At 50.6% G+C, this 139,858-nt stretch overlaps 3 protein-coding genes, 1 non-coding gene and 1 pseudogene across 7 annotated transcripts; 2 read left to right on the forward strand and 3 right to left on the reverse strand.

Moving 5' to 3' along the window:
• Positions 1–5,814: 5,814 nt before the first annotated feature.
• On the forward strand, positions 5,815–85,097 carry PDPK1 (3-phosphoinositide dependent protein kinase 1). 2 transcript variants are annotated; one of them, XM_066275190.1, is made up of 15 exons: positions 5,820–5,953; positions 30,185–30,268; positions 40,051–40,317; positions 44,111–44,153; positions 44,434–44,571; positions 49,917–50,061; positions 53,045–53,142; positions 59,516–59,591; positions 64,884–64,952; positions 65,183–65,279; positions 66,563–66,736; positions 69,985–70,202; positions 77,532–77,589; positions 79,169–79,321; positions 79,733–85,097. In XM_066275190.1, exons 3-15 carry the CDS (start codon positions 40,108–40,110, stop codon positions 79,847–79,849), a joined length of 1,596 nt encoding a protein of 531 aa, XP_066131287.1. In that variant the 5' UTR covers positions 5,820–5,953; positions 30,185–30,268; positions 40,051–40,107; the 3' UTR covers positions 79,850–85,097. The 2 variants fall into 2 exon arrangements, with proteins under 2 accessions (XP_066131286.1, XP_066131287.1); XM_066275189.1 differs by lacking the exon at positions 30,185–30,268 and having other exon boundaries at positions 5,815–5,953.
• On the reverse strand, positions 40,745–40,807 carry LOC136337046 (U7 small nuclear RNA). Its single transcript, XR_010731762.1, has one exon. It is a non-coding gene; the product is annotated as a U7 small nuclear RNA (small nuclear RNA).
• A 19,759-nt stretch (positions 85,098–104,856) lies between the features above and the next one.
• On the forward strand, positions 104,857–105,496 carry LOC136334674 (large ribosomal subunit protein eL37 pseudogene; annotated as a pseudogene).
• Positions 105,497–114,106: 8,610 nt separating this feature from the next.
• On the reverse strand, positions 114,107–125,389 carry AMDHD2 (amidohydrolase domain containing 2). Of its 3 annotated transcripts, XM_066275198.1 has the most exons (11): positions 125,256–125,389; positions 124,993–125,129; positions 124,774–124,913; positions 116,919–116,973; positions 116,531–116,743; positions 116,355–116,443; positions 116,128–116,272; positions 115,947–116,054; positions 115,715–115,783; positions 114,681–114,782; positions 114,107–114,356 (listed from the first exon to the last, which is right to left on the reverse strand). In XM_066275198.1, the coding sequence occupies exons 1-11, from the start codon at positions 125,336–125,338 to the stop codon at positions 114,268–114,270; spliced, it is 1,230 nt and encodes a 409-aa protein (XP_066131295.1). In that variant the 5' UTR covers positions 125,339–125,389; the 3' UTR covers positions 114,107–114,267. The 3 variants fall into 3 exon arrangements, with proteins under 3 accessions (XP_066131295.1, XP_066131296.1, XP_066131297.1); XM_066275199.1 differs by lacking the exon at positions 116,919–116,973 and having other exon boundaries at positions 124,774–124,887; XM_066275200.1 differs by lacking the exon at positions 114,107–114,356 and having other exon boundaries at positions 115,715–115,806.
• Positions 125,390–125,520: 131 nt separating this feature from the next.
• Positions 125,521–131,692, reverse strand: ATP6V0C (ATPase H+ transporting V0 subunit c). Its single transcript, XM_066275201.1, has 3 exons — positions 131,441–131,692; positions 126,414–126,597; positions 125,521–126,258 (listed from the first exon to the last, which is right to left on the reverse strand). Exons 1-3 carry the CDS (start codon positions 131,517–131,519, stop codon positions 126,054–126,056), a joined length of 468 nt encoding a protein of 155 aa, XP_066131298.1. The 5' UTR covers positions 131,520–131,692; the 3' UTR covers positions 125,521–126,053.
• Positions 131,693–139,858: the final 8,166 nt, after the last annotated feature.

Below are 139,858 nucleotides of genomic sequence, written 5' to 3' on the forward strand. Positions count from 1 at the left end.
AAAAGGAGGATATGTAGGAGGACACTTTTCGAGGGAGGACGGAACTTACAAATGAAGGACTGTCCTCCGTAAAGGAGGACGATTGGTCACCTTAAAAAAGTGAAAATGGTCAGAGTACCTACTCTTTCTTTTTATTTTTTTAATACAGGGACAGAGATAGAGTCAGAGAGAGGGATAGATAGGGACAGACAGATAGGAACGGAGAGAGATGAGAAGCATCAATCATCAGTTTTTAGTTGCGACACCTTAGTTGTTCATTGATTGCTTTCTCTTATGTGCCTTGACCGCGGGCCTTCAGCAGACCGAGTAACCCCTTGCTCAAGCCAGCAACCTTGGGTCCAAGCTGGTGAGCTTTTCTCAAGCCAGATGAGCCCGCACTCAAGCTGGCAAGCTCGGAGTCTCAAACCTGGGTCCTCCGCATCCCAGTCCGACGCTCTATCCACTGCGCCACCGCCTGGTCAGGCCAGAGTACCTACTCTTTTTTTTTTTTTTAATAAAATTTTTTTTTAGATTTTATTTATTCATTATAGAGAGGAGAGAGAGAGAGAGAGAAGGGGGGAGGAGCAGGAAGCATCAACTCCCATATGCACCTTGACCAGGCAAGCCCAGAGTTTTGAACCGGCAACCTCAGTGTTTCCAGGTTAACGCTTTATCCACTGAGCCACCACAGGTCAGGCCAGAGTACCTACTCTTAATACAAAGTAGGAGATATTGGTATAAGTTAAATGTGCTCAATGTTCCCAAATGTCCCCAAATGAAGTGTGGCTTGGTAGGTAGCAGGTGCTGGCATCGATCTTGAGCTTGTCTTTGTGTCCATTGAAGGTGAGAGTGTCTGGAGTGGGGCCAGCACTGGATGATTGGCAGCATGTATCCAAAGTTCTGAGAGGAATATCTGCACTTTGACCCAACAGTTCCATCTACTAAGAATTTATCCTAAGAAAGGAAGTATGGGCCTGACATGTGGTGGCGCAGTGGATAAAGTGTCGACCTGGAAATGCTGAGGTCGCCGGTTCGAAACCCTGGGCTTGCTTGGTCAAGGCACATATGGGAGTTGATGCTTCCAGCTCCTCCCCACCTTCTTTCTCTCTCCCTCTCTCCCTCTTTCTCTCTCCTCTCTAAAATGAATAAATAAAACTTAAAAAAAAAAAAAAAAAAAAAAAAAAACTTAAAAAAAAAAAAAAAAAAAAAAAAGAAAAAAAGAAAGGAAGTATGAGTATGCCTGGATTTAAGTGCAGGACCTTGTTCATGGGGGAAATGGCTAGGAATTGCTTCAATGTAAGCAGGAGGGAACTTTATCTACAAATGGTCTATAAGCTATAGGCTTTTTCCAGTAGAGTCCTCCTGTATGATACATTGTTGTTGTTTTTTTTTAAGATTTTATTTATTCATTATAGAGAGGAGAGAGAGAGAGAGAGAGAGAGAGAGAGAGAGAAGGGGGAGGAGCAAGAAGCATCAACTCCCATATGTGCCTTGACCAGGCAAGCCCAGGGTTTTGAACCGACAACCTCAGCGTTTCCAGGTTGACGCTTTATCCACTGCACCACCACAGGTCAGGCCTGTATGATGCATTGTTAAGTGAAAAAGGTGAGTACCAAAGCAGTAGGAGCCCTTCTGGAGGACAGAGGTAACATTTGCCTTTTTTATTTATTATTATTATAGAGAGGAGAGAGAGAGAGAGAGAGAGAGAGAAGGGGGGAGGAGCAGGAAGCATCAACTCCCATATGTGCCTTGACCAGACAAGCCCAGGGTTTCCAACCGGCGACCTCAGCATTTCCAGGTCGACGCTTTATCCACTGCGCCACCACAGGTCAGGCAACATTTGCCTTTTTAATTTTATTTTTATGTTTATTTTATTGATTTTTAGAAAGAGGAAGGGAGAGAGAGGAAGAGATAGGAACATCAATCTGTTCCTGTATGTGCCCTGACCAGGGATCAAACTGGTCTGTGCTTCAGGATGATGTTCTAATCAACCCAGCTATCCCGCCAGGGCTGCCTTTTTTATTTTTATTTTTATTTATTTTATTATTATTGAGAGATGAGGAGACAGACAGACAGGCTCCTGCATGTGCCGGGAGGGGGATCCACCCAGTAAGTCCCCTATCTGGTGATGCTCTGCCCATTTGGGGCTGCTGCTCTGTTACTTGGCAACCAAGCTATCTTAGCTCCTCAGGCCTCAGGCGAGGCCATGGAGCCACCCTCAGTGCCTGGGGCCAACTTGCTCCAACTAAGCATGGCTGCAGGAGTGAAAAAGAGAGAGAGAGAGAGAGAGAGAGAGAGAGAGAGAAGGGGAAGAGGTAGAGAAGAGATGGTCACCTCTCCTGTGTGCCCTAACCACGAATTGAACCTGAGACTTCCAGACACCAGGCAATGCTCTACCACTGAGTCAACTAGCCAGGACCTCCTTTTTATTTTTTTAAGGGTAAGTAAATGTGCCAAGGACTGGAAGTTCAGATAGTCCAACACAAGATCTATAGCCAATGGTCCAAGGACAGCCTCTGGCAGGAGGGTATCAAGATCCTGGTTCAGGCACTACAACACCAAGGGCAAGTTACAGAACCGCGCTATGCCCCAGAGTCCTCATCAAAATGTTGGGCAACAGTAGGTGGATGCTTGTTTAGAGTAAATGAGATGAGACATGAAAAGTCTTTACTAAGAGTAAAGGCTGAGCCTGACCTGTGGTGGCGCAGTGGATAAAGCATCGACCTGGAAATGCTGAGGTCACCGGTTCAAAACCCTGGGCTTGCCAGGTCAAGGCACATATGGGAGTTGATGCTTCCAGCTCCTCCCCCCTTCTCTCTCTCTCTCTCTCTGTCTCTCCCTCTCCTCTCTAAAGTGAATAAATAAAAAATAAATTTATTTTATTTTTTATTTTTATTTTTGTATTTTTCTGAAGCTGGAAGCGGGGAGAGACAGTCAGACAGACTCCCGCATGCGCCCAACCGGGATCCACCTGGCACGCCCACCAGGGGCGACGCTTTGCCCACCAGGGGGCGATGCTCTGCCCCTCCCGGGTGTCGCTCTGTTGCGACCAGAGCCACTCTAGCGCCTGGGGCAGGGGCCAAGGAGCCATCCCCAGTGCCCGGGCCATCTTTGCTCCAATGGAGCCTCGGCTGTGGGAGGGGGAGAGACAGAGAGGAAGGAGAGGGGGAGGGGTGGAGAAGCAGATGGGCGCTTCTCCTGTGTGCCCTGGCCAGGAATAGAACCCAGGACTTCTGCACGCCAGGCTGACGCTCTACCACTGAGCCAACCAGCCAGGGCGAAAAAATATATATTAAAAAAAAAAAAAGAGTAAAAAAAAAAAAAAAAAAGTAAAGGCTGAGTAAATGTTAGGAGGGATGTTATCACTACGCAGAAATTCTGGCCAATGTGAATTAAGGGTTAAAATATTTTGTTGTTGTAACTGCTGTATTATCTAAAGTGTTATTTTAAAAAATAAGCACGTATGTATTTTATTTACTTATTTGTTTATTTGAGCGGAGGGGAGATAGACTCCGGAAAACTCCCAACCAAGCTTCACCTGGCAATTCCTGTCTAGGACTAATGCTGGAATCAACCAAACTACCCACAGTGCCTGGGGCAATGCTCAGACCAATCTAGCCAGTGGCTGCAAGAAAGGAAGAGAGAGAGAAGGGGAAGAGGGAGGAGAAGAGGAGCAGATGTTCGTTTTTCATGTTTGCCCTGACCGAGGATTGAACCCTGGATGCACAGGTCAGGCTGATGCTCTATCCACTGAGTCAACCATCCAGGGCCATGTATGTCTTTTAGAAATAGGAAAAAAAAAAAGGTTATTTTAAAATATGCAAACCTTCAAGTAACAAAGATGATTCTATATAGTTTTTTTTAAATATTTATTGATTTTATTTTTTTATTTAAAAAATTTTTTTTTTTATTAAATGGGGGGGTAACATTTATGTGTCTATATGGGAACTCAAGTTCCGATTCTTTCCCTGTGAGTCTTTTTTTTATTTTTATTCATTTTTGAGAGGGGGGAGAGAGAGAGAGAAGGGGGAGGAGCAGGAAGCATCAACTCCCATATGTGCCTTGACCAGGCAAGCCAGGGTTTTGAACCGGCAACCTCAGTGTTTCCAGGTTGACGCTTTATCCACTGCGCCACCACAGGTCAGGCATGATTTTATTTATTTTTTATTTATTCATTTTTATTAGAGAGAGACGAGAGAGAGAGAGAGAGAGAGAGAGAGGAAAGAGACAGAGAGAACAGAGGGAAGAGCAGGAAGCATCAACTCCCATATGTGCCTTAACCAGGCAAGCCTGGGGTTTCAAACCAGCAACCTCAGCATTCCAGGTCAATGCTTTACCCAGTGCTCCACCACAGGTTGGGCTACATAGTTTCGTTTAAATCATCACCAAAGCACAACAGTTGAATATACTCATGCCACTGATGTGTAATTTAAAAAGGTTAATGGGGTAAATTTGAGGTGTGTTTTACCACAATTTTGAAAACCAACAGTAATATTATCATCAACAATAACAACTTCCAAAAAGTTCATCATCAGCCCTGGCAGGTTGGCTCAGTGGTAGAGCATCAGCCCGGTGTATGGAAGTCCCACGTTCAATTCCTGGCCAGGCACATAGGAGAAATGCCCTTCTACTTCTCCATCCCTCCCTCTCTCCTTTCTCTCTGTCTCTCTCTGCCCCTCCTGCAGCCAGGGCTCCCTTGGAGCAAAGTTGGCCCCTGCGCTGAGGATGGTTTCATGGTCTCCGCTTCAGGTGCTAGAATGGCTCCGGTCCTAATGGAGCAACAGCCCAGGGAGCAGAGCATTTTTCCCTGGGGGGCATGCTGGGTGAATTCTGGTTGAGCGCATGCAGGAGTCTGTCTGCCTGCCTCCTCACTTCTCACTTCAGAAAAATAAAAAATTAAAAAATTAAAAAGCTCACCTGACCAGGCGGTGGCCCAGTGGCTAGAGCATTGGACTGGGATGTGGAGGACCCAGGTTTGAGACCCCAAGGTCACCAGCTTGAGCGTGGGCTCATCTGGCTTGAGCAAAGCTCACCAGCTTGGACTAAAGGTCGCTGGCTCCAGCAAGGGGTTACTTGGTCTGCTGAAGGCCCGGGGTCAAGGCACATATGAGAAAGCAATCAATGAACAACTAGGTGTCGCAACGAAAAACTAATGATTGATGCTTCTCATCACTCCGTTCCTGTCTGTCTCTATCTATCCCTCTCTCTGACTTTCTGTCTCTGTAAAAAAATAATAAATAAATAAATAAAAAATAAAAAAGCTCATCATCATCAACTACAAAAATAATTATATGCAAATAAGTTCTGAAAATGTTTTTGAGACTAGTAGCGGAGAAGAGACAATTGTTTTCTGCCTTATAAATACGACTTGATAGCCTAAATTTCCTACCTTGAACACTTTTCAGTTTTGTAACTAGTAAAGTTTGGTCTCTAGGTGTTTACGCAGAGCCCGGCTTCTGAGTCCCAGCGGTGGGTTGGAGCCCAGCCTCGCCTCATTCGGGTGTGACCTTCGCGGGCCTGGGCCCCTTCAAGCCTCATTTCCCGGACCTGGGAGCCTGGGATGACAGCTCGCCCTCCACTCCCCACACAGCCTTGCGGCTCTGGGATTGGTTCCCACTGGGTCGCGGCCCCGCCCGGCTAGGCAGGGGTCCCGAAGCTCCAGCCCGCTGGGCCCCAACCCGGAAATGCGGCTCGGGGGCGCCGACGGGGTTGAATAGGGCCGCGGCTGTGAAACAGCGAGCATGGCCAATGGGTACACGCGGCGGCGGCGGATTGGCGGAAGTTCCGCCCAGCGTGGCGCGGGGGCGGGGCGGTGCCGGGGGCGGCGAGCGGCGGGGCGGGCGCAGGATGAGGGCAGCCATTGCTGGAGGTCCGCCGCGGGGAGGACGACGCTGAAGGGCCGCGGAGCCGCGCAGCGCTGCAGCGGAGTGCCGGAGCCGGCGCAGGGTCCATGGCCAGGACGACCAGCCAGCTGGTGAGTGCGCTCGCGGCAACCCGGGCTCACCAGACTATCATCCCTCCGAGAACCGCGGCCGCTCGGGCCCGGTGAGGCGCGGCGGCCCGTGATTCCGAGGGCCGGGTGGCGTCTCACCTGGCTGGGTCCGGGCAGCAAGGAGAAGGACCGTGGGCACCGTGCGGGCGCCGCGCAGCCACCGAGGGAGCGCGGTCCCCGGGAGGCGGGCGCCGGCCCGCCGGGGGCGCTGACAGGCACGCGGAGGGCGGGGGAAGCCCTAGAAATGTCACGGGCTCGCCGCGGTTCGAGTGTTTGGAAAGTTTGTTTTCGGCGCGGCCTGGAGCCGAGCCTCCGGCGTTACCTTCCGTGCTGTCTGCGGAGGAGCCCTCCTGGGGCTGCACCAGGAACGGGGTCCCGGTGCCCCTGCCCGCAGCAGAAGTAGGAGTGCGAGCTCTTGCTCAAAGGATCTGATGCTCCGAGCCTCCCAGGTTCCCGGTTCGCGTGGAGTGGGGACGCTTTCCCGACCCGACGGGTGCTTCTCCTGCCTGGAGTCCGCGCTCCGCCCGGCACAGGCACCGTTGTTGTGGGAAGTCCCTGGGAGCTGGGCTGGAACCTACCGCCAGGGGAACGGGAGCGTGACAGGGAGGACGGATTTTAGGGGGAAAGAAAAAGAAAACGCACTTGTTGAGTTAAATGTTTGACTAAAAGTATCGCTAGTGGCTCTGTATTTTGTCTCTGTCGCTGAAAGTCTCCCTAGTGCTTTTATGTTTTTTCTCTGCTAAGTCTACACCCTTGGGAAAGGGTTTAAGGATTTATACCTTGTGTGCAAATGTGAAGTGGATGATGGAAGAATGTCTAGACAGCTTGTCAAGTTTGGTTCAAAAAGCAGATCCCTTAAATGAAGGAAGACCTGGGAAATGTATTTGACTGCTCATCTTATGGGGAGGAGGGCACCTTTGGGAATCTGATGGTAGGTGTGTGACGTCTCCTGAGAAGAACGCATGCCACACCGAGTTTTGTAGTGACTTCAGGAAGCTCTTGACCCCTCTGCAGCTCACTCGTGGACTTCGTGTTAAGAATACTCGGCTTTGTAGAGATGGGTGAGAATCCAGAGTCTAAGAGCGGGAGGACCTGTTCTGTTGAGGGAAAAGGTGAAAGGCGAAAGGGATGTCTTTGGTTATTGCGACATGTGGTGCCTGGGCTGACACACAACGACGCAATTTAGGACGCTTGGCAAACCGCAGTGGAGGCTGACTGACGATAATCCTGGATTTTGTAAAATGGATTTTTGCACAGCGATGCGGTTGCAGTCCGAGGTGTGTACGTTATGGCATCCATCGGAAGAATAAAAGCGTGTTTTCTTTGTGTCTGTAGTTCCTCGTGATGGACTTTAGACAGACATCTGCAGATTTCTTTGCACAAGGCAGCTTTTTGGTTCAAAAACGGTGGAATCCACGAGAAGAAATGAAGTGCCGAAAAGGTTAGCTCTCTGGTCAGGAAGTGATAGGAATGAGATTTTTGTGTAAGGAGCTAGGTTCCTTCACGTGTGCGTATGTCTGTGCAAATGCGCCCCATTTCCGGTCAGTAATGGCAGAGACGCCTCCAATGTTGGATTTTTCACACGAGGACAGATAGATTGACACGTGTCAAGTGAGTTTGCTGTTCAAGCTGGGAATTTTAAGATGAGAATCCCCTGTCGGGATGATTCCTCTTCCCATTTTTTGAAGCGTGTACAGCCAACAGGGGGAGCACTTGGAGTTGCGAGTCTGAAGATAGTCTGGCCCAGCTTCACAGTCAGGTGTGTCCTATGCTGTAGTACCACTGATGGAGCTCTTCCGTCAAGGCAGGCACTGGGCTAGCTAGCTCACACGTGTTGCTTGGTTTTCTCAGCAGTATTGCGAGGTAGGTGGTGTTCCTATTGTACAGGTGTGGAAACTGAGGTGCAGAGAGGCTAAATACTTCTCTGGTAAACGGCGCTCATCTGAGGATGGCAGAGTCCCGGGTGCCACCCTGCCCCTCACGTGAGGAGGGAGGACCTGCTGGGCAGCTCAGTGCAGCACTCAGTCTAAAGAAGTCCTCAGTGCGCTGCCCAGGAGGTCATGCCTGAATGTCCTGACTGTGCTGGAGGCAAGAGGGACATTGTCGGATGGAAGGACAGCACATTTACTTCTTTGGGCAGATAGCTGAACTCTGAGCCCTGGAGCCTGTGGCAGCCTCACTGTCAGAACGCAGCTGTTTGGAAAGAGACTCTGGTTCATCCTCATTTGAGGGCTGATATTCTGAATGGGTGAGGCTTGGAATCTTCCCTTTGTAAAATGAACTGTGGGCACTGGCCCAGTGGCTCAGTGAATAAAACATTGACTATGTGCCAAGACCCTCTGTTACAGTACGTAGGAGAAGCAATCAGTGAGTGCACAATAGAATGGAATAACTAAGTGAAACAATGAATTGATACTTCTCTCTCCTTTCTCTCTCCTTCCTTCCTCCCTCCCTTCCTCCCTCCCTCCTTCGCTCCCTCCCTCGCCCTCCCCTCCCCCAAATCATGGAAAAATCAAATGAAAAAAAGAACCGCACCTGACCAGGCAGTGGCGCAGTGAATAGAGCATTGGCCTGGGACACTGAGGACCCAGGTTTAAAACCCTAGGGTCTCTGGCTTGAGTGTAGGCTCATCCAGCTTGTGCATAGGGTCACCAACTTGAGCGTGGTCACTGGCTTGAGCGAAGCATCACTGGTTTGGCTGGACCCCCAGTCAAAGCACATATGAGAAAGCAATCAATGAACAACTATGTGGCCGCAAGGAAGATATGATGCTTCCCATCTCTCTTCCTTTCTGTCTGTCTGGCTCTCTCTCTCTCTAAAAATAAAAGAAAGAACTGTGTAATGATTCTGTTAATTGTAAAATTGGCGAATAGGCAAAGTCCTCCCTGTAACTCTAGGGTGGCTGCGAGTTTGCAGCAGTGGTTATTACTGAGAGCATGTAGTGGGGAAAGCTGAGAACATGGAAACGGGTTTTCCCTGGCTGGGCTGCTCATTTTCCTGGAATGTCATTCAGATATGCCAAAGTTATGGGTTCGATCCCTGGTCAAGGCACATGGAAGAATCAATCAATGAATGCGTAAATAAGTGGAACAGCAAATATCTCTCTCTGTCCCTCTCCTCTTCCCCCTGCCCTCTCTCTTTTGCTCTCTTCTTCGCTCTAAAATACTACTACTACTACTAATAAATAAAAACACTAAAAAGGAGGCCCTGGCCAAGTGGCTCAGTGGATGAAGCATCGACCTGGTATGCTAGAGGTTGAGTTTTGGACACCTTTCGCCCTTTATTCCAGGCACATACTAGAAGCTATCAATGAGTACACAACTAAATGGAACTAAGTGAAACAATGAGTTGATGCTTCTCTTCCCTTCGCCTTTTCTTTTTTCTTTTCTCTTTCCCTCTTCTTCCCTCCCTCCCTCTTTCTCTTGCCCTATCTCTGATCAATAGAAAAGGTTTTCTTTTAATGAAAAAAGAAATGGGTTTGACTTTCACTCTCTGTTTTGGGTAGCTTCTGCTCATGTGGTCTCATGTACTGGGAGGTATTTCTGTCCCCATGATGCCCTTCAGCGAGGTGAGGTGCCCCTGCTAATAAGAGGTGGAAGTTTAGGTTTATACTCTTTGGACGTGAGTTTCATAAGAGGGGTCACAGCAGCATCCTGTAGAGATGTGGGGCCTGAAAGAAAGGAGGCTTGGGGCAGTTAGTTAAAGCAGATCTGGGCCTCTAGGCTGCCTTTAACACAATTAGGGGCAGAGGAAGAGTTTTCTCCTGGGGTGTTTCCCTTGAGTTTGTGCCCTTGTCCTGACCACCTGATGCGAGGTTTGAGTGCATGTAGGGCAAGTGCATGGTGACCTGGAAAGTACTGCAAAATGGGTTGGGGTGGTCAGCAAGGTCTGTTCCTTCTGAGGGGATGGTGTGTGGAGAACCTTCTGGCTACTCCACTGTGCCCTGTTCTAAGGGGGTGCATTCTGTGGAAATGGACTTTGACTAGAGCAAGGAGCCAGTGCTGAGGACGCTTGGTGCAAAAGTGACTTTCTGCAGATGCGAGAACTAGGGCTGATGTGTGCCAGCTCTGTGTGCCTGCCCTTGTAATGACAGATGGCCGTAGGGGTGTGGAGCGCAGTTGTTTTGAAGGCAAGTTCAAAGGGCAGATCACTGGGGAGGAAGTGCTAGTGTGGAAACTGTTAAGTTTTGGACAAGTATCATTCAGACCTTTTCAGTAGTGCAGTCTTCTGTAACCAGACAGCATTCTTTACTTGTTTGCTGTGACACCAGGGCCTCAAGAAAATTGTATTTGAGTGTCAAGAAACAGTTGTGTATCATCACTAGCTGAGTCAACACAACAGGCAGGTGTGGGTTCTCAAGAGTAGTGGAGAATGTGTCCTGATGCTGGTGTATTAGAGGAAAAAGGCCTGTTGGATCATGATGGTTCTTGGAGTCTGTTCAGTGCTTGATGCTGGTTACCTTTATTTGGTTGCACAAAGTCTGTTTCCATCTTCTAAGTCTAGGAAATTTTTCTGATTTAAGCTGAAATTTTTTTTTTTTTTTTTGTATTTTTCTGAAGCTGGAAACGGGGAGAGACAGTCAGACAGACTCCCGCATGCGCCCAACCGGGATCCACCCGGCACGCCCACCAGGGGGCGATGCTCTGCCCCTCCGGGGCGTCGCTCTGCTGCGACCAGAGCCACTCTAGCGCCTGGGGCAGAGGCCAAGGAGCCATCCCCAGCGCCCGGGCCATCCCTGCTCCAATGGAGCCTCGGCTGTGGGCTGTGGGAGGGGAAGAGAGAGATAGAGAGGAAGGAGGGGGTGGGGGTGGAGAAGCAACTGGGCGCTTCTCCTATGTGCCCTGGCCGGGAATCGAACCTGTGTCCCCTGCACGCCAGGCCGACGCTCTACCGCTGAGCCAACCGGCCAGGGCCTTAAGCTGAAATATTTACTCCAAGAAATTTCAGGTTGTTTTGCCTGTGTTGGGGAGATAGTTCATTCCAAAGGATTTACATGTAAGGGCTCCAAATCCCTTAGCAGAGCAACCAAGTCAGATTTCGGTGTAAGTAACTGGGTTTCACAGAGGCCCACAGAAGCAGAAACTGACCGCACTGCAAACTGTGTGTGAGAAAAGATGGACAGGTCCGACTCTCCTGCATGAGAGCTGTGGATGTGAGGGCCACAGGGCCTCGTCCTCAAGCGTTTACCAGGTTAATGCCCCACATGGCCATGACCGGGCACGTAGGCCACAGAAGAACAAACAAGTGTGCTTTCTTCTGGAGTGTTGCCAAGGGGCCTGGTGAAGGTGGACGCATAGTTGCTAATGGCCCAGTGACCTCCTGAGTCCACAGACAGTCCACATGGCCTCTGTACCAGGCACTGGGCTTTAAATCACCTTCAGCCTGCAGGGAATCGAAATATTTACAGGCGTGGTTTGAAGAAACGTCTGGATGCCAAGAAGTTCTTTCCGGAGGTCCTTGTTCTTTGCATGTTTGTGGAGCTGGTGGCGGGCCTGCCCACACAGGAGAGGCTGATGAGAGGCTGTGTGCAGAGGACTGTGTGTGTGTGTGTGTTTGTCTGCAATATTACAGTCAGCGTTCATCCGGCTGAAAGCATAGCTTTTACAATGAATCCATTGTTAACGTTTCATTCTCCAACCTGTTTTTCTATTTTGGAATTAATTTTACTGCAGCAGGAATTGTATCTCAAAGTGACAGCTGTGTATATTGGATGCTAGCAGGGAAGGCTGATAAGATTCACAGAGAAGCCTGACCAGGTGGTGGCGCGGTGGATAGAGCGTCAGACTGGGATGCGGAGGACCCAGGTTCAAGACTGCAAGGTTCAGCTTGGACCCAGGGTCGCTGGCTCAAGCAAGGGGTTACTCAGTCTGCTGTAGCCCCATGGTCAAGGCATATATGAGAAAGCAATCAATGAACAACTAAGGTGTCGCAACGAAAAACTAATGATTGATGCTTCTCATCTCTCTCCGTTCCTGTCTGTCTGTCCCTATCTGTCCCTCTCTCTGACTCTCACTCTGTTTCTGTAAAAAAAATATAAATAAATAAATAAAAGCTGCTGGGGGGAAAAAAAGGATTCACAGAGAAGCTCGAAGCCTCACTGAAATTTCTTGAAGTGCTTTGACTGCAGTGGAAACCTGTGGGTAAAGAGTCTCGCAGTTAAGCTTTCTGTTTCCCTCCCTGTTTCTGGGAGGGTTGGGAGGACAGCCTGCAGCAGACCTGGGAGCTCTGTGCGGCGGGTGGCCAGGAAGAAGATTGTATCTAGCAGTCCTTGCTCTTGAACCCCATCTGAAGTATGGTGTGTGTGCTGGATTGTAGCATGGCTGTGGGTGCTGTCCTGCAGTAAGGGATGTCTGGAGGGGGGCAGCCACACTGCATGTGCATCCGATACTCTGACCTGGTAGGGCCGAGAACATTGACACAGGCTCTTCCTAGTTCCCCCTTTCCTCGTGAGGGAGGAAGTAGGGTTAGGGTTAGAGTTTGCTGGCGGGTCCACAGGTTCCAGCGCTCTTGTGACTTTCTGAGCCTCTCCTGGCTTGTCACTTTGCTTCCCCTTGGTAAGGGTCCCTCTCAGACCCCCCTGCTGTGTGGCATCTGTTCCCAGCTTGCTCAGACAGGGCAGTGTCCATGAAATTCTCAACTGCCAGCTTCTCTCTAGGCCCGCCCTTTTAGCCTGAAGAAATTCTCCTTAGTGGAACCCCCCACAAAGCTGGCTGGGAAACCTTTTCTGACCAATCACTATATGACCCCCATACTAGGTCTGCACCAGGTTTTTGTGATGTATTGAGTGTTGTGTTTCTCTAAGATGGGTTCTGGACCTTGCTATGTTATGTTTCTAAACCTTGAGTTTCTAGATGACTTCTGTTACTTTTTCTCACGCTTTCTGCTCCAGGCTCTGTTGTCTGGTCTTCTTCTGATGTGTTTGTCGTGCGCTTGTTAATCGTACCATTTTTGCTGTTTATTAACAGAACCTTGTCTGCATCCTGCATGTACCTTCTGACTCCCCTGCATGAGAGCTGTGTATGTGTGAGGGGTACAAGGCCTCATTCTAAAGCATTTACCAGGTTAATGCCCAACATAAAGGCATTCCAACGTAGGAAGAAGTCAGAGGGTTAAAAACATGGGTGCCTTTTCCACTTCATTGTTTAAAGAAATAAAAATTTTTTCTAAGGAAATATAATTTAAAAGGGGGTAAGTCTTTTTTCTGTATGTACATTATCTGACCCTTGAGAGCTTATATGTTAAGCTGTTGGTTTGTTTCTTTCTTTTTTTTTTTTTTGTATTTTTTTTTTCTGAAGCTGGAAACGGGGAGAGACAGTCAGACAGACTCCTGCATGCGCCCGACCGGGATCCACCCAGCACGCCCACCAGGGGGCGACACTCTGCCCACCAGGGAGTGATGCTCTGCCCCTCCGGGGCTTAGCTCTGTCGCGACCAGAGCCACTCTAGCGCCTGGGGCAAAGACCAAGGAGCCTCCCCAGTGCCCGGGCCATTTTTGCTCCAATGGAGCCTTGGCTGCGGGAGGGGGAGAGAGAGACAGAGAGGAAGGAGAGGGGGAGGGGTGGAGAAGCAGATGGGCGCTTCTCTTGTGTGCCCTGGCCAGGAATCGAACCTGGGACTTCTGCACACCAGGCCGACGCTCTACCACTGAGCCAACCAGCCAGGGCCGGTTTCTTTCTATTTTAAAAAAAATTTTTAAATGTCTTTATTTTAAGATTTTATTTATTCATTTTAGAGAGAAAAGAATAAAAGAGAGAGAGGTAGAAGGGGAGGGAAGTAGCAAGAAGCATCAACTCCCATATGTGCCTTGACCAGGCAAACCCGGGGTTTCAAACCGGCGACCTCAGTGTTCCAGATTGATGCTTTATCTACTGTACCACCACACGGTAAGGCTTAAAGCCATTGGTTCCTTTTTATACTGAAGCCCTTCCTGGGAAGTCTTGGCAATCAAATGTTGGGCTGAATCTGGTTTATCCAGCCTGACCTGTGGTGGCGCAGTGGATAAAGTGTCGGCCTGGAATGCTGAGGTCACCGGTTCAAAACCCCGGGCTTGCCTGGTCAAGGCACATATGGGAGTTGATGCTTCCTGCTCCTTTCCCCACCCCCCATTCTATCTCTTTCCTCTCTCTCTCTCTAAAAATGAACAAAATCTAAAAAAAAAAATCTGGTTTATCCAATTGTTAGGAACAAGCCAACAGTATCCTAGGCTGAAGCTCTCCATGTTGGCACTGCTATCATGTTGGATGAGGCCTGCCTTGGACTACTGTCCTCACATCCCAGGACCCCGAGTACCTAACCCGCAGAGGGGCCAGTGTTAGTGATGTGAACCCTACATAGGATCAGCCCCTCGCAAGACAATTGTTTTCTCAATGGGAGGACTGGTTCTTGAAGATCTCTGATGATCAAGATCACCCTAGCAATCTGTTCACCGGAAGCCAAGCTGCTTTTCCCTGGCAACAGAGGGAGCTGGGGAAATGGCCCTTCTGATGTTTGGTCCCTTTGACACACCTCTCTGCCATTTGTTTTTTTGTTTGTTTGTTTGTTTGTTTGTTTGTTTTTTTATGTGCCTTGACCGCAGGCCTTCAGCAGACCAAGTAACCTCTTGCTCGAGCCAGCGACCTTGGGTCCAAGCCAGTGAGCTTTGTTCAAATCAGATGAGGCTGTGCTCAAGCTGGCGACCTCGGGGTCTCGAACCTGGGTCTTCCGCATTCCAGTCCGACGCTCTATCCACTGCGCCACCGCCTGGTCAGGCCCTCTCTGCCATTAGGGGAAGGTCAGTGAGGGCTTTCCCCAGGCCTCAGCTTTGCTCTAATTTCTGAGTGTCCCGTCCCAAGGGGAGCATGTGCTCCATGGGTGAGTACAGCCACATAGAGCACCGTGGCTATGCCCCCCAGGTATCAGAGGCTCCAGGTGCCAGAGATGCCACCCTCCAGAAATGGTTTGCAGCTGGTGGTCGTGGGGGAACCCCAGGACTCTTTCTCTGAGTAGTCCACCTTTTCTCCAGGTTTCACGCCATGCACCTGTGCACAGATACACCGTGAGTGAGCATAGTGGGCCAGAGCACCATCAGCATAGGAGGAGGGCGGGCTTGGATGGGAGCGTTAGACCCAGCGTGTGCCGCCATTGGCTGTCCAGTGGTGCTGCATGGACTTCTCCTTTGGGAAAGGATTGGAGCAGCCCCGTCTTTGGCAAAGCTGCCCAAATACTGGCTCTGCTCAGCCAGTTCTTAGGTTCTGGAAAGCCTCAGCATCCAGACTCTGGGGAAGCAGGTAAGTCAGCAAGCTAACTTCTTTATCAAGCTACAAAGCTTGATAACTGCTCATTTCCAAGGTCTTGTTGTTTTTAACGTGCTTCCTTCTTGGGGGAAGCACTTAACCATTCTGCATTTTTCTCTCCAGGCGCCTGTGACTTAGGCTGGACAGGCCGCTGAGAGAATAAGCGGTTTCCTCTGTGCACAGTCTCAGAAACGTAGCATTTACTGCCCTTTTTTTTTCATCGATAACTCATTTTTTTTTCTTTCTGCAGTTTGCATTTTCTTTCATGTTTTTTTCCCCCTATTTGGTCAGGTTATAAGTACATAGCTTATTCTATACATTTTTAAAGTTAAAGAAGTGCATCTAAAGACAGATTTTTTTGGTGTGAATACATTTTATTCTCATTCTTTAAAAAAAAAAAATCAAAGCTCATACTTTAAATGCCCTCTCTTTCTGTTTTTTTCTTCCTTTTTTTAGATCTTAGAAAACTTTTTGCCCTGGCCGGTTGGCTCGGTGGTAGAGCGTCGTCCTGGCGTGCAGAAGTCCCGGGTTCGATTCCCGGCCGGGGCACACTGAAGAAGCGCCCATCTGCTTCTCCACCCCTCCCCCTCTCCTTCCTCTCTGTCTCTCTCTTCCCCTCCCGCAGCAAGGCTCCATTGGAGCAAAGATGGCCCGGGTGCTGGGGATGGCTCCTTGGCCTCTGCCCCAGGCGCTAGAGTGGCTCTGGTTGCGACATATCAATGCCCCGGAGGGGCAGAGCATTGCCCCCTGGTGGGCAGAGCGTTGCCCCCTGGTGGGCGTGCCGGGTGGATCCTGGTCGGGCGCATGTGGGAGTCTTGTCTATCCCCGTTTCCAGCTTCAGAAAAATACAAAAAAACAAAACAAAACAAAACCTTTTCATCCCAGAAGCTGTTGTCACTGAGCTTTGTGTCCCTGGGCTGGAGGGCGGTGATGATGGGCTGGTGGTACGTTAGAAGAGGTGTGAGCAGAATAGGGCTCCATGCTCCTGGCCTGAAGGAACCCTGGGTGAAAAGGACTGAATCTGCAGCTTAGTGGATGGGGGCAGCCTGCATGTGTTCCCGCTTCTCTGAGCCCCACCAACCACCGCCCTCCTCCAGGGGCTGAATGGAAGCCGTCCACAGCATGGCCATTGCAAATGGTGCCTGAAGAGGGGAGGGCAGTTTCCTGAAGAGTGCTGGCTGGCCTTTGTGGGGGCTGCTCCCAAGAGGCACCAGAAGCCCAGACCTAGAGTGCATCTGGCACCCAGGAGGCTGGGGTACCCATAAGGCAGAGGAGCCAGACGTGGCCAAGTGCTGTGCCAGTGCGAGGAGGGAGGCAGTGGGCGTGCTTGGACGACCAGGCAGGCTGTGCTTGGCTGGTGCTCGCACAGGGAGACTGCTGTACACAAACATGGAGGCCTTTTGGAGAATGCGAGCTAAAGGAGGTGGTGGGGCTAGGGAATTTATAGTAAACTTCTGTGTTCGCTTTTTTCCCCTTTTTTTTCAAGTGTACTATTTTCCTCCAGTGGCCCTATGTTTTTGTTTTTGTTGTGTTTTTTTTTTACAAGGACATAGAGAGGGATAGACAGGGACAGACAGACAGGAATGGAGAGAGATGAGAAGCATCAATCATCAGTTTTTCATTGCGACACCTTAGTTGTTCATTGCTTGCTTTCTCATATGTACCTTGACCATGGGCCTTCAACAGACTAACTCCTTGCTCGAGCCAGCGACCTTGGGTCCAAGCTGGTAAGCTTTGCTCAAACCAGATGAGCCTGTGCTCAAGCTGGCGACCTCGGGGTCTTGAACCTGGGTCCTCCATATCCCAGTCCGACGCTCCATCCACTGCACCACTGCCTGGTCAGGCAGCCCTATGTGTTTTTTTTTGTTTGTTTTTTTAATATTTTATTTATTGATTTTTAGAGAGAGGGGAGAGAGAGAGAGAGAAAGGGGAGGAGCAGGAAGCATCAACTCCCATATGTGCCTTAACCAGGCAAGCCCAGGGTTTCGAACCAGCAACCTCAATGGTCCAGGTCAACGCTTTATCCCACTGCACCACCACAGGTCAGGCCAGCCCTATGGTTTTTTGTTTTTATTTATTTATTTATTTATTTATTTTTTTTTTTTACAGAGACAGTGAGTCAGAGAGAGGGATAGACAGGGACAGACAGACAGGAACGGAGAGATGAGAAGCATCAATCATTAGTTTTTTGTTGCGTGTTGCAATACCTTAGTTGTTCATTGATTGCTTTCTCATATGTGCCTTGACCGTGGGCCTTCAGCAGACCAAGTAACCCCTTGCTTGAGCCAGGGGCCTTGGGCTCAAGCTGGTGACCTCGGGGTCTCGAACCTGGGTCTTCCGCATCCCAGTCCGATGCTCTATCCACTGCGCCACTGCCTGGTCAGGCCAGCCCTATGTTTTTCAAGGTGGTGTTGAGCTGTGACTCTGAGTCAGGTTTTTAATGACACAGGATGTTTTCAGATCCATTAAGTTTGCTCAGGACTATCAAAATAGCCTCCAAACTTATTTTTACAATAAACTTGATTTTGGAATAATTTTAGGTGTTTAGGAAAGTTGCAAAGACAGCGCAGAGTTCCCATAATATCTATCACCCCACTTTGCCTCACCGTAAGTCTTTATAGCCATGCCACATCTGTCAAAACCAAGAAATGGACCTGGGAACCACTATTAACTGAACTGCAAACCTGTCTGGGATTGCGTCAGTGTCCCCCGTGTCCTCTTTCTGTTCCAGGATCCCATCCAGGGTCCGCATTGTCTTTAGTCCTGCCCTTTGGTCTTCTCTGGTCTAGGACAGTTTCAGACCTTCCTTGTTTTTCATGAAGGCAATGCTTTGGAAGAGTAATGAATGGGTATTTCGTGGACTGTGCCTCAGTTTGGGTTTGTGTGATGTGTTTTGGTGATAAGGCTGAGGTTATGGGCTCAGAAAGAACCCCATGGAGGTGCATGCCCCTGGTGCATGCTGTCAGGGGTATCGTAAGCCCACTGACTGTCATTGTAGAGGTGAAATAAGCTTAGTGCTGATTGACTGGAATTAGGCCCAGGGCCCAGCCCTGCTCTCTAATATGTGCTGTTGCTGGTCATGGCATGACTACAGTATTTTTATTTCGGAAGGACCTTAATGATCATTACCCTGTTGAATTCTTCCATTTTCTAGATGAAGACACTTGGGACCCGAAGGGCTGCAAACTTAGATGTACCTGGTCAGAACCTGCATGGGGCCTAGGCACCTGTCTGCTCTGGCCACTTTCTGCAGATGGGGACACTCCTGGACACTCTGCAAGGACAGATGTTCCCAGGTGCAGAGTGGGTCTGAACTCACTGATGGAACTGGTTTCCAATCAGAGGTGTGCCACGTCCCTCTGGAGCACGTGCTTGTGATCCCATCAGCATTTGTGTGACCTGCAGCTCAGGGCTGTGGACTGGGTCTCTTGGCGCTTTATCTGCAAGCAAGAGGATGGATTTGTGTCCTGGTTCTTTGTGAAAGTAGGTGGTGGGTTCTAACTCTTTTCTTTTAGGTGAAGCTACAGTGTTATTTATGATCTAAGGACCTTGTCTCAAGTCACAGACTAAGCTGTGGGTTGTTACTTTGAGGCTTTTAGATTGAACCAAGAGCAGAATGTGGAGCTTCTTATAGCCAGAATTCAGAAGATAGGCAGTTCTGGAAAGTCATGAGCTTGGTTTGTTTTCCCACCCACCATCCGATTTGCCCCTCCAATCTCCTGTACAACCACAGCAAAAGCAAGACAGGAAGGTGGGATTTGGTAGGAAGAAAGATGGGCACTGATGCGAAGGGAAAGAAAGCACTTTGAATAAAATGATGGTGATGGCTCTTGGCACTGGGTGGATAGTCCTCAGGGTGTTAAGGGCTCATCCCGGGACTCTGGCCTCTCTGCAAGCATGTGTCAGGTGCTTGGAATTGGCCATGACAAGGCGAAATGTAGACCGGCCTGGCTGCCTGCCCTACTTTTCATCCTCCTCCTTTGCTTGTTTCGGTACGTGAAGTGAGAATTGGTGAGTGGTAGAGGTGTGGTTACATGTCATGCTAGGCACGATAGATCTTGCTCTGCATGCTGATGATGTTGGGAAGTTTTACTATGGGAGTTGGCCATTAAGACTGTGAAAAAGTCGCTCTGTGTGTTACTGGCCACTGTGGTTCCCAGTGAGAAACTATTCCAAGTTTGCAGATAAGGAACCAAGAAAGGAAAACATCTGTTAATGGTGCCTTTTCAGGTGTCTGGGTAGGCATTCTCCGTTAGAAATAAACTGGGGCTCTCTTCTGCATTGCAAACCATGGAAATTACACTGCTGAAGGGGTGCTCCTGCCCAGTGACATTTATTTATATGGCCAGTAGCATTCTGGGGTGCCTGGGGTTTTTGTTTGTTTTCTTGTTTCAAGGAGACAGAAGCCTCTGATTTTTATTTTTATTTTTTGTATTTTTCTGAAGTTGGAAACGGGGAGGCAGTCAGACAGACTCCTGCATGCGCCCAACTGGGATCCACCCAGCATGCCCACCAGGGGGCGATGCTCTGCCCATCTGGGGCATCGCTCCGCTGCAACCAGAGCCATTCTAGCCCCTGAGGCAGAGGCCACAGAGCCATCCTCAGCGCCTGGGCCAACTTTGCCCTGATGGAGCCTTGGCTGCGGGAGGGGAAGAGAGAAACAGAGAGGAAGGAGAAGGGGAGGGGTGGAGAAGCAGATGGGCGCTTCTCCTGTGTGCCCTGGCCAGGAATCGAACCCAAGACTCCTGCACGCCAGGCCGATGCTCCAACATTGAGCCAGCCAGCCAGGGCCGCCTCTGGTTTTTTTTTTTTTTGGTTTTTTTTTTTTTTTTTTGTATTTTTCTGAAGCTGGAAACGGGGAGAGACAGTCAGACAGACTCCCGCATGCACCCGGACCGGGATCCACCCGGCACGCCCACCAGGGGCAACGCTCTGCCCACCAGGGGGTGATGCTCTGCCCCTCCGGGGCGTTGCTCTGCCGCACCCAGAGCCACTCCAGCGCCTGGGGCAGAGGCCAAGGAGTGCCCAGCGCCCGGGCCATCCTTGTTCCAATGGAGCCTCGGCCGCGGGAGGGGAAGAGAGAGACAGAGAGGAAGGAGGGGGTGGGGGTGGAGAAGCAAATGGGCGCCTCTCCTATGTGCCCTGGCCGGGAATTGAACCCGGGTCCCCTGCATGCCAGGCCGATGCTCTACCGCTGAGCCAACCGGCCAGGGCCAATACTTTTTTTTTTGAGAGAGAGAGGCAGGGAGAGAGAGACAGAAAGACAGACAGGAACATCAAGCTGTTCCTGTATGTGACCCAACTGGGGAATCAAACCAACAACCTTCGTGCTTTGGCACAATGCTCCAACCAACCAATGTTCCAATCAACTGAGCATCCAGCCAGGGCTGGCTCAATTTCTATTGATTATTATACAGAGGAAGGGGAAGAGTGTGGGGGGGAAGGAAGCATTTGTTGTTCCACTCAGTAGTGCATTTTTTTTTTAATTTTATTTATTCATTTTAGAGAGGAGAGAGAAGGAAGAAAGAGAGAGAGAGGAGAGAGAGACAGAGAGAGAAGGTGGGGAGGAGCTGGAAGCATCAACTCCCATATGTGCCTTGACCAGGCAAGCCCAGGGTTTTGAACCGGTGACCTCAGCATTTCCAGGTCGATGCTTTATCCCTGCGCCACCACAGGTCAGGCTCAGTTGTGCATTTTTTGGTTGCTTCCCGTATGTGTGCCCTGACCAGGTATCAGACCTGCAACCTTGTCATTTCAGTACAATGCTCTTAACCCAGTGAACTAACTGATCAGGGCAGTGGTTCTCAGTGTGTGGTTCGAGGACACTGGCACACCCTAGAAGATTTCCAGGTGCGCCCTATGGTATTCCAGAGAAATATGTGCCTGTTGAGGACCAAAAAACCAACAGGGTTTTTGGAGTTTAGATTTTTGGGGGACAGAAGTGTGGGGAATTGACTGTAAGCTGACAGTCTGCCCAATCCCCCTCCTCACTTTGCCTGATTAGGTTGCAAAAGGCTGTTAAACTGGGGTGCTGGATTGTTTACACTACCCCCCATTGTTACCTGGAAAGACGGGAGGCAAGTTTCTTTTATCCTTTATTTAGTGTAAAGTTAAGATAATATGTATGGTGGGGGTTTCTACACCCAACACAAGAGTAAAAAGAGAAGAATTCTTCAATGTATTGATGAGGAAATGAGAGTTTGCCTTTTAAATACATATATGCCCCAACATTGAAGAAATTGCTAGGACACATCAGGCTCATGTTTCTCAAAAACACAAGAATGAAAAAACTTAGCACATTTGCGCTGGGACCTGCCAAATTTACTAAATCTTACTAAGAATGAATCTATATAAATAAAAAGATAACTTTTTTGTCATTTTTTTATTTTTTAACCCCTCTTTTTTACAAATTCTAAAAAGCATAACTCAAAAAATGTAACATAAAAATGTTTTTAATGTCAGAATAAATTTAATTTTGTTGTATTTACTTTGTTTAATTACCATAAAAGCACACTTGGACTTTATGTATTTTTTCTTTAATATTTGACTTAATTATTATAACATATTTCTCAGAAATTTGTATATAGTACGCCTACAATTATTTGTAGGATTTTAAATGTGCCCCGACTTCAGAAAGTTTGAGAACCACTGGATCAGGGCCTGGGTCTTTTGTTTTGAGGGTTTGTTTGTTTTTTTGACAGAGAGAGAGTCAGAGAGAGGGATAGACAGGGGCAGACAGACAGGAACAGAGAGATGAGAAGCATTAATCATTAGTTTTTTGTTGTGCATTGCAACACCTTAATTGATCATTGATTGCCTTCTCATATGTGCCTTGACCACGGGCCTTCAGCAGACGGAGTAACCCCTTGCTTGAGCCAGCAACCTTGGGCTCAAGCTGGTGAGCTTTTGCTCAAACCATATGAGCCCTCGCTCCCCTCGCTGGAGCTGGTGACCTTGGGGTCTCGAACCTGGGTCTTCCGCATCCCAATCCGACACTCTATCCACTGCGCCACCACCGGTCAGGCTGTTTTGAGGGTTTTTAAAGATTGAGAGTTTGTGGGTGGTCTTAGGGGAAGATTCTAATAGAATATTCATCAGCTTTATGCTGATGTATCAAATGAGATTTTTCTTTTTCCCTTAACTTCTGTTGTTGGGTGTGGTTGATACAAATGGTATTAATTACATTTCTGCTGTCTCCCTGAGTAGGGTATTGAAGATTTACCCTTTGGGGAGGAGAAGTGTAAACTGTTTACACTTGGATAGAAGCTAGGATTTTGTGATTTACTAGATGGCTATAAATTGCTTGGCCATTTACCTGTCTGTCTCAGTTTCCCTCTTCCACTTGTCCTGGCTTACTGACCTGTGTCAGGAGGTACACAAGCCATGGGCTGGCAAGGACAGAGTGCAGCTTAGTCCACATGGAGGTTAAAGGACATAGGAGGGCACGGCAGAGCTAGTGTGTCAGCGTCAGCGAGGGGAAGGTGATGGGGCTTCTGCAGCAATCTGAGGAATGGGAAGCGCGAATGGTCCCCAGCCCAGCAGAGGGGAACCAGGGACTGGGAGGGGTGATAGAGGGATTGGTAGGGCTGGGACCCCAGAGAAAGGCTCTCATTGCATTGGAAGTGCCCACGTACTCTAGGTTTTATTTCACCTTTTGACCTTGTTATCTTGGAGACTGAAGGAAGTTAGTCCTATAAGGTGCTGGGGTTGGAAGCTGGAGAGCTGGAAAGAGGAGGAAACAGCTCAACACCTGCTGGCCTCACCACATCACTTATCAGATAAGCTATATTTGGTCAAGTTAGGTGTCCCTCAAATTCCTAAACTAGATCATGGGGGGAAATGTTTGGTGCATGAATGTAATTCCCAAGGAAAGGTTTGTATTTAAGCAGTACTTATATACTTTACATGACTTTAGATTAGAAACTTGGTTTTTCTTTTAGTTGTCAACTTTAATATGTTAAATTGTTAATTTTAGCAAAACAGAAAGCAAGAGGCTGTTGGTATTGTTTTCTGACTAATAATAGACTTTACTGAGTAAAGCTTTTTTTTTAATTATTATTATTTTTTTACAGAGACAGAGAAAGTCAGAGAGAGGGATAGATAGGGACAGACAGACAGGAACACAGAAAGATGAGAAGCATCAATCATCAGTTTTTCTTTGAGGCACCTTAGTTGTTCATTGATTGCTTTCTCATATGTGCCTTAACTGTGAGGTTACAGCAGACCAAGTAACCCCTTGTTCAAGCCAGCGACCTTGGGTCCAAGCTGGTGAGCTTTGCTCAAACCAGATGAGCCGCACTCAAGCTGGCGACCTCGGAGTCTCGAACCTGGGTCCTCTGCATCCCAGTCCGACACTCTATCTGCTGTGCCACCACCTGGTCAGGCATGAGTAAAGCTTTTAATGTGTATGGAATCTTAAGTATGTGGATTGAATTAATTATCTTTGAAGTGCTGCTGATTTTCCTGATGCAGCTCTAGGATGACATGCTTGAAAAGCAGTCGGATTTTTATGCCAGGCCCCTACTGATAGTCAGTGGTTTCTGCCCGTCACTTAGGATGTGTCTAAAATACTAGTTTAAAAAAAAAAATAAAAATAAATAAATAAATAAATAAATAAATAAAATAATACTAGTTTATTCATCTGCTCATTAGCGAATACTCCTTATCCATATGATTCCTTCCTGAATATAGAAACTGATGAACGTAGAAGGGAGTTCAAAAGGTCTGTGGGCCCCATGTCAGTGATATGGCCCCTCAGAGGGACCCGCCCATGAGGACCTCCTCTGCTGTTTCTGCTGTCCCTGCTTATGTCCGACTTTGTCCTTTGTCCTCTGCAGCTGTCAAGGTTAATAGTTACAGGGAATCAGCTGGATGATCTGTCTCTCCTTCACTCAGAGATCATCATGGTTTCCTTTCTGCCTTTTAACCAAATTGGGACCTCTGTTGTATACCTGACAGTTTTGTCTCCTGATGTTTTCCTTTCGCACTTGTGCACGGGCATTACTTTCACACTCCACAGTGCCTAGTACTTCTCTCCCTGGGTGAACCAGAGTAGTAGTCACTATCCTACAGGTGGACATTTACATAGGCCATTTCCAGTTGTTGGGAGTCATTATTTTTTTTTTAATTTTTATATATTTTTAATTAATTAATTTTTAGTGAGGAGGGGGAGGCAGAGAAACAGACTCCCGCATGTGCCCTGACCAGGATCCACCTGGCAAGCCCACTAGGGGGCAATGCTCTATTGCTCAGCAATGGAGCCACTTTTTAGCGCCTGAGGCAGAGGCCACGGGAGCCATCCTCAGCGCTAGCCAACTTGCTTGAACCAATCTAGCCATGGCTGTAGGAGGGTGAGGGTGGGGCTGGAGAAGCAGATGGTCGCTTCTCCTGTGTGTCCTAACCAGGAATCAAACCCAGGACATCCACATGCTGGGCCAACACTCTACCACTGAGACAACCAGCAAGGGCCTAAATTTTTATACAGTATATTTAATTTAGTGAGAGAGGAAGGGGGAGAAAGACAGGAACATTGAGCTGTTCCTGTATGTGCCCTGACCAGGGATCAAACCAGCAACCTCTGCACTTGCAAACAATGTTCTAACCAGCTGAGCCTCTGGCCAGAAAATGAGTCATTTCTTAATGAATGTTTTCTTTTTTTATTCTGTGAGAGGAAGGGAGGCAGAAACAGACTTCCCCATGCACCCTGACTAAGATCCACCTGGCAAGCCCACTAGGAGGTGATGCTCTGCCTATCTGTTGTGTTCTCCTGAGCTCTTCTTAGCACCTAAGGTGGAGGCCATGGAGCCATCCTCAGTGCCCGGGGCCAACTTGCTCCAGTTGAGCCATGGCTGCAGGAAGAGAGGGGGAGAGAGAGAGAGACAGAAAGATAGACAGACAAGCAAGGGGGGTGGTGGAGGAGAAGCAGATGGACATTTCTCCTGTGTGCCCTGACTGGGAATCGAACCCAGGACATCCACACACCAAGCTGATGCTCTACCACTGAGTCAACGGACCAGGGCCTGAATATTTTCTTATTTAAATCTTATTTTGAATTTTTTATTGTTTTGGCTAGATTCCATGTAGAGAAATATGCCGGGTCAGAAAGGCAAGAGCCTAAGGTATGATATGGTGGTGATTACTAAATGCTTCCTGGGAAGGTCCTGCCAATTTAGTTTAGGGCCCCTATTTCTCTGTCCCTGGCTGACACGGAGTATCAGCGTCACATGCACCCTCTACTAAGTGGTACTAACTGGGAAGGTTTGAGAGCCAGGAGTTTGAATAAGGCTTCACTGGTGGGCCTGGCACTATGGACAAGGACCTGTTCTGTTCCTCAGCGACCCCATCTGTGAAAAGAATGCCAGTGGTTTTCACACTAAAAATTGTTTTGAGGAATAACCGTGATAACACATGTAAAATGCTTAGAAAAGTGGATGGCAGACTATAAGCACTTACATGTTACTTACGATTTTTAGAAGGAGAGAAAATGGCGTTCATGAACTATTTTGAACAGTAGTCTTTAACATTGTCTCTATAAAGGGTGTATGTAACTATATGGAAAATTTTAAGTATGAACATAAAACAAACTTGCTTGTGCCCACCACCCTGCTTTAAATGTAGGATTTTGCTAAGTTCTTAGAAGTCCTCTGAGTGGCCATTCTAGTTGTAATCTTTTCCCCTCTGGTCCAGAGGTAGCCTTATACATCCTATGTTCATGTTAATCAAGTTTATGTTGTGTAAGGTATATTAGGCAGAGCTTAAGCACCCGTGCAGTGAAATCTTATATTCAGTGTTTCACGGTATGTTTGTGGTGACATACTTCCAGAGTTAATATTGATGGTGCAGGTTAGTAAAATGCACAGACGTGGCGTTTACCGAGTCCTGAGACCAGTTAAGCCTGAGGACTAGAGTTGAGGCTGCTGGCAGCCCAATATTGTGTACTCTGCCCACCTAGCCTGAGAGGCTCCAACGGGCTGGGGGGGAGAGCGGGAGGTCACATGAGGTGACACCTAGGGAGGGGCGCCCATTGAACACTTCTTCCTCCCTTCTTGTCCTTTGCCCACCCTGCTGTGTAGAACAGTAGAAGTAGTCTTAATCTGGTCTTCCTTTAAATCCAGCTAGCCTAGCCTGACTGGGCGGCGGCGCAGTGGATAGAGCGTCGTACTGGGATGCAGAGGACCCAGGTTCAAGACCCTGAGGTCGCCAGCTTGAGCGTGGGCTCATATGGTTTGAGCAAAAGCCCACCAGCTTGGACCCAAGGTCGCTGGCTCGAGCAAAGGGTTACTCGGTCTGCTGAAGGCCCATGGTCAAGGCACATATGAGAAAGCAATCAATGAACAACTAAGGTGTTGCAACGAAAAACTGATGATTGATGCTTCTCATCTCTCTCCCTTCCTGCCTTCCTGTCTGTCTGTCCCTTTCTATCCCTCTCTCTGACTCTATCTCTGTCTCTGACAAAAAAAAAAAAAAAAAACCAGCCAGCCACCTGGAACTTCAGCTCCTAAGTGTGGTTCTACACGGGTTAGGACAAGCTGCATTTTGCTGTGTTGTGCTGTGCAAGAGCATTTGGCTTTCTTATGTGTGCCAGCCCCCAGTCAGCTGTCAAAAGCCAAGGTGGACAGAGCATGTGGCATGGCACGGTTCATGTTAGGAGCACATGTAGGCAGGATCTCCACCCAAGAATCCCCTCCCACCACCTGTGCCAGTAAGTCACGCCCTGTCTTCCCTGTGAGTGCACTGCATACTTCATTCACAAGGTCCTTGTGTGTGTTTGTTTCTGGCGCCCAGCAGCACTCAGGCAGTGGATCGATGTTATCAACCTCATTTCATAGAAGAGTAAATTATGGGTCAGAGAGTGTGGCTCACCCCTGGGTATCCCCGGTGTCTGCTAAGTCACAGACCTGGAGCTGGGGCCCTCTGTTTTGCTGTTCCACCATAGTTCTTCATGGTGGAAGTCTGGGTGTGGGAGAGGCAGCGTGGTGACTGTCCCTACCTCGGACAGGTATTCTGTGCATGGCCTTGCTTTGTGAGATCTCCTGGAGTGAGAGGAGGTTCTTAGCAGAATGTTCTTTGCCGGTAAGCACAGCTGACCTGAGAGCAGAGTCCCTTTAAGGTTGAGCTGTTGGATTTGATGGCAACCTCCCACCCCTTTTACACACGTGCTGTTGGAAGGTGTCCCCTCTCTGTGCTGTGTTGGCAGTACCTGTCCCGGTTCCTTCAGAGCTCCAGAGCATACTTCACGAAGGCACCACTTAAAGGCAAGCTTGACTTAACTGAGTTTGGGATCCTTGCTCTTGCTGGCCAGAGCCTCAAGCTTTGTGGCAGCATCTTGACCACACAAGGCCCTGAGTTTGGTCTTTCGTCTCCTGGTGTGTTACAGGAGCTCGGCCTTTCTATATTGTTTTTTTCTGACAGAGTTAGAATTGGGCCTGGTAATACAGTATATACTTAAATCAGTTTTAGTTACAGAGGAATAAACAGCACTTAGAGAGGGGTCCAGGGGCTTTTTTTATGATTTGATGGCCCCTAATTAAAGAAACTTAGTGTCTGTGTCTTCCTTGTTATATCATTGTAAAAGTGTGCCTGGCCTGCGCCCTCTCAGCCTGAGTGCTTTTCATACATTTACTCATTGGAAATTGTCCTCATTCCTATTTTTTTTTTTTTTTAGATTTTTTTTTTATCTATTCATTTTAATTAGAGAGGGGGGGGAGAGAGAGAGGGAGAGATAGAGAGAGAACAGGAAGCATCAACTCCCATATGTGCCTTGACCAGGCAAGCCCAGGGTTTTGAACCGGCGACCTCAGCATTCCAGGTCGACGCTTTATCCACTGCGCCACCACAGGTCAGGCTCATTCCTGACTATTGAGGTAAAGGATCTGAGCCACAGAGAGGTGATAGCACTTGTTCTGAAACAGCTAGTGAGAAGCAGTGCTCAACCCCGCAGAGAGCGGGTTTTAACAGTCCTGTAGTAACCCTTTCTGCTTGTACCTGTAATTGTAATTGTCTCTCCCAGGCCCATGACTAGTTCATAGACAAAAGGTTTATACCAGGTAGTAACTAATGATTAAGCTTTTCAATCTGTTATTTTGATAATCCTGGAGTTAGTGTCTATCTCAGCGTGTGTGTTGAAAATTTAAAAAAAAAACAACAACACAAGTCTTAAGAGCCAAGATAGGTTTAAAGAATCCAGTTGTAGTTGCTGAAATATGGGGTATGTAGGCCCCCAGCTTTTATTTATTTATTTATTTATTTATTTATTTATTTATTTATTGTATTTTTCTGAAGCTGGAAACGGGGAGAGACAGACTCCCGCATGCGCCCCACCGGGATCCACCCGGCACGCCCACCAGGGGGCGATGCTCTGCCCCTCCGGGGTGTCGCTCTGCCGCAACCAGAGCCACTCCAGCGCCTGGGGCAGAGGCCAAGGAGCCATCCCCAGCGCCTAGGCCATCTTTGCTCCAATGGAGCCTCGGCTGCGGGAGGGGAAGAGAGAGACAGAGAGGAAGGAGAGGGGGAGGGGTGGAGAGGCAGATGGGCGCTTCTCTTGTGTGCCCTGGCCGGGAATCGAACCCGGGACCTCTGCACGCCAGGCCGACGCTCTACCACTAAGCCAACCAGCCAGGGCACTTTTATTTATTTTTATTTTTAATTTTTTTTTGTATTTTTCTGAAGTTGGAAACGGGGAGACAGTCAGACAGACTCCCGCATGTGCCCGACCGGGTTCCACCCAGCATGCCCACCAGGGGGCGATGATCTGCCCATCTGGGGCGTCGCTCTGTTGCAACCAGAGCCATTCTAGCGCCTGAGGCAGAGGCCACAGAGCCATCCTCAGCGCCCAGGCCAACTTTGCTCCAGTGGAGCTTCGGCTGCGGCAAGGGAAGAGAGAGACAGAGAGGAAGGAGAGGGGGAGGGGTGGAGAGGCAGATGGGCGCTTCTCTTGTGTGCCCTGGCCGGGAATCGAACCCGGGACCTCTGCACGCCAGGCCGACGCTCTACCACTAAGCCAACCAGCCAGGGCACTTTTATTTATTTTTATTTTTAATTTTTTTTTGTATTTTTCTGAAGTTGGAAACGGGGAGACAGTCAGACAGACTCCCGCATGTGCCCGACCGAGTTCCACCCAGCATGCCCACCAGGGGGCGATGATCTGCCCATCTGGGGCATCGCTCTGTTGCAACCAGAGCCATTCTAGCGCCTGAGGCAGAGGCCACAGAGCCATCCTCAGTGCCCAGGCCAACTTTGCTCCAGTGGAGCTTCGGCTGCGGCAAGGGAAGAGAGAGACAGAGAGGAAGGAGAGGGGGAGGGGTGGAGAAGCAGATGGGCGCTTCTCCTGTGTGCCCTGGCCGGGAATCGAACTGGGACTCCTGCACGCCAGGCCGACGCTCCACCACTGATCCAACCGGCCAGGGCAGGCCCCCAGCTTTGAATCCTTGTTCCCTGTGCAGATCTAAAGGCTTCCTCTCAGAATGAAAGACTCATTGCACTGACCCTGAGTCAAGCTGCAAACTTCTCAAGCTCAGTCTGTTGAAATCCTTGCTTAATTTGCATTTTATCCTTGCTAAAGAGATAAAGGTATACAACAAATAAAGATGCTTGAGGGATCTGAGGAACATCAGTCAACCTTCTTCCCCCAAATTCAACTCCTTGGCCTCTTGGGGCTCACTCGGGGCTCTTCTAGTCCTCAGACTTCGGACAGGATTGGGCAATTGGTAGGTAGGTGCTCAGACTATCTGCTATTGGAATGAATGGATAAATCACTTGTAATTGTCAAGGGTTTCATTTCAAAACCAAGGAGCAGAAACCATGTGTCTCCCATCCTAACACAATTCCTGCAAACCATTTTGGAGATGAAAGCGCCTCTCCACTTGGGCCCCCTCCCCTGTGTAGACAGGTACAGGAGCCCTGGAAGCCGTTCCTAGCATCCTCCTGATTGCTTCTCCCTCAGACCCTTGCCGTGACCTGAAACCTGGATGTGTTGTCTCACCTCTCCACTCCCTCATCTGCCAGTGCAACACTGTCTTCTCGCCAGGTAATTAAGGACTGTGAGGTATGCTTTAAAAACATGGCTCTGTATTATAAAACTCAGTTTCCACCTCCCTGACAGTCTTCTAAGGGTTAGGGAAGCTGATGTCTGCAGCTTTGGAGGAGGCAAGGTGTCTGCTATGAGATTTGATGGCAGGGGGAAAAGAAATCCCCCCAAAATCCATGGGTGATTTCCTTGCCCCAAATTCATCTGCATTTCAGTCTTATTTGGAAATCAAATGTTTATTATATTTAGCAGGTCTGAATATTGGATACTGGATTTTTTTTTTTATACTAGATTTTTCTTTTTTTTTTTTTTACAGAGACAAAGTCAGAGAGAAGGATAGATAGGGACAGACTGACAGGAGCAGAAAGAGATGAGAAGCATCAATCATCAGTTTTTCGTTGCAACACCTTAGTCATTCACTGATTGCTTTCTCATATGTGCCTTGACTGTGGGCCTTCAGCAGACCGAGTAACACCTTGCTCGAGCTAGCGATCTTGGGTTCAAGCTGGTGAGCTTTGCTCAAACCAGATGAGCCTGTCTATGCTCAAGCTGGTGACCTCGGGGTCTCGAAGCTGGGTCCTCCGCATCCCAGTCCGACGCTCTATCCACTGCACCACCTCCTGGTCAAGCTGGGCAGCTGTTTCTCAGGCTCCCACCCCTGTGGTTTGAGTTGTCCAGAGGGGGTGTTTCAGGGGTGCTAAGGTTCCTGCCTAGCACCCAGGGATTTGTCTGGAGGTGGTCTGTTCTGTGGGCCAAGCTGCCCAGTATGAGCCTGGAGCTGCTCCTGCCTCGGGACCTTTGCAGTGGCCAGTCTTCTGCGGGGAAGGCCCTCCCTGGGTGTCCCTGGGGCTTTTTCCACCTCCTCGGGTCTTGGCTGGGTGTCACCTTCCCAGTGAGGGCATCTCTGATTGTTCATATGTACACTGCTCTCATCCAAATACTCCCATCTCCCTTCCATGTTGTGTTTTCCTCACAGTAATTGTCACCGTATGACACACTTAACTCCTACTTGATTTCTGTATTTTGGGGCATCTCTCAGCCCCATTAGAATGTGGTCTTTTTGAGGACATGGGCTTGGTTTTGTTCTTTGCTGTCTCTCCAATGTCCAGGAGAGTGTGCTGCAGACAGTAGGTGCTCAGTGAACCATTGTTGATGAAGTGAATAAAAGCAGTATGGTCTCGAGCACTGCATTTGCCTTAAATCATTGAAGCTGTTGTGAGGTGCTGGCGGAGGATCTGCCGTTTCACATAAAGCATGTGATGGAAAAGCAGCTGTGTATGTTTTTGACTGTATTACATCATCTATTATTTCCATTTTCAAAGTCCCAAGTTCTTTCTATATTTCACTTGGATGTTGATTTCAGAATGACTGGTTTTTCTTTGTGACTCATGAGGTTGCGGTGTTTTGAATATACAACAAAGGGGAAAGTGAAACTTTAAAATGTGTAGTGCGCCTGACCAGGAGGTGGCACAGTGGATAGAGTGTCAGACTGGGATGCGGAGGACCCAGGTTCAAGCCCTGAGATCGCCAGCTTGAGCGCGGGCTCATCTAGTTTGAGCAAAGCTCACCAGCTTGGACCCAAGGTCACTGGCTGGAGCAAGGGGTCACTCAGTCTGCTGAAGGCCCGCGGTCAAGGCAAATATGAGAAAGCAATCAATGAACAACTAAGGTGTCGCAACGAAAAAGTGATGATCGATGCTTCTCATCTCTCTCCGTTCCTGTCTGTCTGTCCCTATCTATCCCTCTCTCTGACTCTCTCTCTCTGTCTCTGAAAACAAACAAACAAACAAAAAAACACCTTAAAATGTATGGTGCATGATTAACTCTCACTGCATTTCATTTCTGTATGTTAGTTTCTCCCTCCTGGCCATCACAGCGCCATCTAAGGTTGTCACCCCCCTGGACAGTGCCGCAGTTCTCCAGCTGCTCCCCCTAGACCCTCTGGGCAGGGGTCAAACTAGTGACCTTGGCTCGCTGGGACAATGCTCTCTCTACTGAGTCAGTCACCCAGCCCGGGCCAAGATTTTTTTAACCTGGTACAGCTCCCTCTGTGGAAAGCTGCTTCCTGTCGCTGGGCTTCTTTCTCTGCTGCTCTAAGGAGTGGCACAGGGTGTCACTGCACACAGGGCCTGCCCTACTGCTGAGTGCTTTGAGGACAGTCACTGTACCCTTGGGGTTCTTCAGGAAAGAGGGTAGAGTCTACAGCAGGGGTCCCCAAACTGCGGCCCCCTGAGGCCATTTATCCGGCCCCCACTGCACTTTCGGAAGGGGCACCTCTTTCATTGGTGGTCAATGAGAGGAGCACATCGACCATCCCATTAGCCAAAAGCAGGCCCATAGTTCCCACTGAAATACTGGTCATTTTGTTGATTTAAATTTACTTGTTCTTTATTTTAAATATTGTATTTGTTCCCGTTTTGTTTTTTTACTTTAAAATAAGATATGTGCAGTGTGCATAGGGATTTGTTCATAGTTTTTTTTATAGTCCGGCCCTCCAATGGTCTGAGGGACAGTGAACTGGCCCCCTGTGTAAAAAGTTTGGGGACCCCTGGTCTACAGGATAGATCAGGACCTCTCAAACAGGAACTGTCCTGTGTATTGTAGGGTATTACTGCATCCCTGCCCCTATGCACTTGATGCCAGTAACACTTGAACACTTTCTTCCTTCCCTGGTATGGCAACCCAGTGTCTCCAGACATTGCCGAAGGTCTGTGCCAGGGATGGGGCACAATTGCCCCAGCTGAGAACACTGGTATGGAATATGCATCAGGGTCCCCAAACTCCCTGAGGCCCAGACCTCATAGTATGGGCTTCCTACTAGTGGACTATACTTTGGTGTTGCCACGGTAGTTCCCAGGATGAACCCCACATAGGTCAGGACTGAACCCATTCCCATGTACTGGACACACATGCTCACCTGGGGAAGGAACTGTGGTAGCACATCTAGTCTGAGCAGGTGCTTTTGGGCTGGGCTGCTCTAGTGTCAAGCTTGAAGTCCTCTACGTCCACATGTGTGGACATGAAGCAGCACATCTGTCACTTAAATTCTGCAGAGATGGGCAGTTTGTAGTGCCATCTCTGTGACTCTTTCTGCCTGAATCATGTCCCACTGTCTGCCACCCCAACAAACACCATCAGTGACAACAAAATTCTCACTTTTTATCCTCCAAATTTCAGTGTTTTTCTCACCTACTCTCTCCTCTCTCACTTGCTCAGGTGTCCTGAGCATTTTCCATGACACATCCTCATGTATGGACAAGTGTCAGAGAGGGAAATGAGCAGGTTTTAGCCAGCGCAATGCTCTACTTGCTCCCTCCTCAGTGGGTGGCCTGGTGTTGCTCCATGTCACTGGATCTGTTGGGTTAGGGCCGTCCACCTGGTTCGCACCTGCACTCAGGGTTGGCCTAGCCCAGGTTGGGTACAAACCTCTATTTTCTAAAGGACAGTGCTCTCCTTTGAAAATCTGTTTTAGAGACCTTTTTATAACAAAAGATAACCACTTTGACAAAAAGAAAATAAAGCTCTCAGAAACCTGTGCTTATAAAGCAGAGTTTCGTTAGACTTAACCTTCTTGTTGTTCGGGGACTGCTCTCTCCGCACCGGGCACTTTGTTCAGTTAGCAGTCAGGAAGCTTGCGCTGAAGACAGCTTGCCTCGGTGAGTGCTCCTGCAGCCCCCTTCACTGTGTTAGGTCGTCTAAGAGCATTTGAGAATCAGCGTTGTCTGTTTGATGGTGGTGACACCCAGATCTCCAGTGCCTCCTTGTTTCCGTGGACTTGCAAACACCTGCTGTGCCCTGCCTCCTCAACCGTTGCAGCAGACCCTTTGGGGAACTGTGTTCTTGGATGTCACTTACGGCGCCTCCCAGTGTTGAGGTTCTGTCTGCTGAGGAGAAGCAATGGGCTATCCCCTCCCTGCTTGTGCCGGAAACCTTTATGACAGCTATGCTGGCACCTTTGCTGGATTATCTCTGGTCTGGAAGCATGTGATTCACTATGACATTTTTCCAGATCCATGAATCAGCCTGTCATATTTTGTTATTTAAAAACTTTATATCTGAGCCTGACCAGTGGTGGCACAATGGATAGAGCATTGTTGACACCCTAAGGCTGCCAGCTTGAGCACAGGCTACCCAGCTTTAGCATGGGATCATCAACCCGGGATGTCTATATGCCGGGCCTACACTCTATCCACTTAGCCACACAGCCAGAGCCAAAAAAAGGTTTTAAAAAGAAATCAGATTCTCTTAGCCTGACCTGTGATGGTGCAGTGGATAAAGTGTTGACCTGGAATGCTGAGATCGCTGGTTAGAAACCCTGGGCTTGCCTGGTCAAGGCACATACGAGAAGCAATGCTTCCTGCTCCTCCTCCCACCTTTCTCTCTATCTCTCTTCTCTCTCTAAATATTTTTTAAAATTTTATTTATTCATTTTAGAGAAAGAGAGAGAGAGAGAAGGGGGGATGAGCAGGAAACATCAACTCCCATATGTGGCTTGACCAGGCAGGCCCAGGGTTTTGAACCGGCGACCTCAGCATTCCAGGTCGACGCTTGATCCACCAGAGGTCAGGCAATAAGTAAAGTATTTTTAAAAATCAGATTTTCATAGATGTGTTTTACAAAGTCAGTCATATTCTCCCAATATTTCATTGATACATGTTTGGTTAGTTCCTTATATTTTCATACTTTGCCTGGAGTTATAATGATCTTAGCAGACTTTTAAGTAAAAGATGCCTGCCTCCACCTGGCTGTGTTGCAGCTTCGAGTCCTTGATGATGGCTGTCTGGTTGGGAGCAGGGATGGGGTGTGTATTCTGGGGTGACCCTGCCTGAGCCTGCCTGCCGTGTGGAGCTGAGGTTTCGACGGCACTGCGGGGGACGCCCATGCCCCTGCTTGTTCTTGCCATCTGCTGCCTCCCTTCTCCACCTCCGTGCTTGTCATGTTTGGGTTACAGGATGTTCTGTCTAGATTTGTTTTTGACTTTGTTATGTGTTTTGCGCATCTCAAGATGAGCATCTTGTGGTGGCTGAGCTGTCACCTGCTGCACACTGTTGATTACTTTGTGCCCACCTGTCTTTTTGTTCTTGGTGCAGGTTCTGCAGGACTGACTTCTTTCTAGCTTTCTGTGTCTCCTTTCCCTGTTTAGGTAGAGAGAGGGAATTTGTCTATTTTTATGAACAGATATATACACAATACAAGCAACAGCTTTGTATGGCTGCATTCCCTTAAATATTCAAACTTATAAAATTAAGCATTCAATTGTTATGTTATAATATTGATATACTTTTTTTCATCATCTGTATGTATTGTTATAGACTCAGTGATTTTTCCCAGTTTCAGCTTATTCCGATTAGCTATACGTACTGGTCTTTTTTAAGTGTTTACAGCATAAGTTAGCCAGTAGCAGCCCCTACAGGACAGTTTCCCTGCCCTTTCCTGCTTCCATAACTTGTGTAGGTACTTCCTTTTCAGACTCAGCAAAGGGTTCTTGCATCATATTGATTGTCTTTCTTCTGTTCCAAGACATGGAGTCAAGTGCTGTCCTGGGTTCTTTAACAGAGAGTACTATTAGAAACAGATCTGGGTGCTCTGAGTTTATTTCCTGTACTCCAGCAATCTGGTGGTGAGTAAGCTAATGATGTCACCACTAAAACACTTTGGGGTCAGAACTAGAAACTTTTTTTTATGGTTGTGGGTGCAACTTTTATGTATTTCTGAGTTGATGCTATCTCATCTCCTTTCTTTCTTTCTTTTTTTTCCAGAGACAGAGAGAGAGTCAGAGAGATGGATAGATAGGGGCAGACAGACAGGAACAGAGAGGGATGAGAAGCATCAATCATCAATTTTTCGTTGCGACACCTTAGTTGTTCATTGATTGCTTTCTCATATGTGCCTTGACTGGTGGACCTTCAGCAGGCCGAGTAACCCCTTGCTAGAGCCAGGGACCTTGGGTCCAAGCTGGTGAGCTTTTGCTCAAACCAGATGAGCCCGCGCTCAAGCTGGCGACCTCGGAGTCTCGAACCTGGATCCTCCACATGCCAGTCTGACACTCTATCCACTGCGCCACCGCCTGGTCAGGTTCATCTTCTTTCTTTTTTCTTTCTTTCTTTTTTTTTTTTTTTTTGTATTTTTCTGAAGCTGGAAACAGGGAGAGACAGTCAGACAGACTCCCGCATGCGCCCAACCGGGATCCACCTGGCACGCCCACCAGGGGCAATGCTCTGCCCCTCCGGGGCGTCGCTCTGCCGCGACCAGAGCCACTCTAGCGCCTGGGGCAGAGGCCAAGGAGCCATCCCCAGTGCCCGGGCCATCTTTGCTCCAATGGAGCCTTGGCTGCGGGAGGGGAAGAGAGAGACAGAGAGGAAGGGGGGGGGTGGAGAAGCAAATGGGCGCTTCTCCTATGTGCCCTGGCCGGGAATCGAACCTGGGTCCCCCGCACGCCAGGCCGACGCTCTACCGCTGAGCCAACTGGCCAGGGCCTCATCTTCTTCTTAATGTCCACCTAAACTTTTTTTTTTTTTTTTTTGTATTTCCCTGAAGCTGGAAACGGAGAGAGACAGACAGACTCCCGCATGCGCCCGACCGGGATTCACCCTGCACGCCCACCAGGGGCGACGCTCTGCCCACCAGGGGGTGATGCTCTGCCCATCCTGGGCGTCGCCATATTGCGACCAGAGCCACTCTATCGCCTGAGGCAGAGGCCACAGAGCCATCCCCAGCGCCCGGGCCATCCCTGCTCCAATGGAGCCTTGGCTGAGGGAGGGGAAGAGAGAGACAGAGAGGAAAGCGTGGCGGAGGGGTGGAGAAGCAAATGGGCGCCTCTCCTGTGTACCCTGGCCAGGAATCGAACCCGGGTCCTCCGCACGCTAGGCCGACGCTCTACCGTTGAGCCAACCGACCAGGGCCCCACCTAAATTTTTAACTGTATTTATACCCACATCTCTTCAATATTTCTATATTTTGTTGACAACTGTTCTGTTGTTGCTTTGTTAACAAATTACCAAATTGCTTTCCAGAAACATTTTAACAGCACAGGTTTACCATGCCAGCTGCAGTTACAGGAGTATACTTGCTTTTTTCTTAGTCTTCATTCTAGCCAGCATTAGGTGTCTCTGTGTATTGGAAACACATTTAATCATTCTTATTTATTTATTTGTCCTCCTAAAGTATACTATGCTGTCTCTGGTTGCTGTAAATCGTCTTCGAATACTGTATACATTTTTTTTCTTTTTTTTTTTTTGTGGCAGAGGCAGAGTCAGAGAGAGGGACAGACAGGAAGGGAGAGAGATGAGAAACATCAATTCTTCGTTGTAGTTTCTTAGTTGTCCATTGATTGATTTCTCATATGTGCCTTGACTGGGAGGCTACAGCAGACCGAGTGACCCCTTGCCTGAGCCAACGACCTTGGGCTCAAGCTGGTGAGCCTTGCTCAAACCCTATGAGCCCACGCTCAAGCTGGCGACCTCGGGGTCTCAAATCTGGGTCCTCCGGATCCCAGTCTGACGCTCTATCCACTGGCCACCGCCTGGTCAGCCTATACATTTTCATCTCTTGTTTACTTTAGGTGTTTTGGTGCCTATTCCTTGTTCACTTCTTCATTAAAAGTTTTAATAATTTATAGATTTGAATGAGTTCTTATAAAATTAATTAGTCATCAATGATACAACTCTTTTTATTTTTTGAGAGGGAGAGACAGGGACATCGGTCTGTTCCTATATGTGCCCTGACCGGGAAATTGAACTGGCAGCATCCATGCTTTGATCCCATCCAAGTACTAACCAGGCCTGACCCTGCTTAGCTTCCGAGATCAGACGAGATCGGGCACGTTCAGGGTGGTATGGCCGTAGACAGCCTCCATGCTTTGAGTTGATGCTCTAACCAACTGAGCTATCCACCACAGCATGCTTTTTAAAATTCAGATTTTGAATTTGTTTAGTGTGTAGGGAACAGTTAGTCTCTAAATCTGTTATCTTCCAAATTGTTTTTTGTTTGTTTGTTTGTTTTTGTATTTTTCTGAAGTTGGAAACAGGGAGGCAGTCAGACAGACTCCTGCATGCGCCCCCCCGGGATCCACCCACCATGCCCACCAGGGGGCGATGCTCTGCCCATCTGGGGCGTCATTCTGTTGCATCCAGAGCCATTCTAGCTCCTGAGGCAGAGGCCACAGAGCCATCCTCAGCGCCCGGGCCAACCTTGCTCCAATGGAGCCTTGGCTGCGGGAGGGGAAGAGAGAGACAGAGAGGAAGGAGAGGGGGAGGGGTAGAGAAGCAGATGGGCGCCTCTCCTGTGTGCCCTGGCCGGGAATCGAACCCGGGACTCCTGCACGCCAGGCCGATGCTCTACCACTGAGCCAACTGGCCAGGGCCTGTCTTCCAAACTGTTAACCAGTTACTCCACCACAGTTTTTTTTTTAGCTTATTTTTTTTTTTATCAACTATAACTTTTATGTGTAATTAGCAGTTCTTGAACTCTTCTTTCTATTAAGTTATACTTCTGTGTTCTAGGACTGCCAGGTTAAAATTTATTTTATTTTAATTTATTATTTTTGTGTAAGATGAAAGTGATGCTGAGCTGGTGACTTCGGACATGCCGGCCTTAGGCTGCCAGGTCAGCGGCGCTGACCCCGGTGCTTCTTGTGGCTCTTTCTTTCCTGTGCATCCTTGGTGTGCTGCTGGGAGTGTGGAGAGCAGGGGTCCAGCGCCGCACCCTCTTCACCTGCGGGGCCCACCTAGTAGTGGTGTTGCTCTTCTTTATTTATTTTTTTAAATTTATTGATTTTTAGAGAGGAAGGGAGAGAAAGAGAGACAGACAGACAGAAACATCAGTCTCCTTCTGTATGTGCCCCAGCCAGATATCAAACTGGCCACTTTTATTTGTATAGTGACAACACTCTAACCAACTGAGCTATCCAGTCAGGGCTGCCTGGTTAAGTTTTTATTTAGTTGTGGGATGCAGTGTCAAGCCAATTTATTTGTTCAAGCCCTAAGTCAGTGTCTTCCCATATACGCAGTCTTTTTTTTTTTTCTTTTCTTTTCCTTTTTTTTTATGACAGAGGGAGGGACAGATAGGGACAGACAGACAGGAAGGGAAAGAGATGAGAAGCATCAATTATTAGTTTTTTTGTTGCGGCTCCTTAGTTCATTGATTGCTTTCTCATATGTGCCTTGACCGGGGGCCTACAGCAGAGCGAGTGACCCCTTGCTCAAGCCAGCGACCTTTGGGTCATGTCTATGATCCCATGCTCAAGCTGCTGAGCCTACGCCCAAGCTGGTGACCTTGGGGTTTAGAACCTGGGTCCTCTGTGTCCCAGTCTGTCACTCTATCCACTGCACCACCACCTAGTCAGGCTTGTATACCCAGTCTTATATCAGCTATGGGTGGGTGAGCAGGCAAGGGCTTCTGGAACAATAGACATGGGGTGGTCACATGGTATGGACTGATTTCCTTTGTGAACGGGTTGGCGTTTAAGCTGGGCAGTAATGGGCAGGCTAACTGGCCGGCGGGTGGGGTGAGGAGTGTTGGAGAACCATGCAGTACTAAGGGAGGAGGGTGAGGGCAGATGGATGCTGGTGGGGGGGGGGTTCTGTAGGAAAGCAGGACAGGGAGAACTGGGATCTGAGCAGAGAAGGGTCTTGGGAGAGGAGAGCAGTGGCCTGAGCTGTGCGGCAGGGTGTCAGATGGTCTGCCTGTGCTTGGCATTTGTGTTTCAACAACATCAACGCTTTAGTTCATGCTATGAAGAGTAAGCTGTTTTGAGTCTTACCTCTTTTTCCTGTGTCCACCAGTATGACACCGTTCCTATTCAGTCCAGCGTGGTGTTATGTTCCTGCCCATCTCCATCAATGGTGAGGACCCAGACTGAGTCCGGCACGGCCCCTGTTGTTCCCAGCAGTGGTAGCAGGCAGGGCCCCACTATGGACAGCACTGCAGCTGAGTCCCGAGCAACTGCCAACTCGTTGCAACATGCCACGCAGCCACCACCGCAGCCTCGGAAGAAACGGCCTGAAGACTTCAAGTTCGGGAAAATTCTTGGTGAAGGCTCTTTTTCAACAGTGAGTACATGTTGTTGCTTGTGGAATGAATGTGTTTTCCTTGGACAGGCTGACCTTCTAGGCTCAGAGCTGGGAGACCCAGATACCAGGGTGATGGTCTTTCCTAAAAGGGGGTCTCAGGCCTCTGGGGGCTCCTTTCCTGTTGTGAAGGTCACTTGACACCAAGTAGATCTCGTGGCTAAAATGTCTCAGCCATGATTTTGTAGATGAAAGCTTTAAAAGCCATCCTTTGATCTTATTTTGTATTTTTTTAAAATACAGTCATTTTAGCCAGGTATCAGCTGGTTACATTTCATGTCCTGTGTCACATTGGCAAGGCTCTGGAAAGCTTTTCTGTTTCTTAGATTAAAAGTTGGTATTGTATAGTATCTCTTCAGGGTTTGGGGGGAAACATTTTTTTCCTTTTTTTTTTGTTTTTTTTTTGGGGGGGGGCCTTCCGGCAAACACCGGAAGACCTACTAGACAAATTCAAAAAGAGCTATAAGCACTGGGGGGAAACATTTAACAACCTTTATTATTTTTGTGAAATATATATATTTTCTTCCTTTCCAAGTGAGAGGAGGGGAGATAGACTCCCACATGTGCTCTGACCAGGATCCACCAGGCATGCTCCGTCTGGGGCCGATGCTCTGCCCATTTGGGGCCATGCTAACAGCTAAGCTATTTTTAGTGCTTGAGACAGAGTTTCAGAGGCTCCATGGAGCCATCCTCAAGTGCCCAGGGCCATTGCATTCAAACCATTCAAGCCATGGCTATGGGGCGGGGGGGGGGGGGGGGGGGCAGGGCGGTGAGAGTGGAAAAGCAGATGGTCGTTTCTTTGTGCCCTGCCCGGGAATCCAACCCTGGACATCTACACACCGGGCCAACACTTGACCACTGAGCCAACTGGCAAGGGCCTTATTTTTATATCTTTAAAAATATATAGTGACCAGTGGTGGCTCAGTGGATAAAGTGTCAACCTGGAACGCTGAGGTTGCCGGTTCAAAACCCAGGGCTTGCCTAGTCAAGGCACATAGGGGAGATGATGCTTCTTGCTTCTCCCCCCCCTTGTGTCTCCCTTCTCTCTGACTGTCTTTCTCCTCTCTCAAATGAATAAACAAAATCTTAAAAAAAAAATTTTTTGCCTCACCAGGTGGTGGCGTAGTTGATAAAGCATCGGACTGGGATGCCGAGGACCCAGGTTCGAGACCCCGAGGTCGCCAGCTTGAACGTGGGCTCATCTGGTTTGAGCAAAGCTCATCAGCTTGGACCCGAGGTCGCTGGCTCGAGCAAGGGGTTACTCGGTCTGCTGAAGGCCCGCAGTCAAGGCACATATGAGAAAGCAATCAATGAACAACTAAGGAGTCGCAATGCGCAACGAAAAACTAATGATTGATGCTTCTCATCTCTTCGTTCCTGTCTGTTCCTATCTATCCCTCTCTCTGACTCTCTCTCTGTCTCTGTAAAAAAAAAAATAAAAAAAAATATCTTGACACTTGCTAGAGTAACAGCCCCAGTCTTGCTGGCCTCCAGGTTCTTGTGTTCTCGGTTTCATAGACAAATATTATCCCGGCGTTGTCAAACACCCTCAGGGTAACTTGCTACCTGAGCGAGTTGTGCCTGTCTTGTGGTATTTTCCCTCTAAGTCAAAGAAATGAAGGTTCAAAGCAGCTGCTAGGTGGAGGCCTGAGTACCTGCTCCCCAGCTGGGGTACACAGTCTGAATCTGTGCCTTTGTAAACAGACGGCTCCCTGCCATCATGGTCTCCAAGCTGGGCCCAGTGTGCGTTGTGAAGACACCAGGTGGCACTGGGGGGCCCCGGCAGGGTTTCTGAACAGGAAGTCTTCCTTGCCTGGCCTTTGTGAAGAAACCTTATATGAAATTTGTTTCTCTTTTCTATTTCTGCATTTATGAAATATTTCAGAACACAAAGAACATAAAATATTATAGTTTATCCATGTTTTCAACATTGTTTTAATTAATGTTAAATTTTTTCTCCCCTTAAACTTTTAGATTTTTTTTAAATTGGCGGTTTTTGTTTAAATGAAAGAATTGTGCCCTTGCAATGAAAACCTACAATTGTGAGGACAGTCCGCAGTCCTCTGGTACTTACAGATTCTTTCAGGAAGAAGAAACTATTTTGAAGAGCACCTTGTTCTGCACGGCTTCTAACAATAGTCCAGTAAAAGAAAAGTGCTCTCCTTTTTCAACTTTATTTCATTGGACATTTATCTTGACTGGAAAGGAGGGTTTATTTGTGAAACTCTCCCTTGTCTGGCTCCCTGAGGATGATCATGATGCCCGATTATCGGCCATTAGCCTGAGTGGCATGGAGGAATGTGTCATGCCTTGTTCTGTGGAAGCGGGGCACTGCCTACCCCGCCCATAAGGAAACCTGCATGTGAAATGCTGAATTCACACAACAGAAAAATTGACATAACTATCCCCTTCAGAAAGGTTTTCATTAAACATTAGTACTCTAACAGTTCTTTCTTACTTACATAGCTAATGTGTGCTCCTGCGAAGAAATTTAATGTTGCATAAATACATAACCAGCTCACTCCCCCATCACTTTCCAGCATCTGAGAACAGTCCACACAGGTCCATTACTCTGAAAGGATCTTTGAGAGAGCTTTCCACTTGAGTATGCACAATCCAACCTCCTTCTTAGTGACTACAGGGCATTTCACCTGGTGCTTTTCCAAGGTTGCTTCTGATGAGTCTAGTGAAGAATTCTGTACTGGCATGTAACTCATACCCAGGAGCTGGATGAACCTGTGCGGCCTCCTGAGGTCTTCCCAGAAGGCCCAGGGATATCCCAGGAGTTGGGCAGGTTTTCATATGCTCTCTGGTCCTCGGGCTGTACCGCTGAAGGTGGCTTAGAGGCATTTGTACCACCTGGCAGCAGTAGGGGCCACCCAGCATACCACCAAACTGGGCTCATCGGGCATTTGGAAATTGGTGCTCAGGTTGCACCCAGGGTTGGTTTGTGTAGAAAGGTCTTTCCTGTGTTGTGTGATGCCCATTGGCTCTCTGTCCCCGCGGTTTGAGCACCAGACTCAGGTGTACCACACAGAGGACACAGCTGGGAGTGTGACCATGGCCTGTGATGAGGGAACACTACTCCCAGGAGTCACTGTTCGCAGGCCACATGGACAGAATTGTCCCTTGTGTTCTCGGTATGGTGTCTGAGAGTGGCAGCAAATGAGATGTGTGGTAACAATTATTTGAAAAAGCCCAAAGGGAGAAGGGGCAACTTTTAGCATGCACATATACTGAGGACATATTCTTTTTTTTTTTTTTTCCCTGAGGACATATTTTTAAAATTATCTTTTTAAATTCTTTTCTTTTTTTTTACAGAGACAGAGCAAGAGTCAGAGAGGGATAGATAGGGACAGACAGACAGGAACGCAGAGAGATGAGAGAAGCATCAATCATCAGTTTTTCGTTGCGACACCTTAGTTGTTCATTGACTGCTTTCTCATATGTGCCTTGACCATGGGCCTTCAGCAGACCGAGTAACCCCTTGCTCAAGCCAGCAACCTTGGGTCCAAGCTGGTGAACTTTGCTCAAACCAGATGAGCCCATGCTCAAGCTGGTGACCTTGGGGTCTCGAACCCAGGTCCTCGGCATCCCAGTCCAACGCTCTATCCACTGCGCCACCGCCTGATCAGACAGGACCAATAATATTTAAATGTAATTTTATAGTAGGGGATGGGTAGTCTGTGTGATTGGTTGTGGGGTAACTTGTGAGACTCGATGGCCTGGTTACATTTGGTGTTTTTTCTCTTTCCCCCTTTTCTTCCTAAAATAGGTTGTCCTGGCCCGAGAACTGGCAACCTCAAGGGAATATGCTAGTAAGTACTGACTCCAGCAAGCTGTCTGGGCTGCAGGTATAGCACAATTCTAGGCACAAAGCTACCCAGCTACCCAGCTGCCCAGTGCTTGGGGGTTTCTGTGCTGATTTTAGAGGGTAGGATACTTTTGGTCTGTTTTTGAAACCATGAAGGTGGTGGCTGCATTATGTGAAAAACTTTTAATTTATACCAGTAATCGTTATAAGTTATATCTTTAGTATTTTGGGGTTTTTCTTTTACCATTTCAAATCGTAGTAATTCACTTCTCTCTTACCTTAAGTTAAAATTCTAGAGAAACGTCACATTATCAAAGAGAACAAGGTCCCGTATGTAACCAGAGAAAGAGACGTGATGTCGCGCCTGGATCACCCCTTCTTTGTTAAACTTTACTTCACGTTTCAGGATGATGAAAAGCTGTGTATCCTTTGAATAGTCAAAGTGTTCTGAAAATACAGAGTGGCCCCTTATTATTTTGGCACTGTGACACCATTGTTGTTTTTGCAAGTAGCCCCTTGTCCTGGAAGGGAAAAGGGCTATCTATTCTAAATTCACAGCATGGCTTGGGCCCCTGGAATTACTTCAAAGAGAACCATCACAAACATATTTAGATTTTTTAAAATTGATAAGCATTGTATTTAAATGATCGTTATTATTTTAACCCCATGGTTGCTACACATTTATTCAAAGTCTTCCCTCTTTAACCAGTGTCCTTGGAGTATCTATCAAGTCCTATGTCAGAGCAGGGAGGTGAGAGAGGAAGAATCAGCTTGGGGACCTGGGGCTTCTCTAAGGTGGGCACTTATATCTCCCCTCTTTGGCTCGGGCACGTGGCGTTTGGTTGGAAGGGACATCTTTTCCGGGCTCAGCCCCAGATGAGAAGTTCAGGGGCGACGCACAGGAGCCCAAACTCTTACTCCCTGTACCTAGGTGCTGTCCCTCCCTGGAGTCTTCTCTCTCTGTCTGTTTCTGTCTGATCACCCAGGGCTCCTGGCTTCCCACAACTGTGCAGCTGCATCTCCGGCAGACACGTCATACCCGCTGATTCTTCGCTTTATCTGAGGGCACCGTGGCAGTCAGGATGGGCCACATATCTGTGTCCCGCTGCTTCTCTCTGGGCCTCCCTATAGTGCAGCCAGACCAGCCGGTTTCTCCTCACTCCTCAGTCCCATTCCTGTATTTGTTCTTCCAAACCAAGACTTCCCTAGTTTGCCTGGTGACTCTCTTCTTAATCCCAGCAAATGTTCTTGGTTTCTGCTTGACCAAGAGAGGTTAGACTGCCAAATGAGTTGGTTCAGAGCTTGTTCAAACCTTGGTCTTGGCACCTGTTCTTCCTGTCCTCAAGGTATCCAGAGCCCCTCCCCCTCACCATGCCACTTGCAAAGCTGTCCAGTGTCCGAGGGTTTGCCTCTCCCATCTTCCATCAGTTCAGGCTTCCTTTCCCTCTCTCCTTTCTACACATAAATTCCTCGGGGTTAAAACTTTGCTCAATTCTGTTTCCCCTTTACTACCTTTTTCTGTCAGCGGAATTTGTTCTTTTGTTTATTGAGAAGTTCTTGCTGAGTGCTAGGTGATGGGAATGTTCTGATAAAGTGAGGGCTCTGCCTTCATGGCATGGACCTTAGATTTCCATGCAGAAGTAAGGTGACACAGGTGGTCAACTGCCAAGGGACTGAGGGTAGTAAAGCCAGCTAGGGAGTGTTGGTGCATGCTACTTACTGTTTTAGCTTGGTGGTCTGAGTTGACAGTGTCAGGCAGAGACCTGGACAGAGTGAGGACAGGAACGCATATGTGCAGGTGGAGCAGAAAGGCTGGGCATGGGTCAGTTCTTTGAGCTTCAGAGGCCTGGTGAGAATTTTGGATTTTCTTCTAAGTGTGGTGGGGAGCCCAGGAGGATCCCTAGCAGCACAGCCATTCACTCTGGCTGCTGCTTCAGTGAGGGATCTAATGAGCGAATAGGCGAGAGAGAATGAGTTCAGGGTGGCTCTTGTGTGTGGACCTCAGAACCTGGGTGTGCAGTAGTTCTGTAATTGAGCTGGAGAAGATTGGAGAGAGAGCAGGGCAGGAGATGTCGCATTGGCATTGGACACATTCGTTGGTACTCACTACTGGAGGGCCAAGTGGGCTGCTGGGTGGTGGCCAGAGCTCAGGGAGGGGGCAGGACTGCTGGAGCAGCCACTGGAAGGCACTCAGCAGTGGGAGAGGTCCGAGGCCGGGTCTTGGTCACCCCCATACACAGAAATTAACACGTGGAAGGGACCCTACTAGAAAGCTGGGGAGGGGGTGTTATTGACAGGGGTTTGAGAGGACAGAGAGACCCAGGGGCCACAGGATCAAATGATTTCTGAGGGAGGGTGCTACAGCCTGGCCGGACGCTGCAAGGGTCAAGGGCATGAGGCCTGGGCCTGACCTATGGGTTGGCTCTCGTGCCAGCTGTTGTTGACAGTGGCAGTTTAGAAATGGCAGGAGGGTCTGAGAGGTCTGGAAGTGCAGACAGTGCACAGGGCAGTTCTTCCCAGTGGATTTGCTATAAAGGGGAACAGTAAAGTGGTCTAGTAGCTAAGGGCATGTGGGGTGGGAGGGGGGTTCCTTCTTGGTGTTTTAGGTGTCACAGGATGTTTGTTTCAACGCCTGGCTCCGGCATCACTCCTGGTACGCACCTCTCTGCTGTCATGCCATGCAGCAGCCATTAGTGGTCTTCTGTGGACATTGAAGGGTCCTCTTCACGTCTGCTCTGTGTCTTTCACCTCTGAGGCCACCTTGACCCCTTGCTCCTCATGCTCTCTGGGACCCATGTGGCTGTGCTCCTCCTGGAGCCTGTGGGATCTCTTGCTGCCAGATTTTCTGGAGGCCCGGGCCTGGGCGTCTTGTAGGACCCATGGGACAATGTGTCTTGTTGGTTGGGAGGCTCCAGCAGATCACACATGCTTGGCTTCTTCTCCAAAGGTCACGTGCAGAGGGATTAAGTAGCTCAGAGTGAGCTTGCTGTCTAATTTTAGACAGGATTGGCCAGAGCAGGGTAGATGTGGGGAGACTCGAGGTCTATGGCCAGCGGTAACTTTTGCTCTTAAATGTTAAGGCAGGCCCTGGCCGGTTGGCTCAGCGGTAGAGCGTTGGCCTGGCACGTGGGGGACCCGGGTTCGATTCCCGGCCAGGGCACATAGGAGAAGCGCCCATTTGCTTCTCCACCCCCCCCCACCCCCTCCTTCCTCTCTGTCTCTCTCTTCCCTTCCTGCAGCCAAGGCTCCATTGGAGCAAAGATGGCCCGGGCGCTGGGGATGGCTCCTTGGCCTCTGCCCCAGGCGCTAGAGTGGCTCTGGTCGCGGCAGAGCGACGCCCCGGAGGGGCAGAGCATCGCCCCCTGGTGGGCAGAGCGTCGCCCCCTGGTGGGCGTGCCGGGTGGATCCCGGTCGGGCGCATGCGGGAGTCTGTCTGACTGTCTCTCCCCGTTTCCACGTTTCCAGCTTCAGAAAAATACAAAAAAAAAAAAAAAAAAAATGTTAAGGCAAATTCCAGCGCCCGTGAAGGCTGTGAGGACTTGCTTTACCTTTGACAGGAGTGAAAACAGGGACTTCTTCCCCAGTTGAAATCCTTAGTGGCATATGTTGTATTGAGAGAGAAAGAAAAGGAAAGTCTCTGCTTGAAGAAAAGCCCCAATGTGAACACCATACTCCCTTTAGCCGATTGCAGGGGCAAACTCCCCTCAAGACAGGTGAGACACAGCCTGGGGACACACCTGTGGCGGCCTGGAAACCAGTGCTCTGGAGGTTTAGCCTGACCAGACTCAGTCTCTGCTCTCAGGAAGGTTAGCCGAGCACCAAGACACTGCTGAGCACAACCCCAGCCTTACCCCCAGGGCGCAGTGCGAGGCTGAGAGCTGAAGCCCCGGCATCAGCAAGGACGCCTCTCCTCCTGCGAGGATGAAGGCTGAGGGCTTTTAGAGCCCATTTCTTGGCTAGCCTGCATTCTTCCTTCCTTCTCCACATGCTCAAGATGACTTGCAGCATGGGGACGGGAGCAGTGCACCTGCGCACAAGGAGGCTGGGCTCCAACCCTGTCCTTTGGCTCTGTGACTTTGAGTTAGCTGAGTTGCTTAGCCTGTCTGGGCCAGGTTCCTCTGTAAAGTGCAGACGTTGGGCTCACCAGGCTCTGCTGTAGGCCTGGTCTGTGCTCATCCTGCCAGGAATGTATCCACTCCCTGTGCTACAGTAGACGACTGGTCAGTGCCCTCGGGCATAGGCTATGCTGAGGGAGGCAGGAACATTACAGGGTGGGAAATGCACCAGTAAGTTCTGAAAAAGTGCTTTTGGAGGATGAGAAATGTGTGGTTGGAGGGAATGTGGGCTTGGAGCTGTGATCCTCAACATCTGTCGTATTCAAAACCTGTCAGTCACCTTTGCTTCATTGCTGAGCAGAGAACTGAAAGTACTTGTCACATAGGAAGTCGGAACTAAGAGAACAGTCAGATAAGGGGCAGAACTCATGAAGCAGGAAAAGGCGCTGTGCCTGTTCTCTTGGCCAAGCCTCTGTGGGCTGTAGGCTCCTGGGAGACAGCATTCCTAGCTGGCAAAGCTCCTTGGCTAGTTCAGGTGGGGTCACCTGCCCAGGCAGTGCTGAGCTCCTGCTTGGGGTCGGGCGGGCCAAAGTCTGCAGCCTTCCTTCTGGAGGTGGCAGAGCAGGGCAGAGGAGAGGGGCCTGGCTGCGACCCTTTGCATTCCCTGGAAGTGAGGTTTGTTATTTGCCTCGGGTTCCTATTAAACATCCTAGTTGGAAGGGCTTGGGTGGCCACAGGTAGAGATGGTTCCGGGGCTGGTTTGGGCAGCCTTGGTGAGTGGTCCCTTCCTCCGGTCCCTCCCTTCTCACTGTACTGCAGCTTCAGGCTTTTACTTGGTGGAAGATGGCAGTGCCATGGCAGATAAGCGAGATGGGACACCCTGAGCACAGACTAGCCTCTTCCTGCCCCTGGCTGCCAGCAGATACCTGTAGATTTCCATTAGTAGGCAGATGTTTGCTGCGTCTAGGAGGAAGCAGTTATATGGGATCCATTTATTTTTGCAAGCATTAGTCCTCTCTGGAAAAAGGAGAATAGAAATAAAACAAACCACAAATCACACTGTCCAAACGAGAGATGACTATGTTCCTCGAGTCTCCCCAGTGGGTCACCAGCAGATGAATTGAATCAAGAAGTTAATAAAATGGCATTTCTCTTAATAAACTTGTCACTTTATACTTAAAAAGGAGCATTCATTTGAGAAACCTTTACATGAATTGACCCCTAGTACAGCATGTGGAATGCAGCTGGTGCTCAGTAAATGTGTACAGCCTGTGCAGGTGTGGGGGCTAGATTGCAATGGAGGCACTCTCCCCCCTCCCCCTCTCCCTCCCCTCCCCCCTCCCCCTCCCTCTCTGGGCCCCAGTGCACACACCATAACTGAAACCTTCAAAGAGGCATTTGACTACCATCTCTGGCAGCTTCTCTTCACTGGCCCACAGGGGCCTTCTGAGGCCAGTGGGGTCCAGGAGAGGCACTTGTGCCATTGTGTTCTGGATGGGAAATTTCCCCTGGGGCTTCGCCCTGGAGCTGGGGTCTAGAATTCCCATTGGCCATGGGTCTGACTCTGGCAGAGTTTGACTCTAAGAGGGGCAGTGGTCTTGGCCCATAGGTACCTTCAGTTTTCATTAATTTAAAAAATTTCTATTGGGTTGTTAAGCTTAATTTTTTTAAAAAATAACTTTTGCATTCTTCCTTAACTGTGCAATATTTAGATTTTGGGCTTAGTTATGCCAAAAATGGAGAACTGCTTAAATACATTCGCAAAATTGGTTCGTTCGATGAGACGTGCACGCGATTTTACACGGCCGAGATGGTGTCTGCTCTAGAATACTTGCACGGCAGGGGCATCATTCACAGGTACCTAGCTGAGGACAGGACTCTGCTCTCAGCGCGGGTCAGCTCTGGTTTGTTTAAGGGAGGGTGGGATGCCTCATGTGAGAACTAAGAAGAGTTCACACGACCCTGACATTGAGAGCCTCAAGACCTTTAACTTCAGATAAAATTCCTCTTTTATCTTTTTTTGCCAGGCTAACAGTTTTCTTAGCCATCTTGACTGCTGCTTTTGTCACTTGTAGCTTTTGCGTGTTCTTCTGGTGTCATTTTCCATGACTTTCTGATAGAGTCAAATTGAAAGTATTCAAATAAGCTATTTTTAGCCCTGACTGGACCTCAGTTGGTTAGTGTTGTTCAGATACACTAAGATTGCAGGTTCAATCCCTGGTCAGGGCACACACAAGAATCAACTAATGAATGCTTGAAAAGTAGAACAAGAAATTAATGTTTTTCTCTTTCTTTCCTCCTTCTCTCTAAAATCAATCAAAAAATCAAATAAGCTCTTTTTTTTTAACTGACTTCTTAAAATTATAGTAAGCCGTCCCTGGCCGGTTGGCTCAGTGGTAGAGCATCGTCCAGGTGTGTGGAAGTCCCGGGTTTGATTCCCAGTCAGGGCACACAGGAGAAGCGCCCATCTGCTTCTCCACCCCTCCCCCTCTCCTTCCTCTCTGTCTCTCTCTTCTCCTCCCACAGCCAAGGCTCCATTGGGGCAAAGTTGGCCCAGGCACTGAGGATGGCTCCATGGCTTCCACCTCAGGCACTAGAATGGCTCCTGTGGCAACGGAGCAATGCCCCAGATGGGCAGAGCATCGCCCCCTGGTGGGCATGCCAGGTGGATCCTGGTGGGGCACATGCGAGAGTCTGTCTGACTACCTTCCCACTTCTAACTTCCGGGGGAAAAAAATAATAATAAATTGGGTTAAGCCCTGGCCAGGTGGCTCAGTGAATGAAGCATTGTCCCAGCACGCTGAGGTCTTGTGTTTGATCCTTGGTCGGGGCATGTATGAGAAGCAATCAACAAGTGAGTGCACAGCTAAATGAAAGACTACATGGAAAAGTGAATTAATGCTTCTCTCTCTCTCTCTCTCTCTCTCTCTCTCTCTCCATCGCCTTCCCTCCCTCCTCCCCCCCTTCTCAAATCAGTGGAAAAAATTCTTAAACAGAATATTGCATACTGACTGAATTACCTTTTATCTTTTTTAGCAGGAGTTGGGGACAGACAGGAAGGGAGAGAGATGAGAAGCATCAACTCGTGGTTGTGGCACCTTAGTTGTTCATTGATTGCTTTCTCATATGTGCCTTAACCAGGGGGCTCCAGCCGAACCAGTGACCCCTTGCTCAAGCCAGCGACCTTGAGCTCAAGCCACCGACCTAGGGCTTCAAGCCAGTGACCTTTGAGCTCAAGCCAGTGACCATAGGGTCATGCCTATGATCCCATACTTAAGCCACTGACCCCACGTTCGAGCTGGTGAGTCCATGCTCAAGCCAGATGAGCCTGCGCTTAAGCTGGTGACCTCAGGGTTTGAATTTGGGTCCTCAGCATCCCAGGTCAACGGTCTTATCCACTGAGCCACCACTTAGGCCTGACTGAATTACTTTTTAAAAATTGTAGTAGTCCCTGGCAGGTTAACTCAGTGGTAGAGCATTGGTCTGGTGTGTGGGATGTCCTGGGTTCAATTTCCGGTCAGAGCACACAGGAGAAGCAACCATCTGCTTCTCCAGCAACTCCACCTCCGTCTTTCTCTTCCCCTCTCCTGCAGCCATGGCTCAATTGGTTTGAGCACATCAACCCTGGGCACTGAGGATGGTCTGTGGAGCCTCTGCCTCAGGAGGTAAAAATAGTTCGGTTGTGAGCATGGCCCCAGATGGGCAGAGAACCAACCCCCATGGGGTTGCTGGATAGATCCTGGTCAGGGCGTATGTGGGAATCTGCCTTTTTTATCTCCCCACCTCTCACTTGAAAAAGAAGAAAAAAAAGGATGTGGTAAAATAGACACTTTTTTTTCTTTTTCATTTTTTCCGAAGCTGGAAACGGGGAGGCATTCAGACAGACTCCCTCATGCGCCTGACTGGGATCCACCCGGCATGCCCACCAGGGGGCGATGCTTTGCCCATCTTGGGGCATCGCTGTGTTGCATCCAGAGCCATTCTAGCACCTGAGGCAGAGGCCACAGAGCCATCCCCAGCGCCTAGGCCATCTTTGCTCCAATGGAGCCTCACTGCGGGAGGGGAAGAGAGAGACAGAGAGGAAGGAGAGGGGGAGGAGTGGAGAAGCAAATGGGCGCCTCTCCTGTGTGCCCTGGCCAGGAATCGAACCCGGGACTCCTGCACGCCAGGCCGACGCTCTACCGCTGAGCCAACCGGCCAGGGCCAAGATTTATCATTTTAATAATTTTTTTGTTTTATTGAGAAACAAGTAACATGCATCACTGTATAAATTTAAGTTGTACAGCATGATGGTTTGATTTACATGTATTATGAAATGATTACCACAGTAGGTTTATAAGCTTATTTTATGGATTAAAAATGATAGATACTACTTCAGTAAAAAGTTTATTAATAATAGATGCAGAACCTGATCAGGCAGTAGCACAATGGATAGAGGATTGGCCTGGGACACAGGACCTAAGTTCGAAACCCCATGGTCGCTGGCTTGAGCAAGGGATCACTGGCTTGGCTGGAGCCCCTGGTCAAGGCACATATGAGAAAGCAATCAATGAACAACTAAAGTGCCGCAGCTATGAGCTGATGCTTTTAATCTCTCTACCTTCCTGTCTATCTGTCTCTGTCACTAAAAAAAAAATGCAGTTAGGAAGGGATATAATATGTCTTCATTATATGCAGTTGATATTTGTTCAGTGTAAACTTTAGACTTACATTTTTGGTGGTTAATCTGTAAAGCTAAGACTTAACCAGTTCATTTTGTTTTCAGCAAAATTTAGAGTATGTGTGTAATAAGTTACTCTTTTAAATATTTATTTCAAATGTAAAAAATCTGCTTTCACAGGGACCTGAAACCAGAAAATATTTTGTTAAATGAAGATATGCACATACAGATCACAGATTTTGGAACAGCAAAAGTATTATCCCCAGAGAGTAAACAAGGTGGGTGAGTGCTTTATTTCCAGCTTAGTGTATAGATCAAAAACACCTCTTGTCAGTGAGATGAATTTCATTGTGTTCATCAGAGTGACAGATGTTTGTTACATCTGTGCTGATTGTGAAATGGGTGCTTGAGCATTCACAGCGGGAGCTGTGTGCCTGCACTAGTGGGTGGCGGGAGGGCCTTCCTAGGCCGCCTGAGGATTGGTCCTCCCGGCCTTGAGTGGGGGGTATTAGGTCACTGGGCCTTCTTTACATGTTGTCACAGGTCCCTGAAGTGTCCTGTGGCTCAGCCTCCCTAGTCTTAGAGGGGCAAGGATGCCACAGTTATTCCTGGTCTCCCATGCAGGAATGTGGGATCCGTGTGGCAGCTCTCCGCTCTTCCTTTTAGTAGTGCAGGCTGTGACGGGCGGGAGGGGCACTGTCCCTGTATTCCAGTGCCCGCTGGCTTTCTCCCCACCTTCTGTGTGCAGCTGCCAGTGGTGGCCTAGGCACTCCCATAGTGAGGTTCTACAGAATCACACAGCAGAGCCTGATTTTTACTTGCTGGTCAAGTGCATGTTTCAGATTGCAAAGTGTCCTAATCACTGTTCCCTAGGGTGACCACTAGTATTGGATTATGTATTATGACAGCTCTGTAACCATAGCAGGACTTGCTAACTTGGGACAGAAGAGTGTACTGGGTGTCCTGGCTAGGCATGGACCATCTCAGCAGGGGCTCTTGCAGCCCTTCAGGTGTTTGTTGGATGGAAATCAAACTGGAAATATAAAGAATGGCAGTTTTACTTCTGAAAAGTGTTGGCATAGAGAAAAGATAGAGCCTTTAATGGTGATCTGGGGTTTTTTTTGTTGGTTTTTTTGGGGGCTTTTTTTTGGTGATTTTTACAGGGGCAGAGAGAGAGTCAGAGAGAGGAATAGATAGGGACAGACATACATGAACGGAGAGAGATGAGAAGCATCAATCATTAGTTTTTCATTGTGGCACCTTAGTTGTTCATTGATTGATTTCTCATATGTGCCTTGACCGTGGGCCTTCAGCAGACTGAGTAACCAACCCCTTGCTCAAGCCAGTGACCTTGGGTCCAAGCTGGTGAGTTTTGCTCAAACCAGATGAGCCCGCACCAAGCTGGTGACCTCGGGGTCTCGAACCTGCGTCCTCCGCATCCCAGTCCAACGCTCTAACCCCTGCGCCACCGCCTGGTCAGGCTAATGGTGATGTTTGAGGGAAGTTGGGAACCACTGTACAAATTAATATGTGACCTTGAAAATGAACTTTGGGGCCCTGGCCGGTTGGCTCAGTGGTAGAGTGTCGGCCTGGCGTGCAGGAGTCCCGGATTTGATTCCTGGCCAGGGCACACAGGAAAAGCGCCCATCTGCTTCTCCACCCCTCCCCCTCTCCTTCCTCTCTGTCTCTCTCTTCCCCTCCCACAGCCAAGGCTCCATTGGAGCAAAGTTGGCCCAGGCACTGAGGATGGCTCCATGGCCTCTGCCTCAGGCGCCAGAATGGCTCTGGTTGCAACAGAGCAACGCCCCAGATGGGCAGAGCATCGCCCCCTGGTGGGCATGGTGGGTGGATCCCGGGGGGGCTCATGCAGGAGTCTGTCTGACTGCCTCCCCGTTTCCAACTTCAGAAAAATACCAAAAAAAAAAAAAAAAAGAAAATGAACTTTGGGTCTGAGACAGTTGTGACTGTCAGAGCCACCCTGACCCAAGAGGCTGTTGCAGGGACCTCCATATAGTGCACGTACCTCTCTGCCATAAGAGGGGGATCTTATGAAAAGAATTTGGGCTAACGGATATGCTGGGCATGAGGACAGAGTTTGTTTGCAGAGAAAAGTTCACTTAAGCATTCATTTCACTGTTGTTGCTGGCTTGTGGAAAAGGGAAACTGAGCACCACGTAGTGGTGGGGAGAAGCTTGGCTTTTCAGAAAGCACTCTAGTTCAGCTAGGCGGGCCTCCTCTGTCTTGGGCTTGAATTGGGCTGGATTAGCAGCATTTTGTGCAGCCACTGGACTGACCCCTGGGGTCCACTCATCCCAGCCAAACATGGGTGGAGACATAAGCGTGTGCTGCTGGGGGGCACCTGGTGAGCCTGGCTGGGCCTCCCTGGGTTTCCTTCTGCAGGGTGCTTTTTTTTTCAAGTGTTTTTCCAGTCCCCATGTTTTCAAATGGAAGGTTGTTGTGAAGATTCTTGTTAATATTCAGTTAGTGCTTTAATCTCTGCATTAACACTCACTGAGTTACCAAGACAGTGTCTTAGATTGGGGAACTTCTCTAAGATTCTTAAATCCTTTTGGGAGCTGAAACAAAACTTGCAATTATGGAAGATGCTCTTATTTCTCAACGAGCCTTAGTCCTGGCCTCCTTACCTGCTTTTTGTAGCTCCCTTTCCCTCCTTCCCACAGTGGCATCAAAGAATGGGGGTGGCCTCCCACCTAAGATGCACAAAGCCAGGGAAGTCCTGCTAGCACTTGTGAGTTGCTCCAAAACCTTGATCTATTCAGCCCATGCCTCTTGCGTAGTAACATTTTATTGGCCAGTAATCAGGTATTTGTAGACATGGTATAACCCATACCCTAGCATTGTCCATGATAGAAGTGAAGCGAACAAGAATCTTCACATCCCTGAATGTTCGTTAGGCTGCTCATCACCTCCTGTGACTTCTGCCATCGTCGTCCCCCCCCCCCACCAGACAACCTTGGGCACCGCCCCCTTCAGAACCTACTGTTTCTTCTTCCTTCATGTAGAGTCCCTTCAGAATCTGATATTTGGCACAGGCTAGTCCTGTTGTCCTGTAGCCATTGAAAAAACAAAAGCAGTTAAAAGCATTGGTGAATGAAATAAACTTCCTTTTCTTTCTTTCTGGAAGCAGGAGGCTAAAAGTCATTAACATTGTCAACCAGGGAGAGTTTCCCATGTATATGAATGAGTTGACTTTCTTTTTTCCTTCCTAGAGGAAAAGGATAAGACATATAATTATGTGAATGATTCATTTCAGCAATTTACTCTCATTTTCTGTTTGAAGTATTTCAAAATTTATTTTTGTATTAGCTTTTTTAAAAAAACGTTTGTGCAGAGATGGTTTCCTAAAAACATCTTAAAGCCTCCAGAAGGAAAGTGTTGGTGGGAGCTCAGGTTTAGCTGGGCCGGGTTTCATCTTCCTTCAAGCAGGAGGCAGGTTGTATGTCTTTACAGACCCTTGTCCCAGTGGGTTTCTCCAGCACGGGATGAGCCTGCATCTGTCCTGCTGTCAGTTGGGTTGAAGAGGCTTTTTTATAGATGCCTCTATCAGGTGAGGAATTTCCCTTCTGTTCCTATTTTATGTATTTTTATCATGAAGGAATGTTGGAGTTTTGTTAGGTGCTTTTTCTGCATCTGTTAAAGTGATTATGTGTTTTTTGTCCTTTATTCTTTTTTTTTTCCTTGTTTTTTTTAAGTAAGAGGAGGGGAGATAAAAAAAAAAAAAAAAGCCCTGGCCAGTTGGCTTAGTGGTAGAGCGTCATCCTGGCGTGCAGAAGTCCCGGTTTTTTTGTTTGTTTTATTTTGGTATTTTTCTGAAGTTGGAAACGGGGAGGCAGTCAGACAGACTCCCGCATGCGCCTGACCGGGATCCACTCAGCACGCTCACCAGGGGGCGATGCTCTGCCCATCCAGGGCGTCGTTCTATTGCGACCAGAGCCATTCTAGCGCCTGAGGCAGAGGTCACAGAGCCATCCTCAGTGCCCGGGCCAACTTTGCTCCAATGGAGCCTTGGCTGCGGGAGGGGAAGAGAAAGACAGAGAGGAAGGAGAGGGGGAGGGGTGGAGAAGCAGATGGGCGCTTCTCCTGTGTGCCTTGGCCAGGAATTGAACCCAGGACTCCTGCACGCCAGGCCGACGCTCTACCACTGAGCCAATCGGCCAGGGCCTGTGGAAGTCCTGGGTTTGATTCCCAGCCAGGGCACATAGGAGAAGCACCCATCTGCTTCTCCACCCCTCCCCCTCTCCTTCCTCTCTGTCTCTCTCTCTTCCCCTCCCGCAGCCGAGGCTCCATTGGAGCAAAGATGATCCGAGCACTGAGGATGGCTCCATGGCCTCTGCTTCAGGTGCTAGAGTGGCTCTGGTTGCAACAGAGCGACGCCCCGGATGGGCAGAGCATCGCCTCCTGGTGGGCGTGCCAGGTGGATCCCGGTCAGGCATATGCGGGAGTCTGTCTGACTGCCTCCCCGTTTCCAGCTTTAGAAAAATAAAAAATAAAAATAAAAAGAGGAGGGGAGATAGACTCCCACATGTGCCCTGACTGGGATCCACCCGGTAACCCTGGTCTGGGGCCGATGCTTAAATCCACTGAGCTACTCTTAGCACCTGAGGCTCACTCTTGGACCAGTTGAGCTATCCTCAGTGCCTAGCTGCAAGAGGGGAAGAGAAGCAAACGGTTGCTTCTCATGTGTGCCCTAACAGGGGATCAACCCAGGACTTCCATATGCCGGGCCAACACTGTCCACTGATCCAGCCAATGAGGGCCTTGTCCTTTCTTCTAGTGATCCAATGTACTACACTGATTGACCTCTTATTTTTTAAACATTTTACTTATTGATTTTAGAGAAAGGAGAGAGAGATAAGGAGGGGGAAGGAGTGGGAAATATCAACTCAGTGGTTGCTTCTCATATGTGTCTTGAACCTGCCAAACCTGGGGTTCTGAACCGGCGACCTCAGCATTCCAGGCTGACGCTTTATCCACTGTGCCACCACAGGTCAGGCCTACTTTATTTCTATATGTTGAATCACCCTTGCATTCCTGGGATATATCTCACAGATGCCTTTTTATGTGTTACAGTATTTCATTTTCTCATCTTCTAAGAGGTGACCGCATTTTGTGAATGTTAGCTGTGCTTCATGTGGGTTTAAGACACTGACAGTCTGCTCTTTTGGCTTGAATAGAGTGTGGGTGTCCCCTGACCTCAGGAACAGTTCTTTGGGTCCTTCCTTCCCCACCGGCATCTCAGAGTCTACCTTACACATCTGTGTTGCCAGAATGGTCCATGGTCCAGGATGCTGGTCACTTGTTTTGAACCACTTTGACAGCAACCCAGACCAAAAAACCTTTTCTTTCCCCTGACTACGTGGCCTACATGTGAGGGGGTTGGTGGCATCGAGGAGGCTGTGTTGGTCAGTGGTCAGTTCTGGGCCTTGCTCTCCAATAGCTGAAGCTTGACCTTCGGCTTATCTCTGAGCTTCCAGGGGAAGGTGACTAGAAGACTTCTATGGTTTTCTAATACTCTCTCTGGTGTCACATACAGAAGCCAGCCAGCCAGCCATGAGGTTGGAGAGGAGAAAATTACTAACCTTTCAGTGAAATCAAACATTTCAGTCATGAAGGTTGGCAGCAAATGTCTATGCTGGTGACACCGTGCCAGCTTGGAAGGTCACACATGGAAGGCAGGTTGCTGTGAGTGACATGCGGCCGTTCTCCTTAGAGAATTGATTTGCTCTTAGATGACGGGTGGCTCTCACACCAGAATCCATGAGCCTTCATCCTGTGGTCGTGGGGAAGGGTAAGAGCAGCTGTGTGGTCCCCAGTGTCAGAGGATGCCCCATGGCGGATGCCTCAGAAGCAGTGGTGGGGGGAGGCAGGCAGGCGGCTCGTGCCCATGGTTCTTTGTCAGGGATGCATGGCCACTGATCAGGTCCCCGAGGTCCCTGGGGTTACTGGGGTGACACGGGTGTCAGGGTCTCTCCTCTTTCTGGTGATGCATGGGTCCAGAGGGTCCTGCTGCCACCCAGGTCTGCAGTTAAACTTTGTGAACCTTGCTTCACACAGTTCAGTACTGGAGGTGGTAAGATGTTGTGGAGGGTCCCCAGCCAGGATGCATGAGTCTCATTTCCTGTATAGGCCCTGACCTCCCTGAGCAGTTTGTTACAAAGAGAAGGTATCCCTGCCCTGCACGCAGCCTGCAAGGGATCCAGTCCTTCCCTACGTTCCACGCAGGTTCACTGTGCACTTGCTGCATGTCTGAGGCTGTTGTAGGCACCATGGGCTCCTCGAGCTGCTCTAGCTAACACAATGCTGGGTGAGTGCTAGTCTATTGTCGGTGAGAGGCACCAGGGGAACATGAGGCACAGAGGAGGTCAGGAGGAGCTGCCCTGGTGGTCGGGGCAAGTGTCACTGAGCAGGCAACCTTTGAGCCAGCCCGCGGAGGAGAGGGTTTCAGAATGGGGTGTGCAGGCTGGGCCCTGGACAAGTAAGGCTCTTGGGATTGTACAGTCCAAACGACCAGTGCTGTGCAGACAGAAAGCTCCAGGTTATGCTTGTGTCAACCAGGACGTCCTGATAGATGGACGACTATGACTGTAAGTGCTTGGTGTCTCAGCATGACCATTGTCCTCTTCTCCTCAGCCAGGGCCAACTCGTTTGTGGGAACAGCCCAGTATGTTTCTCCCGAGCTGCTCACAGAGAAGTCGGCCTGTAAAAGGTAATCTTATTTCTTCTCACCCTTTTTTTGTTCCATAACTTTTTTCCTGTTTCCTAATTCTCTCTCTATATATTTTTTTAATTTAGAAAATTATATTTATAAGAGTACATAGGTTTTAGGTAAACATTTCTATAGCATTTGAACTGTTGTGTGCCCATCACCCAAAGGTCAAATCATTATGTCACCATATACATTTGTCCCTCTTTACTCTCCTTCCTCCACCTCCCTCCATAATTCTCTTTTTCTCTAATACAGTTTTTCATGTGAAATTAATAGTTAAGAGAGTACCTTCCATGGCCTTTATACTTGGAAGAAGTTAGCATTTTGCCTTTAATCAGTACCTTTCCTTTGATAACCCATGTGCTACTTTATTGTTACACTTTATACTTCCTGGGGCCATTGTTGCTTTATGCCTGGAGATTGGATCTTGTTCCCTTCCAACAGCTGTTCAGGGGGGAGAAGTGTGGCAGACTTCTGTATTATTTTACAAGGCTTCTTACTTGTCCCAGAGCCTGGGAATCCTTGGTGCCACCTCTGGCTCTGGTAGACTGGCATTGGTAGCAGCTACAGGTCAGCTTTTTAGCGTCTGGACTCAGCAGACTATGGGCCGAGGCCTAGAAAGCCGTGTGTGTGGGAGGAGACCGAGCCACTTTCCTGGCAGGCCCAGCCAGAACAAGCCGACCCTGCTCCATGCTCAGACCTGGGACAGGCCTGTCAGTGGCTGCAGGGTTGAGAGCCTTCTCAGGTGCAGAAGAAATTAGGGTGTGGAGGACACTGAGACTGGAGTTCTACTCACAAGAGCAGAAGTCTGAAGAGGGGAGAAGGGTCAGCAGCAGGGCCGTGGGGCTGTGGATGAAAGGGACTTGGGAGTGTTGGTGGCCCAGCGTGGGGAGAAGTCTGGGAGCTGTTTGCTAGGCCTGAGGCAGGTGGAATACTGAGAGGTGGCAATAGAATCTAGGGTTTCAGAGCTTGGGGAGTGGCTCCAGGTGGCAACAGGTTCTGTCATTAAAGCTTTTTCTTAAGATTCTTCCTGCCCTGGGCCAGCCACACATATGGTCTGCTGGCAGCCTCCCTTGAGTTGACAGAGGTCATAGGGTCAGTGACCTGGATTGGCAGGATGCAGGTGCCTTCCTAGAATAACAGGGTGACAGTGCCAGAGGCTACAGAGGAGTGAATGGTTCTGGGGACAGCAGCTCTGTGTTGAACATAACAGTTTTCAAAACATGCTGTAGGGGGCAGAAACACGGTGAAGGATGGAAGGATGCTCTGACAGATTACACTTGGGTCTCTAGGCTCTTTATATATGAGCTCTCACCAGGGCTAGATGCTACTGTAGCTCAGGTCTTCCTAGGTGGGGCAGGTCTCCCCAGAGGACATTTAGCTGTGTATAGACACAGTTTGGTGAGGGTTGGGAGAGAGTGTTATTCGTATCTGGTGGGTAGAGGCCATGAGTGCTGCTCAGCACCCTATAGTGCAGTGACATCCCCACAGCAAGGATGATTGGCCCCAGGCCTGACCAGTAGGGGTGCAGTAGATAGAGTGTTGAGGTCACCGGCTTGAGCATGGGGTCGCTGGCTTGAGCAATGGGTCACTAGCTTGGCTGGAACCCCCAGGCCAAGGCACATATGACAAAAAAATCAATGAACAACTAGATTGCCATAACTACAAGTTGATGCTCCTCATCTCTCTCTCTTTCCCTTCTTGTCTCTCTCTCTCAAAAAAAAAAAAAAGATTGGTCCCAGGTGTCTACACTGCTGAAGCTGAGACCCCCCCCTTCCAGTTGTGGGTGCATTGGTCAGATTCTCAGAGTGTATGTCCCTGCTGCCTAAGAACTAGCTTCTCAATTTTGAGTTTACTTTTAGCTTGAAGCAGTTCATTAGCACTGATAGGGGAAGATCTCCAAGCCATACTGAATGAGATAAGGAAGACACAGGATGAGTGCCTTCTGTGTGAAAATGGGAGGGAGACTATCTACCTGGATTTGTTTGTTCATGCATTTACAACTCTCTGGGAGGATATACAAGGAGTGGGTAACACTGGTGTGATGGTGAGGGAACAGGGTTGGGAGGGAGATAAAAAAGCATATCTTTTTATACTTTTTAATGTTTTTAACATAATATTCAAAAATAATTAAGATTTTTAGAATTATTTTAAAAGTGATAAATATTCATTGGAAAAAATTCTTAGATGAAAACACAGAAACACTCAAGCATCAGCTTCGCGTGTGGATGTACCGGGTTTGATTCTGGTCAGGGCATACAGGAGAAGCGCCCATTTGCTTCTCCACCCCTGCCCATCTCCCTGCCTCAGGCACTAAAAAAATGGCTCCATTCTTGAGCAATGCAACAACGCCCCAGAAGGGCAGAGCATCACCCCAGTGGGCTTGCCGGGTGATCCCGGTCCAGGCGCATGCAGGAGTCTATCTCTGCCTCCCCTCCTCTCACTAAAATAAAAATTAAAAAAACAAGCAAACATAAAAACACTCAGAGTCTCCAGTCTTCCTTACAGTCACAGATAATTGAGTTGGTATATCTTTCACAGTTATTTTTTCTATGGGTTTTATATATATTTATCTCATTTTATACTACTTGGAATCATAATAACCAGTTTTGAGTGTTTTTTGTTTTGTTTTTTAATTTTTCCAGTGATTTGAGTCAGGAGTGGAGAAGAGGGGAGAGAGAGAAGCAGTAACTTCTTTTATTTAGTTGTGCACTCATTGGTTGCATTGTCATGCCAGGATGATGCTCTATCTACTGCAACCTGGCCAGGGCCTTGAATGGTTATTTAATAACCATTAAATGTATAATGGTTATTATCTAATTATTAAGTATTTAATGGCTCATTATGTAATCCTTCTGATTATATAATGAGCATTTCACCATGTCACTAAAATTACTTGCAGTTATCTTTAATAGCTGTGTGGTTTTCTAACATATGATTTACTGATTTTCATCGGACTCTTTCGTTATCATTAGATGTTGAAGGGGTTTTGTGTATCCGACACTCTGGCCTGCTGTGCGCTGTATATTCTGTGCTTTGGGGCAGAAGGGCCTGCCTGCTTGTCTAGTGGGGGAGAGGGACTATCTGCCAGGTGGTGCCAGGGCTGCCCTAAGTTCCTCTTGAGCTTCAAGAAGTAGGATGATGTGGCCTACCTGAACGTTTAAAAACTCTTTGGTACATACTAGTTTCCAGAAATGTTATACTGGCTCCCCCTTTAATTTTCATTATATATATTTCTTTCTTTTCTTTTCTTTCTTTCTTTCTTTCTTTCTTTCTTTCTTTCTTTCTTTCTTTCTTTCTTTCTTTCTTTTACAGAGACAGAGAGTGAGTCAGAGAGAGGGATAGACAGGGACAGACAGACAGGAACGGAGAGAGATGAGAAACATCAATCATCAGTTTTTCATTGCGCGTTGCAACACCTTAGTTGTTCATTGATAGCTTTCTCACATGTGCCTTGACTGCGGGCCTTCAGCAGACCGAGTAGCCCCTTGTTGGAGCCAGCAACTTTGGGTCCAAGCTGGTGAGCTTTTGCTCAAACCAGATGAGCCCGCGCTCAAGCTGGCGACCTCGAGGTCTCGAACCTGGGTCCTCCGCATCCCAGTCCGACGTTCTTTCCACTGCGCCACCGCCTGGTCAGGCTCTTTTAATTTTTTTAAGTGATAATATACCCACTGATGATAAAACATTAAAATAGTTCACTAGGTGAAAAGTCAGCCCCGAAGCAGGTTTGGCTGGCACTCCTCCCTGGAGGTGACCGTGTGAGAACAGCAGGGGCGGCCCCACCCACGGCCCTACCCCTTCTCTCTGGCTGGCTGCGTCTGCACAGAAAGGCCGTGTTTTCCTTGTGTAGCTTCCTTTTTTTTTAATGTCTTTTTAATTTTTTTTTAAGATTTTATTCATTTTAGAGAGAGAAAAAGAAAGAGATGAGGGGAGGAGCAGGAAGCATCAACTCCCATATGTGCCTTGATCAGGCAAGCCCGGGGTTCTGAACCGGCGGCCTCAGCATTCCGTGTCTATGCTTTATCCACTGCGCCACCCCAGGTCAGGCCTGTAACTTTATTTAAACTAGCCTAAACAGTAGAGGAAATCAAGTGTGAAAACTAGTTACTGAATGGAATGTAAATCTATTTTTTAAATGCCCTTCACTTCAGCCTGACCTGTGGTGGCACAGTGGATAAAGCGTCGACCTGGAAATGCTGAGGTCGCTGGTTCGAAACCCTGGGCTTGCCTGGTCAAGGCACATATGGGAGTTGATGCCTCCTGTTCCTCCCTCCCCTTCTCTCTCTCTGTCTCTCTCTCTCCTTTCTAAAAAATGAATAAATAAAAATAAAAAAAATTAAATGCCCTTCACTTCATCGGTGTGTTGTGACTCAGATTTCTGACCGACACCAAGAGCCTCATCTGTCCCTGGCCTGCAATGCTGATGACATGGAGCCTTCATCCAAGTCCTGGCACTGCTGGCAGTTGGCCTGTTGTCTCCACCCATGCCCTTTGAGTTCATTTGCCAGATACCAGGCTGTGGCCTCTTCCAGAAACTGACTATATCCAGCTACCCTGAGCCCTACATACATTTTGGGCTGGGAGGTAGGGAGAGGCAGCTGGCAGTGCAAGGCGAGGAGCATCTTGATGCTTCATTGGGCTGAGCTGGGAATAGAATGCAACACCTACAGAGGAAATCAAATACGCAAAGTAGATGTCAGCTGTGAGCTCTGAGATGGTGCTGAGGGGACAGAGAATGGATGAGAGCAGGTGGGAAAGGGGTGACATCTGGGCAAAGAGCAGGGCTGCCCCCACCCCCAAAAGGTTCCTGCCAGCTGGTTCTGGAAATGACTTAGGGCACTTTGGAACTACAGTGTGTTTCTTTTAAAATATATAATTAAAATATTTATTAAGGAGGAATTCCGAGGTTTTGCACTGTGAGTCCAAGAACAGGGGAAAAAGGCTTGCTTTGCACATCTCCTATAGATTGTCTGATTTGGCTTCTTGGTATATGTGAGCTTGCGTCTGTGTCCTGGGGGTAAACACTGAGTGAATTACGAGAGAATCTTTCAGCACCTCCCTAATCACTGGCACTAGAAAAGGTGTGTGCCCAGTCCCCTGGGTGCAGATTCCTAGGAAGACCACCTCACAAATGGCCTGGAGCAGGGTCTCACCCTTGCACTGACCTTGTTTTAAAGAAGAGCAGTAGATCAGAGGTTGATCTGGGGTGGTATGAACAGAGGAGATGGAAAGGAACTATGCATGTCACTGTAATTTTACAATGTCATTCTCTGTTTTTCCCCTGCCTTAAAGTTCAGACCTTTGGGCTCTTGGATGTATAATATACCAGCTTGTGGCAGGACTGCCACCATTCCGAGCCGGGTAAGAGACTCCCCACCTTTTCCCACACCCACACCTGTGGCCATGGAAGCAGCCAGAGAACTGGGAGGGGGCTGGGCCAAGAAGGGAGGGCTTTTACAAGGATTCTTTAACAAATACCGAATATAGTGACTCTTTGGGGAGAGAGGGAGACCACTGTCCCAGGAAAGGTAGAGCTCTGTTCTGGGAGGTTTGTGTGACTGCTTGGAATGATGGTTTCTCTTATTTTACAGAAACGAATATCTCATATTTCAGAAGATCATTAAATTGGAGTATGATTTTCCTGAAAAATTCTTTCCTAAGGCAAGAGACCTTGTGGAAAAACTTTTGGTAAATATTTTGAATTTTCTTCCGGTAAGATGGTCTGAGAGCCGCCCCTGCGGTCAGAGGGCTCTCCTGGAGGCACTGTGTGCATTAAAAGGCTGTTAAAGGGTTGGTCATGATTGTGGATAGATTTGTATCTCCTGTCTCATCTCATCATAAGCTCTTTGCAATTTCCAAATGCCTGAATCTTGACCTTAATCAGACAGGAAATTACTATATCATTTTGCATGTGCTCATCAACATACATAGCATTTTAAGTTACCTGATGCTGGAGCAAGTGGTGTGTTGCAATGGCAGATGGCTGTAAGTCCTACTTAGTGACATCTGTAGATACGAATTCTAGAGTGAGCTACATGAGGTTGTCAAGGTCATCCCGGGTGATACAGCAAAGGGTAAACAGATTGAGGCCTGTCTTTAGGTTCTAGAAATTGCACTGTCCTTGCCCCTGGGGTTCTTGGCTCCAGATGTCTCTTAAATTGATCTTGGCGAAGCAGAGTCAGTCCTGCCTCAGTGGTAGGAGAACGCCATAGACTTCCTCTTCTCTACTGTCCCTCCTGTGTCTGTCCCCTCAGTGGGAAGATGCGCTTGACCCTCTGTGGGTCGGTGGGTGGGGGAGATGCCGCCGAAGTCTGGAGGAGACAGCTGTGGGCCCGGTGAGATAAGGCGCTGGGGGGACACAGTGCTTTATTGGCGCCCTGTCTTTGGTAGATTACCACCCAAACTCTTCCTTCTCTTTGTTATTAAAGTCAGCACGTTCATTTTTTTTTTCTCATTTTAGGATTTTCAGCTGTATATTTTAAAATAGTACTTGGTGCTGTTCATTAAATTTTAAGGTTGTGGCCTGACCTGTGGTGGCGCAGTGGATAAAGCATCGACCTGAAAATGCTGAGGTCGCCGGTTCGAAACCCTGGGTTTGCCTGGTCAAGACACATATGGGAGTTGATGCTTCCAGCTCCTCCCCTCCTCTTCTCTCTCTGTCCTCTCTCTGTCTCTCTCTCTCTGTCTCTCCCTCTCCTCTCTAAAATGAATAAATAAATAAACAAAAAAAAATTTTAAGGTTGTGATTCCTTTTCACCTGTGAGAGGGAAAGGAGCAAAAACTCGAGAAAAGTGAAATGAACCCTAGAGGGTGACTCAGTCTGTCCCCGGCCCTCACTGGGACGAGGCAGCTTGGGCCATGGCCCTTTCTATTTCTAGGAGACATTGGGAATTGAAAAGAATACTCAAAAATAATTTTTGTCAGAATTACTTTTTAACCCTAACATTGACTGGGCTTGACTTGCATTTAAGGTTTTAGATGCCACAAAGCGATTAGGCTGTGAAGAAATGGAAGGATACGGCCCTCTAAAAGCTCATGCATTCTTTGATTCCATCACATGGGAGAATCTGCATCTTCAGACACCTCCGAAACTCACAGCTTACTTACCAGCCATGTCGGAAGATGACGAAGACTGCTACGGAAACGTAAGCTGGCTCGTGTGTGTTGGGAATCGCCCAGGCAGCGATGAAGGCTGCTGTCATGTTTTATGAAAATGGTTCTGTGCATAGGAAGTTTACACCCATGGGCCTTGGGACACCGATTCTTGGGATGAATGGCTCAAGGGGAAGCCAGTGTAGATCCGATGGTGGTTGAACACTTTGGTGGGGCCTAAAAAGTCTATTGTCTGTACATCTGGCCCAAGTGCACGGCTCCAGGTACTTTTCTCATTTCTTCTAGTTAATTTTTGCCCATAGAGATCCAATGAGAGCCAGCTGTTGGGTAGGGGAGCCTGCAGCTAGTGGGAGCAGCACCCTCCCCCTCCACTTTTCCCATTGGGCTTCTAGGTGCTCAGTCTCCTGGTGGCCATCTGTCTTATGCTCTTAACTGGTACCTTTTTAATCATGTGTCTGAAGACATTCTGGAATGCTTCTGATCTTACAAGAAAAGCGTAGGGTACTACAGCTTGGAACACTTTGGGGACATGTGGCATTGAGGATAGACACTGGTCAGTGTCAGCTTTTGGTGCCTGGTAGAAGCAGGGACTGTGGTACGAGTCCCAGGCATAAGATGTAGGAAGCTGTAGTCACTTGCTTGACCCCAGCTGTAGGTTCCAAGTATACTTTGTTCTTTAAATTTTTCTTAATGGAAGATGTGAAGCCAATGGATTTGGGCTGGGGAGTACAATAGGTTGTAGTGTACGTTAAAATAGTAAGTACTTCCACCTTACGTGTGCGCCCACCATCCACCCCCACGTGTTTTTATTATCAGTGATAGTCCATTTCTCTGGTTTGAGTTCTGTCACTGCTCTTCTAACAAGTTATGTGTAACATTCTACTTTAGTTGATTTTAGAGTTCTAGACTTTTATCTAAAAGTCATCCAAAGCCAAATTAGTTATTGCTACTACCACCTTTTGGAGATCAAGAGCTCCTTTTGTCTCCTACCTACTGTTGTAAATAACACATTCCCCTTTGCTTCTTCTCCTAAAATATGTATCCTTTGTGCCAGACTTAAAGGGAGCCTTACCCACTTCCATGTTGCGGTGGCCACAGCTGTCTGCGGCCTCCACGAGTGCAGATTGCAGAGGGCTCAGCCCCAGCACTTCCTCCCCTGGCCCTGTTGTCTTTCCTAGGCCTCGGCCAGCAGGAGCATGTTAGTGTGTCCAGTGCCTTTGGCAGGTTGTCCCGGGAGCAGTTCTGTCTGTTGGCTGGTCTTTGACGAAGCCTATTAGGCCCCCGTCGTCTTAGCTCTCAGTGCCTGGGAAGCTTGGCTTCATGTAGCATGTGTGTGTGAGTGTGCATATGTGAGGTTGTGTGTATGCGCGTACACACTTGAGTGTCTTCAGGCCCTCTGTCTGTTGTTTCGTTGCCTTTGTCATGTTGAGGGCTTTGGCTTCTCGGTACTCAAGTGTGGCCACCTAATACCGGCTCCACAAGTTAACAGCTCACTTTTGTTAGGTGGGTCATCCTCAGCTTTGAAGGCTCTGTGGTTTGAAAGCCTTGGAAAGTATTCGGGCTGAGCTCCCTGCACCACATTTGGACAGTTTAGTGAGCTTTGAAAAAGACTTTGACCTGGCCAGGTGGCAAGTACAGAGGAGACCTGCTCAAGGAGACACTCTAATGGCTCGCCAGTTTGTCAGGGAGGGGCAGTCTCTCCGTCCACGTGGTTCCAAGAGGGTCTGTGCTCTTCAGTGGGAAAGGGACTTCCCTCTGAATGTGAAGGACAGAAACCATCTTTGTTCAGGGAATGAAGAAAGCAGGTGCCCTATTCTCATCTGCATGCCGAACCCGTGCCGGTGGCTGATGGCAATGCTTGTGCCTGGACTCCCAGGTGGGCCGAGCCAGGTGGGGCGCTCTGGAGAAAGGCTCGGAACCCAGCACAGGCGGGTGTTTCCCCGCTGTGAATGGAGGAGGACCTCCACTCCAGTCCAGTCGCCCCTTGTCACGTGTCTCTCTGGGTTTAGGCTTTGTGCTGCTCGTCTGTAGTTGGTGCTGCTGATGGGAGAATAGTCGAGGACAAAGCTGAGGCATCTGGAGCTCTCCTCGGGGCCAGGGCAGTGGAGCACCCGAGACAGGGCCCGCTCAGCACGCAGCAGTCCGCTGGTTCTGCATGGGAGCGAGGTGGTCGCTGCACCGGGAAGACAGAGAACTAGTTCTGAATTTGGTGTTGGCGATCAGGTCGTCACCTTGGGCCAGTTCTGAGCCTCATTTCCCTGTTTCAGAAATGGGGATAATGACAGCAGTTGTCCCACTAGCTTCACAGGTTTGTTGAGACACCCAGGGAGACTGTAAACTGTAGGACCCTGCCCAGAGGTGCCCTCGGTCCAGGCGTCTTCAGAGAAAGAGTGGAGAGCTCTAGTCCTCAGATGGAGGGCCCTGGAGTGTCCCGGTTTCACTCCCGCCTGGGAGTCAGGGAGGCCGGGTGGAGGTTGCTGCTGGAGCGGTGTGAGCGTGCGGGGGAAGCCACTGGGTCGGCACGTGAGGACGGCGGGCGCGGGACGCGCAGTTAGGCTGCACTCCCATCCTGGGCCTGGCGGCTTCTTTCCTGTTCCTCTTTGTTAGCCGTGGTGGGCCGGCTGTCCAGGGTGACCTCTTCTCCTCACGTCTTGGCTGGGGCTCCGCGGCCTGTTCAGCAGCTCAGGGGTGTGTAAGTGCACAGACCCTGCCTGTGTGGCACATTTGTGAGTCATTCCTTTTTGTTTGTTTTTGTTTTTGTGAGTCATTTTCTGTGTTCCCAGTAGTTAGTAGCTTTCTCTAGAACAGCAAGCAATTTTGTCTATCAAGCTTAATCAATCTTTGCTGAGATTAAAAGGAGTATTTTTTTAATTGAACACAGTCATATTGGAATATGTAGTGACAGCCACCAACTCAAGAGACAGAGGACCACAGGGCCAAAGGAGAAGGGCTCTGAGCTCCCAGGGTCCTGCACTGAGCCTCTGCACCTGGGGGACCTCTGGGGCCGGAAGTGCCCATCCTGACCCCTCTCGTCAGGGTAACCCAAGGACTCACAGAACAGCCCTGCCTTCGTTCAGTGGCCTCCCCCCAGTGGAGGAGAAGGCAGAGCTGTCCACATTTAGTAGCCAAAGCAGAGCCGGCTGTGGCTCCACGGCTCGTCTCCCACCCGGGCTTCGTGGTCTTCATTCCGGCCGTGTGTGGGGTAGGTCAGCGCGTGTCTGTAGCACTGGACCCTCAGGAAAAGGAAGGTGCTGTTCTCACTTTCCCCTTCTCTGTGCAGTATGACAACCTCCTGAGCCAGTTCGGCTGCATGCAGGTGTCATCGTCGTCTTCCTCGCACTCCCTGTCTGCCTCGGACACTGGGCTGCCACAGAGGGTGGGCAGCAACATCGAGCAGTACATCCACGACCTGGACACTAATTCTTTTGAACTGGACTTACAGTTTTCTGAAGATGAGAAGAGGTTATTACTGGAGAAGCAGGCCAATGGAAACCCTTGGTAAGAATTTATAGGTACCTGACCCAGTGGTGGCGCGGTGGATAGAACATCGACCTGGGACGCTGAGGTCTCAGGTACGAAACCCCAAGGTTGCAGGCTTGAGCGCAGGGTCACTGGCTTGAGCCCAAAGGTCACTAACTTAAAGCCCAAGTTCACTGGCTTAAGCAAGGGTCACTGGTTCGGCTAAAGTCACCCAGTCAAGGCACATATGAGAAAGCAATCAGTGAACAACTAAAGTGATGTAACTACAAGTTGATGCTTCTCATTTCTCTCCCTTTCTCGCTCTCCCTGTCTCTCTCTCTCTCTCTCTCTCTCTCTCTAAATAGAAAACATGATAGGCATAAGCAGTGCTGCCTTTAGAAATGCAGTGAAATAATGGGAACGCGAGATGCAGTTAACAGAGAACAGGCATCCTAGCCTTTCTCTCTGCTGCCTGTGGCGCTCTGCTCTGCCTCCCACAACTGCCAGTAACACTGTGCAGTGAGGCCTTTCGAGGGGTCCAACTGGAAGTGGGTATTCAGAGTCTTGGGCCAGGAGTGAGTGCACTGGGACTTTCCAGACTCCAGCTCTTGGGACTCAGCTGGGCGGACATGCTGGCATCTGTGTTCAGGCATGGAGTCACTATGATTTAAATAACCACCAGAGGCCTGGCCTGTGGTGGCGCAGTGGGTAAAGCGTCGACCTGGAACGCTGAGGTCGCCGGTTCAAAACCCTGGGCTTCCCTGGTCAAGGCATATATGGGAGTTGATGCTTCCTGTTCCTCCCTCCCCCTTCTCTCTCCCTCCCCCTTCTCTCTCTCTCTCTCTCTCTCTCTCTCTCTCTCTCTCCTCTCTAAAAATTAATAAAATAAAAATTAAAAAAAAAAAATAATACATAAATAAATAAATTAACCACCATCCATGGTGAGGCGTTTGGAATGTTCCAAAATTTTTGCATTGTAAGTCATCTCTTACACATAGCTCTTCCCACTTGTCTGGATACTTATTTTAAGGTGGAGTCCTGGAATGGCAGGTAGAGTGAAGGTGTGCATATTCAAGAAGGCAGTACTTTGGCCTGACCAGGTGGTGGCGCAGTGGATAGCACTTTGACCTGGGATGCTGAGGACCCAGGTTTGAAACCCTCAGGTCCCCAGCTTGAGCACAGGCTCACCAGCTTGAGCGTGGGATCATAGATATGACCACATGGTCTCTGGCTTGGCTGGATCCTCCCCACTCCCCACCCCCACCCCAATCAGGGCACGGAGAAGCAATCAGTGAACTATTAAAGTGACACAATGCCTGACCAGGTGGTGGCACAGTGGATAGAGCATCAGACTGGGATGCAGAGGACCCAGGCTCGAGACCCCAAGGTTGCCAGCTTTAGCATGGACTCATCTGGTTTGGGCAAAAGCTCACCAGCTTGGACCCAAGGTTGCTGGCTCGAGCAAGGGTTTACTTGGTCTGCTGAAGGCCCATGGTCAAGGCACATATGAGAAAGCAATCAATGAACAACTAAGGTGTTGCAATGAAAAACTCATGATTGATGCTTCTCATCTCTCTCTGTTCCTGTCTGTCCCTATCTATCCCTCTCTCTGACTCTCTGTCTCTATAAAGTGACGCAACTATAAGTTAATGCTTCTCATTGCTCTCGCTCTCACTTAAAAGTAAAAATGAAGCCTGACCTGTGGTGGCACAGTGATAAAGTGTCAACCTAGAAAGCTGAGGTCGCCAGTTCTAAACCCTGGACTTACTCGGTCAAGGCACATGTGAGAGTTGATGCTTCCTGCTCCTCCCTCCCCTTCTCTCTCTCTCTCTCTCTCTCTCTCTCCCCCCTCTCTCTTCCCCCCTCTCTCTCTCCCTGTCTCTCTCAAAATGAACAGATTTTTAAAAAAATGAAGGTAATAGTTTGTATCTGCGGTGCCTGAGAACCCTCATTTTTCCTATGGGCATGCCTGCCCTTGAGCATTCTGATGCTTTAAAAACTGGGCTTGGCCTGACCAGGTGGTGGCGCAATGGATAGAGCATCGGACTGGGATGCGGAAGGACCCAGGTTCGAGACCCCGAGGTCGCCATCTTGAGCACGGGCTCATCTGGTTTGAGCAAAAGCTCACCGGCTTGGACCCAAGGTCACTGGCTTGAGCAAGGGGTTACTCAGTCTGCTGAAGGCCCGCGGTCAAGGCACATATGAGAAAGCAATGAATGAACAAGTAAGGTGTCGCAAAGCACAACGAAAAACTAATGATTGATGCTTCTCATCTCTCCATTTCTGTCTTTCCCTATCTATCCCTCTCTCTGACTCTCTCTCTCTGTCTCTGTTAAAAACAAACAAACAAACAAACAAAAAAACCCAGAAAACTGGGCTTGCCCTGGCCAGACAGCTCAGTTAGGTAAGAGTACTGTCCTGATGTGCAAAGGTTGCAGGTTTGGGCCTGACCTGTGGTGGCGCAGTGGATAAAGCATAGAACTGGAATGCTGAGGTTTGAAACCCTGGGTTTGCCAAGTCAAGGCACATATGGGTGTTGATGCTCCCTGCTCCTCCCTCCTTCCTTCCCCCTTCTCTCTCTCTCCTCTAATATGAATAAATAAGATCTTAAAAATAAATAAACAAATAAGGTTGCAGGTTCGGTCCCCAGTCAAGGATTCCTGGGGTTGGGTGGGAAAGAAGGATTGTAATATGATACATGTAGGTATAGAGAGCCACATGCATGAATCAGGAAGTTCTTTACAGAGAGGATGAGGAAGACTAATCATAGAGCTCTGTTGTAACCCAGGAATTCTTCTATAGGGCTTTGCAGCCAACAAAGGGTATGAGAAAGCTCCTCCTACAGGCCCTCCCAATGCCTGTCTTGCTTTTAAGTCTGTCATAATTTTTTTTTTTTTTGTATTTTTCAAAGCTGGAAATGGGGAGGCAGTCAGACTCCCGCATGCACCCATCCGGGATCCACCCGGCATGCCCACCAGGGGACGATGCTCTGCCCATCTTGGGGTGTCACTCTGTCGCAATCAGAGCCATCCTCAGCGCCCAGGCCAACTTTGCTCCAATGGAGCCTTGGCTGCGGGAGGGGAAGAGAGAGACAGAGAGGGAGGAGAGGGAGAGGGGTGGAGAAGCAGATGGGCGCTTCTCCTGTGTGCCCTGGCCGGGAATCGAACCCGGGACTCCTGCACACCAGGCCGACACTCTACCACTGAGCCAACCGGCCAGGGCTCTGTCATAAATTTTGACAGTACATTTTTAGAGTATTAAGTTTTTTATGTTGCTATTGGGCTCTTAGTAGCTGTCTTTCAGTTATACCTTCTACTATTATGTAACTTTTTATCATTCAGTAGTCATTTCTTTGAAATTCTGAAGTTTTCTTTATGCCTAACATGGAAGTACATGCCTGGCTGGTGGTGGCACAATGGATAAAGCATCGGCCTGAGACACTGAGGACCCAAGTTCAAAACCCTAAGGTTAGCCCTGGCCAGTTGGCTCAGCGGTAGAGCATCGGCCTGGCGTGCGGGGGACCCGGGTTCGATTACCAGTCAGGGCACATAGGAGAAGCGCCCATTTGCTTCTCCACCGTCCCCCCTCCTTCCTCTCTGTCTCTCTCTTCCCCTCCCGCAGCCAAGGCTCCATTGGAGCAGAGATGGCCCGGGCGCTGGGGATGACTCCTTGGCCTCTGCCCCAGGCGCTAGAGTGGCTCTGGTCGCGGCAGAGCGACGCCCCGGAGGGGCAGAGCATCGCCCCCTGGTGGGCGTGCCGGGTGGATCCCGGTCGGGCGCATGCGGGAGTCTGTCTGGCTGTCTCTCCCCGTTTCCAGCTTCAGAAAAGAAGAAAAGAAAAAAAAAAAACCCTAAGGTTGCCAGCTTGAGTGCGGTTCACCTGGCTTAAGTGTGGGGTCACTGGGTTGAGTGTGCGATCATAGACATGACCCCTTGGTCGCTGGCTTGAGCCCAAGGTCTTTGATTTGAGCAAGGGGTCACTTGGCTGGAGCCCCTTGGTCAAAGCACATATGAGAAGCAATCAGTGAACATCTCAAGTGCTACAATTAAGAATTGATACTTCTCACCTGACCAGGCGGTGGCACAGTGGATAGAGCGTCGGACTGGGATGCAGAGGACCCAGATTCAAGACCCCGAGGTCGCCAGCTTGAGCACGGGCTCATCTGGTTTGAGCAAAAGCCCACCAGCTTGAACCCAAGGTTGCTGGCTCCAGCATAGGGTTACTCGGTCTGCTGAAGGCCCGCGGTCAAGGCACATATGAGAAAGCAATCAATGAACAACTAAGGTGTTTCAACGCGCAATGAAAAATTAATGATTGATGCTTCTCATCTCTCTCCGTTCCTGTCTGTCCCTGTCTATCCCTCTCTCTGACTCACTGTCTCTGTAAAAAAAATTAAATTAAAAAAAAAAAAAAAAAAGAATTGATACTTCTCACCCTAGCCGGTTGGCTCAGTGGTAGAACATCGGCCTGGTGTGCAGGAGTCCCAGGTTCGATTCCTGGCCAGGGCACACAGGAGAAGCACCCATCTGCTTCTCCACCCCTCCCCCTCTCCTTCCTCTCTGTCTCTCTCTTCCCCTCCTGCAGCCAAGGCTCCATTGGAGCAAAGTTTGCCCAGGCGCTGAGGATGGCTCTGATTGCAGCAGAGTGACGCCCCAGATGGGCAGAGCATCGCCCCCTGGTGGGCGTGCTGGGTGGATCCCGGTCAGGCACATGCGGGAGTCTGTCTGACTGCCTCACTGTTTCCAACTTCAGAAAAATACAGAAAAAAAAAAAGAATTGATGCTTTCATCTCTCTCTCTCTTCCTCTCTGTCCCCTCCCTCCCTCTCCCTCCCTCCCTCCCTCTCTCTCTCTCTCTCTCTTTCTCTCGCACAAGCACGCTTTAAAAAAAAAGCTTTCAGCCATCAACACTGCCATGGGCCTGCTAAGTGGAACTTGGTGAGAGAAACCCTGGCATTGCCATGGTCCACAATACATGAACTCTCTGTATTAAAGATGTGGCTATACTGGCCCTGGCCGGTTGACTCAGTGGTAGAGCATCGTCCTGCTGTGTGGCTGTCCCAAGCTTGATTCCTGATCAGAGCACACAGGAGAAGCACCCATCTGCTTCTCTCCTTCTCCCTCTCCTCCTTCTCTTCCTGTTCTCCTCCCGCAGCCAGTGGCTTGATTGGTTCAAGCATGGGCCCAGGCACTGAGGCTAGCCCCGTTGGAGTACAATAGCCTCGTGTGCTAAAAATAGCTTAGTACTGGAGCATTGGCCCCAGATGGGGTTGCTGGTGGATACCAGTCAGGACACATGCAGGAGTTTGCCTCACTATCCCCCCTTCTCTCACCTAAAAAAATTAAAAAGTACCTTTGAGAGTGAAGGACTGTACTTCTCCTCATATAAGTCATAGCCCTTTTTTGTTAAAATTTTTCTTAGTTTTCAAAATCCACTGCATGCTATGTCATTTTGCTTGGAGCTCATTCCTTGGGGATGGGACCTCAGCAGACAAGCCCAGGGGCTCTGGGGTGTGGGCATTGGTCTGGTTGGGTCAGGCTGAGCTGGCACACTCGGTGCGAGAACATGGTTCCACCAGCTCAGCCAGTCTCCTTGCACACGTATTAGGTCCCTAAAGGAGCCAGGGAAGCGTATGGATACACTCAAGACACTTACGTGGTAAAATTATCACTGTTTGAGATGACAGCTGTCTTACTTGTTTTTCAAATATAAAATATTTTGTGTTTCAACAGTAGAACCTTGGGTCAAGAATTTTAGTAAAATTAGCCCCTGGCCAGTCAGCCTGGTATGTGGAAGTCCTAGGTTCAATTCCCGGTCAGAGCACACAGGAGAAATGCCCATCTGCTTCTCCACCCCTCCCCCTCTCCTATCTCTCTGTCTCTCTCTTCCACTCCTTCAGCCAAAGCTCCATTGGAGCCAACTTGGCCTGGGCGCTGAGGATGGCTCCATGGCCTCCCCTCAGGCACTAGAATGGCTCCGGCCACAACGGAGCAACGCCCCAGCTCTGCCCCCTGGTGGGCATGTTGGGTGGATCCTAGTCAGGCACATGCAGGAGTGGAAGACTCCCTGCTTCTAACTTTGGGGGGGGGGAAGAAGTTTAGTAAAATCAGAATATAAACCAGTCACTGTTAGCTTTAGCCAAAAAAGACAGCCTACAGATATTAAAACAAATCAAAGTGATGTATACTTTGGTAATTATGTGTATTAAATTAAATTCTGTATTTGAAGCTTTCTCTTCCAAATTCCTGCCATATTTGAATAAAAGTGCTTTATTACTATGGTAGAAACACTAGATAAGATGCTCTTAAACCAAATCCAACTTGGGTCTTTTAGGGATTTATGATTCTAAGCGGCTCAGTGGATTCTGAACACTGACCTGGGCTCTGCCCTTTTGGAGGGGTTTTGTGTCTCAGATCCTGCTGTGTTTAAAGCAACGAGGACCTGCCCTGGCCGGGTAGCTCAGTTGGTTAGAGCCTTGTCCCAATACACCAAGGTTACCGGGTTCGATCCCCGGTCAGGACACATGCTAGAATCAACCAATGACAGCATGAATAGGAGGAACAACAAATCGATGTTTCTCTCTCCTTCCCTCCCTCCCTCCCTCTCTCCTTCTCCCTCCTCCTCTCTAACACCAATCAGTCAAAGTTAAAAAGAAAAATGTAATGAGGACTGTGTGACAGACTCCGCTCTGCAGCCCTGTCTGCCCTACCTTTCCTCACCTGTGTGGAGGCTGCAGAGTGAGAGGAGTAGCGGGCAGTATCTCTGGTGTCTGGCTCAAATACAGATGGAAAGGCCCTGGCCGGTTTGCTCAGCAGTAGAGCGTCGGCCTGGTGTGCAGGAGTCCCAGGTTCGATTCCCGACCAGGGCACACAGGAGAAGCACCCATCTGCTTATCCACCCCTTCCTCTCTGTCTCTCTCTTCCCCTCCCGCAGCCAAGGCTCCATTGGAGCAAAGATTGCCCGGGCGCTGAGGATGGCTCTGTGGCCTCTGCCTCAGGCGCTAGAGTGGCTCTGGTTGCAACAGAGTGACGCCCCGGATGGGCAGAGCATCGCCCCCTGGTGGGCATGCCGGGTAGATCCCTGTCGGGCGCATGCAGGAGTCTGACTACCTCCCCGTTTCCAGCTTCGGAAAAATGAAAAAAAAAAAAAAAGAAAAAAAAACAGATGGAAAACGGTAAAGCAGCGGCACTCCTGTGCTCCGTTACATCTGGAGTGTCCTTGTTACTGAAGTGAGTTTGGATCTGCGAAGGGAGAGGCTTTGGTAAAGTGAAGTTCACATGCCATTGGGAAGTGTGTTTTGAAGGGAGGAGTTTGGAGAATTTTTGTCTCTGACTCATGACTGTCTCATTCTTGTTTTCTTCCATTGTAGGCACCAGTTTGTAGAAAATAATTTAATACTAAAAATGGGTCCAGTAGATAAACGAAAGGTGAGTTCTGCTCCCACTGCTCCTTCCTGTGCCTCCATCTGTGTCTTTGTCTTGTTTCTTCTCACTCACCATCCTGTCTCCTCTCGGGTCCATGCTGTAACTGGGTCCATGCATAGAGCATCCTTCGTTTGGTTCCCTTTTAGAGATCGGCCCTAGATGTGCTAGCTGAGGGAGATCTCAGCTATCTAAACAGCACGCAGTTTGAGGCTCCACAGGCACACTGTAGCAAAACGGAAATAGAGCCCCTCGTTTCGTTTTGGGAGCCAGCGTTCTGGTGGCTTTGCAAGGCTGGGTTGTTGATGTCAGTTTCTGTCCCCATGAGGAGGCTCTGCTTGACATCCCCACAAGTCATCTGTCGCTTCATTAGAATTGTTTTTGAAAATTGTTAATTATTGAGTTTTATGGGTTAATAAAAAAATGGATTAATTTTATCAAAACCTGTCAGACTCCTAAATATTCTCTATCCTGCACAGTCACTTCGAAGGTTGGGCTCCTGGCCTCCATCCCTGACCCACCCTGGGGCACTCTCAGGGGATGAAAAGCTCCCTGAAGGGGGGTGAGGTGTGGGTGGCGCAGCAGAGCTCTGTGCCTCATGCGGAGCGAAGGCAGCAGACGCACGCAGTGAGTGCGGGCTGACGGCCGACAGTGTGCCCGTCAGTTGGCTCAGCAGCAGGGACCTGTGCGCAGGGGTGGGATTCATCTGGTTTGCACCAGTTTGGCAGAACCAATACCTAATTTTTGGTTGAGTTCAGCGAACCGGTTGTTAAAATGGCACTTGTAATCAAGGTTCTCTCTAAGGTGGGCGCCTGGGCAGCTGCCCAGTGTGGAAATCACAAATTTGCATTCCTTACTCTTGTTTAACGTTCATCTGCACAACAAGAGTATACTACATACCCGCAGTAACGTTCGTCCGCCCACAGGTGAAAAAAATTGACGGAACTAAGCTTGTAATACTTACTCATGCATTTCAAAAAACTCATACCTTTGATGAAATACTACATTTTAATTCCCTTGCGCTTGTTACTTCAGTAAACCTAAAACGTAAAGAGAAAAGGTGCCAAACATCCAGGGGGTGACAACTTGTATTGTTTTTTTGTCATGTATTATTTAATATTTTTTCATTAATATTTTTAAACTTTTATAACAATCTAGTTTTGTGTACCCCTTTTATTTTATTTAAGTATTAAATGCATGAAATAATAAACTACCTCTCTGTATATCTTTTTTTTTACTTAAAACGGTCATTAGGGCAGAGAACCACTTGTTAAATGATCTGAATCCCACCACTGCCTGTGCCCGGCCTGTGCTGCTGGTCCCCATGGGGCAGCCGTAGTACAGACGCCCAGCGCGGGGCAGTGGGTCCCGCTCCCAGAACCAAGCAGGGAACACTTCCATCCTCTCCGGCCCAGGGCTGGGCCGCGTGGGGGAGGAGGTGTGCACTCTCTGTCCCAGGTAAGTGGGCAGGTGACTGGCAGGTCCCTGAGCTGCTCTGACAGTCCAGCCTCTGAGGCAGCGGTCCACACTGTCATCAGCCACCTCTGAGCCTTGACAAGCAGAGTCCCTTGTTTTTTCCCATCAGGGTTTATTTGCACGACGACGACAGTTACTGCTCACAGAAGGGCCACACTTATATTATGTGGATCCTGTCAACAAAGTCCTGAAAGGTGAAATTCCGTGGTCACAAGAACTCCGACCAGAGGCCAAGAATTTTAAAACCTTCTTTGTCCACACAGTGAGTGTGTCCCTATGGGTTCTCCTTTGCAGGGCAGTTGGAGGTCTCTGTATTTGTGTGGGAAGCATCCAGGTGCTGTAGCCTGAAGAGAAAGCTGCAGTCAGGGCTGTTATCTCCCCCTTTCCCAGGGCCCCGGGGCCCCATGTTTATGGCTCAGCCCTCAGTTGACTGGGAGGCACCAGTGTTTATTCTTCACTTTGGGGGTGACCTGAGGAATTGGTATGTTACCACATGCATATTTAATCTGCACATAGGCGCTAGGAAGAAGTCCACACGGTCACGTGCTTCCAGAAGGTACCTGCAGTGGTTGCAGTAGGACAACAGTTTCTTCTGTGATTTCTGCCCGACAGGTTGAGGTGCTGATCTTGGGGGGACGCCCTTGAGAATATTAAATGGTTTCTTTCTCTGCAGCCGAACAGGACATATTACCTGATGGACCCAAGCGGTAATGCTCACAAATGGTGCAAAAAGATCCAGGAGGTGTGGAGGCACAGATACCAGAGTCACCCAGATGCCGCTGTGCAGTGACAGGTCACAGCCGCGGCCCTCGCTGCCAGGACACGCACCCAAGCGCGGCTCACCGCCACCGGGACGCTTCCAGACCACCTGCCAGCCATCTCAAGGGGAATGCAGACAGCAGAACCTTGCAGCTTTTTTATTTAAAAGAAAAGAAAAAATACCCAACCACACAAAGAACAAAACCAATAGTGAACAGGAATCCAGGGTTGCTTTGCTTGTTCTCTGTGCTCTGTGGAGGCCTCCCCACGCCGTCCTTGCCGCCAGGACCCAGCGCCATGCACGTCTGCCTGATTCCCACCTGGACCGGCGGGCCAACGTCGCCAGCTCTCCATCGTGCGTCCATGGCCTGCCAGTCCTGCTGCGGCCTAGGGCGCAGGGTGTGGCCCTCGGCTCTTTCCGCCCCTAGACCACAGAACTCTCCACCGGGAGTTGTGCGTGCCTCTGTCGGGGTGGCCCCTGATCTTTGTGGGACGGGAGGGTCCTTGGCTTCTGTCTGTGTGCTCTTCTCCTCACGTCCCTGACTCGTGCTCCCGCTGGCCTGCAGGCCGCGCCTCCCTCCTGCAGCAGCTCCGGCTCTGCTGTCTGCAGTGCTCCGCATGTAGTGAACACCAGGCAGGCTCCAGGGCTGCGGAGTGAAACAGCTGTCGGTTCCTGCCGGCTGCCGCCAGCAGGGATCTGGCTTCTCAGCCCCCCGGGCCGGGCCTGAGGGCGCCTGCTGGTCCCCCTGGGGAGGAGAGAGAGCTGACCAGCCTCTCCTGGGGGCTGTGTAAGGGTGAAGGATGCGGGTCTCCTCCAGACCATTAAGTGGGAGCCAGGAGACTCCCGGTACTCGGCACGTCCAGGCGAAGGGAGCTCCTGGCTGGCACACACACCCTTCCTGTTGTGATTGACCATTCTCACCGCCTAACAGTTTTACATCCCTGCAGGGAGAATCTAAATGCCTCCTGGTGCCAGCTCATCTGGTCCCCACCAGTGGACTTTGCCTGGAAAAAAAGTCACCTCGCATGAGGGGCAGGAACACCAACCATACTTGAACCGAGGCCTGGCCTGCTCTCCTTCCATTTCAGGTTCCCTCTGGCTGTGTAGAGGCGGCGCCTGCCCTACTGAAAACATGGTCCGGGTCCTACTGGGCCTTAGCTTTTCTCTGCTGCTGCTCCCTGGACAGGGGGTCTTGGCCATTCCTCTCCCTTACCAGGTGTCTCTGGAGGGCAGTCTTCTGTTCCAGGTGGGAGAGGAGCAGGCCCTGCTGGCTGCCCCCAGACCAGTCTCTGTCCCCAGGGGCTGTTTCCTGTTCCTTTAGACTTGCTCCAGGGCGCCACCCAGGCGCTCACACAGGAAAGACCCCTGACCACACCCCTGCCCCGGGCTTCGACCTCAGACCCACCATCCGTTGTCACCTTGTGTGAGCACTGGTCCAAGTGAAGAAGGAAAGACGCCTCTCTCACACTGTTTGGGTGACAGGAGTGGCCATTGTTAAACTGGGAAGAGTGGGTGCGGGGAATTGCACTGTGTGGGGCAGGCCGGGGCAGAGAGGGGAGCCAGGTGTGCTGCTGGTTTCCGCTCGGTCCTGTCCTCCGCTCTGACAGCTGAGAGAGACAGGCGGCTCCCACCTGTGCTGGGAGGAGAACGCCAGGGTGTTGAGGTGTGTCTGTCCTTGAATTGAGCTCCCTCTTGCTCCTTCTTTTCCTCCTCACTTTGAAGAGGCTTGCCTGTGTTTACCTGCTTTTCCGGAAGTGAGCCTGACCTGGCCTTTTCAGGAATTTCAGTTCAAGCTATTCCCATATTTACATTTTACTCTTCTCAAAACGCTGGCCTGTGTGTGTGCAGCTAGGAGTTCAGGGCGTGTTTCTGCACAGCGTCTCTCCCGGTGTCTGGCCACAGGGAAACAGGCCTAGCTGGTGTTTGTGCTGAACAAGAGCACTCAGCTGGGCTGCTCAGGAGACACGTCCTCCCTCGCATTCTGCCCCCTGGATGGCGCCACTACCTCCTGGGCTTACCCAGCAAGCTCAGTCCTAACCTCTAGAACCAGAGAGAGCAAGGGGTTCAGGGTCAGCTCACAGCTGCAGCGACCGCCCTTGCCTGAGCCTGTGGGTGGCAGCGCGCCCTGCCCCGAGTCAGCATCTCCTCTCGCTCCAAGTCCTTGTTTGGCAGGCCCACACCTCTTCTGCCTTGTACCCTGTCACCTTGAGTTGTACCCGACCTAAAAACCCACCACTGTCTTGGCGTGCAGGTGCCTTACATTCTGAGATGTGGACAAGGGTGTCGGTCTGTACATACACAGACGTACAGGGAAATTCAAGTGTGGATTTATCCACAGTGAGAACGAAGCTGCCCTGTTGCTGAATAGGTCCAGGAGCCGTGTCCTACTGAGAGTGCAAGGACAGGTCAGACCAGGCGTCCGCTAGAGACAGTTCCGTCCCGGTGGCCTCTCCGCACGAAGGGGGGGACAGCCAGGATACTCTGTGGTCCCCGCTGGGAACTCGAGGAAGCTGAGTTTGCGTAGGGCGGTCTCCTACCCTCCTGCTGTGGGCCCAGTCGGGGCCTTGGGCAGCTGCCTGTGGAGCGCAGAGTCCCAGTTACCTGGCTCCGCTAGTGGCCTGCTGCGCCGAACCTGACTCTGCAGCTGCCTGTGACAGACGTGCTTGGGGAAGAATGGCTCTGTGTTGATGCCAGAGCTGGTGGGAACTGTACCTATCCCAGCCTCCTCGGGACACACTAGTATTTGTGGCCCGGGCCCGAAGGAATTGTGGGAGAGATGGCCCCATGGCGCGCACACACATGCGCACACACACCGGGCATGTGCCAGCACGGGATTCTGGGTGACTCAGTACTTGCTTAAAACATTTTTTTTTCTGAAAACAACCTTAGGCTCGCCACGCAGAAAAGACCACTGTGAACATGTCGGTGTATAGCCAGCCCCCCCCCCCCCCATCTGTTTCCTTTTTGTTTAAACCTGGAACATAGGACACACTGCTTTGCATCCCGCCTCCTCACTTGCTACTTATCTCAGTGTTTCCCTGTGTCATGAGCAATGACTCAGAAACATTGTTTTTAATGATTGTAGAGTTGAATAGTTATAAACTTGATCATAATTTATCTAATTTCCCTGTTATAAAACATTTAGATGGTTTCTGGTTTTTCACTATTTAAATAATACTGTGATGATTATTCTTCTAAATATTTGATTTTTTTACTCTGATTCCCCCTCTCCCCATTCCCAGAAGTGGTATTTTTGAGTAAGAGTTTATTCATTTAAAAGGTAGAATTAATCTCTTTCTCAGTTTTGATCTGATGCTTAGAAGCTCACAGTTCTAGTACACAGGACCTCCTTAGCTGTTTCCTTCAGATTCTAAAGAAATGAATTTCTGGTAAACTCTGTTCAAACTCTTATTTAAACAATGCTTGAATAAGACTGCTCTTTATTTAATGCTAAAAATGATGTCATTCAATTTGTGACAGATTTTTCCAAAAGCTGATTTCCTTCTTTTCATTGAAAGAATCTGATGTGCTTGCTTGCATGTTAGTTACTTTCCTGTCCCTGCAGCTATGGCTTTCAAGAGCTTGGTGATATTTTCAGAATCTTGTACTTGTGTCCACAATGGTACTGAATTTGCATCTGCACAATCAGCAGATAAAGTGTTGAGCTGATCTTGCCACATGTGTAGTGGAAGATTTCTCAGTACATTTATAGACTGTGCTGGGCCATTTGGAATCAGTAAAAGAGCGAAGGCTCTATTTGAAATAGAACCACACAGTTGGGTTTCACAAAAGTACGTGTGCCCCGTGGGCTCCAAATCCTGGGGTTTTGTCAGAGGATTCTCTCGGTTCAGGGTAGCATGTGGCCAGGCTTTTCACGGTGGAATGTGGTTGTCCCGGCTAAGAAGGGTTTAAGGACTTCTCCCCTTTCCCCACCCACAGTGTTGCAGGTTGTCTAGTTGTCTTCGAGTTCAGACCACCCAAATTTGGTTTCATTCTTAGTTTCTCCACTTTTGTTTGGAGTCCATTAATTCTAAAGGGCAACATGCACGAGAGGTTTTTCTAAATAGCATGCTTAGTGCCACGTGACTATGCCAAAGATTATGGCTGCATTGTTTGGAAGAAGGTCTCCTACCCTCCTCGGATACCCTAAACCCCCCTCCCTTGGCCAGTCCATAGACCCCGGGTGCTCACTGTCCAGGCAGCAGAGGTTGGAGCCTCTGGAAGTTTGGTGACGGTACTGTTCTTGGACATGTTGCCATACGTGTTTTTTCCGTATCGTTTCTTTTCACATCCGAACCTGACCTGAACCAATGCTGACTCGAGCAGGTGTGGCCCCGGCCTCTTGGGGAGCCTACCTGGCAAGTGCTTTAGATCGGGGCAAGAGTCAGTCCCAGAGTCTGAGGGGCGCAGGCTCCTGGCAGGGCTGTAAAGCAGGCTGCCTCGGAGAACTGGTCTCAGCCGAGGCTGTTCCAGCAAAGGGCAGTTCTCTCCCTGGCTCAGACGGCTGTGATGTGCCCCTGAACCAGCCTGCGCGTAGACCTGGATTTTCCCCGTAACTCATCTCTCCAATATGAGAGAGAACATTTTACAGAAGACAAACCTTTTTTAGTTATGTATCCTCCCAAGTCTAACCCGCCTGGCTGAGTGACTATGAATAGGGGTAATTTTGCAGGTGAAAAGCCTCTTATCACCACCTTGTTTGGTTAGACTTTGGCAGAATTAAATTTTGCAGTATTTAGAGCTGCTGTACCTGCTCCTTAACACAGAATCAGATGAGTCAATCGTACGTTATCTTTTTCAGGTTGGTGGCAGTCAGAACATGTGTGATATTCTCTACCTGGTCTGTAGCTGTAACTGTGATGTACAGGCAAAGCAAACATTAAAAAAAAACCTTATGAAAAACAAATAATGCAATATTAGGATATACACTTTTGTATTTTTATTCTTATATAAGGTTATTTGCTGGCTATTGTTGGCCTCTAATTCAGTCTGTGTTATTTAAAATTAATATATGAATTATTTGGATTGAATTCATGTTCGGGGCCATGTTGTTATATGTATTGATGTACAGCCTTGAATGTGAATAATTATTGTAAACTATATTTTACAACTTTTTTTCTGGCTTATATAAATTTTCTATTTGGTCAATGATTTAATCATTATCATAATTTAATGAATTTTTTTTCTGAGTATTTGTGCTTTAGAAGATGTAGTTTGCCAGATGATGAATTTTACACGTATGCGCAATAGTCTTGTAATAAAAAGCATGTAGAGTGTAGCTGCTGGCTGGCGGAGCTCTTCCTTTGGGCTGGGATCTGGGCTGGGCGTGACCTGCGTTCGGGGCCCAGAGCTGATGTCAGTGCATTGCACACCTGCACACACTGGGCTCAGGCCAGGAAGCTCCTCTTGAGAAGTTAGTGGCTGCAGGGGGTGGGGAGAGACACAACCTGCCACTTCTCCGGACTTCCACCTCCCTAGTGGTGGAGAGCAGTGTAGCCGGCTCCCAGCCCAACGCCTCCATTGCAAGGGAGTTGTGGCGGGGCTTGCTGGGCCCCTGGGATCATGGCGGAGAATCCTGGAGGCTGTCCCAGTATCTGAAATCTTTACCTTTTGTGCCAGGCCTACCCCAACCTGAACTTCGACAAGGCGAGGGCCCTGTGGGTGGGTGGCTACACACACCCCATGACCCATGATCGGATCACAGCACCTGCTCTGCTTTCACAGAAAAATGACACTCATCTCCAGGAGAGAGAGGCTTTAGTGAGCTAAATTTTAAAAAGTTGATAGTAAATAAGGGTTTTTAGTCACAGATAATATGACTTTGCCAGAAAGAGTATGCTAGTTCACATTAGTCATAGTAGTAAGGGTTTTTTTACTTCAAATGAGAATATGTTTAAGATACTTTGTCTTTTCAGGTTTTTTCCCCTTGGTTCTCAGGGGAAAATGTCCCAGAGGTTCACTCTTAGATGATTAAACCCTGAGTTTAATCATCTGAGGATTAGGGAGGAGGGGAAGGGGTGTTTGGAGGAATGGGGCGCTGGTAACTACAAAATGGAAGAGACAGGATGTTGATTCACATGTAAAAGTCTCAAACCCTGACCTCCTGGGTAAGATCAATTAAAGCAACCTCACTGGTGGTGGAACAGTGGATAGAGCATCAACCTGGGACACTGAGGTTGCCAACTTGAGCATAAGCTTGCCGGCTTGAGCATGGGGTCATGGACATGACCCCATGGTCACTGGCTTGAAGCCCAAATTCGCTGGCTTGAGTAAGGGATTGATGGCTCAGCTACAACCCAGAAACAACCAGCCCTCCACCCCCACCCCCTAACAAGGCATGTATGAGAGGCAATGAAAACTAAAATGATGCAACTACAGAATTGGTCATTCTCATCTCTTCCTCTTTAAAAAAAAAAAAAATTAATGAAAGCATACCTGTCAGATAGATAACCCTAGGGTTGAGGCTGAGCTGGGCCTGGTGGAAGATTTCCTGCTGGGCATTTGACTAACAGGTGTTTAGTGAGCACTGGGCTTGCAGGAGTGGTGCTTGGATAGGGGTTGGGTGGGGAGATTTGAGCAGGAGGAGTTCCAAGAAACAGAAGACCTAGATTTGAGGAGCCTGGCGGGTTTGGAGTGTGCTAGGACGATGCCTGTGGCTGGCTGTACACAGTCTAGTGGGGAGCTAGGTCGGGGAAGCCCCGGGGCAGAGGTGAAGTTCCAGGACATTTTTCTGGAGGAGTGCTTCTTCAGAGGTCAACAGGGTGTTAGGAGGGTGGGGAGCTGGGCTGCGACTGGTCTCCCCTCCCCCTAAGTCTTCACATTCCCTGCCTCAGAACTGAGCCCGGACCACTGCCACCCCCCCCAAACCCCGAAACCCTTAACCTTCTGTCTCACACTCTGACTCTGGAGCCACTGCTACCATGAAGCTCTCTACAGACAGCACTGGTGTGAACTCTCTTTTCCTCCATCTGGGCTGAGCCTGCGTTATTCATGTCAGCTGTCCTGGGTGATATTTTCTCCCATGCTCCCTCAGGGGCAGGCCAAGGTGTAACACTCCTTCCCGGAAGTGTTTCGTAAATACTTGATGTGTCTCTTTGAATTCTGTGGTACCTGGCCCGTAAGTATTGTTTGTTAAACAGGTTAGACTTTGTTTAGAGCAGAATCAGCCCGTTTCAGTGTGGAGATGCTTTAGGAGTTTGAGGGCAGCGGGAAATACGACATGCGAACGAAGTAGGATTGGAGAGGGTTTGGTCTCTGGTAACTAAGCAAGGCCTGGAGAAAACTGTGGGTTGCCCATTTGCTTTTGTCCTCTGACGGGACATTGTCCTGGCTTTGGGGTTGCGAATTCTGTGGCATCAGATGGGTCTTTGAGGGGTGGGGCCATCACGGTGCTCCTGAGGCCCCGTGCAGTTCTTTGTGCTCACTCCAGCTGTACTTGCTGTCAGCAAGAGTCTCAGGGTTGAAAAGAACCTGAAGGGAATTTTATAGACAGGGTAGGGTGGGGTGGGGTGGTGGAAGTAAGATATATTTTTTAAATATTTTACTTATTAATTTGAGAGAGAGAGAAGGGGGAGAGGAGCAGGAGGCATCAACTCGTAGTAGTTGCTTCTCATAGGTGCCTTGACCAGGCGAGCCTGGAGCTTTGAACCGGCAACCTCAGCATTCCAGGTCGATGCTCCATCCACTGCGTTACCGCAGATCACACAGGAAGGAAGAAATTTTAAGCCACCTGGCAAGAGAAGTGGGGATTATTCTGAGTGGAAACGGTGTAACTGATCAGTGGTGAAGGGCCACCGTGCGGAAGTCCTGCGAGTGTCTCGTGTACTGATGAGAACTATGCCAGCCTGTCTGAGGCCAGGAGCGGTGCCCTGAGACCCTGGGGCTTGTCAGATAACACTGTGCTGAGGCTGTGGCTCTGGCTATGTCTTAGCCCTGACCACGCATCGTGGTGGTTCAAGACCTGAAGGAAAGGACAGACCCCTTGCGTGCGGGGAGCAGCCACTCCTCCCCCGCCCCCCACTGTACAGCAGGTGCTTGCTTGCTCCCAGTGAGTGCTGGAGTCACCTCTTCACAAGGTGCCTAACTTGAAGGCTCCTTTGACCTGAGCCAGCACAAGAGGCAACTTGCTGGAAAGTCCTAAATCCTAAGAAAGCGTGAGAAGAGCTTTCTTCAGGACATGGGCCCCAGGCCCTCAGCTGTCCCACCCTCAGTCATCTGAGCAAGTGGGGGGCGGCGGGAGGAGGAAGTGGTGTCAGCCACAGCAGTTCCTCTTTCTGCCCACTGCACACGCCCCTCCAGCTCTCCTCGGGCAGGACAGTGACTGGTCCTGGTTCAGAGCAGCGGTCAGAACACGTGGTGCAGCTGCTTTTGCACATAGAGTTGTAGGGGTACAGAGATGCCCGCCTGTGGCCAGGCTGTCAGTGGCTGCTTCCACCTGCGAGTAGGTGCTCACGGTTCCTTTCCAGGGTCTCTCCAGGTCAGCGGGGACGGGCCAGCAGGCTTTCGGGTCCTCTCAAGGAGCTGACCGCCTGGCACCAAGGGAGGGGTCTGTGTGGCCAGGGTGCCAGCAGGCCACCTCGAGCACCGGTGCTCTCAGCAGGCCCTAACTGGGCAGCTCTCCTCACAGGACAGAGCACTCGGAACCCTGCAGTCTGGAGTCGGTGGGATGTGGGTGTTGGGTGGGATGGTGCCTTTTCCCTGACTTGGACTCTGCGCACAGCTTAACCGGCAGCGTGGCTGGGGGGGAGTTAATGTCCCTCTCTACGTCATGGAGGCGTGTGAGCATTAAGGAAGATGATGAATGGACCACCTGGCCCGCCCAGTGCTTGGTGCCGGGTTATTGCAGTCGGTAGAGTCTGCTCTCAGTGTCTTGACTTTTGTACTTTATTTTTAGAAAGAATGTACCGAGAATGGCTTTTTCCTCCCCCTCATGAAGTTTGTTGTTTGTCTCTTACACACACAGTCACCCAAAATGCATGGTGCCCCCGCCCCCCACCACACCGTCCCCCTGTCTCTCTCGCTTCCCAGCTGCCTCTTCATGCTCCACTCAGAGCCCCTGGCTGGTCTTAGGACAGCCCCTTAGGACAGCAGGGCCAGTTCCTGCTGCGGGCTCTGGAGCCCATGCCCTGCGGGAGGGGCACAGCTTCCTGGGCAGCCGCTGGGGTTTCTTGTAAGAAATGGGATCCCGCCCTGGCCGGTTGGCTCAGCGGTAGAGTGTCGGCCTAGCATGTGGAGGACCCGGGTTCGATTCCAGCCAGGGCACACAGGAGAAGCGCCCATTTGCTTCTCCACCCCTCCGCCGCGCTTTCCTCTCTGTCTCTCTCCTCCCCTCCCGCAGCCGAGGCTCCATTGGAGCAAAGATGGCCCGGGCGCTGGAGATGGCTCTGTGGCCTCTGCCTCAGGCGCTAGAGTGGCTCTGGTCGCAACATGGCGACGCCCAGGATGGGCAGAGCATCGCCCCCTGGTGGGCAGAGCGTCGCCCCTGGTGGGCGTGCCGGGTGGATCCCGGTCAGACGCATGCGGGAATCTGTCTGTCTCTCCCTGTTTCCAGCTTCAGAAAAATGAAAAAAAAAAAAAAAAAAGAAACGGGATCCCTTCGGGCCAAGGGAACACTGCTCCAGAGTGTACCTGTCATCGTCATGTGTGTTGGGATGGGCTCGATGCATCTGGCCGGCATCTAAGTGGGGGACACACCGACTATCTCTCCTGCAGTTCTGTTCCGGTGGTTCTGGTTTCCTCAGCACTGGGCTTCAGGATCTTGTCCTGCTCTTGGGTGGCTGAGGATGGTCTGGAAGGATGAGCTGGGCCAGCCACTCATTTCTAGTAGATAGGACAAGGTAGGTTTTTCCAAACAGATGCAGGGGCGCTGAGCTCCAGACAGGCCTTGGGGAGGAGGGGATTGGGAGCAGCCACAGGCCTGCCCTTTGGTCCCAGAGCAGAGCGAGCGGAGGAGGGTGGACTCTGCCCTGGATGGGCCAGCAGGGTTGAGTGCAGGCCGAGAGCAGAGGCCGCCTGGGAGCCGGTAGGGCGATGGCCATGGAGACAGCGGGTGGGGAGGGCTCGGGGGCCCTGAGCCAGCAGTGGGCCGGGTCTGAACCCCAGGCCAGTGTCCTGCCCGCAGTGTGCTGCCTTCCTGCTCTGTGGCTGGTGCCCAGGGGACTGGAGACTCTGGCCTGGAGGAGGCCTCACTGCCGGGCTGACAGAGCCGCCGCAGGGTGTCCGCAGCCAGGGGCCCTGCTTCTTCCAGCTGGTGCTTCCACCCAGGGGGCACTGCTCTCACCTGCTGCCATCTCTAGTTGTTTTTCTAATGCCAGCACTTTTTATAAAAAAGATTTTATTCATTTTAGAGAAGGGGGGAGAGAGAGAGAGAAGGGGAGAGGAGCAGGAAGCATCAACTCCCGTATGTGCCTTAACCAGGCAAGCCCAGGGTCTCGAACCAGCAACCTCAGCATTTCCAGGTCGACGCTTTATCCACTGCGCCACCACAGGTCAGGTCTAATGCCAGCACTTATGAAAAAGATTTTTTTTTTTTTCCTGAAGCTGGAAACGGGGAGAGACAGTCAGACAGACTCCCGCATGCGTCTGACCGGGATCCACCTGGCACGCCCACCAGGGGGCGATGCTCTGCCCACCAGGGGGCGATGCTCTGCCCATCCTGGGCGTCGCCATGTTGCGACCAGAGCCACTCTAGCGCCTGAGGCAGAGGCCACAGAGCCATCCCCAGCGCCCAGGCCATCTTTGCTCCAATGGAGCCTTGGCTGCGGGACGGGAAGAGACAGAGAGGAAAGCGCGGCGGAGGGGTGGAGAAGCAAATAGGCGCTTCTCCTGTGTGCCCTGGCCGGGAATTGAACCCGGGTCCTCAGCACGCTAGGCCGTTAAAAAAGATTTTATTTGATTTTAGGGAGAGGGAGAGAAAAGCAGAGGTGGGGGGAGGGGGGGAACAGGAAGCATCAGCCCATAGTTGCTTCTCTCATAGGCCTTGACCAGGCAAGCCCGGGTTTCAAACCAGTGACCTCAGCGCCCCTGTTGACACTGTCCACTGTGCCACTGCTGGTCAGGCATAATGCCAGCGGTTTTACACTCACTCACATCACCGGGACAAGTAATGTGACATCTGTAGGAGATTTAAGTGCAGGTGGTCTGTATCTGAGATGTCTCTAGGGAGGGAGAAAACTGGGCAGATGGACGTCCCCTTGCCTTGTGACGGCAGTGTTCATAGCAGCTGTGACCTGGGCAGGGGCACGAGCCGGCAGGTCCACCACAGCCTTCTGCTCAGGACGGCCCTGCCCCTCAGCCAGCCTTCTCTAGGTGTGTCCAGTTCCGCCGAACTGAAGGGGCCTGTGAGCCATCTCCAGTACTGTCCCACCTTTGCTCCTGGTGCCCCTCATTTGAGTCATGTGTCACCCTAAATTCTGTTTCTAAGCTACACGGAATGGTGTCTGTCTGGGCTGGGGTGGCAGCAGGGGGGTCAGGGCGCTGATGTCCAAGGGAGTTTGTTCCCATGGGAGGTGGCCAGGGGCAGTGCTGAAGGTCGGAATCACCTGGGCCCCGACTATGCGCGGATCCCTAGTTTTTCCATGACTCCCGAGGGTGCCTGAGGGTGTCAGCTCTCTGGGTGCACACAGGGCACCGTGGGGTCTCCTGTAGGGAAAAGTAAGTCAGAACCCGCTGGCATCCGGCACGTGTGCAGCACGGTTGCTGTGTGAGGTCCCAGCCCCGCTCTGCGCATCTGGTGCCTGGAACAAGCCTCTGGTCTCTGGGCCTCTGTTTCCTCATTCGTTATCAGTGATAGCTACCACTTCTGCTCAGGTATTTGAGAAACTGTAGAAAACAAAGCAGAAGAGAGGCCAGAGGTGAAGGTTTTATGTGCAAATTTGAGATAGATAATTTCAGAATAAAAACGAGGTGTTTCTAATTAGGTTGATCGCACATATTTGTGCACACAAAATCCTATGCTTTTGCGTTTAGATTTCAACGGGAGGAATTTGACAGAAACTGTATCTCGCATTTAACATAGGACACCCAGCCCTCTCAATTTTAAGTCTCTAATGCCCGTCCCTTTTCTCTTGCAACAAAGCAGTGGTCGTGTCCATTTGCTAGTGTTTTTGTGGACACCTGGAAGTGACTGAAGGGACCAAGTGCAGATGCTCTATTAAGTGCTCTCGCAGAGCGGGAGTGTGACATGTGAACAGTTATTTTCTGGTTAGAATCTTGTAGGAGAGCCTGACATTCTTGGCCCTTTTCCTTGCCATTTTCAAGCAAGCTTGTGGTTGTGTCACCGAGCGGCAGCCCTTAGGGCCAAGTGGCCTCCAGTTTACCCCAGAGCTTTATCTCGGCAGTGCATTCAGTTCTGCCGTTAAGGGCCAGGTTTACTGCTGGGCCCACAGCACGGGCAGGAAGAACTTGGTCTTGGGCTCTCACTTAAAAAAAGAAAAGAAGAGCCTGACCAGGCGGTGGCGCAGTGGGTAGAGCGTCAGACTGAGATGTGGAAGACCCAGGTTTGAGACCCCGAGGTCACCAGCTTGAGTGCGGGCTCATCTGGTTTGAGCAAAAAGCCCACCAGCGTGAACCCAAGGTTGCTGGCTCCAGCAAGGGGTTACTCGGTCTGCTGAAGGCCCACAGTCAAGGCACATATGAGAAAGCAATCGATGAACAACTAAGGTGTCGCAATGCGCAATGAAAAACTAATGATTGATGCTTCTCATCTCTCTCCGTTCCTGTCTGTCTGTCTTTGTCTATCCCTGTCTGACTCACTCTTTGCCTCTGTAAAAAAAAAAAAAAAAAAAAAAGAAAAGAAAAGAAGAGAAAAGCAATGGCCACTGGAGACTTCAATTAGAAGGACTGGGCCTGACCAGTGGGGTGCAGTGAATAGAGAGTCTACCTGGGACACTGACGTCCCCAGGTTCAAAACTTCAACGCCTTGGGCTTAAGCATGGGCTCAACCAGCTTGAGCGTGAGCTCACCAGCTTAAACTGGAGCTTAAGCTGGATGTTCACTGGCGGGACGCAAGCCACCCACCCCTACCCTGTAAAGGCACGTATGGGAAGCAATCAATGAACAACTAAAGTGCCGCAACTACGATTTGATGCTTCTCATCTCTTTTCCTTCCTGTCTCTCTCTCTCTCTCTCTCTCTCTTTTTTTTTTTTTTTTTTTTTTTCATTTTTCCAAAGCTGGAAACGGGGAGGCAGTCAGACCGACTCCTGCATGCGCCCAACCAGGATCCACCTGGCATGCCCACCAGGGGGCGATGCTCTGCCCCTCTAGAGCGTCACTCTGTTGCATCCAGAGCCAGTCTAGCACCTGAGGCAGAGGCCACAGAGCCATCCTCAATGCCCAGGCCATCATTGCTCCAAGGAGCCTCGGCTGCGGGAGGGGAAGAGAGAGACAGAGAGGAAGGAGAGGGGGAGGGGTGGAGAAGCAGATGGGTGCATCTCCTGTGTGCCCTGGCCGGGAATCGAACCCAGGACTCCCGCACGCCAGGCCGACACTCTACCGCTGAGCCAACCAGCCAGGGCCCTGTCTCTCTTTAAAAAAAAAAAAAAAAGATGGGTGTCCTGAACTAAATGCAGGTTATAGTCTCTCTCAAATTTCCACATTGAAGTCTTTTTTGTGTGTGTGTGAGAGTGACAGAGAGAGGGACAGACAGACAGGAAGGAAGAGAGATGAGAAGCATCAATTATTATTTTTTTTATTCATTTTAGAAAGAAGAGAGAGAGAGAGAAGGGGGGAGGAGCAGGAAGCATCAACTCCCATATGTGCCTTGACCAAGCAAGACCAGGGTTTCGAACCAGCGACCTCAGGATTTCCAGGTCGATGCTTTATCCACTGTGCCACCACAGGTCAGGCCAAGAAGCATCAATTCTTTGTTGTGGCACCTTAGTTGTTTATTGACTGAGGGGCTATAGCAGAGTGAGTGACCCCTTGCGCAAGCCAGCGACCTTGGGCTCAAATTGGTAAGCCTTGCTCAAAGCAGATGAGCCTGCGCTCAAGCCAGTGAGCTTGGGGTTTTGAACCTGGGTCCTCCACGTCCCAATCCGATGCTCTATCCACTGTTGCCACCACCTGGTCAGGCCCCATTGAAATCGAAGTGCAGAAGCATAGAATTTTCTGTGCGCAAATGTTTTCAATCAGCACCCCCTTGGTCCCCTGGGAGTGGGATTCAGGGGTTGAGCCAGCCTGGCATCAGTGAGCCACCCCCACTCCTCAGTGTCTGGATTAGAGGGGGGCATATGCTGGCTGCCATTAAATATTCAAGAGCCAAGTCCAGCAGTTCTCTTTTTTAAGACTTTAGGGTGGGTGGAAGTATTGTTGTTAAAGCCAGCACTTCCCAAGTAGGTCAAATGCTAATCCAGTGAGAATTGGAGAAGGTCAATAGAGGAAAATCATTTGAAGAGATGCAGTCTTTTTTTTCTTTTACTGAGAAGAGGGGAGATAGAGAGACAGACTCCCGGATACACCCCGGCTGGGATCCACACCACAACCCCCATCTGGGTTGAATCAACCCAGCTATCCTCAGCACCCAGGGCCAACTGTGAGAGGGGAAGAGGGGAGGAGAGAGAGAAAGGGGAGAGGGAGGGTAAGAGAAGAAGATGGACTCTTCTCATGTGTGCCCTGACTGGTGATTAAACTCAGGACTTCTACACTCCGGGCTGATGCTCTATCCACTCAACCAACCTACCAGGGCTGAGAATGCAGTCTTTTTTTTTTTAAAGATTTTTAATTTTTTATTTATTTATTTATTTTAGAGAGTGGGGAGAGAGAGAGGGAGAGAGAGAAGGGAGGGGAGGAGCAGGAAGCATCAACTCCCATATGTGCCTTGAGTGGGCAAGCCCAGGTTTTAGAACTGGCGACCTCAGCATTCCAGGTCGGCGCTTTATCCACTGCGCTACCACAGGTCAGACAGAGAATGCAGTCTTAATTCAGGCTATTTTATCACTCTATAGTACTTGCTTGTGAGGTCAATCAGGGAAAGCACATAAAGAGGGAAGAAGACAAACAAACAGACCCAGGAGTCTTGCCACCGAGCCAGTGTTGAGTCTGGGTCAGGTCCTGGCTCTGTGAGTGTGGCCACCCCACGTGTTCATCATCAGGCTCTCCTTCCGGGGCTGGTGCAGCCGTGCGGAGTGACGGAGTGACATTAATGCAGCGTGCTGACAGCTGGGCCGCAGTCACGCCCCAGTTGCTAGTGCAGATATCCCTGTGGTGGTTCTCTCTGTGATCGTGCACATGTAAGCCAAAGATGTCTGCATTTGGCGTGACTTGTATTTCGTGTTCTATAATTTATTTTTACTTCCACATTGGCAGCACATGCACATGAGATTTTGAGGGGCTGAGGCCTGGCATATGTGTCAGTTGCGGTCTGGTCAGCTCACCCAGCAGCGATGTCTGAGGGTGTCCATGGCCCACTCTTGCCAGCGCTCCTCGACTCTGGAGCAAGCTGCTCAGGTTCTTGGAGACGTTTCTGAAAGGACAGAAAGCCAACAAGCCTCTCATTCCTAACCTAGTCTCCTGACACAGTTCTGAGCCTGTTTTACAGACACAGAGGAGTAAAAAACACCAGTAAGCCGCCTCCACTTATGAACAGTTTCCATCAGTTGAAATAATTATTTTTTTAATTATTTTATTTCTTTTAGCCAGAGAGAAAAGGAGAGAGAGAAAGAGACAGGAACATCGATCCGTTCCTGTAGGGGCCCTGACCAGGGATCGAACCGGCAACCTTTGCGCTTCAAGACAATGCTGTAACCAACTGAGCTATCCAGCCAGGGCACTTGAGATAATTCTTAGGACCTACTTAGCTGGACAACTAATGAAACAAACCACCCTCCCATACTCAGCTGTGTAGCAACAAGAACCACACTGCCCTTGGAAAAGTTCAATGAAAGCCAACCCCCCTCCTCACTCGGGCCGGTACTCCTCCTGCGGCCTGGCCGTCTCCTCTCTTGGAAAGCAAACACTTTTCTATTTCAGCCTTTCCACTCTTTGTAAATTTTTTTTTTTTAACCATTTCTTTTTTTTTTTTTTTAATTTTATTTTAATTTTATTCATTTTTGAAAGGAAAGAGAGAGAGAGAGGAGAGAGAAGGGGGGAGGAGCAGGAAGCATCAACTCCCATATGTGCCTTGACCAGGCAAGCCCAGGGTTTCGAACCGGCGACCTCAGCATTTCCAGGTCGACGCTTTATCCACTGCACCACCAAAAGTCAGGCTCTTTGTAAATTTTTTACAAACCCGTGTCTCCGGCCAACCTAACAGAAGTACAAGAGCAGGGCTCTATAAAAGCCACTGAGAGTCATTCTGTTCTCATCTGGGCTGCAGCTGGAGATCAGGGCCCGTGGAGGCTCCGGGTCTTGGTGTAGGGGCCCTGGCACTTCGCAGAGGTGGAAATCTCTCTTCTGATCTTTCCTACTTGACCTCTGTCAGCTGTCTTTGAGGGAACAGTAAGCTGATGAATAATTCCTAAGCTTGGTGATGTGCAAATGTCATCGTTTTTCTTTTTTTCTTTTCATACTCTGGATCTAGGAGGCAGCAGGGCAAAGCCTCTTGATTCCCTGTCAGGGTCACTCTGTCCATTGCACCAGACCTCAGCCCCTTTATAGAAAATGGTGGCCATTTTTACCAGCAGGGATGTTGCTAAAACAACATCTTCCAGAAGCTAGCTGGTCTGTGGAGTAAATTGGTCCCTGAAGAACAGGGGCCCCTGCCTGACCTGCAGTGACACAGTGAACAGAGCACTGACCTGGAATGCAGAAGTTGCTGGTTCGAAACCCCAGGCTTGCCTGGTCAAAGCACAGATAATCAGTAGTGGGATTCACCAGTTCACACCGGTTTGGCAGAACCAATGCCTAATTTTTTTAGTTCAGGAAACCAATTGTTAAAATGGTGCTTATAATCAGGGTTCTCTCTAAGGTGAGCGCCTGGGCAGCCGCCCAATGTGGAAATCACCAATTTACATTCCTTACTCTTTTTTAATGTTCATCTGTACAACAGCATATTCTAACTGCTGTAGTAATGTTCATTACATCCAAAGGTGAAAAAAAATTTGACGGGGCCCTGGCCAGTTGGCTCAGTGGTACAGCATTGGCCTGGTGTGCAGGAGTCCCGGGTTCGATTCCTGGCCAGGCCACACAGGAGAAGCACCCATCTGCTTCTCTACCCCTCCCCCTCTCCTTCCTCTCTGTCTCTCTCTTCCCCTCCCCAGCTGGGGCTCCATTGGAGCAAAGTTGGCCCCAGCACTGAGGATGGCTCCATGGCCCAGATCTGCCTCAGGCGCTGGAATGGCTCTGGTTGCAACAGAGCAATGCCCCAGATGGGCAGAGCATCGCCCCCTGGTGGGATTGCCAGGTGGATCCCGGTTGGGCGCATGCGGGAGTCTGTCTGACTGCCTCCCTGTTTCCAAATTCAGAAAAATACCAAAAAAAAAATGATGGAACAATACTTGTAATATTATTCATTTCATAAAACTCATTATAGCCTGACTAGGCAGTGGCGCAGTGGATAGAGCCATGGACTGGGAGCAAAGGACCCAGGTTCAAAACCCTGAGATTGCCTGACCTGTGGTGGCGCAGTGGATCAAGCACCGACCTGGAATGCTAAGGTCGCTGGTTCAAAACCCTGGGCTTCCCTGGTCAAGGCACATATGGGAGTTGATGCTTCCTGCTCCTCCCCCCTTCTCTATCTCTCTCTCTCTCTCTCTCCTCTAAAATGAATAAATAGCCTGACCTGTGGTGGCGCAGTGGGATAAAGCGTCGACCTGGAACACTGAGGTTGCTGGTTCGAAACCTTGGGCTTGCCCAGTCAAGACACATATGGGAGTCGAAGCTTCCTGCTCCTCCCCCTTCCTCTCTCTCTGTCTCTCTCTCTCACTCCTCTCTCTCTAAAAAACCAATAAATAAAATATTTTTAAAATGAATAAATAAATAAAAATAATTTTAAAAATAAAAATGGCCTGACCAGGCGGTGGCGTCGGACTGGGACGCAGAGGACTCGAGAAGACCCCGAGGTCTCCAGCTTGAGTGCGGGCTCATCTGGTTTGAGCAAAAAGCCCACCAGCTTGAACCCAAGATCGCTGGCTCCAGCAAGGGGTTACTCAGTCTGCTGAAGGCCCACGGTCAAGGCACATATGAGAAAACAATCAATGAACAACTAAAGTGTTGCAACGCACAATGAAAAATTAATGATTGATGCTTCTCATCTCTCTCCATTCCTGTCTATCCCTCTCTCTGACTCACTCTCTGTCTCTGTAAAAAAACAAAAAAACGACAAGTGGATAGAGCGTCGAACTGGGATGCGGAAGGACCCAGGTTCGAGACCCCGAGGTCGCCAGCTTGACCGTGGGCTCATCTGATGTGAGCAAATAGCTCACCAGCTTGGACCCAAGGTCACTCACTTGAGCAAGGGGTTACTCGGTCTGCTGTAGCCCCATGGTCAAGGCACATATGATAAAGCAATCAATGAACAACTAAGGTGTTGCAACGAAAAGCTGATGATTGATGCTTCTTGTCTCTCTTTGTTCCTGTCTGTCTGTCCCTATCTATCCCTCTCTCTGACTCTCGCTCTGTCTCTGAAATAAATAAATAAATTAATTAATTAAAAACGACAAGACCTTGGAAATGAGCAGTTATCAAGCTACTTGATAAAGAAGTTAGCTTGCTGCCTGACCAGGCGGTGGCGCAGTGGATAGAGCGTTGGACTGGGATGCAGAGGACCCAGGTTCGAGACTCCGAGCTCCCCAGCTTGAGCCTAAGGTCACTGGCTCAAGCAAGGGGTCACTCCGTCTGCTGAAGGCCCACCCACAGTCAAGGCACATATAAGAAAGCAATGAAAAACTAATGATTGATGCTTCTCATCTCGTTCTGTTTCTGTCCCTGTCTATCCCTCTCTCTGACTCTCTGTCTCTGTAAAAAAAAAAAAAAGAAGCTCTTGGCTCAGCGGTAGAGCATAGGCCTAGCATGCGGAGGACCCAGGTTCGATTCCCAGCCAGGGCACACAGGAGAAGCGTCCATCTGCTTCTCCACCCCTCCCCCTCTCCTTCCTCTCTGTCTCTCTCTTCCCCTCCCGCAGCCAAGGCTCCATTGGAGCAAAGATGGCCTGGGCGCTGGGGATGGCTCTGTGGCCTCTGCCTCAGGCACTAGAGTGGCTCTGGTCGCAACATGGCGACGCCCAGGATGGGCAGAGCATCGCCCCCTGGTGGGCAGAGCGTGGCCCATGGTGGGCATGCCGGGTGGATCCCAGTCGGGTGCATGCGGGAGTCTGTCTGACTGTCTCTCCCTGTTTCCAGCTTCAGAAAAAAAAAAAAAAGCAAAAAAATAAATAAATTAAAAATTAAAAAAAAAAAAGAAGTTAGCTTGCTGACTTACCTGCTTCCCCAGAGTCTGGATGCTGAGGTTTTCCAGAACCTAAGAACTGGCTGAGCAGAGCCAGTATTTGGGCAGCTTTGCCAAAGATGGGGCTGCTCCAATCCTTTCCCAAAGGTCCATGCAGCACCACTGGACAGCCAATGGTGGCACACGCTGGGTCTAACGCTCCCATCCAAGCCCGCCCTCCTCCTATGCTGATGGTGCTCTGGCCCACCATGCTCACTCACGGTGTATCTGTGCACAGGTGCATGGCGTGAAACCTGGAGAAAAGGTGGACTACTCAGAGAAAGAGTCCTGGGGTTCCCCCACGACCACCAGCTGCAAACCATTTTCTGGAGGGTGGCACCTCTGGCACCTGGGGCCTCTGATACCTGGGGGGCATAGCCACGGTGCTCTATGTGGCTGTACTCACCCATGGAGCACATGCTCCCCTTGGGACGGGACACTCAGAAATTAGAGCAAAGCGGAGGCCTGGGGAAAGCCCTCACTGACCTTCCCCTAATGGCAGAGAGGTGTGTCAAAGGGACCAAACATCAGAAGGGCCATTTCCCCAGCTCCCTCTGTTGCCAGGGAAAAGCAGTTTGGCTTCCAGTGAACAGAGTGCTAGGGTGATCTTGATCCTCAGAGATCTGTTGTCTTGCGAGGGGCTGATCCTATGTAGGGTCCACATCACTAACACTGGCCCCTCTGCAGGTTAGGTACTCGGGGTCCTGGGATGTGAGGACAGCAGTCCAAGGCAGGCCTCATCCAACATGATAGCAGTGCCAACATGGAGAGCTTCAGCCTAGGATACTGTTGGCTTGTCCCTAACAATTGGATAAACCAGATTTAACCCAAATTTATTTATTTGTTTGTTTGTTTATTATTTTAGAGAAAAGCCTGACCTGTGGTGGCGCAGTGGATAAAGCGTCGACCTGGAACACTGAGGTTGCCGGTTCAAAACCTTGGGCTTGCCCGGTCAAGGCACATATGGGAGTTGATGCTTCCGGCTCCTCCCTCCCCTTCTCTCTCTCTCTCTCCTCTCTCTCTAAAAATTAATAAATAAAATATAAAAAAAAAAATAAAATAAAAAAATATTATTTTAGAGAAAAGAAGGGAGAGGGGGTAAGGGAGAAAGAAAGAGAGGGAAAGGGACAAAGAGATATTTGTTGTTCCATTTATTTATCCATTCACTGGTTGATGCCTCCATGTGCCCTGACCAGGGATCGAACCTATAACCTTGGCATATCGGAATGACACTCCAAGAAAATCTGCTTGTTTCCATGTTCTCTGCTTTCCCCACTACATTCCCCAGTAATAATCACTGCTCAAACACACAGCCACCCTAGAGTTACAGGGAGCTGCTTTGCCTAGTGATCAATTTTACATTTAACAGAATCATTACATGGTTCCTTTTTTATTATTATTTAATTTTTTCATTGATTTGAGGTGGAGGAGGGAGAGGGAGAGAGAGAAAAAGAGAAAGAAAGAAGAGAGAAAAGCCTTCATTCATTGCTTCACTTAGTTATTCCATTCTGTTGCGCACTCTCTGATTGCTTCTCCTACGTGCCCGGACGGGATTGGACCTGTGACCATTGGCACGCCAGGTCAAGGTTTTATTTCACTGAGCCACTGGGCCAGGAACCACAGTTCATTTTTTTTGTATTTTTCTGAAGTTGGAAATAGGGAGACAGTCAGACTCCCGCATGCACCCGACCAGGATCCACTGGGCACGCCCTAGGGGGCGATGCTCTGCCCATCTGTCGCTCTGTTGCAACCAGAGCCATTGTAGCGCCTGAGGCAGAGGCCACGGAGCCATCCCCAATGCCTGGGCCATCTTTTTGCTCCAATGGAGCCTCGGCTGCGGGAGGGGAAGAGAGAGACAGAGAGGAAGGAGAGGGGGAGGGGTGGAGAAGCAGATGGGCGCTTCTCCTGTGTGCCCTGGCCAGGAATCAAACCCGGGACTCCTGCACGCCAGACCGACACTCTACCACTAAGCCAACTGGCCAGGGCCACTACAGTTCATTTTACAAAGGGAAAATTCCAAGCCTCACCCATTCAGAATATCAGCCCTCAAATGAGGATGAACCAGAGTCTCTTTCCAAACAGCTGCGTTCTGACAGTGAGGCTGCCACAGGCTCCAGGGCTCAGAGTTCAGCTATCTGGCCAAAGAAGTAAGTGTGCTGTCCTTCCATCCGACAATGTCCCTCTTGCCTCCAGCACAGTCAGGACATTCAGGCATGACCTCCTGGGCAGCGCACTGAGGACTTCTTTAGACTGAGTGCTGCACTGAGCTGCCCAGCAGGTCCTCCCTCCTCACGTGAGGGGCAGGGTGGCACCCGGGACTCTGCCATCCTCAGATGAGCGCCGTTTACCAGAGAAGTATTTAGCCTCTCTGCACCTCAGTTTCCACACCTGTACAATAGGAACACCACCTACCTCGCAATACTGCTGAGAAAACCAAGCAACACGTGTGAGCTAGCTAGCCCAGTGCCTGCCTTGACGGAAGAGCTCCATCAGTGGTACTACAGCATAGGACACACCTGACTGTGAAGCTGGGCCAGACTATCTTCAGACTCGCAACTCCAAGTGCTCCCCCTGTTGGCTGTACACGCTTCAAAAAATGGGAAGAGGAATCATCCCGACAGGGGATTCTCATCTTAAAATTCCCAGCTTGAACAGCAAACTCACTTGACACGTGTCAATCTATCTGTCCTCGTGTGAAAAATCCAACATTGGAGGCGTCTCTGCCATTACTGACCGGAAATGGGGCGCATTCGCACAGACATATGCACACGTGAAGGAACCTAGCTCCTTACACAAAAATCTCATTCTTATCACTTCCTGACCAGAGAGCTAACCTTTTCGGCACTTCATTTCTTCTCGTGGATTCCACCGTTTTTGAACCAAAAAGCTGCCTTGTGCAAAGAAATCTGCAGATGTCTAAAGTCCATCACGAAGAACTACAAACACTAAGAAAATGCGCTTTTATTCTTCTGATGGATGCCATAATGTACACACCTCGCATTGCAACAGCATCGCTGTGCAAAAATCCATTTTACAAAATCCAGGATTATCGTCAACCAGCCTCCACTGAGGTTTGCCAAGCGTCCTAAATTGCGTCGTTGTGTGTCAGCCCAGGCACCACATGTCACAATAACCAAAGACATCCCTTTCGCCTTTCACCTTTTTCCTCAACAGAACAGGTCCTCCCGCTCTTAGACTCTGGATTCTCACCCATCTCTACAAAGCCGAGTGTTCTTAACACGAAGTCCACGGGTGAGCGGCAGAGGGGTCAAGAGCTTCCTGAAGTCATTACAAAACTCGGTGTGGCCTGCCCAGGCGGTGGCGCAGTGGATAGAGCGTCAAACTGGGAAGCAGAGGACCCAGGTTCGAGACCCCGACCTCGCCAGCTTGAGTGCGGGTTCATCTGGTTTGAAGAAAAGCCCACCAGCTTGAATCCAAGGTCGCTGGCTCCAGCAAGGGGTTACTCGGTCTGCTGAAGGCCGCGGTCAAGGCACATATTAGAAAGCAGTCAATGAACAACTAAGGTGTTGCAACGCTCAACGAAAAACTATGCTTTTCATCTCTCTCCGTTCCTGTCTGTCTGTCCCTGTCTATCCCTCTCTCTGACTCACTCTCTGTCTCTGTAATAAATAAATAAATAAATAAATAAACAAATAAAAATAAATAAAAAACTCGGTGTGGCATGCGTTCTTCTCAGGAGACGTCGCACACCTGCCATCAGATTTCCAAAGGTGCCCTCCAACCCTCAAGATGAGCGGTCAGTACATTTCCCGGATCTTCCTTCATTTAAGGGATCTGCTTTTTGAACCAAATTTGACAAGCTGTCTAGACATTCTTCCATCCACTTCACATTTGCACACAAGGTATAAATCCTTAAACCCTTTCCCAAGGGTGTAGACTTAGCAGAGAAAAAACATAAAAGCACTAGGGAGACTTTCAGCGACAGAGACAAAATACAGAGCCACTAGCGATACTTTTAGTCAAACATTTAACTCAACAAGTGCGTTTTCTTTTTCTTTCCCCCTAAAATCCGTCCTCCCTGTCACGCTCCCGTTCCCCTGGCGGTAGGTTCCAGCCCAGCTCCCAGGGACTTCCCACAACAACGGTGCCTGTGCCGGGCGGAGCGCGGACTCCAGGCAGGAGAAGCACCCGTCGGGTCGGGAAAGCGTCCCCACTCCACGCGAACCGGGAACCTGGGAGGCTCGGAGCATCAGATCCTTTGAGCAAGAGCTCGCACTCCTACTTCTGCTGCGGGCAGGGGCACCGGGACCCCGTTCCTGGTGCAGCCCCAGGAGGGCTCCTCCGCAGACAGCACGGAAGGTAACGCCGGAGGCTCGGCTCCAGGCCGCGCCGAAAACAAACTTTCCAAACACTCGAACCGCGGCGAGCCCGTGACATTTCTAGGGCTTCCCCCGCCCTCCGCGTGCCTGTCAGCGCCCCCGGCGGGCCGGCGCCCGCCTCCCGGGGACCGCGCTCCCTCGGTGGCTGCGCGGCGCCCGCACGGTGCCCACGGTCCTTCTCCTTGCTGCCCGGACCCAGCCAGGTGAGACGCCACCCGGCCCTCGGAATCACGGGCCGCCGCGCCTCACCGGGCCCGAGCGGCCGCGGTTCTCGGAGGGATGATAGTCTGGTGAGCCCGGGTTGCCGCGAGCGCACTCACCAGCTGGCTGGTCGTCCTGGCCATGGACCCTGCGCCGGCTCCGGCACTCCGCTGCAGCGCTGCGCGGCTCCGCGGCCCTTCAGCGTCGTCCTCCCCGCGGCGGACTTGTAGCCAACTGCAGCCCTCATCCTGCACCCGCCCCGCCGCTCGCCGCCCACGGCCCCGCCCCGCCCCTCGCCGCCCCCGGCACCGCCCCGCCCCGCCTCCGGGCCGCCCGGCTCCGCCCCGTATTTCCGGGTTGGGGTCCAGCGGGCTGGAGCTTCGAGACCCCTGCCTGGGTGGGCGGGGCCGCGACCCAGTGGGAACCAATCCCAGAGCCGCAAGGCTGTGTGGGGAGTGGAGGACGAGCTGTCATCCCAGGCTCCCAGGTCCAAGAAATGAGGCTTGCAGGGGCCCAGGCCCGCGAAGGTCACACCGGAATAAGGTGAGGCTGGGCTCCAACCCACCGCTGGGACTCAGAAGCCGGGCTCTGCGTAAACACCTAGAGACCAAACTTTACTAGTTACAAAACTGAAAAGTGTTCAAGGTAGGAAATTTAGGCTATCAAGTCGTATTTATAAGGCACAAAACAATTCTGTCTCTTCTCCGCTAATAGTCCTAAGAACATTTTTCAGAATTTCTTTGCGTTTAATTACAGGGACATTGTGCCTTGACTGGGAATGGAACTGGCAACCTCTGCACTTGGCAGTGGTGCTCTAACCAACCAAGTTATCCGGCCAGAACATATGTTTGTTTGTTTGTTTTTTATTTTTATTTTTTTTCTGTATTTTTCTGAAGCCAGAAACAGGGAGAGACAGTCAGACAGACTCCCGCATGCGCTCGACCGGGATCCACCCGGCACGCCCACCAGGGGGCGACGCTCTGCCCACCAGGGGGCGATGCTCTGCCCCTCCCTGGGCGTCGCTCTGTTGCAACCAGAGCCACTCTAGCGCCTGGGGCAGAGGCCAAGGAGCCATCCCCAGCGCCCGGGCCATCTTTGCTCCAATGGAGCCTCGGCTGCGGGAGGGGAAGAGAGAGACAGAGAGGAAGGAGAGGGGGAGGAGTGGAGAAGCAGATGGGCGTTTCTCCTGTGTGCCCTGGCCGGGAATCGAACCCGGGACTTCTGCACGCCAGGCCGACGCTCTACCACTGTGCCAACCGGCCAGGGCCATGTGTTTGTTTTTTAAAATAACATTTTGGCCTCTTTGCTTCTGACAACAAGATGACGAAGGGCACGTCGTCGTTCAGCAAGCGCCGCAACAAGACGGCACACTCTGTGCCGCCGCTGCGGCTCCAAGGCCTACCACCTGCAGAAGTCCACGTGCGGCAAGTGCGGCTACCCCGCCAAGCGCAAGAGGAAGTATAACTGGAGCGCCAAGGCTAAGCGGCGGAACACCACCGGGACCGGTCGCATGAGACATCTGAAAATCATCTACCGGAGATTCAGGCATGGCTTCCGTGAAGGAACAACACCTAAACCCAAGAGGGCAGCTGTTGCGGCTTCAAGTTCATCTTAAGTAGTGGTTCTTGTTTTTAACATGGTGCAAACGTGGCTTCCGTAAAGGAATAACACCTGAACCCAAGAGAGCAGCTCTGGCAGTTTCAAGTTTGGCTGAAGGACTTAAGTGATTAGTCACACAATAAATGGCACAGCTTTAAAAAAAATAAAATAAAATAACATTTTGGACAATACTGAAGTAACAATAAAGTACCTTAACCCTTAATTCACGCTGGCCAGAATTAATTGTTGAATAGCATAAGAGCCTTTATAACATTTACTCAGCATTTATTCTTTTTTTTTTTTTAATTTTTTTATTTATTTTTTATTTTTTATTTATTTTATTTATTCATTTTAGAGAGGAGAGGGGGAGACAGAGAGAGAGAGAGAGAGAGGAGAGACAGAGAGAGAGAAGGAGGGGAGGAGCTGGAAGCATCAACTCCCATATGTGCCTTGACCAGGCAAGCCCAGGGTTTCGAACCGGCGACCTCAGCATTTCCAGGTCGACGCTTTATCCACTGCGCCACCACAGGTCAGGCCTTTTTAAAATTTTTTTAAAGCAAGGCAGAGATTCAGAGAAAGAGAGACAGGAAGGAAGAGAGATAAGTAGCATCAACTCTTGGCCTGACCTGTGGTGGCGCAGTCCTGTGGTGGCACAGTGGGATAAAGCGTCAACCTGGAACACTGAGATTGCCGGTTCGAAACCTTGGGCTTGCCTGGTCAAGGCACATATGGGAGTTGATGCTCCCTGCTCCTCCCCCTTCTCTCTCTCTTTTTCTCTCACTCCTCTCTCTCTAAAAATCAATCAATAAAAAATATATATATAAAAAAAAGAAGCATCAACTCTGTCAACTTCCTTGGAGGTAGTGAGCTATCTTCAGCGCCCGGGGCTCACACCTAAACCAATTGAGGCAGTGATGCGAGAGGGGGAGAGAGAAGAGGGAGGATGAGAGAAGTAGATGGTTGCTTCTCACGTGTGCCCTGACCAGGGATCGAACCCAGGATGTACACATGCCAGGCCGGTGCTCTATCCACTGAACCTGCTGGCCAGGGCCAGCAGCACTTATTCTTAATAAAGAATTTTCATGCTTAACCTCATTTACTCTACACAAGCATCCAGATATTGTTGCCCAACTTTTCAGATGAGGATGCTGGGGCATAGCTCAGTTCTGCAACTTGCCCTAGGTGTTGTAGTATCTGAACCAGGATCTTGATACCTGCATGCCAGAGGCTGTCCTTGAATCACTGGGTTATAGATCCTGTGTTAGATGGTTTGGATTTCCAGTTCTTTTTTTTTTTTTTTTTACAGAGGCAGAGATAGACAGGGACAGACAGACAGGAACGGAGAGAAATGAGAAGTATCAATCATCAGTTTCTCATTGTGCGTTGCGACTTCTTAGTTGTTCATTGATTGCTTTCTCACATGTGCCTTGACCGCGGGCCTTCAGCAGACTGAGTAACCCCCTGCTGGAGCCAGCCACCTTGGGTCTAAGCTGGTGAGCTCTTTGCTCAAACCAGATGAGCCCACGCTCAAGCTGGCGACCTCGGGGTCTTGAACCTGGGTCCTTCCGCATCCCAGTCCGACGCTCTATCCACTGCGCCACCACCTGGTCAGGCTGGATTTCCAGTTCTTGGCACATTTACTAATCCTTAAAAAAAAATGTGGCCCTGGCCGGTTCGCTCAGTGGTAGAACATTGGCCCGGCATATAGAAGTCCTGGGTTTGATCAAGGCACACAGGAGAAGCAACCATCTACTTCTCCACCGTTCCCCTTCTCCCTTATCTCAATCTCTCTCTTCCCTTCCTGCAACCACGGCTCCATTGGAGTAAAGTTGGCCCGGGAGCTGAGGATGGCACCATAGCCTCACCTCAGGCACTAAAATGGCTCTAGTTGCAGCAGATCAATGGCTCCAGATGGGCAGAGCATTACCCCTGGAGGGCTTGCTGGGTGGATCCCTGTCGGGTGCATGCTGGAGTCTATTTCTCTGCCTCCCTGCTTCTCACTTAAGAAAAACAAAACAAAAACAAAAAAAACAAGGCAAGTACAATATAACTCTGTCCTCTAGGTCTCTTGCTACTTTTTTTAAAATTTTATTTATTTATTCATTTTAGAGAGGAGAAGGAGAGAAAGAGAGAGAGAGAGAGAGAGAGGAGAGGGGGAGGAACTGGAAGCATCAACTCCCATATGTGCCTTGACCAGGCAAGCCCAGGGTTTCGAACTGGCGACCTCAGCATTTCCAGGTCGACGCTTTATCCACTGCACCACCACAGGCCAGGCTCTCTTGCTGCTTTGATACTCACCTTTGTCACTTAACAATGTGTCATCCAGTAGGACTCTACTGGAGAAAGCCTATAGCTTATAGACCCATGTATTTTTCCATTGATTTCAGAGAGGCAGGGGCAGAGAGAGAGATAAAGAAGCATCAACTTGTTTCATTTAGTTCCATTTACACTGCTCACAAAAAGTAGGAGATATTTTATCACTTTATATTCATTTTGCAATATCCCCTAATTTTTGTGAGCAGTATAGTTGGGCACTCATTGTTTGCTTCTTGTATGTGCCCTGTCCAGGGATCAAACCTGTGATCTCAGCACACCTGATGATGCTCTGTTCACTGAACCATCCAACCAGGGCTAGATCCATGTATTAATGAAGCTTCCTCCTAAGTTGCACTAAAGTGGATCCTAGCCTTTTCCTCCAAGAGCAAGGCCCTGCACTGAAATTCAGGCCCAGTTTTATTTTCTTAGGATAAATTCGTAGCTAATGGAACTGCTAGGTCAAAGTGCAGGTATTCTTCTTGGGAACACCAGCTTGTGGGCAGGGTTGCTGGCTTGAGCCAAAGGTTTCTGGCTTGAGCAAGGGGTCACTGGCTCAGTTAGGGAAGCAATCAATGAACCAACTAAAGTGTTGCACCTATAAGTTGGTGACTCTCATCTCTCCTCTCCCTGTCCTTCCATTCCTCTCTCTCTAAAATGGATTTTAAAAATTGTAATAAAAGCCTGACCTGTGGGCCCTGGCCGGTTGGCTCAGTGGTAGAGCGTTGGCCTGGCGTGCAGGGGACCCGGGTTCGATTCCCGGCCAGGGCACATTGGAGAAGCGCCCATTTGCTTCTCCACCCCCCCTCCTTCCTCTCTGTCTCTCTCTTCCCCTCCCGCAGCCAAGGCTCCATTGGAGCAAAGATGGCCTGGGCGCTGGGGATGGCTCCTTGGCCTCTGCCCCAGGCGCTAGAGTGGCTCTGGTTGCAGCAGAGCGCCGCCCCGGAGGGGCAGAGCATCGCCCCCTGGTGGGCAGAGCGTTGCCCCTGGTGGGTGTGCCGGGTGGATCCCGGTCGGGTGCATGCGGTAGTCTGTCTGACTGTCTCTCCCCGTTTCCAGCTTCAGAAAAATACAAAAAAAAAAAAAAAAGCCTGACCTGTGGTGGCGCAGTGGGATAAAGCGTCAACCTGGAACGCTGAGGTTGCCGGTTCGAAACCTTGGGCTTGCCCAGTCAAGGCACATATGGGAGTTGATGCTTCCTGCTCCTCCCTTCCTTCTCTCTCTCTCTCTCTCTCTCCCCTCTAAAAATCAATAAATAAAAAAAATTTTTAATAAAAGAAACATTGATCTGTTCCTATATGTACCCTGACCAGGCATCAAACCAGAAACCTCTGTGCATCAGGATGATGCTTTGACCAACCCAACTATCTAGGCAGGGCTCAGAACTTATGATACATGCTGCCAATCACCCATTGCTAACCCCACTCCGGAGTCTCACCCTCAGTGAACACAAAGACTGACTCTAGATGCCAGCTTTTTTTTTATTTTCTTCTTTATTTTATTATTATTTTTTTTCTGTATTTTTCTGAAGCTGGAAACGGGGAGAGACAGACAGACTCCCGCTTGCGCCTGACCGGGATCCACCCGGCACGCCCACCAGGGGCGATGCTCTGCCCCTCCGGGGTGTCGCTCTGCCGTGACCAGAACCATTCTAGCGCCTGGGGCAGAGGCCAAGGAGCCATCCCCAGCGCCCGGGCTATCTTTGCTCCAATGGAGCCTTGGCTGCGGGAGGGGAAGAGAGAGACAGAGAGGAAGGAGGGGGGCGGGGGGCGGAGAAGCAAATGGGCGCTTCTCCTATGTGCTCTGGCCGGGAATCGAATCCGGGTCCCCCGCATGCCAGGCCAACGCTGTACCGCTGAGCCAACCGGCCAGTGCCTCTTCTTTATTTTTAATAAGCCGCGATTTGATTGGGGTAGGGTTCTGCTAATCTATTTTACTACTCAATGGTCTTAATATTCTCTTGAGATAGTGAATTTTTTTTTTTTTTTTTTTTTTACAGAGACAGAGTCAGAGAGAGGGATAGATAGGGACAGTCAGGAATGGAGAGAGATGAGAAGCATCAATCATTAGTTTTTCATTGCAACACCTTAGTTGTTCATTGATTGCTGTCTCATATGTGCTTTGACTGTGGGGCTACAGCAGACTGAGTAACCCCTTGCTCAAGCCAGTGACCTTGGATCCATGCTGGTGAGCTTTGCTCAAACCAGATGAGCCTGCGCTCAAACTGGCGACCTCGGAGTCTTACCTAGGTCCTCCACATTCCAGTCCAACAATCTATCCACTGTGCCACCGCCTGGTCAGGCTAGATGCCAGCTTTTGCCATCAACTGAGCCACAGCCAATATTTGGGAAATTTTGGGAACATCAGGCACATTAATCTATATTAATAACCCCTACTGCATATTAAAAGTGGATACTTGGGCCTGACCTGTGGTGGCGCAGTGGGTAGTGTCGACCTGGATATGTTGAGGTCGCCGGTTCGAAACTCTGGGCTTTCCTGGTCAAGGTACATATGGGAGTTGATGCTTCCAGCTCCTCCCCCCTTCTCTCTCTCTCTCTCTCTCCTCTCTCTCTCTCTCTCTCCCCCCCTCTCTTGTCTAAAATGAATAAATAATTTAAAAAAAATGTATTTAAAAAAAAAAAAGTGGATACTTGGAACCCTATTTGGGTAGTTTAGTTGGTTGATATGTCATCCTGATGCACCAAAGCTGTGGATTCAGTCCCTGGTCAGGGCACGTATCAATACAATAATCAACTAATGAATGCTTAGATAGGTGAAACAACAAATCAATGTTGCTCTCTCATTCCTTTCCTGTCTAAAATCAATAAATAAAACAAAATAAAACATCTAGGCCCTGGCTGGTTGGCATAGTGGTAGCATGTTGGCCCAGCGTGTGGAAGTCCCGGGTTTGATTCCCAGTCAGGGCACAGAGAAGTGACCATTTGCTTCTCTACCTCTTCCCTCTCTCTTCCTCTCCCGCAGCCATGGCTCAAACACTTTGAGCAAGTTGGCCCTGGGCACTGAGGATAGCTGTGGCCTCACCTCAAGTGCTAAAATATCTGTTGCTGAGCAATAGAGCAGTGGCTTCAGATGGGCAGAGCCATCGCCCAGTAGGGGTTTTTTCAGGTGGATCACGGTTGGGGCGCATGTGGGAGTCTGTCTCTGCCTCCCCGCCTCTCACTTAATAAAAAACAAAACAAAACACAGTATAAGGTGTTAGACCTGTGGAGCCAGACTGGCTATCAGTTCAGCAACCTTGGTACTTGAATTCTGGTTAATAAAGAATTCACAGTCAAGACTCAAACTATAATATAAAGTTTATTTAGAAAGTCACAGAGGTAGAAGTAGTAAGCTGTAGAAGAAACGGGGTCAGGAAGCAAGTTACAGAGGCAAAGGAAGGGCTCTTGGAGCTTCAGAGAGAGGCAATGAAAAGACGCCTGCATGAAGTAGGTGAGGAAAGGGCAGGGCATCCTCCATAGAACAGCACTGGGTCCTCTGCCCTGGGGGCTTTTATGTGGAAGTCTCAGGGGAGGATCCCAAGAGAATATTCATCAGCTTTCCAGGTCTTGATCTCTACTAATTGGTCAGCGCCAGGCTAGAGGGTTATTAGTCATTGCAGCTGGTCCTTATATCAGCCATGGCTTTGCCCTGCTGGGCCTTGATGTCACCTCCAGGCATTAATGCTTAAGGGAATGGTTGTGCACAGGCTTGTCACTTTGCCTGTTGCTAGGCACCTGGCACTCTCTATCCTGATGACTCTCCGCACCTAGCCTCTTGTTCCTATTCTGCTCATACCTATACGTCTACTACCAATTCATTGTGAAAGCCCTGCTGCTTGGAAGCGTGGCCACTCTCCAAAGGGTTGGTAATGTCCATTCCCCACTCGCAAACAGCCTTCTGGGGCCTGGGCCACACAAAACCTCTACTTGAATCAGCGTCCAATAGATTCATAGTGCCTCTTCCACCGTGATGTACCTGCCATCCCAATGTGGAGTCTGAGCCTTTGGAAAGGATCTCGCCAGCCCTGGGGCCCGTGTGTGGTTGGTGTGGTCAAGGCATGCCACGTGGAAGCTTCTAGGCTCCCAGACTCGGCAGTCATGTGACCATCACTCCTAACGGGAAGTTGTGATGGGGCGGCCGCCTGGCCTAAACCAGTCTCTGGGCCAGGCTCCAACCAACACTGGGCCCTCGATTTTTTTCCTCCACGCACATTAAAGCCAGGGAATGCCACGAGCGCCCAGATCACCTCCTCAGGGATCCCACCCTTGCCTCTCCATCTCAGTGCAAGTCACCGTGCTCACCAGCGAGTCAGGCACACACTTGGCATCACCTCCCCCACCCTCCAGTCCACCCCCACACAAGGGCAAGCCTGTCCTCCCTTGTCACTTGTTTCTGTCCAATGGCCACCAGCCAGCTGGCCGCTCAGGCCTCCTTGCACCCCCAACACCACACCCCCCAGCAACCTGAAGGCACACCTAAAACTGTAGCCTCAGACTCAGAAACGAAGCGGTGCCAGAGCTGGGGGAGGGGGGAAGTGGTCCGTGTTTAATGGGTGCAATTTCCGCTCGGGGTGATGAAAACGTTCTGCAGATGGTGGTGGTGATTGCACAACACTGTGAATGTTCTTAAGGCCAACAATCTGTACACTTAAAAATGGTAAAAATGGCGACTGCTAATGCTATATATTTTACCACAATTTTCTTAAAATAAAGAGACCCTCCAACCCCTACCCCTATACTTCAAGTAAAATCTGAACTCCCTCTGTAGCTGCAGGGCCCAGCTCCAGGCCCCAGCCCTGGACCACTCTGCAGCACCCAGGGCCATTAGATCTGCTCCTCCAACACACTAAGCCTGTGTGTCACTGTTTCATGGGGCAGTTCCCTTTCCCTGAAGTGCTTTCTACCCTGCCAGCACTGGTTCCTGTCATCTCCGGTGTCACCTGGCTAGCTAGTATCTCAACCAGTCCCTCTGTGACTGTCCACCCAGAGAGGCCTTGGTGACAGGTCTCAGGGAGGCTCTCAGGGCTGGCCAGGCCAGGGCAAACGCTGGCCCTGAGGCTCACCAGCCCTGGGACTCGGTGTTCCAGATGACAGACGGGATGCCCTTTGGATTCTGGGCAGGCAAACGGAGCAAGGGAGCACCTACTGGTCACAAGGATGAGGCCTGATACCAAGAGAGCGCTGACAACTGCTACTCAGCTTCTGACCTATTGGCCAGCTCATCTGCCTGCTCCTGGGGACCTCTGCCAGGGCCAAGGAAACTCAAAAGATGGGGTCCAGTAGCAGGGCACGGGGCACGAACTGCCCACCAACACCAGACAGGGTCACCCACAGCTGGACAAACGCAAGTGTACAGAACAGCTCACTGTACCCTCCCTGAAGTCAGGTCAGATGGGGTTCAGAAAAGATACCAAAGAATCGGAGCCTGGACGATCCCAAAGGCTCGTGAAGGTAGGACGAAGGCTGGGCAGGCCGGGCAGGCCAGGAAGAAGTGACCACAGTCAGCTCAGGGGCCCTTTTCTTTTTTTTTTTTCTTTCATTTTTCAGGGGCCCTTTTCAATCCTACCTCCTGCAATCAGAACCGGGCAACCTGAAGTCCTGAGGCCAGTGTGGATTTCTCTGAAGATCAGAGAGGAGAGTCGGGTGATGTGCCCAGGCCCCGCACAACTCGGGCGCACGGAGTGAGACCACAGAATACCGACACAGTACCTGGCTTCCCAAACCTCTGCAGTGCCCACCTGAGGCCCTTCCCTGCCTATCTCTCCCTCTCTGAGAGACAGAAAGGGAGAGATGAAAAGCATCAACTTATAGTTGCTTCGCTTTAGTTGCAGGGGCCTCAAGTTGAAATAGTGACGCCCTTGCTCAAGCCAGCAACCTCAGGCTCAAGCCAGAGACCTTGGGCTTCAATGGGCTCAAGCCAGTGACGTTGGGATCATGTCTACGATCCCAACCTCAAGCCAGTGACCCCGCGCTCAAGCTGGCGAGCCCGTGCTGAAGCCTGTGATCCCAAGTTGATGCTCTATCCACTGTGCAACCGCCAGTCAGGCACTGCCCACCTCTTAATTTGTCTCCATCATCAGTGTTCTCATGTTTAAATATTCCAAGATGTGCCCTTCCCCTCGGCCCCCACATGTGAACTACTGAAGCTGTCCACATTTACTGCCCCCAAGCTCCTTCCCGCCAGCTTTCCACTTTCCGGCCCCGTAGCCCGTGGCGTTCCTCTGCTGCCCTCTATTCGTTTCCTAATGACACATCTGCCTGCACATCTGCAGGCTTCAGATATTCTTCTAACAGAAAGGAGCCCTGTCATCACCTCCACTGGGCCCCAGAAAGCCTCCTTGCAAGGCTGGGCTGAGCTGGAGTCTAGCCACTCCCAACCCTAAACCCTGAAAACCCCCGTCCCAGGAGGGCCACCAGGATGACAACAGAAACAGGAAGAAGCCTGCTTTGAAGCAAAACTCTGAGACCAGGCGAGTCCCTGTGGGGTACACGGTTTATCCGAGCCAGCCACCTCCAGCGCCAAGGGCATCCACCTGGGCAGGGTTCCCGCTCATTCCCTGGAGACCAGCTCCTTGCTGGCCCAGCACTGACGGTACCCGGTTGGGGCTGATTGTCCTTCTCAGCTGCAGTCCTTGGTCACGGCCTGGCTTCCTCCGCCTGCCACACCAACTCGCCCGAGATGTAGGTGGCCCGGACATGGAGGGAGTCATCGAGCATCACAAAGTCTAGGTCAAAGGTGGGCTGTGGGAAGGAGGGAGGGGCGGGACTGCCTGGCCCCCCACCCCCAGCCCGAGGCTGATGGGGAAACCAGGGCCTGGGACACAACTTGTTTAGGAAGACCCAACACAGACTGACGGGGGCCCTGTAACCGAGACTCCTGGCATTAAGGGGTAAGGGTTAAGGGTCCCGGCAGCCCCTTGCCTGACCTGGTCTCAGGTGCCAGAAGGCCTGGCCTGATGCATAAGATCCCGCCCTTCTGCCCACCCAGTCCCTTTCCCAGGCCTACAAGAACTCGAGTTTGGCCAGGCCGCAACACACTGGACCCTGACCTGCATCAGCCCCAAAGTCCAGGGTTCCCTTGCGCTTCTCCAGTCCCAGCAGCTGGGCGGGGTGCAATGACGCCGCCTCCAGGGCCGACTCCACGCTGCAGCCTGCTCAGGAGACACAGCTGAGTGAGCATCCTCAGCCCCGGGGGCTCTGCTGGAGCTCCCCCACCGAGCCCTGGAGCTCCCAGTCCTGGGACAGGGTGGCGAGATCACATCCCGGGACTGTGCAGCAGGTGGACCAGGACCCCCAGTCCCATCCTTCCCAGCCACTCCCCATCCCAGCCCTGTGGGGGACCCTCTGGACCCGAACACTCACGAGCCCATCCTCCTCCTGGGTCCCAGGGAAAGCACCCCACAAGAAAGCTGTAACCTGGGCATCTATGAGGCCACCTGGGACTTAGTGCTCTGCCCCTTCCCCCCGACAAGAAGTCAAATAACCAAACCCAATCCTCTTCATCCCCTGCATCACCCCCCATAGCAGAACACAGCTGTCGCCTGCCTCCCAGCCTGTCTCCTTGCTGCTGTGAACAGCAACTTGAACCCTGGTGACCCTCAGCCCCCGACATGACACCCTACCCCAGGTGCTACCAAGAGCCCTATGGGGCCGGGCCAACCACAGCTTCTGCCAGACACCCCCTGCCCACTTTTCCTGAACACACGGATTCCCGCCTGACCCAGGAGCCTGGACTGCTGCTCCGGCCCCTTAACCTCCCCACAGGCCTGGGGCCAAGGCGCTGCCCTCAGGGTGAGGCAGAATCCCTCCCACCCTTCCTCTCTCGGGTACCATGGCTGTGGGGCCTGTCATTCTGGGCTCCAGTCATTTGTTCGCTCTCCCTCCTTTCACCCTGCTGTTAACTCTCTATAGGTGGGACTCTGGCCACATTACCAGTGCCCTTCCCCAGGGAACCCGACTAGACATGGCAAGGGTATGGGTGCAGGACCCTGGTGGTCCCCACTGTTCCCTCTAGCCTCTCAGCTGCAGCCTTGGCCCCCAAAAGGTGTACACACACACACACACACACACCAGTCTTGCTGACCTGTGGCCTGCAGGAAATGCCGAACGCAGACGTCCATCGGGGCTATGCTGCCGCACAGCGTCTTGGTGCCTTGAGAGCAGAGAGGGCAGGCTCTGGGGGAGGGGAGGTGGGGGCCACCAGGCACACTGGATGGGGTGTGGGTTGGCAGGGAACACCCAGGTTCTTACATCCCACCAGAAGGGCTGAGGGGGCCGTCTAATGTGGGCAGCCAGTGGGGACGAGGGTCACTCACCTGCCACATAGGCTGTTAGCCCATCTACCTCCACCTCCTGCTGCCCCAGCGTGTGACGGCCATTGCCCAAGCCCAGGGCAGGGACAGCGTCAGTGACCAACACCAGCCCTGGGGATGAGGAGGCCTCAGGACCTGTCCCACCTGGTCCTCCTACCTGCCCCCACCCTGCCTGGACACTCACCCTGGGGATGGGCCCGGTGAGCAATGCGCAGGGCAGCAGGGTTGGTGTGCATGCCATCAGAGATCATCCCATAGAAGATGTGGCGGCCCGGGGGCAGGCGGTCACTGGTCAGGAGTCCCACAATGCCCGGGTCACGATGGTGGAACTGGGCAGGGCCAGGATGGGGAAAGCTGAGCCACAGCAGGAGTGCTCATGCCTGCCCACCCAGGGGTGAGGGCCACACTCACAGGTAGCATGGCATTGAAGAGGTGGGTGATGAAGGTGGCCCCGCTCTGCACAGCTTCCTCCGCAACCTGCAGGTTAGCCACCGAGTGCCCTGCACAAGGACCCAGACTCAGATTCTGCAACCAGCCCAGGACCCCCTGGTGAGCCTGCCCCCTCAGATGGGGACATGCCCCCTCACCTAGGGACACACAGATGCCACGGGCCGTCAGTGCCTGGATCACCTCATGGCTGCGGCCCAGCTCAGGAGCCAGTGTCACGATGCGAACGTTGTCTAGGGGCCCGTAGGTGGCCAGAACATCGCGGAAGGCGTTGGCCTCAAAAGAGCGTAGGTGGGCCTCAGGGTGTGCACCCCGCTTCTCTCGGCTGATAAATGGGCCCTCCAGGTGCACCCCTGGGAAGAGGGGAGCAGATGGTTCCAGCAGGCCTCACACCCTGCAGTCCCTGCCCTAGCCCCTCTCGCCTGCCCACCCGCCCACCCCATTTGGGCATCTGGACGTGTAGGGGCTGCCAACAGGTACCAAAGGAACCTTCCAGGGTGGGGGCGGGAAGAGGGGTCAGCCACTCACCGAGGACCCCTGCCCCATGGGGACCACCACTCTTCACGGGGATCTGAGGAAGGACCTGGGGGGAACCAGCTGTTAAAGCCCTGACCCCCACGGCCCAGCACCCAGAGGTTACAGCCCAGCCCAGGGCCTGCTGGCCTTCTATCAAGTATTGGAAGATGATTGAAGGCCCCCCACCATAGTCAGGGAGAGCATGGTGCTTAGAACCAGCAGGACACAAGGTGAGGAGCACCGGGAAACGACAGGCTGCAAGATGTAAGACCGTTCTACCTGCGAGGACCAGGTGGCAAGGAGAGTCCCCAGGCAGAGGTGAGGTGAGTGGACACTGGGGGCAACTCCACCTGCCCTGGCCCTTGAGGTGACACCAGTCCAGGCAGCAGCTGAGAAACAGTGGGGTACGTGTCCCAAGGGCCTGGCCTCCCTGAGGCCCAGAGGCAGAAGGGGTACATGCAATCTAGGCTGAGTGAGGGGCCAAAGCAGGGGCTCAGGCACCAATGGTGTCGCCATGCTGTGCCTGGAACTAGACACTCGTCCGTAGCAGGTGGACACGCGATACGTTATCTTGGAAGCAGGCAGGCAGACAAGCACCCCAGCCCACATCTCCGTCCTTCAAGGTGGAGGACACAGACGGGGATAAAACAGGATACTGTGCAGTCCCTGGGGTAAGCCTGGGACAGGAGTACAGAGAGTTTTGAGAAGTTTAAGCCTCACGGGACAGAGAGGATGGGGGAAGGGCAGGCTGACTTGGGAGCCTGACAAGTAGGTACTGGGCGGATGTGGGCAGCTGTGCAGAGGGGACAGGGAGGAAACAAGGCGCCACAGCCCCCATAGGCTCAGGCCCTGGCAGCACCTGGTGCCTTAAGAAATGGGGAGACCAACAGCAGGAGCCTCAGTGAAGAGCAGCTGGACCCCTGAGTGTGCCCTGCCAAGTGCCTGGGGAAGTAAACCATACCGGTGGGCAGATGAAGAAAATGGAGCAATTAAATGAAATTTATACACACATACACACACACACACACACACACACACACATTTTTTTTTTTTTTTTGAGAGAGGGACAGACGGAGAGAGGCATCACCTCGTAGTTGTGGCACTTTAGTTGTTCATTGATTGCTTTCTCTTTTTTTTTTTCTTCATTTTTTTTTAATTTATTCATTTTTAGAGAGGAGAGAGAGAGGGTGAAAGACAGAGAGAAAGAGAGAGGAGAGAGAGACAGAGAGAGAGAAGGGGGGAGGAGCTGGAAGCATCAACTCCCATATGTGCCTTGACCAGGCAGGCCCAGGGTTTTGAACCAGCGACCTCAGTATTTCCAGGTCGACGACTGCTTTCTTTTTTTTTTTTAAATATTTTATTTATTGATTTTTTAGAGAGAGAGAAGTGAAAGAGAGAGAAGGGGGAGGAGCAGGAAGCATCAACTCCCATATGTGCCTTGACCAGGCAAGCCCAAGGTTTCAAACCGGCAACCTCAGTGTTCCAGGTTGACGCTTTATCCCACTGCGCCACCACAGGTCAGGCCAACGACTGCTTTCTAATACATGCCTTGAGAGGTGGGGGCTCAGCTGAGCCAGTGACCTCTTACACAAGCCAACAACCTTTGAGCTCAAGCCACTAACCATGGGGTCATGCCTATGAGCCCATGCTCAAGCTGGTGACCCTGTGCTCAAGTCAGCGACCTCAGGGTTTCAAACCTTGGTCCTCTGCGTCCCAGGCTGACGTTCTATCCACTGCGCCACCACCTGGTCATGTGAAGTTTGTCTTTCTTTCTTTTTTTTTATACAGGGACAGAGAGAGTGTCAAAGAAAGGGATATATAGGGACAGACAGACAAGAACAGAGAGAGATGAGAAGCATCAATCATCAGTTTTTCATTGTGACACCTTAGTTGTTCATTGATTGCTTTCTCATATATTCCTTGACTGCGGGCCTTCAGCAGACAGAATAACCCCTTGCTCGAGCCAGCAACCTTGGGTTCAAGCTGGTGAGCTTTTTGCTCAAGCCAGATGAGCCCGCGCTCAAGCTGGCAACCTCGGGGTCTCGAACCTGGGTCTTCCGCATCCCAGTCCGACGCTCTATCCACCACGCCACCGCCTGGTCAGGCTGAAGTTTTTATTTCTAATGCTCCCTGAATGTCACCAGTTAGGACTCTTCCCTCTTAGAAGAACAAGACTCATCTCTGGGGATCTGACCAGTAAGAACTCAAGAGATCTCAACCTACCGGGCGCCAGGAATCCCTCCAGGCTGGGTGCTCTTGGTGGCTGGCTAAGACCTGCTTTCAATCGGAGCAAACTACAAAGGTCTTCCAGCTTGGGAAGGCTGGTGAAAGGACACACAGAAAGATGAACAAATGACAAGACACAATGGCCGGGAAGCAGAAACCCGAGAAGAGGCAGACATGTGAGAAGAGGTCCTGCACTCACTGAAACAAGAATGGGATGTTATGGGAGTTGATGCTTCCAGCTCCTCCCCCCTTCTCTCTCTCTCTCTCTCTCTCTCTCTCTCTCTCTCTCTCTGTCTCTCCCTCTCCTCGCTAAAATGAATAAATTAAAAAAAAAAAAGAATGGGATGTTAAAAAAGAGAAACATTCTGGGGGAAAAACAAGAGCTTCCATACTGAACTGTCAAAAAGATAATAAATGGAGCCACCATAAAACAGAGCCAGAGCCACCATGCCAGGGAAGCTGCCTTGAACATCTTATACCTCACATCTTTGCAAAATAGCCTTCGGACTGGAGCTGAAGCAACATTGTGTCCCAAAGAAATGTCTATAAGGGTAACAAGAAAGTAGTCATTATAATGACCACTAGACTGAAAATTAAGAATATCGTTTAAAATCAACATCACTGCTGCCCACTCCAATAAAAGTGCCTTCTACTGATGTAATTATTCCCTTCTCCTTCTTATCAATACTCATTGCCTTTGTCTTCAAATCGGAACATTATGTGGATAGCCACCTGAATAAATGCTTTCTGAAGGCTATTCTTTGGTCTCAAATAAATCCTTGTTTCCCTCTCACTTTAAAAAGCCTTGCCTGAGGCCTGACCTGTGGTGGCGCAGTAGGATAAAGCCTCGACCTAGAACACTGAGGTCGCCGGTTGGAAACCTTGGGCTTGCCTGGTCAAGGCACATATGGGAGTTGATGCTTCCTGCTCCTCTCCCTTCTCTCTCTCTGTCTCTCCCTCTCTCTCTCTTTCCCCTCTCTCTCTAATAAAAATGAATAAATTGGCCCTGGCCGGTTGGCTCAGTGGTAGAGTTTCGGCCTGGCGTGCAGAAGTCCCGGGTTCAATTCCCGGGCAGGGCACACAGGAGAAGCGCCCATCTGCTTCTCCACCCCTCCTCCTCTCCTTCCTCAGCTGTTTAGAGCACTGACCCGAAGTGCAGAGATTGCCAGTTTGATCCTAGGTCAGGGAACATACAGGAACAGATCACCGTTCCCATCTCTCTCCCTCTTTCTCTCTCTCCCTTCATCTCTCTCTAGAACCAATAAAATAAACATAAAAAATTAAAAAGCTAAGAAAATGTCTAGAAAACAGAGTCAAAGAGGAAGAAAGGAGAGAAAACTGAGAGAAGCTGTTCAAGAGGTCCAACAGCAGAATAATAACTCCCAGAAGGAAGAGAGAAATGAAGGCGAGAAATCAAAGAAGTAATTCAAGAAAAGTAAAACATACAAATAAAACAAATAGCAAAACCCTAAACTTCCAGATTGACAAGGGCGTACCAAAGACCAGCACAGTATATAAACTCGCCCAGTCCTCAGAGCGTCAACCTGAGACTTTACCACTCAGTGGCCAAAGGAAGATCACACAAGCTTCCAGACAGAAGAAACAAGGTTACACACAAAGGATCAGGGATCAGATGGCTTCCAACTTCTCATCAGCAACTCTGGGAGTTAAAAGACAATACAGGCCCTGGCCGGTTGGCTCAGTGGTAGAGTGTCGGCCTGGCGTGCAGAAGTCCCGGGTTCAATTCCCGGCCAGGGCACACAGGAGAAGTGCCCATCTGCTTCTCCATCCCTCCCCCTCTCCTTCCTCTCTGTCTCTCTCTTCCCCTCCTGCAGCCAGGGCTCCATTGGAGCAGAGATGGCCCAGGCGCTGAGGATGGCTCCTTGGCCTCTGCCCCAGGCGCTAGAGTGGCTCTGGTCGCAGCAGAGCAACGCCCCGGAGGGGCAGAGCATCACCCCCTGGTGGGCAGAGCGTCGCCCCCTGGTGGGCGTGCCGGGTGGATCCGGTTGGGCGCATGCGGGAGTCTGTCTGACTGTCTCTCCCCGTTTCCAGCTTCAGAAAAATTAAAAAAAAAAAAAAGACAATACAGCCTAACCTGTGGTGGTGCAGTGGGTAAAGCGTCAACCTGGAACGCTGAGGTTGCTGGTTCAAAACCCTGGGCTTGCCTGGTCAAGGCACATATGGGAGTTGATGCTTCGTGCTTCCCCCCCCCTCTCTAAAATAAATAAATAAAGTTATATATATATATATATATATATATATATATATATATGAAGACAATACAACCTGGCCTGTGGTGGCGCAGTGAAAAATACATTGACCTGGCCTGACCAGGCGGTGGCGCAGTGGATAGAGCATCAGACTGGAATGCGGAGGACCCAGGTTCGAGACCCTGAGGTTGCCAGCTTGAGCACGGGCTCATCTGGTTTAAGCAAAGCTTACCAGCTTAGACCCAAGGTCACTGGCTTTAGCAAGGGGTTACTCGGTCTGCTGTAGCCCCATGGTCAAGGCACATATGAGAAAGCAATTAATGAACAACTAAGGTGTTGCAATGAAAAACTGATAATTGATGCTTCTCATCTCTCTCCGTTCCTGTCTGTCCCTATCTATCCCTCTATCTGACTCTCTCTCTGTCTCTGTAAAAAAGAAAATACATTGACCTGGAATGCTGAGGCTGCCGGTACAAAACCCTGGGTTTGGCCAGTCAAGGCACATACAACAAGCAACTACAATTGTATGCTTCCCACTCCTCACCCCTTCACCCCTTCTCTCTCTCTCCTCTCCCTAAAAAGCAATAAAATAAAATCTTAAAAAAAAAATAAAAAAAAAAGAACCCTGGCCTGACCTGTGGTGGCGCAGTGGATAAAGCCTCGACCTGGAACGCTGAGGTTGCCGGTTTGAAACCCTGGGCTTGCCTGGTCAAGGCACATATGGGAGTTGATGCTTCCTACTACTCCCCCAGAAGGGAGGGAGGGAGGGAGGGAGGGAGGGAGGGAGGGAGGGAGGGAGGGAGGGAGGGAGGGAGGAGAAGGGAAGGGAAGGGAGGAAGGAAGGAAGGAAGGAAGGAAGGAAGGAAGGAAGGAAGGAAGGAAGGCCTGACCAGGTGGTGGCGTAGTGGCTAGAGCGTCAGCATGGGACGCTGAGGACCCAGGTTCAAAACTCCAAAGTCGCCGGCTTGAGTGTAGGGTCATAGAGACATGACCCCATGGTCGCTGGCCTGAGCCCAAAGGTCACTGGCCTGAGCAAGGGGTCAGTGGCTTGACTGGAGCACCCTGGTCAAGGCACGTATGAGAAGCAATCAATGAGCAACTGAAATGAGCAACAAAGAGGTGATGCTTCTCATCTCTCTCTCTAAAATAAATAAATAAGCAAGCAAGCAAGCCACCTGTCCCCTTGACACAATCTCATACTAATCACAGGAACTATTTGGGGAGGATGGGTAGGCTGGAAGAGAGAGGGCTCAAAGGGTCAAAGCGATCCAGTCCTCATATCTCCTGATGGGAAGCAAACGTATATACTACTCTACAGTGAAAAGTCATGGCAGAAGCACCAGCATAGTTTTGAGAGATACAAGGGCAAATTCCAAAGGCTCAACTGAGTTCGAAGTGATTGTCTCTCAGTGAGAACTGGCAGTGGCAAAAGGGCTGCTACTTTTCTGAACACGCCATGTGACATGTGTAAGTTCACTAAAGGTTGAAGAAAAACAATGGGTAAGTTTCTCCAGAATAGCTTTTTTTAAAAAAAAGATTTTATTTATTGATTTTAGGGGGAGGGAGATGGAAGCATCAACTTGTAGTTGCCTCTTGTATGTGCTTTGGCTGCGCAAGCCTCGGGATTTGAACCAGTGACCGGAACGCAACATTCCAGGTCGACGCCTTATCCACTGTGCCACCACCGGTCAGGCCAGAATAGAGTTTAGAAAGGGAGAACGAGAGAGCACCTAACATAACAGAATAAAGTCTGGAGGTGAGAAGAATGAGGTGCCTGCAAGGGATGAAATCAGGGGGAAAGGGCAAAGTGTAGAGGGTGTGTAGGGCGAGGCGATGGCCTGGCTGCCACCCTGAGGAGATGCCTGATCTTGCCTCAGCTGAAATGGACCTGAAGCAGAGAACAGAGCAAGCAAACCTTCCTCCAGGAAAGGTAGCAAAGGGCAGACCTAAAGCAGAAGCAGATGGTCGCTTCTCCTGTGCACCCTGACAGGAATCGAACACAGGACATCCACATGCCGGCCTGATGCTCTACCACTGAGCCAAGCAGCCAGGGCCAATTAGTCTCACTTTAGATTTGAGAAAACTGAGGCTCAGAATGAGTAAGGAGTATTTGGAGTCTCCCTCCCAGCTGACAGTTGATAAAGTCAGGAGGCCACACCCACCTCCCATAGCTCCTCATTCTGACTCTGTGTCTAAACACCCAGGAGGGAACGCCACAGAGAACAACGCAATCAGCAGTCCTGACATGGATTCTGTACTGGAAGGAAAAAAAACTACAAAACTGGGACAAAAATGGTAGTTTAAAAGATAATTGCTAATTTCCTAAACTCAGTAACTCTATTATGCTTGCAGAATACCTATGCTTTTAAGAAACAGTTTATTAAAAAGTAAAGAGGGGCCCTGGTCGGTTGGCTCAGTGGTAGAGCGTTGGCCTGGCGTGTGGGAGTCCTGGGTTCGATTCCCTGCCAGGGCACACGGGAGAAGCACCCATCTGCTTCTCCACCCCTCCCCCTCTCCTTCCTCTCTGTCTCTCTCTTCCCCTCCTGCGGCCAGGGCTCCATTGGAGCAAAGTTGGCCTAGATGCTGGGGATGGCTCTGTGGCCTCTGCCTCAGGCACTGGAATGGCTCTGGTCACAACGGAGCGACGCCCTCTGGTGGGCATGCCGGGTGGATCCCGGTCGGGCGCATGTGGGAGTCTGTCTGACTGCCTCCCCGTTTCCAACTTCAGAAAAATACAAAAAAAAAAAAAAAAAAAGGTAAAGAGGTATGACATACTCAACCTACTCTCAAACACCTCAGGAAAAAAGAACATATATACACACAGAATGAGACCAATAAAATGTGGAAAAGAGCAAAGTGGACCACCCACATAAAATGTTAAACTTATTAATGGAAAAAGGACCCCAGACACATGAAGGGCAGGACTTGCAAGTGGGAAGTGGGAGGGTGTGGAATGTAGGCAAGAGCAGCAGAGAAAGGCGGGGTATAGTGGAGCTTCCCTCTGGAAGGTCTGTTTACCATATACTACAAGGCAGGCTGGGGAAGAAGAGCCGAGAAGCCGCAAAGGACGTGGCTGGCAGTGGGAACGTCCCCAGCGGTCTTGGTCCAGGAGCCCGTTTCTGGAGCCTAGAGGCGGCCAGAGCACAAGGTAGGAAAGGAATGCAGTAGGTGGAGGCGCTGCAGTAGCAAATATGGAGGTCTGTGGGGACAGCTGCAGAAGCAGTCAGACCCGAAATGACAGTGGGTCTAGGGAGGCAAGCAGAACAACACCTGAATTTGAGAAAGCCCAGGAAATAGGACCCCAGCACCAGGTGGAAGGAGGCCAGCAGGCAAGGTCGGACCAAAGTGCCAAGAGGCATTTGTGGAGAGAGATGAAATCTGAAAATCAATGAGCTGGCCCCCTTTGCTTAAGGCCAGAAACCTGGCCTCACCTTGTGATAAACCTCCGGAGGCGAGGTGACTAAGGTGGGACAGAAGGAGGTGACTCCGTGCGACAGGATCCTCTGGGCCACCAGGGCAACTCCCGAACCCACATTCTCCGTGGCCTGAGAAAAGTCAATGCCAAATCCACCTGTGGCCACAGAAAGAGGGGATCGCACAATACTCAGGGCTCCTCCCCCTTGTCTCCACCCTCGGGACCTAGGCCGCACCGTTGATCTGCAGGTCGATGAAGCCCGGCGCCAGTATGCAGCCCCCACAGTCCCGCTGCTCGTCGGCTACCAGCCGCTCCTCAAAGAACAGCTTCTCTGGGTCCAGAATGTGGCCCTCGCGCACCCACAGATCCTCCCTGCGGGCAGAGCAGCGGGGGCTCGGATCACCACCCCAGCCCCCCAGCCCCCCAGCCCCAACCTGCGCCCGCCCGCTGATCTCACTCCAGCAGCGCAGAGCCCCGCATCCACCAGCCCCACACCACCTGAGCAGCCTTCGGCCCCGCAGGATGCGGCAGTTGGTGAACTGGAGCACCGGGCACCGGGCGGCGTCCTTCCCGTTGCGCATCTTGTGCCGCGTGAGCCGGAAGCCTCGCAGCCGAATCCTGGCCGGGAGCGCGGCCCAGCCCACATGACTCAGAGGACTAAGGCGCACCACGTGACCTGGATGTCCACGTGACCACACAGACGCGGAGCTCGCAATAACACTGCCACCTCGCAGCCCGCCCCACACAATCGCTGCACACAGAATTCCAGTCACATCCGAGAATTTTATTGGAGACGTTTCCGGGCCTGGCAGACCCGGCTCACAGCCCCGCAACGAGGGCTGGAGGTTGGTGGTTCCATCCAAAAAGTCTCAGGGCACACGGCAACCCCACAAAGCGACACTCTTATAATAAAGATTACTATAGTTGGGAGACGGAGGGCTGCTCCACAGACGTGCGAACAGGTCAAATCTTTATAAATAAACATCCAGTGAAAATGACAACTCGAATTCATCCTTATACACAGAGCACTCTACGGCAGGTAAATGGGAGGGGGTGGCCAGAAGCCAGCATCCTCACTGGTCAGGGGACCTGGATGGGTGATGAGTGGGCCCAGATGTCCACGGCACGGGGCGGGCAGGGGCAACAGACGATGGGCACTAGGACACTGCGCATTTACAAGACCAACTACTGGGGGGAGGGGCAGCTGCCCCGTGCGTGTGTGTCAGGCTGTTCATTCTGGAATGAGGAGGGGTGGTCTTTATATCATATTCTGTGGCTGGTGGGCTTGGAAAGGGGTTACTTTGTGGAGAGGATTAGGGCCACGATGAGCCCGTAGAGGCCCAGCACCTCTGCGAAGATGAGGATCAGGATCATGCCCACGAATAGTCGGGGCTGCTGGGCAGTGCCTCGCACACCGGCGTCCCCCACAATGCCAATAGCAAAGCCGGCTGCCAGCCCACTCAGGCCCACACTCAGGCCCGCGCCCAGCTGAAGGAAACTCCTAAGGGAGAGAGGACACAGGATAGACATTAGCTGCTCACCAAGGAAGATGGTGGGCATGGGCCACCAGTCCAATACCCACTCCCCATCCCTCCAGGCCTGTGCAGGGGCCCGAGCCCAGGCAGGGGGATGTAGTGAAAAGAACCCAGCACTCACCTGTAGAGTGACATGGTTTCAGTCATGGAGTTGGCGATAAGGACTGCCACCACCAGGCCATAGATGGCAATGATGCCAGCCATGACCACTGGGATGATGGACTTCATGATCAGCTCTGGCCGCATGACAGACATGGCTGCAATGCCTGTGCCACTCTTGGCTGTACCATAGGCAGCACCCAGGGCTGTTGGGGATGGGGGAGATAAAGGTGAGCCCTCAGCATCTGGGGCCAGGACTTTGGGGGAAGCCCTAACACAGTCGAGGGCTACCCCAAGTTACCACAGGCAAGGGGGAGATGGAGGTGGCCCTTAGGGGCAATGATCATAGCTGAACACTCAAGGAACCCAGGGAACTCCTCCTTTCTTTCTTCTACCAGAGGCCCTTGGGGCTGTGTGGCCTGTCTGGGCTCCTGCTCCGCTAGGAACTCCCACTCATGCTCACCAGTGCTTCCCAAGTCTTCTATACAGACCCCATACTCCCAAGGGGCTTCGGTTCAGCTGCCCCAACCTAAAAGGTGGAGCTCTAACACACTGCAAGCAGTCACACAAAGGAACAGGCAGCTGGGTCCCTGATGCCTTGCTGGAGATTCTAGACACTTTGTGTACCACCTAGAGTTCCAGACACTCAGGTCAGAAACAGCCTGGAAAAGCATGAAATGATTGTATGTTGGCAGTCCAGATGGCCCGGAGGCAACATGCTGGTAGAGCCAGATCGCACACAGGGCTCTTCTACTGATGACACTAGTCGAGGGAAGCAGCCTGACAAGTCCTGTCCTCCCAGGCCAGAGCTTCCCCGACTCCCTGCCACTCCCAGCCCTGGGACACAGAGCCGGGAGGGCTGTCCTGTCGATGGCACGAACACACCCTCAGCAACACAGCAGGCCTAGACCCTCAAGTTCGAAGAGAATTCTCTAAAAATAACCAAAGAAAAGGTGAGCCAAGAAGACAGGGCACAGGAAAACGGGGCTGGGGAGCCATCCTCCAGCCCAATTGTGAGGCCTCGGCAGACCTCCCAAAAACCTAACTTCTGCCCAAGGCCCCAGTATCAGAGATGGGAGTGTTCTAGAGTGCCTGTCTCCTAAGCTGCCCTTCCCCCTCTTCCTAGCGTATGCTGCCTTCCTGAAAGTTCCCCTCTCCTGGCTTCTGGCTTCGAAGTCTAGAGTAACTTTTGCACCGATCAGAGGATTAGAGAGCTACAGGGGGTAAGGCAGCTCTTCCAACTCCCATCACCTGATCTCCAGGGTTCCACTGGGTTTCTTGAGCAAAGGACAACATGGGTCAGTGAGCGGGAGGGCACACAACAATTCTGCACATTCCCCTACACATTTTATTCACCTGCTTTGGCCACAAGGTGTCTCTATTCTGCTCATGGCCAAGCAGGATATAAGTTCAGAGGGTCGTTGCCTTTCCAGGTCTCTAACCATGGTGAGAGACAGGTGTGGCACCTCCTAGCAGTGCCATGTTCGAGGAGAATGGGGAGGAGGGTGGTGGTAGGATCTGGGGAAGGGCTTCATAGAGGTGACATCTGAGCCGATGACCAGTAAGATTCCAAACAGCATGAAAGGAGAGGCTAACCAAGATCACACTGGATAGGGAGCGAATGGAGGAAGGAGGCAAGGGTGGGGGCAGAGGGGCCTGCACAGCCTTTCCCCTACAGGCCCAGAGGCATCTCAACACTGCCTTGCCTAGACATTCAGGGGCTTCAGCCTGGAGCTCAGTCAGGCCTTGTCTTCACAAAGGCTTTCCTGGAACTCTCCTGGCTGCAGTGCATTCTTTGGGCTCCTATTGCAGGCCCAACCTGTCAGGCTGTGCCACATATGTGCAAGGGAACAGTGGCATCGCTCATTATTCTAAGGAAGGGCACAGGGTGGGAGAGCGTTTAGAGACTTGGCATTGTAGGCAGTGGACCCCTGCGAGAGGCAGGACATGAGCTGGGCACTTCTCTGAGAGGGCAGCAGGGAGATCGTGTAGCTGGGGTTGGGGAGGCAACAAGAGGAACAAGGGGAAAAACAGGGATGACCACCAGGAGAGAAAAGCAGTATGGCTGGGCGGCAGCAGGTGTCAGAAAGCTCTGAAGGCCAAGCCTGATGTGGGCTACAGGCCCAATGGGAGACAGGAAGAGTACAATCAGCTGGCAGTTCCAGGAACACAGCACCATATCCTGGGAGTGCACCAGCAGGGAGGAAGTCACAGAAGATACGGAAAAGGAACAACTGACAGCTTCGGGGAAGGTATGATGAAGAAAGAATCGACAAGAGGACTTTTGCCACAAGTTAAGAAAAAAGGGGAAGAGGCCCTGGATGGTTGGCTCAGTGGATAGAGAGATTGAGCGTCAGTCCAGTGTGCAGACATACTGGGTTCGATCTCCAGTCAGGGCACACATGAGAAGCAACCATATCTGCTTCTCTTCTCTCCTTTCTCCCCTCTCACAACCAGTGGCTCGACTGGTTCAAGCATCAGTCCCAGGTGCTGAGGATAGCTCAGTTGGTTTGAGCATCAGCCCTAGATGGGGGGTTCCTGGGTGGATTCCAGCTGAGGCGCATGCAGAAGGCTATCTATCTCCCCTCCTCTCACTTAAAAAGAAAAAAAAGAGAAGCTAAAGTGGGAGATGGGGATCAGGGATGCCTGAGGGTGAGTGGGCCTTGTTTAGTTGTAAGATCAATCAGTGCTCTGGCAAGGTAGCTCAGTTGGTTGTAGTGTTATCCTGGTACACCAGGGTTGCAAGTTCAATTCCTGGTCAGGGCATGTACAGGAGACAACCAATGAATGCATGGATAAGTGGAACAACATCTTGCTTTCTCTCTTTCTCTAAAATCAGTAAGTAAATTAAAACAACCACAAAAGGCCCTGGCCAGTTGGCTCAGTGGTAGAGCGTCGACCTGGCGTGCAGGAGTCCCGGGTTCGATTCCCAGCCAGTGCACACAGGAGAGGCGCCCATCTGCTTCTCCACCCCTCCCCCTCTCCTTCCTCTCTGTCTCTCTCTTCTCCTCCCGCAGCCAAGGCTCCATTGGAACAAAGTTGGCCCGGGCGCTGAGGATGGCTCTGTGGCCTCTGCCTCAGGTGCTGGAATGGCTTGGGAGAAATGAAATAAGTCAACCACATTAAGTACTATGTAGGGAAGGGAGCAGGAGTGAAGCTGCTTTCAGACCAACAGGAATGAGTGGCCTCAATCCTCAGAAGCCTGGGGCAAGCAAAAAAAGCCCTGGACCAGTGCTATCCCATTGTCATTTACTTTTGGAGACCCGCTGGTCAGGCTCCATCTGAAAGTTCCAAGCAAGGTGTAGAAGGACCTCATAACGAGAGGGAGGACAGGAACTGGGTACACATCAAGGGCTCAGGAGGCAAACTCAGCTTCAGGAGCAAGCAGTAACAGCTGGAATCCCATGTGGGCAGGCACTGTTTTGTTTACAGATGTCTTCCTGTGCTTGGCACATAGTAGGAGCTCAATCAAGACTTGTTGAATGAATGAGTAACAGCTGCAAGCAGCATCCTACAGGTGGTCAGGCAAAACAGAATCCCTGAGGCAACACAGAGAAGTCTAGGGTAAGTGGGCATAGGAGCCTGCTAAGAGGCCCTGGAAAGCCGTCAGCCCCTGAAGATGTGGAAAGAGCAGGCATTAGCTGGGAGGGAAGGGGAAGTCCAGACCACTTCTCCCACCACAAATGACCTCTGACTTGCACATGATGGGAAGGGCAGGGCTCACTCAGCAGCTCGTGACTGGCAGGCAGGCTGAGGGAAGAGAAGGTCCCCAGGAGAGCAGAGCCCCCAAGTCCCCACCTAACAAGTGTTTACAGTCAGCAGAGGCTGTTTGGAGTTCAAACCCTCCACATACCTGCATAGGGAGCCTCCCAATCCACCAGGTAGGGTGGGGCAGGGTGTGGTCATCAAAGCCAAAAACCAGCCCCAGACCAGGCCAGACCAGACCAGTCCATGGGGGCTGCATCTTGCCAGGACTCACCTCTCTGGGTTGCACATTCCTGAGACTGGCCAAATGTCCTTCTCCCGGGCAGGGCAATTTTCACTTAAGTTCGACATCCCAGGATGGTCAAGACCCAATTTCAAAAGCCAATGCCATAAAGAACCCCTTTCCCCATGCCTAGGGCAGCCCTCCCAATACTAGGCCTCAGAGAAGGGAAGGAAGGTTATTCATTCATTCATTTTCATTCATTGGAGCCAGAACTAGAAAACTCTTAAGGACAAAGACCCAATCTCCCCAGCGCTGAGGTTCTGTGAGACCCTCTCACCCACCCCGAAGCAGATTCTCTGCACGCATCCACACAACACAGCGCCGATGCTGGCAAGACTCCCTTGGTCCTTGGCCTGTCTGATGCCCCCCTCGATTTTAGATACTCCAACCCCTGGATCCCTGCCGGCTCTCAGGACCAACTCCTCAGCCCAGTTTTCCCAACCAACCCACACAAGGCTATTGGGAAACAGTGACAAGCCCTAACCGGAAGCACCTATCTCTGGGTACAGACCCACCTGACCCGCGCCAGGGGGAAAGTGGGGGAAGGGCAAGGGCTGTGAACCTCAGCAGGGAGCGCCAGGGCCCGATCCCCCGCCCGCGACGCCCAAGGACAGGGCCAGCCCCGCATCGGGGGAGCTTTCCGAGGTGTGATGTCACACCTGCCCGCAGGACTGGGGGTGGGGTGGGGTGGGGTGGATCCGGAGCAGGCGCAGGCCCGCGCGCCCCCACCTCAGTCTCCTTCCCACCTCTCCCGGGGCTAAGATGGCAGCAGTGCCACCGCCCCAACGCCGCACCGACACGGACCGGGAGCAGGGAGGCCGGCCTGGGCACCCCCGGGAGACCCTCGGAATCCACACCCCGGTCCAGCCTGTTTGCCCTACACTCGACCCCCGATGGCCCCGGCAGCCTTCTGAACCCCGACCCCCAGTCACGTGAGGCCCGGGACCCCCCAGCAGCTCGGGATTACGTCATAATGACGTCACAGCCGAACCCCAGCGAGGTGTGGGCACGAGTCCTACGCGCCCCGGTGCCCCCCGCCTCCCTCCTGCCGCGGCGCTCACCGCTGAAGACCATGGCGGCCGAGGCGCCCATGACCGCGAAAAAGGAGGCGTACTCGGGGCTGTTCTTGGTCTCGGACATGTCTGCGGATGGGGAGGGAGCGAGCTCAGCGGGCCGAGGCGGGGGCGAGGACGGGCTGGACGAGGCGGGCGGGCGGGCCGGGGGAGCGAGAGCGAGGCGAGCAACCAGACCACTGCGAAGGCTCCCGGCTCGTCAGCCGCTGCGCTCTAAATACCAGCACCGCAGAACAAAATGGCCGCAGCAGCCGTGTCACATGACCCGAGCCCCGCCCCCGCGAGCCGTACCACTCTGTGCCGGCGGGGGGCGCTATGGCCCCGGTGACCGTCCCTGCTCTGTGCCGCCACCCCGCTGGCCCCGACTCTGGCGTCCCGCCCCATCTCGGCCTCCGCGGGTGCGCTGCCGGGCTTCGCGGGCCCTGGAACCCTGAGGCGTCGCGCCTGTAGGGTCCCCCAACCGGGCGGGGCGGTGGCGCGCCATATTATCATACGGGGCAGGACGTGGAGATGCCCCGCCTCCTCTGCGGCTGCGTGGCGCCAGCTGGTGTTCGGTTACTCGGTTGCTTTTCTTTGCAATTGCTGCGTGAACCATGGCGGCAGGGTTCTCACGGCCTTGCCCCCAGGGTCCCACGATCACTGTTTTCTCCAACTGGAGCGATCTGAGGGTCTGAGCAGACGGGGCCAAATCCTGCGTTCTGGGCGCCTGCCTATTCTGTCCCAGCCCACCTATGAAGTCCCTCAGTCGCCCCACCCCGACCCCTTCCACAGTCTCCTCCAGAACCCCAGTCGCCGGCCCCGAAATTAGTGACTTCCCTGGCTTCCTAGGAAAAGGAGCCCCCTCCCCGGTATCTATCTCCTCTCTTGCATCAGGGACCCAGACTTCAGTTAGGAGGGAGAGGTGTCTGCCCTTTAAGATGAAAGCGTGACTGGTTTGAAGTCCGTCAGTGTTGTGACCTGTGGAGGCTTTCCCGGATTTCCGCACGCTCTGGGGTCCCTGTCCTGCCTGTTCCCACGCAAAGCTTGCACCTGCAGTGCTGCCCTTATTTCTGGAGCAGCAAGCAATCAGTGTTTCTAGCCCAGCATGCAGCCTGGAACTGACATTGTCCTGCTGATCGGCTGTGCTGGTCGGGCACCCCAATTGGCTGCCCTAACTACCCACCAGCTCTGGTTCCCTACGCTCTTTTGTCTCTTCCCTTTCAGGAGCTCTAGGGAGTGACTGCCTCTCGGGTCGTCCTTGAGCTCCTAGCCCTGTTTCTGCCAGTAAAGAGTTTTCCCAGCTTTGGCAAGTGACTCAGTGGATAGAGTGTGGGCCCAGCGAATGGATGTCCTGGGTCAATTCCCATCACCGCACACAGGTGAAGTGACCTGCTTCTCTCCCTCTCCCTCTCCCTCTCCGCTTTCTCTTCTCCTCCTGCAGCCAGTTGCTCGATTGGTTCTAGTGTGTCCCCAAGCACTGAGGATGTCTCAGTTTTTCCCAGCATTAGCCTCAGGTGCTAAAAATAGCTCGGTACTGAGCATGGGCCCCAGATGGTTGCCTGGTAGATCCTGGTTGGGGCGCATGCAGGAATCTGCCTCACTATTTCCCCTCCTCACGCCTTAAAAAAATAAGTATAAAAATAAAGAGCTTTCCCTAAGGCTCTGGCCAGGTAGTCCAGTCTGTTAGAGCCTTGTACTGATATCCCAATGTTGTGGGTTCCACACCAGGTCAGGGCATATACAAGAATCAACCGATGAATGCATAAATAAGTGGAATAACAAATTGATATTTCTTTCTCTCTCTCTCTCTCTCTCCCCTCCCCCTTTCTCTCTAAAAAAAAAAGAAAAAAAAATTGCATAGCCCTTGCTGGATAGCTCAGTTGGTTAGAGCTTTGTCCAGATACGTAGACGTTTCAGGATTAATCCCCAGTCAGGGCACATATAGGAACAGATTGATGTTTCTGTCTGTCTGTCTGTCTCTCTCTCTCCCTTCCTCTCTCTAAAATCAAAGGATAAAAAAAATTAAAATAATGATTTTTTTTTTTTTTTGCCCAGCCATATAGCTCTGTTGGAGCATCTTCCTGGAGCACTGAAGTTGCCAGTTTGATTCCCTGGTTCGGGCACATACAGGAGGAGCTCAATGTTCCTATATCTCTCTCTTCCTTCCTCTCTCCAAACAAACAAAATATAATGAAATTTTTTTAAAGATTTTATTCAATTTTTCAGAGAGGAGAGAGAGAGAGAGAGAAGGGGGAGAAGCAGGAAGCATCAACTCCCATATGTGCCTTGACCAGGCAAGCCAGGGTTTCGAACCGGCGACCTCAGTGTTCCAGGTCGACACTTTATTCACTGCGCCACCACAGGTCAGGCCAATATAATAATTTTTTTTTTAATTTTAAAAGCTCTGGCTGGGTTACTCAATGGATAAAGCATTGACCCCATGCACCTAGGTCATGGGTTTGAACCTGGTGAGGGCACATCTGAAAAGCAACCAATGAGAGCACAACTAAATGGAACAGCAGTTGATGCTTATCTCTCTCTCATCTCTCTCACTCTCTTTTTAGAGAGAGACACTGGCAGACAGGAAGGGAGAGAGATGAGAAGCATCAACTCATGGTTGTGTCACTTTAGTTGTTAATAGATTGTTTCTCATATGTGCTTTGACCAGGGAGCTCCAGCCAACCCCCTTGCTCAAGACATCAACCTTGGGCTCAAGCCAGTGACCATGGGGTCCTGTCTATGATCCCATGCTCAAGCCAGTGACCCTGACAAGCCAGTGCTTATGCCAGATGAGCCTTCATTCAAGCAGGCGACTCTGGGGCTTCAAACATGGGACCTCAGCTTCCCAGGTCGATGCTTCTACTGTACTACCACCGGTCAGACAAATCAATAGAAAAAAATTTTTAATTCAAAAATAAGAGTTCTCGAGCCAAGATGGCGGAATGCTGAACGAGAAGCCAGTTAGTGCAGAGTTTGTGCAGAGAGAAAGAGATAGGGAACAAAGGAGAATGATTCTGGTGAGGTAGACACCTTTGATTCTAGGAAACCTGGATAAGTCAGTAGCTTTGTGAGTGCTGAATGAATGGGTTTTGGGGCCCAGTGTGTGTTTTTACTTGCCCACTGGGTGCAAGCTAGGATTAAAGCTAATGGCCCAAAAAAAAAAAAAAAAAAAAAAAAAAAAAGAGTTCTCCCTGAACATCCTGGGTGGCAGTTGTCATCCATCTTCTCCCTGGCTTGGTCCTCCCACTGGACTCTCAGCCCCACCTTCTACAACAGGAACCTTCCTCCTACACTCTTCTCTTTGGTGAGGCCCGGTCTGCCACCCTCTAAACTTGGAGCCCACAGAAGTGCCAGGTCTGTGCCGTTTCAAAAGAGAGGAGGCCAGGCCTGACCAGGCGGTGGCACAGTGGATAGAGCGTTGGACTGGGACACAGAGGACCCAGGTTTCAGCTTGAGCACAGGCTCATCTGGTTTGAGCACAGCTCACAAGCTTGAACCCAAGGTCGCTGGCTTGAGCAAGGGATCACTCGGTCTGCTCTAGTCCCCCCGGGTCAAGGCACACATGAGAAAGCAATCAGTGAACAACTAAGATGCCACAATGAAGAATTGATGCTTCTCATCTCTCTCCTATCTGTCCCTCTCTCTGTCTCTGTCAGAGAGGAGGCCACCATATGGCTAGAGCTCTTGCCACCTCCTCTGCCACCCCTTTTCTTGTCTTAGACTTGACTCACTGTTTCCACCTCACCTGCCCTCCATTCCTCCCCAGCCCCTTGCTTCTGTTAAGATCACAGATGACTGCCGTTTCTCTCAGCTGAGGGACATTTTCAGGCTGAGGGGTCTCTCGGTTACTGTGGCCTGCTGCCTACCCCTCCCTTTTCTTTCCAGCTCATCTCCTACAGCCCAGGCGCCTTTATCCCTTCCTAGAGTGACAGGAAGGAGCAAGGACAGGTCCAGGTTCTACGCTGATTCCCAGGGCTCTTTCCTCCTTGACCCACCACACCTGGGTGATCATGTCTTTTGTCTGCACCTTTCCAGCCCTGCCCTAGGCCCCACCCCTGGAATTCCATACACTTAGGGTCCAGGGCCCGAGGAGCCTAGGCCAGAAAGCTGGTGTTGGCTGGGGCGCCAGGGAGGCGGTGTGCAGGGGAAGAATTCAGACCAGGGAGAGGAGGGGAAGCACAGTCCACAACAGTCAGAAGCACAGCGGTGGGCAAAGTGCACAGAAGAACCCCAGTACAGCTGAAATCCTAAGACTGGAAAGTCAGGAGACAGTTCCCTCACTGGGCTCAGGGGCTGGTCAGCTTCACTCCTGGTCCTTTCATCTTCTACCCAAGCTGTGATGAGACATCACATTGGGTTACTCCCCACTCTCATCACCACCAGCTTCCGCTCCGTTATTTCCATTTTGGGCAAGAGGCAGAACCATCCACCCAGCTGCTCACACCAGCAGCCATCGAGTCATGCACTGCTCATTCTTCGTTACTCACCAAAGCCTGAACTTCCTGTTTCCGTCGTTCAGCTCTGACCCCATCGGGTGCCCATTGCCCCTTGGGTGGGCCTTCATTTCTGGCCTGGGTCTTTCCACAGCCTCTACTGATCTGTTTGCTCAGTCCTACTTCCCCTTCCAAACCATTCTTCACCTTAAAGACACAGGATCTTTCTTTTTCTTTTTTTGTGAGAGAAAGAGAGAGAGAGAGAGAGAGAGAGAGAGAGAGAAAAAGGCAGGAAGAGACAGAGATGAGAAGCATCAACTCCTAGCTGCTTTTAGTTGTTCATTGATTGCTTCTTATATGTGCCTTGACCAGGGGACTCCAGCCGAGCCAGTGACCCATTACTTAAGCCAATGACCTTGGGCTTCAAGCCAGCAAACTTGGGGTCATGTCTATGACCCCACGCTCAAGCCAGTGACCCTGCACTCAAGCTCGCCTGCGCTCAAGCCAGTTACCTTGAGGTTTCGAACCTGGGTTCTTAGAAGGGTTCTCAGGTTGATGCTCTATCCATTGTGCCACCACCGATCAGAAACAGGCTCTTTCTTTTCTTTTTTTTAAATATATTTGTAATCAGATAGGTGTTTCACAGATGAGGAATTCCTGAATTTAAATTGTCTTTTTTTTGTGTGTGTGTATTTTTCTGAAGCTGGAAACGGGGAGAGACAGTCAGACTCCCGCATGCGCCCGACCGGGATCCACCCGGCACGCCCACCAGGGGTGAAGCTCTGCCCACCAGGGGGGATGCTCTGCCCCTCCGGGGCGTCGCTCTGCCGCGACCAGAGCCATTCTAGCGCCTGGGGCAGAGGCCAAGGAGCCATCCCCAGCGCCTGGGTCATCTTTGCTCCAATGGAGCCTTGGCTGCGGGAGGGGAAGAGAGAGACAGAGAAGAAGGAGGGGGTGGGGTGGAGAAGCAAATGGCGCTTCTCCTATGTGCCCTGGCCAGGAATCGAACCCGGGTCCCCCGCATGCCAGGCCGACGCTCTACCGCTGAGCCAACCGGCCAGGGCCTTTTTTTGTATTTTCTGAAGTTGGAAATGGGGAGGCAGTCAGACAGACTCCCTCATGCACCCCACCCGGATCCACCTGGCATGCCCACCAGGGGGCAACGCCCTGCCCATCTGGGGCGTTGCTCTGTTGCAACCAGAGCCATTCTAGCGCCTGAGGCAAAGGCCATGGAGCCATCCTCAACGCCCTGGCCAACTTTGCTCCAATGGAGCCTTGGCTGCGGGAGGGGAAGAGAGAGACAGAGAGGAAGGAGAGGGGGAGGGGTGGAGAAGCAGATGGGCGCTTCTCCTGTGTGCCCTGGCCAGGAATCGAACCTGGGACTCCTGCACGCCAGGCTGACGCTCTACCACTGAGCCAACTGGCCAGGGCCAGGAACAGGCTCTTTCTAACTGGCGCATCTTGCCAGTTGCTCCCTCCTGGAATCCTGCACTGTCCGCCTGACACAGGCTTGGTGGTCTCCTCTCAGGCCCTTCCCATCTCTTTTCCTTGTGTTGCTCCCTCCTCACCTTTGTCCTTGAGCCTGTAATTCTCTCTGTACCAACTGCTCTTCCTTCTTTCTTAGTTAGGAAATGCTACTCAGTCTTTAAAATGCCATCTCTTCCAGAAAGCCCTCCTGACTTCTGTTCCTCCTCCTCAGCCCCCTTCTTCATCCCTTGCACTCCACTACTATGTTCTTTTTACTTACTGCCTTCCGCACTAAGGGTCCCTGTTCTTCTTTTTCTGTATTCCTGACTCCTGGTAGGGTGCCCGGTGCGTACAGCTAACATTTACCAACCACTAAGCATATTCCAGGCCAGCAGTTGATAGAGCATTGACCTAGGACACTGAGGTCTCAGATTTGAAACCCAAGGTCAATGGCTTGAGCGCAGGCTCACCAGCTGCAGTGAGGGGTCATTGGCTTGGCTGGAGCCTCCTGGTCAAGTCATGTATGAGAGTAATCAATGAATAACTAAGGTGCCGCATCTACAAGTTGGTGCTTCTCATCTCTCTCCCTTCCTGTCTCAATCTCTCAAAAAAAAAAAAAAAAAGCCTGACCAGGCAGTGGCACAGTAGAGAGAGCGTCGGACTGAGATGCGGAAGGATCCAGGTTTGAGACCCCAGGGTCGTCAGCTTGAGCGCGGGCTCATCTGGTTTGAGCAAAAAGCTCACCGGCTTGAACCCAAGGTCGCTGGCTCCAGCAAGGGGTTCCTCGGTCTGCTGAAGGCCCACGGTCAAGGCACATATGAGAAAGCAATCAATGAACAACTAAGAAGTTGCAACGCGCAACGAGAAACTGATGATTGATGCTTCTCATCTCTCTCCATTCCTGTCTGTCCCTGTCTATCTCTGCCTCTGTAAAAAAAAAAAAAAAAAAAAATTTGTATGCCAGACCTGTCCTGAGCATTTTTGGGGTATTATCTAAATTCTCACAATGATCCTCTGAAGAAAATATCACCATTACCCTCATTTTATGAAAAAAGGAAATAGGCCTAGGAAGAAAACCACCTTGCCCAAGGTCAGGCAGCTGAGAATGGCGGAATTGAAACTCTAGCAACACAGGCTGCTCCTGATCCATGCGGCTACCCCACCACCAGTCTCCTACACCAGGGCTCAGCGGGAGAGCGGGAGTCTGGTGACTAGTGATAGGGCCAGGAGGGACCCAGGTCGCACTGGGCAGGGCTCTGGGGTGGGATGGGCTGGGACTGTGGAGGGGAGTGGCCAGGGACACATTCTTCTGCTTTCTCCCTCACAGCTAAGTCCCCAACTTGAAACCACAGTTTCAGGCCCCCAGCCTGTCACTGTGCAGCTGGGGATTTCCAGGAATAAAGAAGGAGGAGCCTTGGGAAACTCATGTCAGAGACACTAATAAGGAGGTATAGAGAGATGTGGAATGGGGTCCTGAATCCTCTGAGGGCTTGAGGTGTTTTGTTTTTTGTTTTCTTTTTAAGATTTATAGGCCCTGACTGGTTCGCTCAGTGGTAGAGCATCAGCCTGGCGTGTGGAAGACCCAGGTTCAATTCCTGGCCAGGGCACACAGGAGATGCGACCATCTGCTTCTCCACCCCTCCCTCTCTTGCTTCTCTCTCTCTCTCTCTCTCTCTTTCTCTCTCTCTCTCTCTCTCTCTCTCTTTCTCTTTCTCTCTCTCTTCCTCCCCTGAATCCAAGTTGGCTCCAGGCTCAGAGGATGGCTCCATGGCCTCACCACAGACACTAAGATAGCTTGGTTGCCGAGCAATGGAACAGTAGCCCCAGATGGGCAGAGCATCCCTGTTAAAGAGCTTGTCAGGTGGATCCTGGTCAGGGCGCATGCAGGAACCTGTCTATCTCCCTGCCTCTCAAAAAAAAAAAAAAAAAAAAAAAAAGATTTTATATATATAAAGAAAGCGGGGGATTGGCGAGGAGCAGGAAGCATCAAGTTATACTAGTTGCTTTTTTCCTTCTTCTTATCCAAGTGAGAGAAGGGGAGAGAGATAGACAGACTTCCTTATACATGTGCTCTGACCAGGATCCACCCAGCAACCTCCATATGGGGCAAATGTTCTGCCCATCTGGGCCCATGTTTGCAACTGAGCTATTTTTAGCACCTGAGGCAGAGGCTCCAAGTAGCCATCCTCAGCACCCAGGGCCAATGAGCTCGAACCAGTCAAGCCATGGCTATGGGATGGGAAGAGAGAGAAACAGAGAAAGAAGGAGGAGGAGAGAGAAGCAGATGGTCACTTCTCTTGTGTGCCCTGACTGGAAATCGAACTTGGGACGTCCATACACTGGGACGTCCAACACTCTACTACTGAGCCAAATGGCCAGGGCCAGTAGTTGCTTCTAGTATATGCCTTGACTGGGCAAGCCCAGGGTTTCAAACTGGCAACCTCAACATTCTAGGCATCAAGTCATAGTTGCTTTATTTTAGTTGTTCATTGTTTGCTTCTCATATGTGCCTTGACCTGGGGGGCTC

Source organism: Saccopteryx bilineata, chromosome 4 (genome assembly GCF_036850765.1).
Source record: "Saccopteryx bilineata isolate mSacBil1 chromosome 4, mSacBil1_pri_phased_curated, whole genome shotgun sequence".
NCBI classification, from domain to species: domain Eukaryota; kingdom Metazoa; phylum Chordata; class Mammalia; order Chiroptera; family Emballonuridae; genus Saccopteryx; species Saccopteryx bilineata.

What these genes read in the sequence shown, in the direction of transcription:
- PDPK1 (XM_066275189.1), top strand. Translation starts at nt 5,930, where the DNA reads ATGGCCAGGACGACCAGCCAGCTG. An exon ending in AACCTCAAGGGAATATGCTA is followed by an intron (nt 44,154 to 44,433) that starts GTAAGTACTGAC and finishes TCTTACCTTAAG; the next exon opens with TTAAAATTCTAGAGAAACGT. An exon ending in GAGAAGTCGGCCTGTAAAAG is followed by an intron (nt 59,592 to 64,883) that starts GTAATCTTATTT and finishes CCTGCCTTAAAG; the next exon opens with TTCAGACCTTTGGGCTCTTG.
- ATP6V0C (XM_066275201.1), bottom strand. Translation starts at nt 131,519, where the DNA reads ATGTCCGAGACCAAGAACAGCCCCGAGTACGCCTCCTTTTTCGCGGTC. An exon ending in GGCCGCCATGGTCTTCAGCG is followed by an intron (nt 126,598 to 131,440) that starts GTGAGCGCCGCG and finishes CATCCCCAACAG; the next exon opens with CCCTGGGTGCTGCCTATGGT. An exon ending in GAAACCATGTCACTCTACAG is followed by an intron (nt 126,259 to 126,413) that starts GTGAGTGCTGGG and finishes TCTCTCCCTTAG; the next exon opens with GAGTTTCCTTCAGCTGGGCG.
- AMDHD2 (XM_066275198.1), bottom strand. Translation starts at nt 125,338, where the DNA reads ATGCGCAACGGGAAGGACGCCGCCCGGTGCCCGGTGCTCCAGTTCACC. An exon ending in CCATGGGGCAGGGGTCCTCG is followed by an intron (nt 116,744 to 116,918) that starts GTGAGTGGCTGA and finishes CCCTCTTCCCAG; the next exon opens with GGGTGCACCTGGAGGGCCCA. An exon ending in TCTTCAATGCCATGCTACCT is followed by an intron (nt 116,273 to 116,354) that starts GTGAGTGTGGCC and finishes GGCCCTGCCCAG; the next exon opens with TTCCACCATCGTGACCCGGG.